Consider the following 126,348-nt stretch of genomic DNA (forward strand, 5'->3'; position numbering starts at 1 on the left):
CAAATAGGTAGAAATTCTTCTAACAAATGCCGAAGTATAAAGAAACAAAAAGCAGTTTTATGATTCTCCCCCCGGCCAAAAAAAAACCTAGAAAGAAAATCCTTTGCTTTCCTAAATACTTTTCCCAACAAAACTTCATGACATTTTCTTTCCTTGCTATGCACTCTCTCTCCAATTTCCCTAAATGCTAATCATACAAATGCAGACATGCACACAGAAAGCATATCCATGTAGATAACTACTTTTATAAAGCAATATTCTAGATACTCAAGTATTTACAAGATTTGCATCCAAGTCCTAAGACTATGCCTAGGGTCCCTCTTCTAATAATTTGAACTTAGTGCATATAATTCTTTTTTCCTTAATAAGAAACACAAGAAAAGCTGTACATGTAAGTCAAGCAAAATTACTTAATGGCTACATACTACAGGATGGAAAGGAAGATTTTCTATTTAGTAATAAAGTGATTAATTAGTTGTATAAAGAATAGGTCCCATTATACTCTCCCTAATTTGCAGTTGAGGAACATGAGGAATATAAGGAATACAGAGCATAAGCTTGCTTCCCATATGAAAAAGCTAGGGATTTTTTTTTCCTGGCAATTCTAATACTATTTTCTAGTTTAGTTTATGCACCTGTTTTATCTATTAAAATCAGTAATGACTGCGAGCCAATAAGGATCATAATCATCTATAATACATTTTAAGTGGAGTTTAAGCACCAATATCCCCATTTGCTGTCTAACAGCTGCTCAACAGCAACCAAATGGCAGTTACAGAAGTTCTTAAGTATTGTAACTGTAGATACATTTATTGATGCACAGTTAAGTCTATTCACAGTCTTGTCTCTGTATATGCTGTAGCTGCCCTGTTGTCTGCAGCTAAAGATATGCAGAGGCATCCAGCTGTCACCTTTCCCACCTTTGGGAAAGAGAAAATATGGGTTGGTCACCTCCTTCCCGACCTTCCAAAATGTAATCCCTCACTTTAAATCTCCTGCCTCCTGGGAGAATGGCCTTATTAACAAGCTACAGTCTTTTCTATCATGAGTCATGGGGGGCAGCAGAATTCTAATACTTCTGTTCACTTGCGCTACCATGAAAAAATACTAATTGAGAGAGCAAAAGGAAGCCTGGCTCTCTAGCCTCTTGGTTAGCTCACTCGCCTGGCAGGGACAGAGAAAACTGGGTTCCGGTACCTACTCCCAGCATCGATTCTGTATATTAACCCATCATCATTAAATACAGAAACATCCTAGGAAGAAGGCGCTGATGCCATCAACAGGGAGAAGTACCCAGGACATTTCTCAGCATCAGGCTGAAGTCACACATTCTTTATTCCCTCGAAGTTCTTTACAGCACTGAACAAACCAACCAGCCTCGTTGAACCTGAGGTGGGTATTCCTCTAGGCTGACTGGGGACTCTGCCCCTAGAAGGTCCCCTCAGCTGACCAGGCTCCAGCTTGAAGGTCAGTGCCTTGCAGAGAGATGCTAAAGGAGACAGAACCCCTGGATCATTCTCAGGAGACCAACGAGAACTGCCCAGTCCAGCAGAAGGTCAAACCTCTGCAGTCTGCTCAGAGCTCAGGGAGACCTGGGCAGTCACTGCTGCTCTTTGGGTGTGTGCTTTTTCACAGTTTCGAATATGATTTTTTATATATTATATGCTTGTAAAAAGTCAGTTTGTTGAATTTTCCTCCAAAGGCCTCTCACCAAGATCACCAGTCTGGAAATTTCCTCTACAAGGCATATCAAGCCTTAATGTGCATGAGGGAAGGAATTTAAGGTATGCTGGCAGAGGCAGCAGAGAGTGGAGCTTCAACTTTTAGAGAGAAAAGAGGCTTTCATGGCTACTTGACTGCTTACTTGGGAAAGGGGTCAGATTTTCATACACGCTAGGATATACATTTGCCTAAACTTAGGCAAACTCTTTGGACAATATTTAGATTTTATCAAAAATAGGTGCTCAGGCATACTACAAAGGAATAGAAATGTATCTAATGATGGAACTGGCCCTTTTCATCTAGAGTTTCAAGAGAGTTAACAATGAAATTTCAAAGAACAGAATATGAATTTGTAGGAGCAGTATAGAAATTTACTTCTGAATTTTATAGTAAAAACCTGCAATTTTTCTGTGGTCGAAACTATAAAAACTCTACTTTGACAAGAATCAAACACTTGGCGAGGGTAATATCTCTTCTGGAAATGTAAAATTTGAGTTACTGCACAATTCAACAGGATTGCAACTGAGGAAAGGTACCCTTAGATAAAAACAGCTATTCGTAGCTTTAACAAATGACTGAACAGTGAGAGAGCACACAAGTAAATGAATCACATATACTGTAGAAAGGAGAATTCATATTGAAAGAGAGACTGTATCCCTTTTATAGACAGAATGAAGTTATTAAATAGAAACATGAATGTATCAGGATGGCATCTACCCAGTGGCTGCAGAACAATCAACCATGAAGTGATGGAAACTGCTTTAGATGTAAAGAAGTGACACTAGCAAACTTGAAAATTGTCAGGTGATGTGATTGATATGTTTAATCCTTAATATCTGTAAAAGAAAAGAAAAGCATTACTTTAAAAAAAATGTACTTCCCTAACAAACTTTATTAGTTTACTGTAGCACTACTACATTTGCTGTGGCAATGAAATATCTAAAATTTAAGATCTCTTTGGGAAAACTAACTGATCCAAAGGAATCCAAGCTAAAAACTTAAGCTCTAGGCGTTAGTGACATTTTTGAACGAAAAAGTATTTATGCCTGCAAGCATTTCATTTAGAAATTATGTTTATTTTATTCCTAAATTTGAAGTTGCATAATTATGTTTTTATGAAGACAGTTATTCTTCATTAGCAGTCTGCCAGTTTCCAGGATTTTTTTCCCATTAATGCAACAGCCACACAAAGGTCTCTTGTGCATTTACGGGGAGAGTGTGGGTGAGCCACTCTGGCAGTTTTTATATTAAGTGTGGGTGTTTATATGCGTATTTTAAAATATTTCATTCCAACTGAAGCATATTCCCTCTTCAGTATATAGACTGTAATGCCAAATCTGAATGTGTTCTCAAAGGAAATGTCAGTGGCTATCTTCATAACCTGACCTCTCCCAGTGTGCCACGCTCACAGTTTTGCTTTTATGTGTGAACACAAATGAAGATTATTTGCCAGTTTCTGCTTTAGACAGAAAGCTATATTGAAAGATATAACTTTGCTACACAAATGTTTTTGAAATGGTGCTTAAAATTAAAACCACCATTACATATAGTGAGTTTCTCCTACTGTATGCAGGTTCTGCAGGCATAAGGGTGTCAGTCCCCACCTAAGCAACACCACAGGAGTGCTGCCCTTTAGCTTGGCCACAGCTGTGCCCTGACTCGCTACGGACTGTATTGATCCTGCACCATTAGACTGGCTCACTGGCTTGTCTTTGGATCTGCCTCATCACCAGAAACCCGCCTGACAGTCTGGACTCTGAGCTGCCCCCAGCCTGCCCTGCTCAGGTCCTGGCTGGCGAGGCCCCTGCCCTGCTGCCAGCCATATCATACTTGGCACCTTGTCCCTTTGGGGCCTGCGTCCTGATGAGGGGTCGGGGAAACACAGTTACAGTGTCTGTCAGGCCATGGGAAGAGGGAATGAAGGAACACTACATGACACCAGTGCCTCCACACAAGAACCATCCGCCTAGCATCCAGCCCCTCACTGCCTGAACCTACGGTACAGAACACAGCAGCTGGCAGGTTAGCTCTACCGGCAGGGAGTCTTTAAAGGGAGGTATTTCAAGGGAGCAGAAAGAACTGGATGGTATGATTTGGAGTTGAAGGGACTTTATCAATGCCTTCTTAGAAGTTGACTAGGCCTCCCAGTGAGAAGGGGACAAAGCTTCCCTTTACCTCATCTGCCGAATGTAACGCAACTGGAGGCCTACACAGAGCTCTGGAAAATCTGACATTAGACTACCCAACATCTTCCTCCTTCCTTATTCTGCACATCAGCAGTGAATGAATACACTGTACCCAGAAGCCTGCCAGTTAACATGCACAAGCACTTTTTGAAGCATCTGGGCGAACGAAATGAGACACTGGCAAGCCCCGCTGCCAGCAGCGGCTACACCCCGTCAGAAGCTACTTCAGCGAATTTTTTTTTTAGTAGCTTCCAAATTCACAGCTCAGCATCTAGCCAACCACACGGGAATACCTTTACAACCACATACGCAGCACCCTGGTAGCTTTAAAGACCAACGCTTTTTTATCGCAGTTCTCCAAAGTGACAAAGACCTCGCTCAAAGCCCCGCCGGGGGCCAGGCGGCCTTCACCAGGGTGGGTGCGGGCTGCGGGAGGGAAGGAGGGCGGGCCAGAGCGGAGGCTAGTGGCGGGGCAGCCGGTGCTGCCTGCCGAGCACTGTCCCCGCACGGAGGCCACGTCGCCGCGTCCCGCCCGGCCGCCGCCTCAGTCACCGTTGGCCCAGCGACCGTTGGCCCAACCGTCGGGAGCAGCGGTTGGCGGCGCGAGGGGGAAGAGGCGCGGCCGGAAGGGGCGGGCCCGTCTCCCGGGTGACAGGAGGCCGAGATGGCGGCGCGGGAGGTGGCGGCGGCGATGCGCGCCCGGCTTTGAATGAGGGGCGGCCGGCGACGGGCGGCGGCTGCGGGAGCGGCCGCCTCGGCCCCTGGCGCCCTCCTGACAGCCCTCCCACTCGGGGCAGGTGAGCGAGGGGGGCCGCTTCCTTCGCCGCCCGGTGTCCGCTTCCGCCTCGGCTAGGCAGGGGGCCCGGCCTCGGCGCCTTCCCGCCGCGGGGCAGGCCCTGGCGGTTCTCCCTTGGTAACGCCCCCGCCCCGCTTCCTCTCCGTGCTCGAGACGCCCCGGGGCGGTGTGGCCGCCTCTGTACCTGCGCCCCGCTGGCTCTCGCCCAGCGGCGGGCCTGCCCGACCGTCCCCGGGGAGCGAGAGGCCTCGCCCCGTGTCCCTGCCCGGCTGGTCCGGGCCCGTTCTGTGGTGGGGGGCGTGGGGGGCTGGAATTCTCATGGGCTGGGCAAAACAAAGTGAGTGACGAGTAGATAGGCAGCGTTTGGGGACTGGTAGGTTTGGCACCCTGTGGAAAAGAAGGGGTGGGGGGAGCACGTCCTGTCAGAGCTGGGGGGGATGTTTAAGCTTTTTTTGATGTTTCTAGGGGCTCTGTGGGACCACACTGCATGGGGTTACCTAGTCTGAAATTTTTCTTTGTTCATGCTGACTGATAAATTGCATAAAATTTAAAGTTGCTTAGTACATCCTTAAAGACAGGAATCTCTTAACAGGTCACAGAAAACTTAAGTGCTACCATCTGGCTTCAGTGCTGTCTCTAATAATGCTTGAGCCTGGGTTGTTATGTAGGATGGTGGGGCCCTGTCTCATGGTCATGAATTCACAATGTAACTGCCTCAGCTGCACAACTAATGAAAAATAGTATAGCTTCCTGCATTATAGTCCTGAATACTCTAGAAATACGGATGTGCCCTGTAGAGATTTCTTTGGGCCATCTTGCACAGCATGTCTTGTAGTGTATCTTGATTTTTAAATAGCTGGTGCTTGTCGAGACGGCAGATGTTGCAAGATGGTTTTGTGGTAGTAACAGTGAGAGTGTGTTAATTTGTTGTCTCTGGCTTTCCATGCAGGTACAGATAACTTAACTTAAGTCCAGGATGACTAATAAGGATTGGAACAGAACTGAGGTCTCTTAAACTCTGGTTCTGTGTTTGAGAACTTCTCCAGTGTTGCCAAGTCAGTTACATGACTTAATACATTATGACAAAGACTTCTTGCAAATGTGAATGAAATTGTAGTGTAGTATCGTGGGATTGCATGACTTCAGTCTTTAAGTTCTGTATGCTTGTTTTCAGAAGGCAGTAGCATATATAGATAAGGAATTGTCAAAGAACGACTGATTAGTCAGTGGCCGTACACTTTCTATTTTTAAGTAACATTGCCTTGAAAAATAGAACTTATTCTAATTCGGAACAGAAAGCTTCAAGAGTTCACGTTATTGACAAAATTGGAACTATATTCAGTTTCTTGGAGAGTAAGAGGTGAGGTGGTATTACTATAGAAGTTTTATGGCTCTAGGAGTAGCACATTTTAAAAAAACTTGAAACTCCATGTGTTGTGTAACGGAGTGTTGGGTGTCTAGGAATAACTTAGGAATCACCAGTGTGCACCAATTTTTACTGCCTTTAGTTAGAAAGACAAATATTCCTTCTTGAATTTTGATGTCTTCTGCAGCTCCTGATATTCTTGAAATCTTTTCCTGGATTTGAGCACCTTGTATGACTTAGCTTACTCCCATAAATCATAGGCAGAGTAGTCTTCTCTCCCAGCTACCTCACAACTGCCTAATTAGGGTGCTTGCACTGGAAGTTGGAGTGTTAGTGTTGTGACACTAGAGTGCCTCTTATGGATATCCCCCAGCCACCTGCCTATAGTTAGATAGGGGAGATACCTCCTAGTCTTTGGATTCCGCTCCTCTCTCTAATTCTGTGGTAGCATGGCTTTGAGGTTCAGTCATGCTGCCATTTAATCTATCCATTTATCAAACAGTAAGTTTTTCCTCCTCCCTCAGTGTTTCCAATATTATGTTTCTATATAATGTGATTTTAAAAAACAAAACAACCAACCGAAAAAACCTACAGAAATCAACCAGGAAGAGGGGAGTGGAACCTTCTCATTAGGCTGCAGAACCATGGTTGCTGTCTTTGAAATGCATGAGATGCTGGTTGTGTCTTTCAGTACCTAACTGAATGCTCTTGCTAAATCATTATATTGCCTTTTTAAAAAAAACAGAATGTCTTTGTACGTCTTGTAATGTATAAATGTTGGAGGAGGGTTTCTGTGCTTGAAAATAAACAGGTTTTTTAGTTCTATCTACTAATCTTTGTAAGATTCCATCTGCCTATAAACCTACTTGGGCATCTTCAGATTGATGTGGCCACTCTACTTTTGTAAAATTTTGTACAAAATTAACAAAATCCTGTCCTTGCCACTGAAACTTTGGACTAACTGTATAGACTTTCTAGGTTTTTATCAGCTGTTCTAGTGAAGCCATAATGGTTCAGTGGTGCTTTTGTGGAGATTTGGTGCTGACACATTTTCACGGATGGAATGATGCACTTCACTTGTAGAGAGAAGCAGTGATACATTTATTGATATAAACCAGGGATTTAACAAAGTTTGATGGTAAATCCGACAGTGTTTTAACAAGATTCGATGGCAAGGCACACTTGGCTATTTACTGCATAGAGGACAGGCTCAGACAGAACTGCCTGGGAGACTGTCCCGTTGAGTGAAGGTTCAGAAAGGACTCCCTTGCTTTCTAAACTCCTCTACAGAGAGGACTCTAGGTGCGGCTGGATCCCGTCCTAGGCCCAGACTTGGTCAACAGTTTGTCTAATGGATTATATATGTGCAATCAATCCTTCATATCACTTAACTAAGATTTCAAAGTTTAGCATGCTATTAGTCAATTAACCAGGATCTGTTGTGGCAAGGAATCTCTGAATCTCAAGAAGTAACTTTGAGTAGGTGTCCTGCTGCTGTGCAGAAGGGCTCTTGGGCTGTTCACTATCTATGGGGGTAAGGTGATTGACTTATAGTCATATTTGCATATTGACCGCAGTACCAGAATTGCTCAAGTTACCCCTTGGCTATTGTGTTGTTATCTGTCTCCCTGAAGCCACATTGAGCCCCAGATGGTGCCACCATGACTAGATGCACCCATTATGGCCACTGCAGGTGGGTATCACTTGGGCAGAGTTATGGGAGATAAAGGTCAGGTTGGTGCCTGGGGAGGAGGAGCACACCATCACACATGTGTAAGCACTCAAGGCTATGGTAGTCTTTTGTACTAGGGAATGGACTCCTCATTTTGCTTTGGGTGAGGCTTTTTTTTGGGGCTGCTCATGTAGATGTGTATTTGGTGGGGAACCTTTCAGTTTCAGGCAAGTTATTTATAGTCTTGATTTAGATGCCATCCTTTGACTATTTAGCTGGCTGTCTTTAGTATAAGTTAAAGTCACTGTTTCCAAGATGTCATCATATATTCATTCCAGAGTCACGGATGAGCTGATGTGAAAGAAAAAGTAATCAATTCACAAAGCACTGGTAATTCAAGGCAGAAAATCAATTTCAAAGATGATGAGATCTAAAGAAAACTACACAGTACAAATCAGTCAGTATTGTAGAGGAACAAAGGAGAGCAGGATAGGTGCTCTATAATATTAAGTGTTTTGACATCTTTTTCACTGACAGTAGGAGATGAGTTCACCAGAAGAAAACAAGTCTCTAAAGCATTTTTAGAGTCACAAAGTGACTTTGCTTGTGTGTGCGATTAGGTATGAAAGTGGAAGTGCTCCTCCAGATGCCATGTTCATTGTACAGTGATGGCCAGTGGGAGTCTCGCTTATCGCACTATAGTTGACTAACTCGTCTGGACTGTGTGTGCTGTGAACAATTTGCTGGCTAGTGTCAGTGAAGTTAGAGATGCCAGGAGTTCTAAGGAGACCACTGCTGCAAGCTGAAAACAATGTAAAAATGTTTCACTTCAATAAACTTCTAAATTTTTCCCGCCCTTCACTGTATTTCTTTATGGATCCATAAAATGTTTTCAGGGATAAGTAGCCTCATTCTTCTGACTTGTCTCTAATGTGTTTAACATCTTGCTGCTGCTGTGCTTTAATCCTTTCTGTGCTCATCTTCCATGTGAGCAGCTGCTGTGACTTTACACTAATACAAGGCAGTATGAGCTATGCAAGTTAAACTCCAGCTAAATTTGGCATCTGTTACAAAATCGTTGTATCAACTGCTAGAATTAAATTAATTAGGATTCATGTCCTGATTTATTTGCTTATTTATATCTGTTATGTAACTTAAAGGTTCAGTTGACAGTAAGTCTGATAAATGTAATGCATCAGAAGCAATTTCAATAATGGGAGAAGGAAAGCTCCACCCCATTTTACAAATGGGCAGCTGAGGCATGAGGCGTGATATGCACAAGGCTGTATTAGGCTGACAGACAACTTTATCAGATTTTCTGAATTCTAGTCCAGTGTTTCACCTTTCCCTCCGTTAAGAAATGTTCTGGGATTCTTGCTGGAGTGCTACCACTTTGTATTATGCCTCTGTGCCGTCCTGCATCATAGTTGGCTGCTGATATAATTGCAGTTGCTTTTGGGATTGATTATCAAGGAACGGCTTAAGAGAATAAAAGGAAGAAAGAAGGTTATGGCCCTGCCATTTAGCATTACACTGTTCGGTATTTTTTCCAGTTCATGAGATAAGGAGGATACATGGCTAGGCTTCTTTCCAGTGTCTGAGAAAGATGGACAAGAAAAGAAAGAACACTTTGTTTCATGTAACAAGTTTAGTGTAACGGTATCAGGCAAATTAAGTTTGCAGCGAACTTAGGAAATATTAAAGTTTCTTGTACATTTTTATTCATACAACTGCTTCAGAATATAAAATTATTTCCCTTTGAGAAAATTAATCAGTTAACTTAGAAAAAAACCCAAGCAAACATAACCTCCCCTCTCCCAAAGGGCACCAAACAAAACTCAAAACCTTTAACTTACCTTTAACTTTTCATTTTGGATAGTGCTGTCCTTTGGGCAGCCATGCAAATGCTCCAAGTGCTGTTTGAGACACTAGGGAGAATGCTTGACTTGTCCTAATCTTTAGCCAATAATTGGTTCAAGGTTCTATTTTAAATAGCTTTTAGCATATTGCTAAAATTAATGCATATATATACTGTTTCATATCCCAATTAGCAGTATAAAAACTAGATACACTGATGAAAGTACTTTTTAAAGGTGGGTGATTGATAATATTACTATGGTTAGCTGATAGCGTATTGTTGCCAAAACTCTGGTTGTGCCTCTGACAATTTGTAGTGTACAGAGCTCAACTTAATTGGGAAGACTACAGTCAAAGCTCAGAGAAGAGAAGGGCCAGGCAAAACAGTACTTACTGTCTTGAAGGGCCTCGCGCTGCCACAGTTGAAGTGAAGTGCAGCTCTACCACAAATACGTGATTGTGTGTGTGTGTCTCTGTCGTCATAACTGTGAAATCTTTGCATGACACACAGAAAATGGAGAGGGACAAGTTATCTGATTGTTATAGGGAATGACAATAGTTATTGAACCTGCCAACCAGGCACACTGGTGATATCTGAAGTGTAGTCACTCATGTATAAGGATGACCTGGGGAAAAAATGGATTAACTTCTGGTGGCTAACTCTTGTCAGCAGTGGACCTCACAAGCTTGCAAGCCAGACTTCTTGTGGAATCTGTTTTTTCAGCTGTTTAACTTTATATTGAGAAGTCAATACGGTATACAATTCGATATATTAAAAAAATGGCGATGAGTTGAAATAATGAGGTTATATATATGTACACACACACATATATATATATGTAACTGACACACTTGAAAGTTGTTTTTGTTTTAGTTTTGCACTTAGGTAGTAAACTTCCCAGTCCTTTGAACTTAGGCACAAATAATACTGAGTCTGCAGAGGTTTTTGAGTAATGGTTGCTTCCTAAAACAACCTGTTCAATCAATAGTTTGGGTTTTTTTTAATTTAGCATATGTCTGGACTGTCCAGTGTGGCAGTTAGGTGGGCTAAACAATGGGGAAAATGGCTTTACTCTTTCTAACATTGAGTACTTTGCTACTCCTGTCCTCCAAGCCGATAGAACAGTGAATTCTCATAGAGAAGAGTGGAGTGAGCTCTTATACAAGCTTCCGTTCAGAAAAGGTGTACCTTTAGTCTCATTTCAGCAGGTCACCTGCTCTTCATACCTCAAATCCCAGGTAGATGGCTTCTAGCTGCCTCTTTTAAAAGTAACACTTTCTTCCACCAATTCAGTGTTAATTTGCAATTATTTCTACCTTTAGAATAGAGAACTGTATCTAGTTACTGTCCACTGTTTTTTCACTAATTTCCACTGTTTCTGAATCATTCAAATTCTTGACTGATGGATTCTCCTGTCACCTAGATATTGTCAAAATTGCTTATTCCGGAAGGTAAGGAAATGCTTGAGCACAATACAAAAGGATAGCTCTAGCTGTAAAACAAAAAGCTAAATGTGATGGATTGTGTCTGCCATTCTTGCTTCTTTGTGGGGAAGTTTGATTGTTTCCTAGTCCCATTAGTTGAAGAACCCATTTAATACCCAGTCTTGTAGAAGATTCTCTACATTTTTAAGTCACCCATGAAATGAGATTAAGTCTAGTGTTGAAGTAGAGATGAAATGTGTCCTGTGAGGCCTTTTTCCCGAGCTATAGCTTGGTACCATGGTCTGTAATTTGGGGGTTACTTACTGACTTAACCCTTCCATTTTATAGTAAAAGGTCTTGTTTGCTTAGTAGCCACCCTGTAAGATTTCTCAGTATCAGAAATTACTGATCTGGACTGTATGTGAAGCAGTATTTCCAGTACTATATTACTACAGTGTTTAATACTAGTTACATTATGTAGCAAATGAGCACCAATAAAAAAAATAAATCTAAGCTCCATGAAGCTCACAAATCCCATTATGTACTTTTTAATAAAATCCTCAGGGCAGTATTGGAGCAACCTACCTAATGATCCACCTTCCTGACTCTACCTAACTTAAAGCCTGGAATATAAAAAGTGATTTAAATGCCATAGCATATTTGAAATCAAGCTGTCCTTCCATGGAATACTCATTGCCTGAGGAAAATGTCACAGGGCTGCCTTCTCTTCTCAACAGGAGGTATGTTAAACTTGCAACAGAAAATGTTGTTACAAGTGTAGATGTAGATAATGAAAACCTATTTGTGAAGCCTAACCTCTTATTCTTTACTCTGGAATTTTCACCTGTAGAAAAGAGAAAAGGGATTATTCTCAGTCTGTACCTATTTGAGGGGATCTGTTGGAATAACATGGTATACTGAGTATAAATTCTCTAGATTATCAGTTGACACAGAGGCTTTCTTTGTTGATGATTTTTCAGTGACATTGGTTCTAAAATAAACAATGTTTGTTCTCATCATACGCTTCCATCAAAATGGAAACTAAATTTAAATGGCCAATTTTGGGTTTTGACTTAATGACTAAATTTATAATTTGTATATGCAAGACTTGCTCAAGCAAGTGCGAGCTTCTTACTGATGATTATTCTGTTCCTGCATTGCTAGTGTGCAGTGCCATTGCTAGTGTCTAAACCAGATCAGCTCTACAGTCACTGCAACTGATTGCCCACACTTCCCCTTTAAAAGTAACTGTACCTATGATTATGTTCTGTTTCTTTAAAGGCCGCATACATTAGATACTTGTATTATTTACATCATTGAAATGTCCTGATAGTAGGCAGGTAGAGTCTTTGCGCCAGGTACCTCCTTTCTTTCCTTGCATTAATATAGTTCCACAGAATGCTCCTTGCTTATCAGCAGCTAAGGAAATTGACTTGAAGAACTATGTAAAGATGTATAATCCTCTACATCTAACTCTTTTCTTTTGCAGGAAGGGTTTCTCACCATGGCCATAACACAGTTTCGACTCTTTAAAATCTGTACTTGCCTGGCAGCAGTGCTTTCTTTCATTAAAAAGTTAATATGCAGGTAAACATGTCTTATTTAATTTGGTTACCTTTTCTTTTTTAATTACAGATGCTTGCACTTCTTTCCTTTTCGAAACACCCACCCATCACTTTTTCCATTTCTGATTTTACAATCAAGACATAAAAACTAAGGCAAATTCATTCTTTGATCTGCATATTCCTTCAGAGCTCAAAAGTTGTGAGTGTATATTATGATATGATAGCTCTAATAAGGAGTGTTTTCTAAACAACTATGACAGACTTTTAAAATTGACTTTTAAAACTATCTTGTGTCAAACTTTAAGAGAAATTGTTCTCCGCATTTTCTAGAAGTACTTGACAAGTGATATTTTGTTTTTTAAGAAGTTCAGTTAACAGCAGCATCCACCCAGTCATCACTCGGTAGGCTTTCATTATAAATGTAAGTTACTCTTATCCTGCTTTGTCAAAGAAACAGTTGTCTGAGACTTCAGATTCTTCTGCCTATTGAAGAGTCTTTCAAAAGTTTTGGGAACAGTGATTAAAGTTCAAGGGAACTGCTTTTTCTTTTTTTTTTTTAATGAACGTGACTTTTTTTTTGCTTACTCTTGTAAGTCATAGCCAGTGTTCTTCTGAGTTGTAGACCCATGAATGCAGCGGTGTAGTACCTAGAAGCATTCAAAAAACCCTCAAGAGTTAGGGCCGTATAACAGTCAAGTTCAATAGTACAGTAGCAGAGTACCTGAGGTAGATCTCAGCACTGTGCTGTCATGTGAACTACTGTTGCTTCTTGCCACTCTTGCAGAATGTTGTTCTATGTAAACAAATAACAGTCTGGAAAAATATATTCCCCTTTTGTGTATGATGACTGCTACTTTTCCAGTGAGGTTAAAGCATATGCAGAATACGTGGTAGACATAACTGTTTATTTTGCGTTCATCTACTTATTCCAAGAATAAGAGGAAGCTCTCAACTGGTTGGTAAATTCACTGCAGGTCTAGTGGAAGCTTTAAAAAGATACATTTTAATGCTGCATACAACTATATAGATGTCAACCTCAGTTCTGTGATTTGAATCCCAAATTAAATTAGGTATACCTGCTGTTCAAGTTCTAAAAGAAGTCAAAACACTGAATTGATGATAGCTTCTATGTTATGTGGACCCTTAATCTCTCCAAGTGTTAAGATAGCTTTTATAAGCAGGTAATTGTTTAGTAGGTGTAATGACAGTATTTTCCTCCGTTTTTCAACTTTTGAATGAACTAAATCCTTGAACAGCTGAGGAACTGCTTGGGAGCAAAAAGTAAGAGAACTCTTCTTCTGTGAATAACAATTAGTTGAAAGAATAAAAACTTAATCTTTCACAAAAGCAAGTCAGTGGATCAAATTAGTTCAATCCATTAACTACAGATGTTTCCCTTGTTTAATGTCAGCTGCAAAGCATAGCTTGATAAATTTTGTTTTGCATAAATTTTGTAATGCATCCCTGCATATGAGTATGCCTGATAAGTAGCAAATGTGATTTAATTAAATGTGCATTTTAATTCAATAGATATGAGCTAGTACTTATTTGGATTATATAGTTTACATTAATTTTTCATTTAAACAACAACCTGTAGAGATCATGCATCTTTCTAGTCAGTGTAAAGCCTGCATTTAATACCAGTCATCTCTTTAGTTAAAACTTTTTTTGATAAACAACAGCCTGCTTGAATCCACTGTTTCCAGGAAATATAAGGTGTAAGTATAAAAAGAGATGAAATTTCATTATGTTTAAAATCTTTAGTTATGTTCTCCATCTGAGAAATTTGGATGCTGCTAATTATTAAGGAGAAACAAACCCAAGAATTCTTGAGGCATTTGGCATTCAGAGCGGTGATTAATATCTGTCTAATGATGGTTGTGAAGCAATCATTCCTATAAGCATCTTGTTCCCTTTGTAGAAGAAGAAGCGCAGATATGTAGCCTTCCTCAGTGCTGCCCTGTGTAGCATATTCTTTCCCACGTGGTATGATAGAAGCTGTTTCACATTTCTCCTCGTTAGCGTAACCATTTTGGCTAGATGAATGTTTGTTGTAAGCCACTTGCTGGAGTCTTCTAGATCATATAAATAGGGAAATATATCTAATTGCAGAAGTGATGGCTTAGAATAGTATTAAAGATATGTATGTTGTACAGGTCTGAAGGAGGATGTTTCCAAGCTTGGGTTTCCTTTAGAGACATCAACTAAATCCAGTCAGCCAAGAATCAGAAGTGTCTAATGTGTTTGAGGGAACCGTGTTTTCACTTTACCCCTAAACTATATTGCTTTTCAGCTTAAAGGAATAGTTTCTAAAGGGGCTAGAGTTAATTATATAAAGGTTGAAAATTTGATGATAGCACCTGATCGTTCCTAAGGAAGAATCTATAGGGCTTAAAGGACGAAAAATATATCTAATCACTCACCAGTATGCAGCAGAGGTGGTATTACAAGCAATTGACCTATTCTGAGTTGATGGTAGAATGTTCTATAATAGTAAAACTAAGGGATACAAACTCCAGATTGTAGTTTCCCGGTTCTTATTCTCATCGGTAGTAATAAATGAAACTTAACTTTGCCAAGCTGCATAAGGTCAATTACATGACTGTCTTGCTGTAGGAGCTTACGCTCCTTGGGAAAAACATGAATGTGAGCCTGAATTTCATTCTCTTGTGTTGAAAAGTGTTAAAATATAGTAAATTTCAGCTAAAAATATTTTAATTATTATTGTGATCTTTGAACGCTGTCATTAAGTAACTATCTAGGTGGTTTACTTGCAATGCATTAGTGCTTGCTTTCAGTTAAAATTATTTGATGTGGTTGCTGAAATGCTTTCATTGAAACAGCATTCCTGAAGTAAGTAGAAGCATGTATTGAACAGAAGCTGTTGACTTGCAAAGTCTTATACTACCTCTGTTTAGACTTTGAGGGGAAAAAGTGCTTTAGAGTGGCTTTCAAATCAAGCAGCTCAGAAAGCAATTAGTTAGACACAGCTTAACACCTAAGACAAGTAGAAGGATTTCACAGTTTACAGTAGAAATGCTGAACAAATGTAGATCGACAGCGTTTGCCTCATAAGCACTGACAATGTAAAATTCTGACTATATGCAAATAACTGAATTAATTTGTCCATTTTCATATTTCTTAGAATTGCTTCTCCTCTATTTCCCCTGCAGTTTGAAAAGTAAATTGCACTTTGAAATTCTTATGAACACCGCTTTAAATTAATGATGAAATTCCTTTGTTTAGGAGACCTTTAGTGACGGTAGTTAATACTAAGATAGGTTAAGGCCTGAATGTTTTAGCCATGACTATTTTCAGTAGTGCTGTTCTCAGACTTCCTTTTTGTTTTTTTTAAACTTAGTGCTCATGTTTTCAGAGCTTGGAGGAATCCTACATTTTTCTTTCAGGTCTGGAAGAGGGCGAAAATTAAGTGGAGACCAAATAACTTTGCCAACCACAGTGGATTATTCATCTGTTCCTAAACAGGTAATTGATTAAGTGGTAGGTGACTTAACAGATAATCACTTAAGAGAGTAATTATATCAGAGCTACAACAGGATTAGTATATATTTTAGAAAGATATAATATTATCATATATGCTATATAATATTAAGTATATATCTTAGCAAGATATAAAAAGACGAGTTCTTCTTGCACATAGTATTAACTTGGGCCGTATACTTCTCTTCAGCCTGAAGTAGAAGACTGGTCTTCATGGGATGAAGATGCACCTACCAGTGTGAAGATTGAAGGTGGCAATGGCAATGTGGCTGCTCAGCAAAATCCTCTGGAACAAATGGAACCTGATTATTTCAAAGATATGACACCAACTATAAGAAAAACTCAAAAAGTAAGTATTGCACTTTCCTTATACTTACAGTATACTTACAGAGGATTTTCCTTGTTTTAAAATATGCTATAAGTAAATTGGCAACTAATAGAAGGTGCTGATGGTAAAATTATGCTGTTCTATTGAAGTGAAAATAGGTGCTGATGTGTAGTCTAAAATGTTCAGTTAAAACTACTGACTCTTTGAGATCTTAACGAATGTGATGCTAGTTCATGTTTACATCTTTAGGCTTAATGTTATTGGAAATTTAGGAATAATTTCATAGTCTGAAGGCTCCGTGAAGTATAATGTGAGAACCCTCAAGTGACTTTAACTCTGAAAATGGAACCACTGCACTAAGATACTTGTGCTCATACCTTTCCGTTATTTGAACAGAGACGTTCCCTGTCCTGATCTTCTGAAGTCTGAGGTAGCAGCACTGCTGTTTCAGAAAACAATGGTTACTTGTTTCACTAAGTTACATTGGGGAGGCTGGAATTAGGGAGCTGATATTTTAAAATAATAGCTTGCACTTCAAATATCCATTATTATTATTATTATTTATTATGGATACAAGACAGTAGGGCATATCCACAAGCGCATCAACACCATAAATAAATGCTGCTCAGACTTCTGGTAATTGCAAGTTTTGCTTCTGTGTGGAAATCTTCCAGCTGGGTACTTACAGGGCTTTCACTCAATTGGAAAACCTTTTTTACAACAAAGGCAGTCAAGTACTGGAACAGGTTACCAGAGAGGTTGTGCAGGCTCCATCTCTGGAAGTTTTCAAGACCCAAGTGGATAAGCCCCAAGTACCTTCATCAGCCTCAGAGCTGACAGTACTTTGAGGAGGAGACTGGATTACAGACCTCCTGAGGCCTCTTCCAACCTGAATCTTGCTGTGATGTTATGAACTGGAGATGATACTGGGGTCGGTTTTCTGTACATTCAGGATCTGCAGTATTCATTGGACTAGATTCTTCTAAGGATTTTGATTTTTCAAAATCTAGGGGGCAGAGGGAGGACTGGGGAGACGTAGATTTCTTTGTATTTGATGACGGATTTTGCCTAATAGAATGGGCTTCAGGTTCAGAACAAAACTCGAGAAGAGTCTGTGCTGTTTGAATACACGGTGCGGTGGTGTGTAGTTGTACCTTCACAGTCATAGAGTTATATGATCGCCGAGGAATCTGTGCACTGCTTTGGCTTACCACTTCTTGTTCCTTTTTTTTGAATATTTTCAGATAGTTATTAAAAAACGAGAGCCTTTAAATTTTGGGATTCCAGAGGGAAACACAGGATTCTCTAGCAGATTAGCAGCTACACAAGATATTCCTTTTATTCACCAATCTGTAAGTATGTTCTAAATATTGATCTTGTATTTGACAGTTAAATGACTGTTCTGTAGGAGAAGGAATAGTCTGACTAAGGTCTGCATAGTGGGGAGCAAGAGGAATAGTTGTGAAATAATGTGAATTGTTTAAAATTGAGTATTTGGTTCAAAGCAATGAAGTAGTTAATCTAATTTTAATGAATTTATTCTACTGAGAAACTTAACAGATCAGTGATAAAAAGGTAAGAAGCTTCCAAATAGTTGTGTACTTGCAAATCTTCTAAAGCAATGGACTATGCTTTTTTTTTTTTTTTGGATTCCACACAGTAAGCTCCTAACAAAAGAATAGAAGGTTTGTTTTTTGTTTTTTGTTTTTGTTTGGATTTTTTTGTTGTTGTTATTGGGCACACAAAGATGTGGATGTACATGTTGGTTTATCCGTGCAACTTCCAGAAACGTTTTACACTATCTACTCATTTCATCTGCTCAGTCTTCTCCTTCCTGAAAACACACTCCAGTACTTCCTTCCCTCCTTTGTTACCCACCAATAGAATCCAAAAAAACATCCAACAATTAGCTGGAAAAAGTCAGTATTAGAGCGAAGGAAAACATAGACAATAAGCTGAGAAGTACTGTCATATCTCAAATATTTCTGGAAGTCTGAAGCATCAAGGTTAAAAATAAATGTGTTTTATCCAATTTTTCCATGTGCTTGGAGCTTCTCTCTTTTGTTTCAGCCTGAACTGGGAGACTTGGATACTTGGCAAGAAAATACTAATGCCTGGGAAGAGGAGGAAGATGCTGCCTGGCAGGCAGAAGAAGTTCTTAGGTAACTGAAAATAATGTAACACCATGTAAACCTTTTACATGTAAAAGAATCAAATACAGGTTTGTTTGTTCTGACACCTTTCTGATAAGTGCTAAGAATTGTTTAACAATTCTTAAGACAAATGATTTTTAAGGTCTAATCTGTATGTAGCTGGTACTTGGCAGAATATGTTTTGAATCTAATCAGTTTAGTAGATGAGATACTAGGGTAAACACGAGAATCACTGGAACATTGGAACAACACATTAATCTCCCACACCCCCAAAAAAACCCCAACAATGTTCCCCTCAACCCCAGCAATTTATTATGTACAAATAACATGTTTCAACTTGGTTAAGTAAAATGCCACTGGATGTCCTTAAAAAAATGATCATAACCGTGTGCTGTAAAGTGAAAATAGTTCAGGGTAGAAGGTGTTCTTGGAATCCCTGTAGGAGCTATGCTTTTCTAGCTAACTTAACTAAACTAGCTGATAAGGCTTGAATGTAATATCAGCATCTTGCAAAAAGTTAGTGTGAATACTTTTCCCTCTTAATAACACGTGGAAGGAGGATGAAGGGTGAAGAGATGCAGACTGAGTTTAACTTAATCATGTGCAATTATTTGATTGGCAGTGACTTATGTTAACCTGCTTCAAGGTTTTATCAAACTTTAATTGCTTGCTACATCATCAAATAATCTGCCTCAGGTGGCTCTAGCTTCTTAAACTGCTCTCATTCTACTCAAAATCACAAATACATGGCTTCAGTGGGACAATAGTGATAATATGAAATAAGGACATTATATATTCAAAAACCATTCTGGAAGCATGAATCTTTAAAGGAAAATAAGGTATTTTTGCAAAAAAAAAAAAGGATTCTGGTGAACAGTTTGTAATATTTGGGAAAATTTACTTTTTTCAACCAGCGGAATAAGATAAGAGGTAAGTCAGCAGCACACTTTTGATGCATTAATGATAGATTATAAATTCAACCAATTCTAATTCTGTTAGTCTTGCTCTGTAGTGGCTTAACATGTGAAATTAGGGTTGTAATGCAAATATTTTTGTAAATTCAATCAGATACCTCTATGTGCACCTTCTGGTCAGTATCTTGGGGGTTTTTTTAAGTTCAGTACTGAACTGTTTCAGGTCTTGTCTTTCACTGATGTATCACAGAAGTACAACCTTTGTGATACGAATGATATGCCTTTGGGCTGTTTTTGTTCCAAGGATAGTAGCTTTTCCCATAAAGAATATCAATAGGCTCAGTGAGATCTTTAATCTCTGAAGTGCAGCCTCCTGAGACTTAATTTATGATACACCAAAGAAAATGAAAGGCAATGAAAAATACTGCTTTTTTTGAACTGAGAAACAAAACGACTATTTTTGTGAACTGCAGAGGCTGCATCATACTTTACTTAACCCTTGCCACGTTCAATTATGGATGTTTTTAGGACTATGAAAAGAAGTACTTAAACTTTCTGAAGCGGGGACTTGTTTTATACAAATTAGCTACTAAAAATAATCGGGTGTGTGCATATGCCAGTTTATTTCTGGAGTGTAAAATTTGTGTAGCAGATATTCCCAGGATGGTCAAAGGTATGTTGTCTGCCAATTGTCAGGTTCGTGCTCTAGAATACTTAGTAAGAGAGATTGCTTGATCTCTTATGTGGCGATAGCACTGTGGTTTTCCCACAAGCTCTGTTTTTTGAAGTGTCATCTTATTTGATTGAAGCTGATTTCAACCTGACATCTTTACTATTGAAAGGCTTCACCTCAAGTGGTTAATCTTCATAGAATTTCTCCCTGGCCCCAGTAAAAAGTATCAAACTTGTTTTAGAAGGGATGTGTATGTACCCAAATATTTCAAGTAAATAGAAAGAACATGATCAGAACTGTAACTGTATTAATATCACTTGGCCAGCTATGAATGGCCACCTCAGTACAACTGATGATTGTGTAAGCTGTATCCCAGCTGTGTGAAGTAAAATCTTTGTTTTATTCATGACACATCGAATTACAATGTTTTTCTGTAATGCTGGAAAGTGCTGGCTGATTTTTAGCAAGATTGATAGAAAATACCTTCTGGGTTTACAGTAGACATCAGTATTGTAATTAACATCTGACATTTAACATAAGTATAGTACTTGACAGACCTGGTCTGTTTTCAACAGACTGTAATAAGGAGGTGATCTGGAGTGTCATCTTAATGCTAGAAGACTGCATCTTGGTCTACAGAATGATCTGAAGATTTCAGACAGCGAAAAGGGGGACAAAGTCCCCCTAACCCTTCAGAGTGTTAATGCTGACTGTATTCCAGCGGTGTTTTTTGAGAATGAAATGAGTGTGCAGAAAAAGTAAGGCTCTCCCTTAGCTAGCTGTGTCTGGGTACCTGTTGGTGCTCAGGTAGTATTCAGAAGTATGTTAGACTGGAATAATCTTTGTGTAGTAATGGCGTGCTGATCAAACATGCAAAAATGGGCTGTGGCCTGCCAAACAACAGAGAAGACTGTTATCCTGTGGTGTCTCTGATGACTTAATGCAGAACAGTAGAAATAAGCATGTATAAGCAGCCAACTGCTTCCTGGGATCAAAGCATGCTGAAAAACGCTGCTGAGGGGTAGGCTACTAGTGCCCGAGGAGTTCTGTAGTCTGTTTTTTGTTTTGTCTTTTGTTTTTCCCCCCCCCCCCGCTCCCCAGCAGGTTCTGGGCTGGGATGCACTGAAATTTTCCAGTCAGTGATGGATCCAGTGTAGTGGATAGTGAACTGGATTTTCAGTTAATTGAAGTTAGTTAGAACTTGGTTTCTTCTGTGCATTGTAGATACCTATCTGCACCTTTAGACTTCTAATACGAATGAAGCTTTTTTACCAGTAGGAACAGTTAAGCTAAGTGCTGGTGCAATTTTAGCTGTGTTGAAGTGAAAGACCAAATGGTATGAAATCTTTCTTATTACAGTTATTCAGAAGGTATGCAGTAAATAAAAACACACTGGAATAAGAATGTCTGCCAGCAGTGTTCTGACTATAATTTGTGTTCTGTTAACCAATGAGAGAAGTTTTGGTTTCTCTGGACATAGCTTGTGTTAGGATTGCAAAGCAAGGTTGACATCAGGAATTAATACTTTCCTGGTTTAAACAACTGATACCATTCTATCCAAACTTGGCTGAACTTCTTGTTTTGGAACCCAGAAAAAGTGAGTCAGATATGGCTGCAGTTCATCATAGGCTTTTCCTTTATTGAGAAATGAAACCTTTCTGAGCCTGAAAGGTAGTAACTTTGTGTTGAACACATGGAGGAAGTTTGGAATAGAGAACAATGTTTTGAATAATGATCAAATAAAATAGCAGTGGAAAGGTATCACTTTGTGGTAAGCTACTTGGTTATATTTTTTTGGTGTCTTCAGTTCCTCTATCTGAGGTTATACTCCAGTGAGAAGAGACCTTCGCATAACTGAAGTCCAGTAAAATTACTCAGCCGGTAGAGGGCATGGAAACCACTTCTCTCTGCAGAGGAGTTCTGTGTGGTGCAGTTTACAGGGGGAAAAGAAACATGATCTGCTATGACTTCTCACTTTAGAATTGCAAATGAATAGCAGCATTGTTTAATACCTCATGTGGCTTTTTGGAACTCTGTTGGCTCTACATGTTGTCTGCTGTACATATAGCTTCTCCCTTTGTGTCAGAGGTGTGGGGAATATAAGAAAATCTGCTACTGTAAAGTGGTAAATATTATTACACTCCATATGCTAGACTGACAGCACTGTCAACTATGCGGCTTTCTGGTGGAATGTAGAATAGCAGGTCATCTCAAAAAAAAAAAAAAAAAAAAAGTTTGGGCTTCTATTAATTTGGGAGGTAGATCCTGATGTGAATGACTAATTTCATTCTTCCGTGACAGACAGCAGAGCAGCTTAATAGAGTATCAGAAAACTTCTAGCCATTAATAATAAATCAGGGGAAACAATGAAGGTATTAAATAAGTGCGGTCCTTCTCCTGTCCAATACAAAGATAATATGTAGTCTTTGTATCTCCAGTATTTCTAAGTTTTGTGTGTGCAGTTTGCCCACAGCTGGAATCTACCAGAGAATGTTGCTTCAGGTGGTGATAGTTTTTAATTCTGTATGTTTCACACACTTTAGTGGATGTGCACAGATAACTTAGATACGTTGAAAGTTAATAAGCAATTTTTTATTCGTACTGAATCCATGTTAAATTTCACCTTTTCAAGTTAATGAAGCTTCATTTTTATTTTTAAAGTCCTCTTGCAAGCAACTTAGCAAACTTTTCATATCTAATACACTGAATTCAAAGCAGGAGTCACCACCTCATACCATTCTATTACTACTGATGTGATACAGGAAAGCTGCAATGTGCCACTTGGAGTATGGATCCAGTTGTTGCCCCTGTGCCATGTGGTGATGTGTTCTAGCTGAACTGGGGGAATAAAATGAGTGGGGTTTTGTGTCGGTTTATTTCCTGCGCTCTAGTCAGCTATGTATTTGTTGAAATTGGAAACCTCTTTCTGTTGACAGATTCTTTGAGCTAGCGGATAGTGATGTCTGGGGTTTTATAGCAGTGATAAGAAATAATGGTAAAAGGATACATAACTGAAGAGTTTTAAATTACTTTTTTATTTCTTTATAAGCTATTGTTTATATTTTTACTGAACAGTAGGGTACAGCACAGATCCTGAATACGTGAAAGGGAGTATTAAAAGTTATCTCATCTGATCACAAGGAAAAATGTCTGTGGTACTTGCATTACAAAGAGAATAACTGCTGATGATGTGAAAATGGGGACACAAGTCAGTGTTCTAGGCAAGTAGAACTGTTTTGGTCTGAATTTGAAAAGACAGGTAAACTTGTGACTCAGACCACTAGATAGAGGTTTTTTTGTTTTTTTGTTTTTTTTTTTTTCCTAAATAGCTCTAGGCCTTATAACTGTCACACACTCTCACTGATTTACTTTAGATCTTTGAGAATTGAGTGGCTTTTAGATTGTAAAATAATTGAAAAAAATAATACTGCCTAAGACTAGATTAATCTGGAAAAAGGACTTAGCACAACAAAAGAGTAACTGTTCTGAGCCTAACTACAGTAGACTGAAGCTCTGTTTTTATTAGCTATGATAACCTATTTATTGACAGGAATTTAAGGTATGACCATGCTGAAAATGGATTCCTTTTATTTAGCAATTTATGTTTTCTTTAATTGTAGACAACAGAAGATAGCAGAAAGGGAAAAAAGAGCAGCAGAACAACAACGGAAGAAAATGGAGAAAGAGGCCCAAAGGCTAATGAAAAAGGAACAAAACAAAATTGGTGTAAAACTGTCCTAACAGAAACCAGGCATCAGTGGTGGTGCCAGTGAAAAAGAGAATTTCTTCTCTACAACATACATATTGGTATTGATTTAAGTATTTCTAGGACTTCAACACACTGCTTGGTTTCAATGCATTCTTCAGGTCATCTTGGAAGCCAGGATTCTCCCAAAATATCTTGAACTACTAGTACGTGGTTCTTAAAGGAGAAGGAAAAAAAAACAAAAAACAAACCACCAGAAAATCATGCCTTGATGGAATGATGTTTCCTGCAATAGTTCTATTCCAGCACCTTCTTTGCAGCAAAAGTGATTGAGCAAGGATGTTGATTGAAAGACACTCTTAATGAACAGCTCAAGCCTAGAGAAAAGAATGTAAATATTCAGCGGTGAGAAATCTACTGTATTGTCTGTGCTTACCTGAAACATGTAATTAAACAGTTTTAAAGAACCTTTTGCTTCCTGCCTGATATAGAGTGTTTGCTTTTGCCTTTTTATGAAAGCGTTCATAAAAACTTCAGAGTTCTCTATGGGAGATCACATTCACCTGTGCAGAAGAAAATAACTTCTCATGGATGGCCTGCAACCCTAAATGTATTCCTGGTAGAGTATGCTATGGTAGAGCAGAAGTTACAGCTGAACACTGAAGTGGATTTCTTGTCACTTTGTCCCTTGCAGCTTCCTGTGCTATCGTGTCCGTTTACGTAGGACACTGCAATGGTTACCAGCAGTGGTGCATGCTGCTCCTTTCTTACAAAGGCTGATGTTGTGAACGTAGGGGAGCAATTTAATCACTTACTTGTATTGGTAAATCTGTATTTCTAGCAGAAGTTCTTTTACTTCCTACAGTTAGGGGGGGAAAAAAAATCCTCACACCTTATACTCGTTGCACAGGTAGTATAATTGGAAAAAAAAGTTGTGTCCTGTTAATAAAGCTAGTGTGAAAATTCTCAGTTTAGCTAACAGCACTTCTCAAAGTCAATTTTTTTGGTACAGTTATGTATCTACTTACATTGGAATTCCTTTGGTAAACTTTGCATGGTAAATATGGAGTAGAAGCCAACGGTGCTTTAAGGAAGAAAAGTTTAATGTCTGCTGGAAGGAAAGGTGTACAGGAGGAGGGAGTTTATCGGGTTCTTGCGTCCAGCTCAGAGCTTCAGTGAATGCCTCCATCTTCTGTTGTGGGGATGCTGTTATCCCTGAATTCATGGACTGTATGGATTTCTTATCTTGTGACAGGTAAGCGAAGACAGCAAAGTTTGTGCCTGGGACTTGTTCCCTGTGCATACAGTGAAGTTGTAAAAGAATGGGAAGGGGTGAAGGGACTATCTGACTAGGTCATGCCTGCCTGGAAAAATAGATTTTTAAACTAAGTTCTAGTAGGTTCTGACACAAGTTTTGCTTAAAAGATAAGTTGAGAAAACAAGACGGTAAGAATTACCTTTAATGGCCCTAGTCATGAAGAAAAGGTTTTAAAAATGTCTAGTATGCTTGTCATGTTGCCTAAAATCTTGCACAAGGCAACTGATTTGACAGCAATTTTCAGATATGAAAGAAGTCCTTGAGAAATGTTAAATTTTAAAATACTTTTTAGAAGGCAACAATAGGTGCTTTTGTGCATATTTTCTGGAGGATTTCACAGGACTATGGAGGATTGACCTGCCAGTATGACTGAAAAACCATCCTTTCCTTAACTGTGCTGTCGTTGTTCACGTTTGCGATGTCCTGTGTTCATTTGTCTGAAGGGTTTTGGAGCAAAACGCTCACTCGTCCTTCTCATGCAGGACATGTATAAAACAGCACTTTCATTTTTTAGTATGTTTCTAGAGGTTGGGATTTAGGAGAGATGGTTGATTTGGGGGGAAAGGAAGGAGAAATGAGTACGTTGTTAGAAGTTAAGAACAGCCTTGTGGGAGGGTGGACATAAGGAAGGGCGCGGGTGAATCAGGTGGGGAGGTGAGCAGTGCCTCAGCCTTCTCCGCAGCTTAGGGGCATGTCAGGCACCTCTTAAGGTATTAAATATATCAATATTTTTTGTTTCTGGGTTAGAAAGAAAAATGTCTAATGGGATTACTAACAAGCATTTGTTCAGCTATTTTACCCTTAGCCTATGAGCTGCTCGTCCTCCCCGCCTGCACGCTTTGAGACAAGACTTTCCTGTGCGCTATGGGTGCGGGCATGAGCATCTTCTGAACTCGAAAAAAAAGGATAGGGGTTTTTATTGAACTGTTTGGAGGCTGATGGTCCTCCTGTAGCTACTCCATACAGCACCAGCAGGATCCAGGTGAGACATGGCTAAAGCTGAAGGAAAATATTAGAGGGGAAAAACAATTAAGGTGGTACGTTTGTAGCAACAGCTGGTGTATCCTCTGTGGATCAGGGAAAAAGGGCCAGTCCCCTAAAGTCTGGGACTGAAGCATTTATCATGGTACTTCAGGCCTTTTCTTACAAAGTGCACCTTGAGCTGTGTATGTCCTTGCAGTGTGGAGGAGGAAAGGCGGAGGCTTGGAAGTGAGCTGAATTTTGGGTAGAGATCAGAGCAAGGACTTTTATCAGGAATGCGATGGGAATTCTGTCACCTCATGCTGAACATAGTTAAATGCCTTGTGAGAGTTGAGCAGACCACAAGATTTTTTTTAAGGGCAGAAAGCAACTTTCACATTATTCTGGTGTTAGCACCTTGTATCTTAAAGGAGCACGTTTAAAAACACTGCTGCTAAATGGAAATTTTAAACATAAGAGTAGGGTTGTGCTGCTTTGTTGCCTCTTGCTGAAAAAGAAACTCGTGTAGCTGCAGGTGAATGTCTCTCCTAGAACTGAAGATGACTTTTTCCTCTAAACTGTGCTCCATTTCACTACCACGGATGTGAAGATCACTTAAACAATAGTGGCTGTAAAAGTGAAATCCAAAATTTTAATAAAGTTGGTAACATTTGCTATAAAATAATTCCTTTCTAGGCCTTTAACAGACATACTTCAAAGTAGGAATAAAGCATTTTCTTCTGTCATGTCTTCCAGTCCCAAGAGGAGATATCTAGGAGTGATGAAATTCCATGGTTGTGTAAAACATACATTAAACCTGCTGGCTTGCAAGAAGGCAGGAGACCATGGAAGGGGAAGTCGTCAGCAAAGAAACCCAGATGCTCTCATGGCCATCTTTGTTACCTCCTGGGGCCTATGTTACGTCAAATTGTCTGTTAGATTTCTCTTCCTTAACATAATGCTTAATGAACCCTCTTGAATCTTTGCTGCGAACACAAATAATTCATAACCCAGGCACCACAGGGATGGGAAAGGTCTGCTGAGTCACCTCCATCAGCATCGGTGCGTGCCACTCAAGAGTGTGTTGCAAACACTCCCCGTGTGCTGGCCAATTATTCCTCCTCTCCTGTGGCTCACTAATAACTCCCTTCTTCCCAAAAGCTGCAGAGCGATGCATGGCACTCTCAGGCTTCACAAGATCTCTTCTTCTCTGGGTTGCACAGGGAAATACTACACTTGCTTTGCTGAAGGGGAAAACAGGAGGGCAGTGAGGTTTAAATGGGTGGAGGTGGTGTTGAAAGGCTTGGGTGAAGCCAGACAAACCCCACTGTTTCATCCGTTGGGTCATGTTGCCCTCCTCTGATCTATGCACAGATTTCCAGTTTTGGACATGGAGAATTCACGGTTTGATGGTCACAGTTGCATCTCAGTGTGCACACCGAGACTGCATGACTCTCGTCCGGGTTAAACAAGGCCTTCTGGGCCTCTGTTTAGTGCCAGGAAGACTGTTTTTTTTCTGGGAGCACAGAAATGAGAAGTTACAAGTTTCCAGAAGACTGCATTGGGTTAAAGATTAGGTCATTTGCATCTGTTAATGCAGCGTGGGTGCGGCAGAGCGGCTGGCGTGGTGTCCGCAGACCGACTGGAGCCGCCTTTTCTTGGCTGAGTGCTTACGCTTGGAGCTGCGCTTGGATTTTCTCACTCCAACTGTTCTCCTGGTCCTGATGGTTCCTTACACTCCAATACAGTGCCTCCTCCCGCTGGGCCTGAGCCTGACAGCTCAGCTGAGACAGGGCAGTTTTTATAGCTTTGCTAAAATAAAACACTCGCAAAGGTTTGATGTTTTTAACATGCTTTACTGAACTTGTGATTATAAAGGTAATTTACAATAAAGCAATTAAATAAACAATAAGTTAAAACACAATACATTTATACATAGTATTTCAAAGGGCCCGAAAGACTATTGGGTTCCAACACATTAAGACCTTAAAACAACATTAAGATTCCAAGTGTATCCACGCCTCTACTTATCATTGTAACACGGTTCAAGACTCCCAACGACGTACATTTTTGGTTACAGTCCCCGTATACGCACAAGACCAGTGAAATGCTCGAGCAATTGCACGATCGATAAGAGCACTACACGAGACAGGCACGAACGATGTGCTGGAAGCTGCCTGGGGAATATGGGTTTTACCTCTAAATTGAATTGACACTTCGGACAACAAATGGAAAGCGCTAGCATGCTTTCTGGAGCACAGGAGTGATACCCTTAAGGGGAACGAGTCTCCATGTCACTTAACGCTGTAGTTTCACCAATGTTTTAGGTTAATGCTGCCTAAAGAAATACTCCACCTTTCTCTGGCCGTTTGCTCCTGTGCGCACCTCGCGCTACACTCGAGTACAAAGCGCTTGAACGTTTGCCCGGTGAACCAGCCAGGGAAAGTGACTGCGCTTCATTTCCCTCGTCATGTTCACTGTGCAGGTGCGCTGGCACCAGAAAGACACGAGGACAGGGGAGGGACATGGAGCAGAGGGACTATTTCTGTAGGCAGCAGTACTGTTGAAAACACCAGTTAAAAACATCTTGTGGAACTACAAGGTTCAGCGTTTTTATTTTGAAACAAGGAACGTGTTTTCAAACCGATTTATAGTGCAAATCAAATAGTCAAAAGCAAAATTATGGACTCTGCCAGAATATACAATAACTTTTTATGATCTATCTCATCCCTCTTTCTCTCTGCCTCAGCCAGTTTGGTGCCCAGGGACAGAGTGGACTTTAGGTTTTGATATTGAAGGGTGTACGGCGTAAAGAGTGCAGAGCCACCAGGCAGCAACCACGAAGCAACGCTCCGATATTGTAAATGGGATCCGTTCCTCCTCTCTGAGTGCTGAAAGCCCACACGATAGTTGGTACCACAGGGGCTGCTACAGCCAGAACATCTCTGAGGAGACTGCTGCTCCAGTATCTCCTCTTTATTCCTGTCTGAGAGAAAGTACTGACATACCCAAAGGCTTCATCATCATGAGGTTCTGCAAAATCAAGTTCTTTCATGAAACGGTTTTCATTAACTCCGTGCTCCGCCTTCCTGCACGGAGACTCCATAGGAGACAAAAGGATGGCAGAGTTTGGATCACTTGGAGTTAAGTCCACTATCATGCCAGAATCACTGAAGCTTCCAAAAGAAAATTCACCCATTTCCTTCAGTGAAGAAGGTGGGCTTAGAGGACAGGCATCTTGAGCTCTGAAGATGTTTTGAATGAGCTGCTCCACATCTAGGCTATATGGCACCACATCAGTCTGGACGGCCTGTTCCACCATCATGTTGCTGCTGTTCTCCTCCTGTAAAGAAGTTAGTTTTTCATCCAGAACAATTTCAAGCATCTCTTTATTCACAGAAGAACCTGAGGGAGCTGGATCACTCAACTCAGAGGTTGTGGTGTTCAAACCCTCTTCAGATAAATCAGTTCCATTAGCTGTGTCCTCATTAAGAAGCAGCCCACTGTCTCCCACCTCCTCCAGAGCCTGGTCCTCCGTGATGAGGCTGTCTGGCATTGTGGCACACAACGCTAACGGCTTCCCCTCTGAGTCACACATGTACTCCAGGCACTGCTCATCCCTCATCTCCATGCTCTGCAGCAGATACTCCAGTTTCTTGTTTTGAACGTTTATGTCTATGAAATATTTCTGAATTTTTTTGTCTTTCTCAGCCAAGCTGTTTTTCATGGTTTCAATAACCTGCTTGAGTTGTTTAATTTCACTTCTTGCTTCCTTTAAGGCCAGCTCTGCCTCCACACGATTACACTCCTCTTCAATCCAGTCTTCCCTCATCCGTCCCAGCTGAGCTTTGAGCTCTTGTATTTCTGTTTCCCTGTAGCAAAATAAAAATGTTGTAACACTTCTGCTGCCTGGTCAGTTAAAGAGTCACGGTGAGGCCCCACCACACTGGGATGCCTACGCTGCAGAGGTGCTCCAAGAAGGAGGCAAACTCCTCCATGCACCATTTGCTGCCACCTTTGAGGGAGCGGGCAGAGATGTCAGCTGGCTGCCAAGACACACCAGCTGATTGCTAACTGGAGTCACCAACCTGGCCACATGGCTAGCAGCCTTGTGGGCTACTTCATGACCCCAGACATTTTGAGGCACAAGTGGTGGCCTCTTGGTTAGGTTCAACCAGTACAGCGCTTACCACCTCACCTATTGCCTCGTCCTGTAGGAAATGAGAAACAGCTGCCCAGATGTGTCCCCCGTGCCTGCCAGCAGCTCGTCACTTACAGCCAGAGCCAACACTGGCCTCAGACAGCAGGACGGCTCGGGGCTGCAGGCACCTGGCTCGCTTTCACCCACCCGGCCCGGTGCGGAAACAGAGGCTGCTGCCTTGACTTGCAAGCAACTGGAGAGAGGGGACCCCCACATGAGACCCAGCCCTCACAGATGCAGAAGTCGGGCTATCCCGAGCTGGACCACCGGGTCCCTGGGACTCTGCCCTGGGGCTCCATTCCAACGGCCCTTTGGGCCCGCTTGGGCTGTGTGTGCCGGAGAGCCAGCGCTCGGAGACAACATCTGTTGCTGCGTAATGCACAGTGTCACTTCTCTGCTCAGCGTCCACACAAAGGGCTATTGTGAAAAATTCAGTATCTAAGTGACAGAAACACAAGTGGGCACGCTGGTTTGTGTAAGAGCTTTTCTTTCATTAGGGGAGAAGGGGGATGTTTGTGGTCGTAATTCACAGAATACCAGGTTAGAAGGGATGTCAGGATCATCTGGCTCCTCTTGTGTGCCCACTTGTGTTTTTGTCACTTAGATATTGAACGCTGTCTTATTTCACTGAGTGAGGTAGAACAGGAGACTGAGGTAATACATGCTGGCAGGTAGAAACTGTTTTGTGTATAAAAGGTCTCAATGGTAATCAGACTGGTAAAAAATGATCCTTTAAAAGTATTCTTTTGTGAAAGTACAAAAAGGGGAAAAGAGACAGCTATATGCATAACTGAACTGCATGGTACGTATTCCCTGAGAAAGCTATGAAGCTTGAAATACCTGAATACAACTTAATCAGATTGATCACATTTCAAATTTCTTAATGAAAATGTTATGTGGTTAAGAAATGAGTAAAAATGTTCAGGATTCCCACCCCTAAATGCTCCTGAATAAATCTTTCTGATTTCTGAAATGAAATTTACCTTTCTTTAAGTTTGCTCTCAGATTCCTTCAGCTTTGTTTTCAGATGACGTACTGTAACTTCTTTCTGCTGCAGAGGAGTCAAATACTGCTCTGGATTCTGTGGCTTAATGCTGTGATTTTCACCACAAGAACTGTATCTCCCTGATCTCCTGAAAAAAAAGCCCAACAAAAACATCACATAACAGCATTCCTACAGTTCTTCAGTCCTGGCAAAAAGAAAAACATCCCATTGACTGATACAAAGCTTGACTCCTTGGGGGCTCCTCAGTGTCCGCAAAGCTGACGCCCTCTGACAAATCAAAGTACTTGAGGAAATGGCAGACTTGTGGCTATAGCGAAAAATTTACTATTTATTGCACTTTGTTTCAGTGCCATCGCATCAAGTGGGACATTTAACTTTAAAATACTTTGCCATCCCCTCACCCGAAATGGGTGGTGTGTCCAAGAGCAGGCAGCTGGGCCACTGGTAAGGACACCCAGCTGTAGACACGGCCAGGCAAGGCAGGGTAAGGACCGAGTTCAGCTGCACACGGGAGCTGTGAAGCTGAGCAGGCTGAAACCTAGATTCATCCTACCTAGCGTTAGGTGTGTATCTGACGTGTTTGGCTGTTGTGTTGCCTGAGAGAGAGAGAGGGAAGCAGCAGCAGTGTGGGGGCTATTTCTTCTCTGCAGTATGTGTCACATGCTCTGGCAGGTATCTGTTTTCTTTCTTGTACAGGACACTGCACTCCTTAGGGAGGTGCCCAAGTCTGGGCAGGGTGAATTTTTGCCCAAGTGTATAATGTTTTCTATATTTATGTTTTCTGTATTACCCCACTCAACTCTCTCCAAAGTGAAAGGACCCTCAGACAAAAGAACCAGTAAATCCCCATGAGAACTGATGGCATGAAACCACTTGAAGGAGCCTTGACCAAAAGTAACGTTGAATTTTACAGTGCTGAAACAATAAAGCTTTTACAAGGGATGGCACACCCTGTTGACTGTCGAGCCACCCCTATGAGGAGTCACACCTATGCCGAGGAGCAAGGTGACCTGCTCGGCAGCTCAAACAGCTGATCCCACGTTACAGTGCAGAGAAGGCAAGTCAGTGTGCTGAACACCGGGCTGCTGAAATAAAGACTTGCCTCATCACTGGGCTGCTGTCGCTCCCTTTGTATGAGCCTGAGTTGCTGCTGCTGGCTGATGAAGCCCTGTAACTCTGGTGGATGTTAGCAGGACTCAGCTGGTTTTTGCACAGTGTTGACAAAGGGTCCTTTTCACGGGAAGCAGGTGGGCTGGTTCCAGACTTGTAGGATAAGGATCCATTATTCCGACCATAAGGGCCACGACTGGAGGGGAACCAAAACGGTTAAAGCATATTGGATTATCCTTGTCACACAACCCATTATGTGTCTTATTTTACACACAAAGTTGTCTAAACACTAAACCAGACAGACAACTGCGAGTGGCCGGGAAGAAACAAAGTCCTGAAGTCGTCATTCACTGACTGTGGGGCTCTTGGTCTGAGCTACGTGACGTAGGGAAACCTCAGCCATGGGGACAGCCCAGTTCCCAGTGACTCCACCAGAATGTCCACGTTCCCTGAACCTCTGGCCCCGCTAAGTAATGAGAGGACTGCAGCAGCCTGGGTTAGTGCCAAAAGAACCAGGCGCCAGCTTTCCCCGGCCAGGCCTGCGGAGCGATGCCCGTCCGCGGGGGTTCGCTGCAAGGCTGCTTTCATGCTTCTCAGCACGCAGCCCCAGGGATCCCGGCATGCAGTGAAAACAGATTTTGTTTGAGCCCTGTTCTTCTCTGCCTTTGGCATCCTGGGTGCTTCAGCTGTCATTGTCAGCTATTCATTTGTTTCGATACAGTTTGAACCCCACTGCGAGCAGGATGAAATGGTATATTACAATAGACAAAGGAAAGCGCGGCCTTTTCTTTCTTCCTTCCAGTTTCCCTCACACATATCTACCTTTCTTTTCCCACCCTTTATTAAATAATCTGACTGTCCACTGTGTGTGCTTGAAAGCAATTGGTATCTGCGCTGCCCGAGAGCTGCCAAGGTCCGGGGCGCCCTGAGGACAGCTTCTCGGGGTGCGTTCCTCGCCTCCTCGCTCCGTTTGCCTTCCTGCACTACCACGCTGCTACCTTTGTCCTCCCATGCAAGTTGTTCCTCTGGACTGTAACGAAAAGGCAGGTTTCAAAAAAAATACGGAAAAAGGCAAATCCAGCCAGCAAAGGAGAAGGCTCGAACATAAAAATTTAAATACCACAGAATTATGAAGCAAAATCTCTTCTTAAAATTGTTTGACTTGGTTTCCTCCCTTCTCTGAAAATGGAACAGTTTATAAGGAACAGATGGTTGAGTGGCTGCTGCAAACCTTCATCGCGCTGCTGCGGTCTGGGTGATTTTATAATTATTTTACAATGAAGTGCAGGACTGTGGTTTGTGACAACATTGAAATGTTTGACAGTGAGTTAAGTCAAACAGTTAAAAAAGAATGCATTTGCAAAGGAGGCATCTCTTTCCACTTCGTACAGCGCAGCAGCAGCTCTGGTGTGAGGCAGAACTTGCACTGACTGTGCCTAACACAGCAGTGCTTTGAAGGAGCACTATTACATAGGACTTCTGTTCCGTTAAGTAGGTCAGGATGCTCTAATTTAAAGTTATACTTAAATGCACAATAATATATGAAATGATACATAATCTTACTCAAAGCAAGGCGATTTTAGAACTTCATATTATACTTAATACTGTTTTTTCCCCCAGCCAGTAACTTGGTAGATTTAATCTAAAGAGAGCTTAAGTAATGTTTATTTTTCTAACAGTCTCATGACAGAGATAGGAAACCGCTCATTAAGCATCGTTCTGCCGATCTCTGTACACTGGGGCACGCTGCGACCTTGGGGACGTCTGTGTGACTCAAGCATGCGGGTATCCCGCTGCTGGTCCCAGCTTGCCGCCAGCTCTTCCGCAAAGGGCAGGAAACCAGTCCTGGCAATTTGAACTCCTTCCACCTACTCCAAAAACAGTAACCAGCAGGGACTGCGTGGGCAGAGCACGACGCGCGCTGCTCTGTCCCAAGGCCCCTGTATTCACAAGCTGTCTGGATTTGCCCTTCACACATGACAGGGAGAAATCTTACAGAAATCTTTCATGAAAGGTTCATTTAGATAGATGACTATGACAATTTTTCTTATTTGCATAGAGTTATAATTATATAAAAGTTGGGCAAGGGTGTTTAAGAAAAGAGTGTCAAAGGCAATATTGTACACTTCTTCCCGTAAAAAATAAGGTCATGATCTGTAAAGGTGTATGCTGAGCTGACAATTTATTACAGAGAGAAAACAAAGTGATAAGACCAAAAGGTTAAGGTTAACTGGTTAGAAGTAGTGCTGTATGCTGTACGAAACAACATACCCCTAGTTGTTTCCTCCTCCACTCCAGCCAACGCCTTTTCTGCCTTACCTTACTTGTTATGAATAAATAACAAAAAAATACCAGTCAGCTGATCTGGCATATTGACAATTTTTGCTCTCCAAACACAGCATTTTTTTTTTCCTTTCTCATATTACAGCTCTCATCAGTGTAAGCGCTCCTCGATGGCACAGTGTTACCCAAATTGTTTTAAAACTCACAATGCTGGTATTGTATGTATTAACTGCAAGACCCTACAGAGTAGTCTATCTTTGCACTAGCAACACTTGCAATATTCAGGAAAAATTGTTTTGCTTACTTGCGGGAAAAAGAAGATCTTTTGCTTCCAGCAGCAGACATATGGACTTCAGGCGCTGAAATACTGCCTGTGCTGCTTGAAGAGCTAAAATCGGCTTCACTCCCTGGAAAGGAAAAGGGAAGAGTGAAACACGATGGAAATTATAACTCAAAGACTGTTTTCAAAATAACAATGAATCACAAGCATCCTTCCTTTGTCCGTCCTGTGAGAATTTCAGAAGTTGCACAAATTTTCAAACATCCCTGAGGACAAGCGCTGGATTCGTTCCAGATTTTCAATATTTCTTCAGAACTGGCACTTCAGCAAGAGCAGAAAAAACATTTGGACACAAAACCCTAACGCTACAGAAGCCATTTTAAGGACTCGGCTAGGAACATTTCTTGTGGCGACCTGTTTGCTTTCTCACAGCCATCAGTAGACGAATGAGGCTGCTCACGTGGCGTCTGCAGGAGCACAGCGATTAGGAGCATGCAACTGGAACCGGAGATTTCTCTTGCTTTAAACCACATGAAAATACTACTCAGTGGGAGGAAAGCTGCTTCTGTTTTGGCTTCTGAGATTATGTACATGAACATGTATATATCTATAAACGCATATAAGCTAACAAGGTATTTGCATGTATATATGTACACACGTATGCAGGTTTTCATGTGGCATGGAAGCATAGTAAAGGCAGTTCTAATAGCCTTAAAATAATCCAATAATCACGTGTGGCTCTCAAGTGCTTCTCAGGTGCTAAGCCATCTATCTGATTACTGACTTTCTATGGATCACAGCTTTTATTTCCCAAGCTCTGGCATACACAATGAAAACTGCTCTCATTTTGCTAGATCCAGTAGTAGGTAGATGTACTAAGAAAGTCTTACCATCTGGAAAAAAAACCCCACAAAAGTTAGGATCTTTTTCGGTCCATCACTCAAATGGTGAATGTCCCAAGCCATATCCGGGTCTCACGCCGCAGAGCCACAGTAGTGGATAATGACTTTATCAAGGGGATGGAAATAACTTTCCGACATCGTTTAAGCAGCCTGTCAGGGGGAGCAACTCTCTCACCTGAGAATTTCTGGGCACCGTCCCCTGCACTGACACCCCCGGCCAGCGGCTGCAGACTTACCACAAATCCCAATTTTGCGATCTTTTCCACGAGGGGGAGATGCAGCTGCAGCTACCATCATCCCCGCTGTGGCAGATAAACCTTCGGGTGCACAACCTCTCTTAAATCCTTGGCAGAGCTGTCGGGCTTGTCTTGCACCCCTGAATACCCGGGATGGGGAAAAGGCCTTGTCGGAGCCTGTCTTCACAGCCTTACAGAGGATGAGGCTTCCATCCACCATCCTTACCATCCGGTAACTCTTAGCAACCGGTGTTAGCATCAGATGTGTTCAGATTTAACCCAATACTTTCCCAACCCCACCAAGTCCCAGCGTCGGGATCAGTCCCCGTTTCTCTGTGCCTCTGGTTCAGCCCAGCCCAGATATTCCTCTGCCCGATTTCAAATGCCCGCTGAAATGCACAGCCCAGCTCCTGAAAAGGGTCATCTGTCCCCCTCTAACCAACTCCATACCCACTATGACATCCCTGATAACCAGACCCAGGTTGCCACAGCTGTAACCAAAGTGCAAGTTTGCAAGGGAGGGAGGGAGAGCCGCAAAGCTGTTTTCTTTCACAGAGTATTTATATCGTGTCTACAGATGCAGATGTCAGTGACCCTCTCCTTGGGGAAGCAAAATGACCGTGGGACATGATGTCCGAAGCTGCAACAGAATTTTCCTGATAAACAAAACACTCCCATCTACAAGCCTAAGATACCAAATACTGTCTTGGTATCACGCTACTCCCAAATCTACTTTTCCAAGCAAGACCCGAACAGGTAAACGCAACGCACAGATTTCATACCTCTGGTGTTTGGACCCCCGAAACATTCCTGCTCTTGCAAGACGCCAACAGATTTCCAAAGCCAAGTCCTGTCTGCGGCACAGAGCGCAGGAGCCCTAGCTGAGGCTCATCTCTGGTTAAGTAGACCACATCATAATCAGATCTCGCTATCGAAAGCATTTCGAGGAAGCAAGGCTTAATAATAGCCTCTTCCTGACCTGCCTGGCTCGGAGCGCAGGGCTGGGGAGGGCTGCCGAGCCAGGCACTGCCGGTAAGAGTCAGCACAGCCTGAAGATCCAGCCTCCTCCAAGGCTGAGCTTTCCAAAAGACCGAACTGCATCTGAGACCAGAACACTGTCTGCGAAGCACAAATTAACCTGTTAACAGCTGATAACCCAATTCTGATAACGGCTACACACAAGTTTAACACTGAACACAGAGACTACTTACGCTTAAAATTAGGCATGTGGCTATTTATAGGACTTTCAATAACGTTTTATAAATTAAAGGGGTCACTGCTAGTATCTGTTCCAAGTGTGTTAGTTACGCTCAAGCCAGCTTTGTGTGTAGCAGAGCTCGACAGCAATGTTACTAGGAGACTTTACAAAATATTTTCTGCCATTTGGTAGACATCTCTAAGCAAAACAACATGGCATCTATCCATATAATATCAATTGCAACATACTCTCCTGGGTAAATGTGACTTCTGTCTTACAAACGTCTTAACAAAGAGGTGAAACTCCTTGCCTAGCAGCAATATGGGCAGGAGCTGAACGCGGCCTCTCATCTTTCCTAACGCCATTCTCCAGGCTGACAGCTCCCTAGGGACATCTGTTGACTATTTTTGTTGCTGTGACAATGTGATTGCAAAAGCTCACACATGTAAGCCCCAGAACAGCCTGTCGATTCAGCATTACCCATGAAAGAGGCTGCCATTTCTCAGAAACATATTACTTTGTCCTAACTGTCTGTAACACTTGTTTTGCCCTGATCTGAGGCTTCCTTGGCCAAGACAACTGTCTTACCCACCCTTTCCTGCAAAACACGGCACATGTTGAGCCGCTGGCTTCAGCAGTATCCCATTTGAAATTCATTCATACATATTCTTCCATGCTGCAAGCCACTCAGCGTCACACTACCAACAGCCTGCCCGCAGGCAAGCCAGCTCAGGAATATGCTTTGATGGAAACGCTCGTGCCGCACGTAGGGCATCCGATGCCAGAGGGCCAGTCGTTCCCGCCTCCCGTGGCCCGGCCGCCGACTCCGGGCAGCAGCAGGCCCATGCCATGGGAGTGGAGCTGTGCACTGCTCTGTGCTATGGGATGAACAACACATGGATGTCCAACAAATCAGCTGAGACAGCTGGGGTTGTTCAGCCTGGAGAAGAGGAGGCTCCGGGGAGACCTTATAGTGGCCTACCAGTACCTGAAGGGGGCCTACAAGAAAGCTGGGGAGGGGCTGTTTGCAAGGGCATGCAGCAATAGGATGAGGGACAATGGCTTTAAACTAGAGCAGGGTAGGTTTAGAGGAGACATTAGGAAGAAATTCTTCACAATGAGGCTGGTGAGACACTGGAACAGGTTGCCCAGAGAGGTGGTGGAGGCCCCATCCCTGGAGACATTCGAGGCCAGGCTTGATGAGGCTCTGAGCAACCTGATCTAGTTAAAGATGTCCCCGCTTACTGCAGAGGGGTTGGACTAGATGACCTTTAAAGGTCCCTTCCAGGCCAACACATTCTATGATTCCATGAAAGTGCTGTAATATTTTCCAGGAGTGCTCCTTGCCTGGAATCTGAGAAGCACAACTTAGCCAGGGGCAGAGAGGGTGGTGATGGTCCAACAGATGCGTCTGCTCATCTGTACCGTGGGCTGGGGACCACTGCTCTGGGAGCTAACACCATCAACTGGGAAACCTCCTACTAACTACTGAAGGGCAAATTTCCCATCCTGCATGTGATGCAACTGCAAATTTCGGGGTGCAATTGAGGGGAGGGAGAAAGAGCTGCCTGTGCACGGGCCTGTATGCCTCCAGCTGGCACTGGCGCGTGTTTATCCCACTTGCGCAGGCGTGGGATAACCGCCACACCCACACCTTGGGCGTCAAAAGGCCCCACCTCTGACTCTGTTCTCTGCACTGCCTCAGCCACAGCACACAGTACAGTGACCGTGTCACGCACTGCATTCACAGCTTCTACAGAGTGGGTGTATTGGGCCTCCCAGGACAGTATGCGAGCACAGAAATACCACGTCATATATGTACATATGGATATAGAGACAGTATATGCATATACATTTCTTACACAGAGTCACACAATAACCCCACATGCGCGCCTGGAGTACGGCATCCCAGTCTGCTATGTCTAGCCATTGCAGACAGTTGGATACCTTGTTGTGTGGTCTTCTGGCCTCAATATTAAAATTTTGCTTGCACTTTAGCATCCAATCCTTTTCCTTCTATAACTTGCTTGTGTGCATTTTATTGTCCATTTGGTATCTAAATAGTAAGATTAAAATACGCAAAAAAAGGAAAAAGCTCAAGTAGTACCTGTGACAGGAACACTGACAGCTGACCAGCAGAACTGGATTCCCGACACTCAGGATGCATATGAGCTCGTTAAAATTTTTTCTTTTTGTGTAAGTCTTCCCTATTTGCAACTTCACTACTGCTTCATAGCTGCCAAAGTATATAAACCACAAAGCTTATCTATCTTCTGACTCCATAAACATGACCTTTTATATATATATATATATATATATATATATATATATATATATATATATATATATATATATCACTCTTGAGGCTAGGTTTTGCATATAGTCACCCAGTGAAACAGAGCTGTAAATAAAACAGTGCTGACAGAGACAGCTTGTCCTCAAAATGTAAAGCACTTAAATTTGCTGACCTTCCTTGCCTTCAAAAGCATCCTGTTATACAGCAAAGAGACCAAAATATGCATATATGTTCACCAACTCTGGTGCAGCAACTGAGGAATAAGTGGCACACGGTCTCCGTAGCTAGCTTTATTTAGAGACCCTCAAGGGAAGAGACAGGGCCTGACTGCACACACACAAAAAAAAAAACAAACAGGAAAGCCATTAGAAGCAGCTGGAAAAGTAGAGAGAATTCAGTTGTAATGCCTACTATTGAAAGGACCTGTATTTTTAAGAGACTTGTTTTCATTTATCTTAAAACTTTTAACTCACAGCTACATCTCTAGTTCCAATTTTTAACAGCATAAGCTGTTACCAGAAAAAACTAACGCTGCTTCTTTCCTTTTTAATAGAGGGTTGTTCCTGCAAGATTGTTTTTGTACACCACAAGCAATCTAGGAAAGAAAACCACACTGCTCACATGCACTGAGAAATGTTAGAAAAAGAAGCTGCAAAGAAGCAACGAAGTCTTGCTTTAGCATTTCAGGCTTTTCTGCAGATAACACCCTTAAAAATGACCCATTTTAAGGGCAAAGTCTCCTAGTGGGAAATGTACTCAATTCACAGTGCCAAGCCCATTGCTGACAGTGGGTTTTGGTTCCAGTCCCTGGCCTTTGACTTATTACTTATTTGACTTACTATTACTATACGTGAGACTCTTGGATTTACTATATATTTCCCACCAAACAGTAACTGGGTAAGAGCAGATACAATCCTGGGAGCAAGGAGCAGGACACAGAACTCTCCCCCGTGTGGGCGGCTCTAGTCTTTGGGCGACACAAGCTGCTCTACCTCTGCCCATGTCTCATACGCTCCACTACCGTGAGGTCTAGAGTCAGTGGAGGAAGATGAGGATGCCCAGTAGGTCGCAGTGGTTCAGGAACTCTTAAGAGAGGTGTGGATTTGAACTCCTTTAGTCTAAGGAGGGCACTGAACTTGGATCTTTTCCCTGGGCTCTAACTGCTCAGCAGTGACACAAACCAGGGTGTTAGCGCTGGCCATATTTCAAAGGAATAAAACGTGCTGTTTGCCTGCGCTCACAAAGACAGTCTGGCTCCGGTATGGACGTCCAGAGTGAATCTGAGGCACACATGCGGGCACACTCAGGAGTACAAGTAGGTGGCCAAATCTGGGGGACAGGCGCTTGTCTCTGGCATCTCCTGTGGACTAGTGGAGGTGTGTTCCTGCACAGCATGCTCTCCGCTGTGAATCCTGGATTTTGGTACCTAACCATCCCCTCTGGTCTTATATGCAGTTTAGTCACCGAGATCAGAGTTGTGAGTTGCGCTCCCAGGATGACGGAGGGGAGCTGGGCACAGCAATGCCTGGCACGGTCAATCCTCAGGGCACCAAGAGGCACCCCCTCCCCTATCCCACTGCACTGTCCGATGAAGCCATCACTCCCTGCACGTCGGTGGCCATCCACCTGACTGCTTGCCAGTGCTCCCTCATCAGACAAATCTGTTAATCATGTTTCAGCTGATTGCACACTGCGGTAGCACCTGGTCACTCGGGCAGCTGGCAAAGAGACAGTGCAAAAAATCTTTCAGTGTGACTCTTCATAAACTGTTCAAACCTGCTGTGTGAGGAGAGTTCCAAAATCAGACAGGAGATTTTTGGGAAAAACTGCAACTCAGATCCTGCTTCCCCACATCTGGATCTAAACTCAGTTTTACAAATGATCTCCTCAATTCAGACTGCTGGTTGTGTGATCTAAACTAATTATTTATCTTGATTTCCGCTCATTTTGCATGCTTATTCTTCTTACTTTGGAAGAAGGTTTGTTATCAAATAATCAAAATTTATCTCATTAAGCAGTTTTCTGATCTCATCTAAATACTACAGTTTCGGTAGTAATCTGAACTACATTAATGCAAATTATAAGCACTGCAGATCTCAAAATGAATACAGAATGTGACTTGTGTATGCTGTGAAACCACAATCAATCAAGCTCTTCTCTAAAACCACAGTCACTACAAACTAATTACTGATATTGGCTGAGAGCCATCATGTATATTCTGCATATCACCATAATCTGGGCTTGTGTTTTTCTTAATTATTTTTAATTCATGGATTTGTAGAGCAGCCACAAGCGGATGTTGGAACAGACAAAGAGCACTGCAAGTTGGGTTTTTTTGTTTCTGCTTTATATATCTTAAGGAGATTCTTCATACAGAAATCAGCCTGACCTAATTATTTTCTGTGCTTCTATGTGCAGTTTGAGCTGTTCTAACACCACCTTAAAAATGGCTCCCATAAATTTTCTCTTCTCAGCCTGAAGTGACCTTTGTCAGGGGGAACATATGTTCACAGAGCAGAAGGGAACAGTCTGGGGAACTTATCTTCCTGTTCAAACAAAAAGGCTCTTTGGATCAGAGACGGAAGGATGCTACTTTGCTACACCAACCTCTATAGAAACGTTGAGACTGGAGGTTCAAAAAATACACTGATAGTTGTATAACAATATTCAACTTGAATTAGACAGTTTTATAAAATGTATATGGAAATCCACCTACGGACACAAGTATCTTTCATAAGGAAGAACGTAGTGTCACCTCAGAAGATTTTTCATATACCTGGAGGTACTATTTGGTCTGCTTGAAAGGAAATGGATAGGCTGGTCTGAAGTATTTTTAGGAGCTGGAAAATGTCATCTTTGGCAGGGATGACTTAGCAGTACACAGAAAGGGAGCGAACTCCATCACAGGCTGGGAAAACATCCCAGCCCTCCCGTCACGTTGGTGGCAGAAGTTTAACAAAGGGCTTTCAGAGGCCCCTTCAACACATCTCCTAAATCTGGTTCCCATGCGTGAGGAGGAGAGGGGCTGGCCGGTGCACAGCAATTAACTGCGCAGGCACGCGCTCACTGCATATACGCAAATGCATGAAATCGCAGGCTAAGCCTGATTCAGCTGAAAGCTTTTGCACAGTCACCCTTAATATAAGACATATGGTTTTCATTATAACATGCATAAAACATTTTAAATCAGCCTGGCATGTTTTCAACAGGGAAGAGAAAAATACTGCAATGAGAAACGTATCTGGGAGGTAAATAACTAAACAGCCCTGCAGCCCCGGGATGAAAAGGAAAATTTGTCATAAGCTAATCAATATTTACTGTAACGCACACGTTGAAATGATTACAAAAAAATAATAGAGTTCAAGTGTCATCTATTGAAACGAACAGTAAAACCTTACCCAGTATATTGATTGGTTGCCTAAACTATAAATTTTACAGTAACAAAGGCAAGGTAGGTCTGAGGGCAATGCATTTCAAGTTATGACTGCTGTCATTTCCTGCTCCCCCAATAGCACCCGTATCGTTAAGAAGCACAAATGACAGACAAGAAGCCTGTGCTTTTTCAGCTTATTAATCCTTGTGGGTTTGTGGTCACACTGCATTCTGCCAACTCCAGCAAAGAGTCACAGCCCGCCCAGATTTCGAAAGCCAACAGCTTCCTATTACTTACAGAATTTGAGAAGGGAGGAACAGAGACCTGTAATGAAGTTCCTCAGCATGGAAGCAAGACAAGGCTTGTAATACTACTAAAATATGAAACAAACCCAGCAGAATTTTCATTTCCTTTAAATACGTTTTATGTAACGGTTTATATAAGATACGCTATTATAGGGTAAGTTTACTATTTTGTTATGTCACATTAAAGGCAATATATTTCAAGCTCCTTGGGGAAGCGATGTCCACGTTTGCAGTGGCTGGAGACTGGATTTATGAAAGGATGCCAGGTCCCCAGCTCCCAGGGGGGATTTCTGGAAGTGGTGCTTTCCCTACCTGCCACCTCACTCGGTAACGCCTACAACGGTCTCCATCAGCAAAGCTTCTCAGCTGCGTGAAACTTGTTTCTCGGCATGCCTAGATGCAGGTCGGCTTTAAAAGCACTGAACAGTCTGATGCCCGGCTCCTGTCTACACACCGGGGTGGGTGTTTCATGCTACATCAAATACACCAGGGTCCACACAAAATCAGCCCAAGGAAAGCTCTCTTCCGCTGTTTGCTTTGCTGGGGAAATAAAGGATTCACCTGGGACTTATCTTCAGGGCCAGACTTAGCCTTGAACGGGATGAGGCTGCACATCATCTCCCCGCCACAGCACCAGGAACACACACCGCATCCAGCAGCAAGAACCGAATGAGGAGATGGGTACCCCTCCGCTCAGCTCATCGCGCCCCTCTCCAGCTCCTCTAAATCCACCCACTTTAGGATGCCTGCCCGACTTCATTACCCCCTGCTACACAGGGGAATCCAAACAGGCCTGAGTTTCCCACAGCTGCCACCTCCATCAGGAGACCCTACCCAACCCCTGCGCCCAACACACCTGAGAAAACTAAGCTCTACAATCTAGAGCTTTGGGCAAAGTTGGGCAACCTCTACCTAGTTGCTCTTCTGGCTGCTGGGTTTATTTATTTATTTATTTTTAGTTTATTTATTGGAACAGGAACTGAACGTATTATTTCTCCCTTCTGCTAGGCTCCTCCTGAGCTGAGAATCATAACTTCAAGTGAAAACCAAGAGTGGAGGCATCTAAAACACAGCTTCACCAGGATTTACATATCTAGGTACATAAAAGCAAGTAAAATACCACTGCTTAAACAGACCAAGTGAAAACACATAAATGAGATTTGCATGATTAAAATACAGTCCCTTAGCTTTCCGTGTCTATGTATAAATACAGATACATAAGCACAAGGAATACAGTAGACCTATCCACTCAATACTGCTTAAAATTATTTAAAGTAATCACTCTGAGGGAAACAACGACTTTCAGGAGGTAATTTGGTCACCAAAAAACAAAATCCAGAGAACACTGAAACTATTTAAATGAAACATGGACAGAAAATGGAAAACCAGAATTTTCTACTTTCTGTTTGAAATGATGCTTGAATTTTGGAAACTGCCAAATTTCTTTCTTCTCTTAAAAAGGGGGTAAAAACATTAAAAAAATCTCCCCAAACAGTCCAAATATTTTAGATTGAATATTGTCTTTCTTCAGTCTGAAACAAAGGTTTTCTTCAATGTTTTGATTTGGCAGCAAACCCCCACATCAGTTATTTGCGTAGCTCCACTTTGAACCTAATAAGATGTCAGACAAAAAAGAAATACGGGATGTAAAGGAAAATACAAAAGGAAATAATCTATCAATTCTTGAGTAAACATTGCTCAGAAAACAGTTTAAATCCCAGGATTCTCATTAAAAAGGCATTAATAACCTGGAGGAATTCCAAAAAAGGTCAACAATAATGATAACAGGATCACAGGCCACTGTTTATGAAGGGAGATTAAGGGAATGCAATTTGTGTATTCTAAGATAAAAATAAATACTGGCAACACTGTTTATCATGGGGAGGAGGAATACAGCTGGAAAACAGTAAAGGAAACCATGGAACAGTAACACAGGATTCTGGCTGCGATGTGTGTTATTTCATGAAAAATGACTTCAAATAAAAACTGATGGTTGGTGGGAGTTGTGCATAGTAAAACGTAGCTGGAGTAGGTTCAGAATACTTTAAGCAGGGAATCAGAAAGCTATTTTAAATGTTGGCATAAATAATACAGAATGTAATTTGAAAGTAGAGCACAAAAAAAAAAAATTCTCCTAAGGGAAGATTCACAATGGCCTCTTTCGTATGCATGGTACTTCTTTCTCTGGAGGTGAAGTGGGCTGAAAACCACAGAAAACAGCCAGGAGGAGCAGAAAATTCACTGCAGTAAATACACAAATCACAAAACATGTTCTAGCTTGACCTCACATGTATTTTAAAACAAACAGTTAAGAGTGTGCAGTGTGTATGGCATCAGTTTCTCTTTTTTGGCTCATATTCCACTCCGGATTAGCAGAGGAGAGAAAAAAAACCTTCTTGAATATATAAAGTTTTTTTTTTTTCCAGTAAAGATTACAGCTATTGCCATCTTCCAAACCTGCCTCAACTGTGCCCTCTAAACCCCAGTGCCCTTCTTACGCCAGGCACTCTGCCAGCTTTTCCAGATGCAGGAGCACGTCCCTGCAATCCCCAGGAGGCCTGCATCTCTAGCAGAAGGCATTTGGAGCTAAAAGATGAACTGGCCGGCACATGTTCACCCTGTCCTTCAGCCCAGGCAGCCCCTGCAGAACTCCCATATCGGCGTGCCTGACGCACTGCGGTGTGCGGTCCGAACCGTGGCCCCCAGGGACCCAGCGCAAGGCCCAGCTGGAGACTGCGGCCATCCTGATCCGGCGGCCACAGCCTCCCTGTAACGGTGGCTGTCCCACTTTCTGTACATCTGGAGCGGGACAATTAACAGGCCAGAGAGAGAAAGGAGTTATGGTGTGCCCTGCTGGGAACTCGGCTTCAAACCCACAGTAAAACGGTTACTAAATTATCCAAAGTGGAGCAGCCGCCCTGGGAGCGGCTGCCCGCATCCCCTCAGCCGGCCCAGCAGCCCGCTACGAGGGCTCTCTGCTCCTTTGTGCCCGTCCATCCTCCAAAAGAGGCGCAAACACATCTAAATGTAATTTTCTTTTCCCTTTACTGAACTAAATAACGGGGACCTCCCTTTATTTATTGATTTTTCATTGTGAGGAAGGAGATAAGCTCCTAACTGCAGAAGATTTGTGCCCCAGACCCTGAATTGCAGGGAGCATGTGCCACCAGCTCACAGCCGGGCAGGTCACTATCTTTGGTCAGGTGGGACTCAGACTTTCACCTTTTACTTGCCAGTTCCTCCTTTGCAACTTGCTGGCTTCTTTTTTGGATCCTCCATTTTCACTGTGACATCTGGGCGCTTGCTGCAGCCCGGGAGTCTTCTGAACAAAAAGACATATATGTATGTCTTGAGAGGCCACAGCCCAACCACTAATTGCCTACGTCTCTACTAAGCAACACCAGGAATAATTTTTCTGAAGAGGGCAGACTATAAAATTTGTGACACAGAATTAAAAGATTGTTTTTCTAGGCCACTTTATCAGGAACTTGTAGATTTGGGTTCAAAATACGAAACACTTTAAAGCCAAAACACTCTTTGTAGCTGCTACTTTGCTTGTTCTCATTTGAAAGAAATACTTGGCTATTTGAACTTGTTTTCTACATCAATCCAAGCAAATTTGTTTAAATTCAAAGTTTAAATCTAAAATATATATAAATCCAAACTAAAAAAAAAATAGCACCGTGCTAATAATTTTTACTTAACTTTGTAAGCAACTTTGGCTCAAAATACTTATATTTGGATTATATTCCAATATTGTCTCTCGGAAGTTACAGGGCATTTTTTTCACTTCTGTGATACAGAATCTCCTTGTGCAATGCTAGGCACCTTGGGCATGGTCCTTAGAAACAGGACAAACAGAGCATGCCTGAGCTTATAAGGGATGAACAGAAGAGGAAAAGGCACCTAATTAGACCTATTGGAAGATCCACGTGTGATCTTTAAACACAAACTTTCTTCTGCAAGTGAATGTTTAAGACTGACTTTCCTTTCTGTTTGTTTGTGGGTTTTTTTGTTTTGTTTTTTAAAAAGAGAAATAGAAGAGGCAGACGCAGGACTTGGCTTCAGTAGGAGCTAACAGCAGAGTTGCAGAGACCTGATAAGGACCACAGGAGATGGGGGTGGGATTCATTTGACTAAACGTGGATGTCTCTCATGTAGACACCCATGTCTGAGCCAACCTTGGTCCCATTTTCAGTCAACAGAGAGTTAGTCGGTATAACCAGTGAGTTTAAGGTACTGTTTATCTTATCCTAAAGTAAATGCTTATATATTTGTTCAGAAAGACTGCACATTAGATTCACTGATTTTATTCACTGTATCTCTGTTAAAACAAAGTAGGACTTCAGTGTGCTTGTGAAGGCAGAGACAATTACAACAACATTACAGATATGGAATTCAGGTCAGAAAAATTACAGGCTGTCTCTACCCAGTTTGGCTCAAAAACAAGAGTTCACATCTCCCTCACATCCAAAACAAGTCCTGTAAACCCCAGGAGAATGGAAATGTTAGATTCACCCGTTAAAGCTGTTCGACCTCCTATGAGCAATGGGACCAGTCATTGGACCAGAGGAAGACAGCCAGTCCCTAGTCGCAGCCCACAGCTCCTGAAGGTTGTCTAAGGAGACTTGTAGATTCAAATTTCACCTCTTCTGGATCACAAATACCAAGGGATATATGCCAGAGAGAGGAGCTCCAACAGGATCTACTGGCTGTGCTGGGTCTTCTGTTGACCCAACTGAGAGGTACCTCTCCAAAATGGGGTGGTCTCCAGGAAGACCTTATAGCAGCCTTCCAGTACTTCAAGGGGGCCTACAGGAAAGATGGGAGAGGGACTTTTTATCAGGGAGCATAGTGATAGGATGAGGGCTAACAGTTTTAAACTGAAAGAGGGCAAATTTAGATAAGGTATCATGAAGAAATTCTTTACTGTGAGGGTGGTGAGGCACTGGAACAGGTTGCCCAGAGAGTTTGTGGATGCCCCATCCCTGGAAGTGTTCAAGTCCAGGCTGGATGGGGCTTTGAGCAGCCTGGTCTAGTGGGAGGTGTCCCTGCCCATGGCAGGGGGTTGGAACTAGATGATCTTTAAGGTCCGTTCCAACCCCAACCATTCTATGATTCTGTAAAAACTGTCATAGAGACCCAAACATTCTGAAGCATGTGGGGTGGGGGTGGGGGGGGGGGAAGGGCTGGGCTGTGGACCCCTCAACAGCGGCTGCCACCCCACCACCAGACCTCCCAGTGCTGGTCGCCTTCCAGACCTCACAGCACCGACTGCTACAACACACCAAACCTTCACAGGGTGACGCCCCGCCATGCTCAACTGCAGCATGCAAGCTTTGAGGGTAGCATGGGCTTGAACCCAGACATGGCATCCTCACTCCTGGAGGGTGAGATGTGTATGTTCATTTCCCCGCGAAGCACACCCCGGTCCTCTGGTACCCATGGCGACCGAGTCTTTAATAACTCCCTGTGCTGGCAGGTCAAGTAAGCAAATCTACACAGCTCCATAGCAACAGACGTGAAATTAAAGCGGATCCCATCAGGAAAATATGCAGGAGGGCTCAGTGCATACAGAATTATTATCCGGAAACACATTTAAAAAAAATCAGCAGTAGCTATTTTGTGTAGGCCCAAAATAAAAGGCAAATGAGAAAAAGGAACAGGGTCAAAAACTGCCACAACTGTATTTGTTAAACTCTGCGTTAGAAAAGATCTCAGAAACTTTATTGTCCCCCCAAAAATTATCAAGTCCACAAATAAGAAAGAAAGAAAAGTAAGATTAAAACTGTACAGGAAATAAATGTTGCATACCATTGGATCTGAACATCAGGATAGTTATGTGATCTGCGGGACAGAAGTGAGGCATTTGAACCATGTGCTTACATCTGGGAAAGATGACACATCCTCAAGTGCTTCCTCCCTTTCTACTGCCAAGGTGATGTTTTAAAAAGCAGATGGAAAGCCTTCCACAAACACATGCAATTGACCACTGTGTATCTGCTCTTTGCCAAGTATCGAGCTGCTTAAAAATCTAATGCTCAAGCTAAAGCCCATCCTCATAAGGTTTAAGCTACTCAAGGAACCTGGGCTTTTGTTCTGCCTCTTTTCACTTGCAAGCTCCCCTGCACCCCTGAGGATTTATGCTTATCAATAAACACAGGCACATCAAGAGATGCTTATTATTAATTCAAAAACTTTAAGGAGGTACAAAAGAAATATATGGAGAACTTAGAGCCATAGGCAAGATGCTCCATCATTTGTTATCAACTTACTTCACTCGGTCCATCCTCAGACCAATCTTTTTGTTCTATGACCGATTATTTAAAATACACTGAATCAGGTGTAGCTCATCTCCTAATTTCAGTATTCCTACAGACATGACACCAGCCACATGCTTAACTATCTGGATATTCTCAGGAATGGAGGCACAGATCTTCCCATCTTCACAGCACAAGTAAAGTTATGGCTGATTGCAGGATGGGTGCATGGTGATTAAATCTTGCATTTGTAACCGGGTTAAATGTTCTTTGACATACCCTTGTTCTTAATTATCCCTCCCCCAGAAAAGGTGCCGTCTTGGAATGTGGGTCATAAAGTACTGCTGAATAAGTCGCAGCAGAAAGACAGATTACACTGAGGTCACCAGTCTTCTCAGCGCTCTCACCTTTGTGTGATCCTACTTGTAAAATGAAGCACACCAATTTATTTTAGGGATCAGTCAAAGTAGATTGCTACCTCCAACTACAGGTTTTCTGTTGGTTTTTTTTGGTTGGTTTGTTGTTTTTTTTTTTTTTTTTTTTTTTAAACCAAACAATGTGACTTTGCCTTAGAATACATAGTACACCAGCAGCATTTTTGAAAGTATTTCAACGTAAGAGGTAGAAGTACCAAGTAGTAATAAAGAACAATGAACCCCTTTGCACGCCACAGGACCTACTCAAGTTAGCACATTCTGTAACTTGTTTCTCGTATTCTGTACTGCTGTTCCTGAACAACGGGGACAACAGTTCTATTATTTTCCCCACTGCTTGCAGATATTTGGTACGGAGAATGAACAAAAGCCACGCAAATACAAGATACAATGTTCTTGGATACATGCACCAGTAAAACATGTCTTTCTAATATTTTATCAGTCTTCCCAAGAGAAAACAAAGTCCTATCGTTGCATCCTTCTGCAATCAGAAAGGCGAAGTTCTTGAGACTGAAGTACACTTCCAGGATTACCTCTAATACAATCCTCTCGCAGAACTACACAAACTCATCTGTTTTTTAAGTGAAGGATATACAGACATATGTATCAGTCAGACACTTATTCCCACACTGTCATGCTGAAGAGAGGGAGCGAGCTGACAAAAAAGCTGTAAAATCTTACAGCCAGATGTCAGTAAAACAACCTAAATCAGAGCTTTTACGTTTTGTTTTTAAATCAACCAAAGTGACCGCCTTTCGCATACTGAGACATATGGAAGTAGAGTAGCAATATGGATAATAAACTTATCTGCTAATTTTACACTACTGGATTAACTAGCCACTACTCTTTGCTTGCACAAGCTGCCCCCAGAAATGAGTTTCTGGACATTTAGTATCCTGCAATCTAATCCTCAAACACCAACACAAAAAAATCAGCAGGAAGAGAGTGCTACGTTTTAAGAGCTAGACATTTTTAACAGCAAGACATAATTTGCAGCCAACACCTGCATTTACTATCTAATCTGTTTGGTTTATTTAGCTCTAACTGTAATATCCCCAAATGACGAGCGTCATTTCCTTGCCTCCTTTTTGTTAACTACCATCAGCTCCAACGCCGATTGAAAAAGCACCTGCACCTACACCATCTCACAACCAATTTAAGTCCAATACAGTCTGCTCCACCTGTCTCTACTAAAACTCCTAATAGTCGTAAAGCCTGCAAAGTTTAATGTGTTCAGACTGGGACATCCTAACCCAAGGCTCATTCACTCGTGACTTGACAAATTCACCATCAAGAAGTAGAGAAGATCATACTGGCAACACACGCTGAGTACAACAATGCTTACTATGGCTCAAAGTTAAATGACATTTTTAATTGAATAGCGATTGTTAAAAGTTTCTTTTTTTATTCTTTCATTTCTATGAACTCATTATAAGTGAAATGGCAGCCCACAGACATGAAAGATAGGGCAGGTAAAGCACCAATTGTGCCTTGCAACTACTTAAATACAGATCTGAGTGATGCACTATTTAAAGGGAAAACAGTCCGGAGAACACAGAACCACAGAATCTCTGGGGGTGGAAGGGATCTCTTGAGACCACCTAGTCCAACTCCCTGCTCAAGCAAGCCTAGCTGAAGCAGCCTGCCCAGGACTGCGTCCGGTTGAGTTTTGAGTATCTCCATGGATGGAGCCTCCACCCACAACTTCTCTAGGCAACCTAGCCACTGTCTGACCACTGTCACAGTTAAAAAAAAAAAGTGTTTTCTTGTGTTCATGTGGAATGTCACGTTCCTTAATTTCTGCTTATTTCCTACTGTCCAACAAATGTAGGTGCTCTGTGTGGTGAAAGCCTCTGAGATTTGCCCACTAATTTGAACAGACCGAAGTTTTAATGCTGGAGTTCTCAGTGACTGCCCTTCTTCAAATACAATCCATTGCAGTCCAACTGCTGCATAATCCAAAATGTTACTATTTTAGCCAGAGTCAGTAACAGATGGCCAGATGTTTTATCAGCAGTGAAAAATAATAGCTTTTTTGCGTAGTCTGCTGCTACCTGGAATGGTTATTACTGAACCAAGCTGGGAATGACAGCCAGCCAGTCTTTACAAGGTTTGGGAGCCAACCCTAACTGTGGCTCACCATGGCCTCCTTTCACGCAGTGGTGCGTGAAGGGACACCTTAGACCTCTACTCTGCAGGCTCCTGAAGGTGCAGAAGGGATGAGTCTGGGACAGTCTTAATGTCTTATCTTAAGTCTTAATAATTTCATGTGAAACTTCAGCAATTCCACGGGCTCTAAGAGGCAGCTCCAACAGTAACCTCGGCTCATTCAGTGAACTGTCCCAAGTGTGCCCACAGCAACAAAAACAAGAAAGTAAGACCAGAACTTTTGCCAGAAACGCTGAACATCATCAGCTGATCAGGTGCCCTTCTAAAATTATGATGCTTACAGACATTTAAATAGAAGCACATCTCTGTGTTACTTTAAACGTGCAAGCCCTTTAAAAGTTATCGACACAACTCTTGCCCAAGATCCCCTTCTTTATCCACATGTATTTGGAAACTTATCAATACTTTGCAGCTTGCAGATCCAGATGTTGAATCTTTGCACTAAGCATTCTAATGGAAGTCAAAAAACAAGATGAGAAAGACAGTCAACAAAAGCGAAACAGTTGCCACTATTCTCAACAAGATGTGGACGTGAGCTGCAGGAATTCGGGATGGATCTTTGCAGGAGTATACCAAGATTGTCAATATGTGGAAGTGTTTATGCTCCTGTTTATTCAATTACAGAAACTGTAGGATTCAGCACAGCATCTTGATACAAAACTAAGTCTAGTGTTAATTAAGCTTTTTGTGCCTTTTTGTGAGGGCATTTTCCGCAACACATTTTCTAATGCTTTTAATATTGCATAATTGAATGACATCCAAAAGAAGGATGAACTTCTAAAATCCTGAAATTAAAAGGCTTGTAAGTTTCTCCTAGAGTGGATGCTATATGTCTTCCTTAATGTTCCTGTCCTCTCCGTCCTTTCCTGGGAAAGCAGGCACAGATTTTAAACCCAATTCACCTATAACACCACGGTGATGTGGATTTAATGTACAACAAAAAGATTACCAACTATCCCAAATGAATAATGTTCTCATGATTATAAATCTTTTAGAGGTTTAGTAAGATGCAGTGATAATGCATTTCAGGATTAAATATGATTCGCTATGTAAATAACATAAATTATGAATGATACGTAAATCTAGTTTGTTAATACTTAAAGAGGTGAAGATAATTTAGATCCATATAACAATGCCTTAGGCTGTTAAAGAAAAAAAACGTATGTTGTATTTCATACTTTGAAGTACAGAAAAGAAAGATGAAGTGATGTTGCTAGAGTAGCAGAAAAGCATTGGAGCTTGGCAACAGCCTGAAAACATCCCAGGGTTCATTCTCAGTGCTATCCCACTCTGACATTTCCTGAATTATCTAAATATTTGTGTGAGTGTTACTTCTGAGATTCAGCATGTTCCAAGAAAACAATCCTGGAAACATAAATTTTCAGCAAAATGACAGGCATTTTGAAGGTGCACACTGATTGATGTACTTGCCTACAAAAATGTAGCACAGGACAGAGTCTGTAAAAGATAGGGGTAGGCTGGATTTGTGTCTCTCCTGTCTGGCCCTGCTATGTGGTCATTATCACAAGACGTTTCAGATAAATATGAAGTAGAGATTATCTCCATAAATCAGTAAGGGCTTTTGGTAGAGAGGAAGATATTACGCACAACCCCTTTTGCACTGTAGTTTGAGGTATCCAGATGCATGCAGAACTAGGTTACATACGACAAGGACACATTGCTGTTATCCTCCTCCCACGTCCCACTTCCCTTCTGCTGCTCCCCTGTTATTCCCTGTGTGTTTTGCTACATGACGATACCTCCTCTTTGCACAAGGCCTAGATCTTCCCGACTGAGTCACCAGAAATTCACGTGCAAGTAGGTCATGGGGAAGGGACTGGATCCACCTGAAGCCAAGAGATAGCAATGGGAGAGAATTGCATTAACCCCTGTGGCCAACAGTGAGGAAAATGAATTCCAGCTGTCCCCTGGTGTGTTCTCAGTTTCAGGAACGTCCCTCACCTGTGTCAGCTCTCACACTGACTACGATGTGTTTTTTGACAACTTTCCACTAAAAAGGTGTGAGATGTTTGGCAGGAGGAGCTTAAAAGTACTCTGTAAATCAGGCCTGGTTCTTTCTCTGAGAGTTTTGGTGGCTCTTGGGAGCGATATGCTTGAACTCCAGAGACAAGTTTTCCAGCCTTAGAGATCAATCAATGCAGAGGTACCGACATCTACAGAATGGCCCACCTACAAGAATACCTAAACTAAGTCAATTCAAAGATTTGAAACAATACCATCAACTAAAATGAAGATGACTTCTGACTATTACTACAAAAGGCTAATAACTTAATATTACAGGTGAATTTAAGTGTAATAACCCAAAACAATTAAGTAATTTATTGAAACAAGTGCATAACTCTTCTCCATGTGAATAGGACTCTTCAGTAGAAAAATAACTTTCCAATTCTTTATCCACACTTTGCTAAGCTACATCCATATTCACATACAAAATGGTTGTGGCAGCAATGGCTGCAGATTTGACTGTCATATACCATATCCACTGCATTCTGCCTGCGTTAGATTCCTTGATTTTAATGGAACAGAAAACAAACCTTGAAAAAAATATTATCTATCATCCATTATGCAGAGCAATGGGAGGCTGGGAGCATTCAAGTAACACTATGAAATGAGCTGAAGAACTTGCAGGGATAGTGGCAAGTCAGATTTAATCAGCCCTTTCAATGACCAAGCCAGTGAAGGGTTTTTGTAACAGATTCTCTACTGTTTCTGGATTAAACAGGGTGCTAGTAAATCTGAGCTGGCTCCTCATGAAACTATCTAAATTGCTTCCAGAGATAAAATGACTCTGGAAACAGCATAGCCGGGAGGTACCTGAGCTCATAAACGATGTCAGTTCTGCAGCTGGCTCTGTACAGGGTCAAAATCCTCTCTGCCTCCACGATTAATGAAATAACAGCACAAATATCCTGACCATTTGTAATTAAGAGCTGCCTGTACATGCATCACAAAAACATTTCATATCTACTCATTAAAATTACAGCAGCCAATGACGCACCGGGACATTTAGCCTTGGATGTGCGACAAGGAGGTGCTGATGTAGGTGGTGGTCTGAGGTGGGCCATTAGCTGGAGGCAAGGGGAGACATGCTCTGGATTCAGCCACCGCAGTATGGATCTACATCTGCCCAACTCCCACAAGGCTGCCCGTTATCTTGCCTTGGTTTGACGTGTTTTATCCCCAGAGATATCACAGCCTAGCAGCATAAACTTTAGGCAGAATCCAACGATAAATCTAATATCAGACAACTATAATTCTTTGCTTTAATAGTAAGTGTCATTTATCTTTGGCCTGTGAAATATGTGTGCAATTACCATGAAACAGGATAAAATCAATTTCAGTTGTTATTTAACATGACTATCGAGCTTCATAAAAGAAAGTGAACATATCAATTAATTATATTATCATGAAAAAGCTAATACGAATAGTATTTTCAAATCTTGCAGGTGGCTCTGTAGAAAGAGCCCAACTATTTTTTTTTATTTTCTATCAGCATTAGTGGTGTCATGGGCAGCATAAAACAATGTATGTACACGCCTGTAGATGTTCTAGTCAATTAGAAAGTGTAATTAAAGAAATGAAAGGAACTATACTATACTCACCGGGCTTTACAAGGCTTGTCTTTGTCTCCTTCTTATATCGAGCCAGCTGCGGGGTCCCTTCACTCACTGGCCCTGGACTGAATTTCTTCCTGGAGAAGTCTCCATCGCTACCAGTGCAAAAACTGATTGGACTGTTTCCAGCATCAGAAGGCGTCTTAACTGGAGATACTGACTGGCTACTAGGACAGCCGGTGTCATCTGAAGAGAAAAGGGAAAACATCAAAACTTCTAACTAATAAGAACATGAATGTTAGCAGAATTAAAAAAAAAAAAAAAAAAGTGTTTGGACTACTGTTTACAGTCAGTTACCCGATACGCACAACACTGGCTCTGAAACTTGGTGAGAAGCTATTAATTTCTCCCATTTTGTGAAGAAGTCTGGGATACCTTATGGCAGACTAAAATGGCAAGCGCTTGTTTCACTAAGCCTGACAAAATACAGAATCAGGGGCTACATATTAAAAACTCAGACCTAAGGTAGATTCCCTTGACTTAGCTAGCGTGGGGGATATTACAGCAGGAAGAAATGTACCTAAGACACAAGCATGGCTTGTGTAGTGCACACTGGATGAAAAGCAAGCATGGGCCACATGTGCTCCTTCAAGATACATTCCTATCTGGACAACAAGTGAACGACCTACAGCCCATATGCAGAAAGTCAGGACTTTCATTTAACGAGAATTAATAAAGGTTTTTCCTTTTAAAGCAACCATGATCACAGAGCTCATCCATTTTTAAGAAGCAGCTGTAAGGTACCTGGTTCTGAAGAAGGTGAGTTATACACAGACTGCTTTTGTTTAAAGCCAAATCCCTCTTGAGGGCACACCAACGCTTCATGGCATCAGCAGCCACCCCAGAACAGACCCACATTCCTGACCTCCAGGAACACAAACACTCCAGCTCTTCACAATTAAATGCAAAGTAAGAAGTCTGAGTCCAGGTGAAACCCATATAACAAACACCCCCTTCATCTAATCACATCTCCTGTAATCTTGAGTAATCACAGCTCCCCTAAAAGTCATGGTGGTTTTAGAGACACACAACAAAAACAAACAGGCTACTCTGACACTGGGAAGCCTTGAATATTCACTCTCCTGGAGAAACATAATCATTTGTTCTTTCCCAGCACAAAATGAAAGCTGCCATCTTAATTACGCAATTGCACTCTGCTCCTGGTGCATTATCTTTACCTAACATGAAACTCAAAGAAGTACCTGCAACGGAGCCAAATGATTTGCATGACCATGTTGCACTTCCCACTTCCACCCTGTTTAAAATTTAGGTCAAGCCTGATCTTGCAACGAGCTCTGCATGGGCAGACTGTTTAAAAAGTCAGTATATGACTGTGCATGTATAAGGCAAAAGGGGCACTACATACCCATCTAACCCCCTCCCTGCCCTCCTCCCCCCCCTGCAGGAAAGAGCAGCTATTGCTATTGTTAACTATTGGCTCCTTCAGGACAGTAAAACATCCTCATCCTTTCATGTGGACCAGCTTTCCTTCATGCCTGGGCAGCTACTCTACCCTCACCTACTTCCAATGTTCTGCTTCTCATTTCTCCGTGTCCTGCCTGCAACGCTGAGCAAGGCACCTAGACGTGCTGGCCATCCAAAGCACGCTAGATGCATCAGGATGTGACAGCAGCCTGACGTGTCGGTGCCCCGGTCCCTGCGAGCTGCCAGACACGAAGCCAAGCCACGGGGGCAGCCCAGCCTGCTGCTAGAATCACCTCCCAAGGCACAGACGGCAGTAACGGTGCAAAGCACCTAATCCACCTTAATCACCTTCGATTCCTTCAAACCAGCTCAGTTAAGCCTACAACCATCTCCTTTTACCATCTTGCTGCTGCCTTTTGCAATTCAGAGTTAGTTTGTAGAAAAACAGCGGGAAAGAGAGGACTGCTAATAAGGTTTTCAGCCCATCCCCACATTCGTCCTGACTACAGCAGGATTGTTGCCCACACCATTTTTAGTTTACTTTTTATCCTTTCCATTCCCATCGACACCACAATATAACTCAACAGAGTGAGGAGAGAAAGTGGCAGTTTCCTCCCAGATCAGCACCTGTTTCCTTTTCTCAAGGGTTCGGAGTCTCTTCTGGAGGCTGAATGAACGCTACCTGCAGGGCAGCGTACTGGCGTGCCTGAGTGCGCTTTTGAATTGCATTTAAGCAGCTCCCTTTAGCTATATCCAAAACATCTCTTTAGAAGCACATGAATATTTATCATCAAATATATTCAGAAAAAAAGTGCAGCTTCATGCAGTTTATTTTTAATTATGATCTTTCCACTTAGATGTTTCTGTATGTAGCACTTTGTGTTTAAAAAAAAACCCCACAAACTATTTACTTCACCTCTTCACCAGTAATATCACTGCAATACCTGGACGGGTTCTGCAGACCTCACAGACGTGTTTTTTATGGGAAACTTCATGTACAAATAACTCCTAAAGCTATAGAGATGCCACCTGGAAGAACGTCAGGAGTTGGTAAAACCTTTCCACAATGAAGGAACTAAACTACAGCATTAAGAATTAGGGCATTGAGAAAAACAAATATGTAAAATGAACTGCAATAAGGCAATAGGGAGCTAAAGAAAGCATATAGAAATAGCATTTAAAAAAAAAAATGTAATTACCACCCCCACCCCCCCGCCATTGCCTCTGATCATACACTGCTGAGACTGTATGATCAGATTATGTCAGATCTACATATCCTCGTTTTACCCTTAAGGACTTCAGCTTTCTTTGCAGTGGAGCGTTTATTAAAGGAACAAATGAGTCTGGCACAAAGAACAATAGCTCTTCTCTCCTCATCCCACTGGTGACGTTTAGACTCACTGATAACCAGGTGAGCATTCCCACTCCAGCTGAAGTAAATGAGTGATTTTATTGTACTCTCTCTCCTCTGATAGTTTGTTATTTTTTTATGTAATGCATAACTTCTACCTAGTATGAGCCAGAAATGTCAACAAAATGACAAAGTTTCCAAATCTAGGGCAAGCTGCAGAGAAACATTTTTCTGTGTCAGGTTTTTGCGGTGCCTTTGGAATAATCAAAATGTTTACTATCACAGCAGGGAACAGCTGCGTACAAAACACCGGTGCCCACCACCAAAGGCATGCAAAGCTCTGCTATACACCGGAGGGGAACCACCTCCCAGCCAACCTGCAGCTCACCGTGGTGGCCCAAGGAGAAGTCCTGGTGAACAGTGAGGTGCTACCCAGCCGCTCAGTGCAAGCCAAATTACCTTCGTTCTTCCCTGCTGCCAAAGACTTAAAGGGCTATTTAATGGTGTTTAATATTGCAGGTGAACGCCCCACAGAAGAGCAGCAGAATTCCCCGTGGACCCTGACCCCCCATCAAGCTGATGCCCCTGGGTCCCGCAGGCAGCCTGGCCGCCCGCCCCGCTCCCTGCCCCAGCCAACGCCTCCCCCTGCTCCTGGCTCTCAAGGGGAAGGATGCAACCGCCCCAGCGTGGGTTCAGGATTTACCACAGACCTGCAGGCTGCTCCAAAACCCCACTGACAACTCTGATGGAAGGAGGTGAAAACCTCCACCTGCCCAGAAATGGGCCAAGATAAGGAATCTGTCTCCAACATAGGCAATGGGGTAACAAGAGCAGAGGAGCCCATGATGGGATTCACTTTCTGCTGAAGATGTGATGTGAATGTAGTTTTCAGCAAGGTCACTTAAGGATTCAGTCCTATAACTCGGCTAGAGTTTTGCCCCAGTAGGGACTTCAGGAATACAGTTAGACGTGATCTACCTTCCCAGGCACGTAAGCATCAGGAAAACAGAAGAGAGAAAGCTGGCAAATACTGCTGTGAAAGTCCATACTTCTGATCTTGCCTGTACTATTTACTTGCACAAGAGGGAGAACCACATAAATTTATAACACACGACTTTCATTGCTTGCTTAGCAATATTCGTGGTATCTTTTTTGACAGTGGCCTCCTAAGAGCGGTCTGGGAGTAGACTTTCCCTTTGAACATCAGCTGGATTTCATCACTGAAACTCTACGTCCAAGCCCTCTCCCAGATCAGCCACGCTTGCCAAGTTTCAAAGCCAAGCACGGGATAGTGTCTCCTCAAACAAACAATCAGGGAAGTTGCTCACAGCACTGACATTTGCGTGCACTGACTAGCTTTCAAATAGTAAAGTCAAAATATAAACAACGTTAAAGATAATAATACTCCAACAACTGACAAAAAAGATTCTTCTCATAGACTTTAAGGCCGTATGTTGTGACTTGATAACTTTCTCTGATTTTCTGGGCACAGAGACTTTAGAAGTTTCACTGGAATATGCCTTAAAGCCTTCTTTAGTAAAATACTGCCTTTTCCTGAAGACTTCAAGAAATACTGAATGCACAACCTCCTTATATAATCCATCCAAATAATTAATGATGCTCTTGCTGAGGAACCACTGACTTATTTCTACCTTCACCCCCAGCTGCCATGTCTAGTTATGCACTTTTATGCATCTGAACTGTCCGTCCCCTACCTGTTCCCTTGTCCCACTTTCATCTTCTTTTAAGGCTCCCTTGACCAATGTTCAGGCTGTACATACCCTGTATTTCCACTAAGAATTGCGGATTCCAGAACTAAACATGGGCCTCTAATGAACTTTTACCAGTTCTGTGTACTGAGGCAAAAACTGTTTCCTGACTTTTCCTAATGGTTCCCTTTCTGTTCATGCCACCAGGTAGCCACAGCTCTGCCAGGATGGCACACCGAGAGCTGGCTATTGATGGTGAACCACCGAGGGTATTTCAGCATTTCAAATAATCTCCCAACCTGCTTGTGTGCACCACATTTTTCAACGCCCTACATGTTGCTTCGGTCTTCTTTTTGTGTTCTACCACAGGGGTGTTTTATGCATTAATGGAAGTTGCTGACAGACACCAAAGGGAACGTATCACCTAGCTTCCACCTGCTGGGGCGCCTTCTGTTTTAAATGGAGAGAAACAGACTCCTCTGAAGGGTGAGTCAGAACGACAGGCCAATTTAGGCTTCTCCAGTCATCCCACTGCTCTGAGTCACTGTCTGGAGGGTCTCATCTCTTTCCATTGACTAGCACAACCCCCGTTCTGACTTGGGCAGCGGAAGCAGGGAGGTGTAGCCCCAGAAACCATTGCTAACAGGAGATTCACCACGTCATTCTGGAACAACTGGGCAACACAAAGGACCACAGTAAAGGCAGCAGGATGAAACATAATAGTATAAAATGCGTAGTACACACAAAAAGACAGAGGTGGAGCACATTCACACGGATGCCATCCGGCTCTCAATAGGTAGGAGTCTCACTCCTACCTCATCACGACACCGAATGGCCCTCTGGAGGCACCCTCACCTGCCCAGCAACGGTCTGGGGAGCACAGCGTAAGGTAATAAGTGTGAATATTCTCCTTAGCTCCTATTTGTACTAAACATTGCATTTTTACTGCAGCCATTCCAGTAGGTGATTTTATGTACTCTAGACGTTTACTCACTTGCTACAAACAATTTGTCACCTGCAAACCTGCAAAAGCACACAGACTGTTAAAAAAAATATATAATAACTTCAGTAAGAGTCAAGTCCTAAAAACGCTCCTAGTTTTAGATCATCTGATTAATCCTAAACTCATTTTACAGCTATTTTTAAGATCTGTTGGGGTTATTTAATAAAATTAATCAGAATATCATGTGCTTGTGAGGCAAGTGTCTCACCAGAAGTCAACCGCACTAAAGCAAAGCAGAAGAGCAACTAAAACTATATCGCTATCAGGAAAAGAGAGGAAGTTTATTTGACAAGGCCTACTTACACAAAATCCAGCTAAGCAAATTAATTCCACATTTAATTCCCAAGTCTTTGCTGACAGAACTTAACTCTGCTCCATTTTGCCTATGAACGAAGGCAGGCGAGCAGCTCCACCACCTCCCGAGGTCACCTAGAGAGGCTGTGCAAACTCTTGTCCTAGACTTGGATAGACAAAGCCATGGCTGATGCGACGTAGTGCTGGAAACAGTCCTGCTTCAAACAGGAGGCTGGATGAAGTGAACACCACAGGTTGCATACAACCTACATGCTTAGGACCATACTTGTCTTTTACATTTTTAAGATATTCTACAGCTGGGAACCACCCTGTTTTCCCCAGTCCATCTTTCAATCTGGAACTATTGATGCTAATGCTCTAGTCATAAAATCTAACCCAGTAGCGAACTAAGTAAAATCAAGACTAAACATTTTCAGCTCCTTCTGATTGTTGCTGAGGCTCCTGTCATTAATATAGAGGCAACTTTTACACCTGTTCCTCACCAGCCCCTTTGACCCTGCTTCCATTGCACCCAGAGGCTGACCACTAATGGCCACTACTGATAATTTCATATGGAACCTGCTCACTGAACTCAACAAGTCTTCTCTGGTCGCTCACAGCATGGCATAAATGGTGACAGGTTCATATTGTGTAGGAGAAGCAAGAGGAAGGTTGAAGAAGATGGACTGACCCACTCCTAGAGCTTGGGCATCTTTTACCATGCAGTATTTCCCCTAAACATGTCCTTAAAGGTATCAGCTCTTCAGCTGACTGTACAATAGCTAAGTGACACTGAAGCAGCAAATTTTAATTGACCTTGGCAGCAAATGATGCCTCTACTAATCTTCCTTCTATTTGAACATTTCACTAATAAGCAAGACTGATGTGAGTTCTGGGAAACCAACTGAAAAAAGGACTATATAATTGTGGTTTACTGGCTGTGCCATTACATTTATAGCACCACTAATGGTATTAGCATTACAGAAAAAAAGCATCGAAGCTTACTAGTAAAACTGTCAATAAAAATAGTACTGTTACTAGGAGAGCGCTGTGGTCAGGAATAGCACAGCTCCTAGAGTTTTGATAGCACATCACAGATAACACTTGGACAAGGGGTTTAAGATGATAAAGGACTGCAAATCTATTTGAAAATTTTAAAGAAAAGTTTTAACTAAAGGTCAGGAGAGGAAAGAGTCTGAAAAAGAGGCAAAGAAGAGTTCTGGCTGCAAGGCAGGGGGTTTTACGCAGTTTAGTAGACTTCATTAACCTTTTCTGAGACCAATAGCTGGAAGTGGAGCCACTGCTGCTACCTCTGGTGGGAGAGCCTTGACTACATCAAGTGTAAAAAATGTTACCCATTTCATATCGACATTATGTGAAAAGTATGTATATATAGATGGGTTCCTGTGCGTGTGGTTTTATGTGCTTAGTTCACTTGTGCAGCAAAGGAAAAAATTATGAATATCCAATTTTGAAGGTACCATTTTTGGAAATAAGAATCTTGAATAGACCACATAGAAGTTTGTACTTCTTCCTCAAATGGCATAACATGTTGTACTCCTTTGTTCTCATATAGCCTTGCCTCCATGGCTGACGGCATAGGACTGTGATCCTCACAGCTTCAACATCACCTCATAACGTTGCCCTGTTTACCTTCCAAAGATGCTTGGAAACTGCATTGATTCTATCCATTGTTGGTTTATGCATTTTGTTTTCTTTTTTTAATTGCCACCAAACCCAGACTGGCTCTTAGCATCACCACAGAACTCACTCACTGTACTTCGTGATACATATATGTCAAAATACTGCTCCAAAATTTCAAGGACATATATTAACCCTATAAATGTAGGGCTGAAATATGTCATATAGAATTTATACAAGCTATATTCTTTTAATACAAAAGAATTCAAAGACTTCTGATTCAAGTTTCATTTCTGCTACAAGTTACGATGTTCTTCAAGATGCATGGCAATATTCAACTCAATGGAAAATTGCATGAAAAGCACTTTAGAGGTATTAGTATTAGAAGTATTAGATTACCCATTGGTGGCGAAGAAAATGCAGGATTTAGTTTGGAATCCAGTCCATCGTACACAGCAAGCTGCGACAAACAGGGCAGTAGAAAGGGTGAGGTACTGACTGTTCTCAGGACACCATCCAAAATGTGCCAGAGACAATGGGAACTCTTCGACTGACCTCAGGAGGCTCTGGGTCAGGCTTTAAAAGTTCACAGTGCTGACAAACGCACAAAAAGGTAACAACAAACATTCAAAAGGTCAAATATTTTGGCTTCCAGATGTTGTTGTGTGGCCCAGGAACAAAAGGATCGTTACTTAGTAAGAGGGAATAAATAGCAAAGCTGAAAGGGAAGCAGGGAAAGGCCAAAAACTGAGGAACGGGCAGGCTTTGCTCTTTAGTACCTAGGCACTTTTCTCATTTCCATGTTTGGAACAGATCTCTGCGCCGCAGAAACAGAACTGGTGGTTAATGACATGAAGCAATAATAAATTATTGCACGTAATCCGGCCCAGCAGGAAATTCTCCAGGGAAGCGGCAGTGAGAAAAGGAAGCGTGTCACCAGTGTCGCCCTTATGCAAAGGCCATGCATGCATTTCTGAAAGCAGATTTTGTTTCAACGTTTTTGTAAAGTAATATCACAGTGATTACTGAACTGCCTTACAGAGCGCTGAAAACCGATGCACCGGAGGAGACCTCCACTTCAGGAGTTTGGAAAAATGGCAAAGGGACTGTGGAAAAGTGAAGCATAAAGGACTGCAGGAAAGAGAAGCTAATGTTCAGTGTCACACACTTGTGCACTGTTAAGCGTATCTCTTTGATTCAGTAACTCCGACTGAAAAAATGACAAATAAACCAGTAAGGAACTACTTAAACAAAATATTTCTTCTTATAACAAGAAACAAGATGAGTGGCAGAGTTTCCATAATAATACATACATATATACACACATATATATACACACACAAATAACAAAGGTAATTGTTTTCAGTAATTCATAATAACTGTGCAGCCTCCAGGGCTAGCTGTTTACAATACAACCTACTTCAGTGCTCTAGCAAAGAAATTATTTAGCAGAGCGTGAGAAGGTACAGCATTTCGTCCAGTAACACCCGTACAACGCTCCTCCTCTGGTCTGTGGCTAGCAATATGGGTGGCACATTCACATTGACTTTAATAAGCCTGCCTAAAGCCTACATGCTTTTTTTTTGGCATCCACACTCCAAACTCAGCCCCAGCATCCAAAAACAGCTGGGCCCATTGGCAAATAATCTCCGAGCCCAAGGGGACCGTGCACAGGAGCAAGTGAGCAGGGCATGGAAACACTTCATGCAGCACTTGCCCCCCCGGGGCTCAAAGAGCAGCCACGGTACCGCAGCGTATTTATTGTGCCACACATGGAAACAGCAAGATTTAAAAAAATAATAATCTTTACACCAGAAAAGAACGAGTTATGAAATAAGCACTGAAGCCAAACCTTGACATTTGAAAGAAAAATCAAAAAAAAGAAGTTTCAACTCCTGTTTTGGAAAACTTTTTTGGAGTGAGTCACAACCATTCATATACAGAGACACCGCAACTTTTCAATGGCCCGTAGTACTACGCAGTCGACTTAAAAAGGTGATTTGCAGGTAAGCCCAAGAAAAGAGGAACCAATTGCTATGAGAATAAACCAGGTCCTCTGCCTCATACAGTCCTTTGCTGAACTGATTATGAAATGCACAAGTGCTTCCTGAAAAAGCTGCATCTCCGATAGCAAAGCACTGCTGCGTTACCTGCAGAAACTGGGGCGACCGGCTTCTGAAGAAAGGCTGAAGGAAAGCTTGGGCATCGTTATAAAGGCAGCATGTAACAGCTCTTCTTCATAAGGAGGAGTTTAAAAAGTATATCCCAAACTAGCTTCCTTTTAAAACACAGACTGTTACTGAGCTTAGCACGTCCAGGCTGCCTCCGCTCCAGTGCGCGACTGGCTTGGTACCAAAAGGATGTGTACACAGAAATCAGGGATAACGCCCCGCCCTAAGTATCTCGTTTCTTGCAAGGCAAGCGCTGTAGCTGGAATTACCAAAGGCAGCCCGGCAGCCGCTTTGCCATGGACGTTCGTTGGCGAGGTCTAACCTGGTGCTCTCCTCCCGACAGCCACGGAGAGTGCGCCCCTAAGCGCAACTTATAGGAAAAAAACACACAACACGGGCAAATGCTCGGTGGCAGCCGAGCCAGAGGGAGCTGCTGGGAGAGTGCTTTTTTTCACCGTTTGACATCACGCGAGTTCCGTGGCCAGTATCTAAGCCGAAGGAGGGCAGCGGACGGAGGAAGAGAAGTGCTCCCGTACCCAGTGACAAACAGGACCCCAGATGCGCTGCCATTTTAAGGAAGGATTGCACACAGTAGGCTCAGCTTTCCTACACAACATCCACACAGCATCCATGTCCACTCAGCAGAAACAAAGAATATTAAAAACACATCTTGTCAGGCATATCACAGATAAGATTAACAGTCTCACCATGTTTCCTACAGAATTACAAAGCAAAACTGACATAAAGTCAGTTGTAAATAACTGACCAAGATGATCAACTGAGTCTCTTATCCAGTTGCAGAAGACAAAGAAAGAACTCATCACGCAAATTTAAAACTTATCTCAGCCAGAACTAACAACTTCTTCAAAAGAAACCAAGCATTAAAACAAAACATCTCTTGTCTGTTGCCAAGAGGTATTTTTTGCTGTTGCCACCGTGCTCACAGCACCGCCACGGTTCCGAGATATTCCCCTTGCCTAAACCAACACTAACGATACCTGGAAGATCCTGCTGCTCTCATTTAGAGAGAAAGAAAAACTCCGAACCTTCATTTGTGCTTTGGGGCCAATGTAAGCGCCCAGGGAAAATGGACACCCTCAGAAGCTCTCGGCAATCAAGGAGGAAATATGTATTTAAAAGAAATCTACTGATCACAACTACTTGGTGTCAATAATAAAGGAAGAAAGCTAGAGAGCAACTTGTTGAGTAAAGAGTAAAGAGGAAAGGAATTATTCCAGGGGTCAATTCACACCATCTGCTGCTTATCAAGAACCTTTTGGAGTTTAATGCTCCAAAGAAGTTACAAAAAAGCCATTTATCCAAACGCTCATGAGCTTTTTCATACTGCCATCAGACTATCGTTCATCAAGTTATTCATCTGCTTACCTCTTCCAGATTTATTACTTGCTAATTTTAAATACACTTTCTGTGCACGCCACTTCTCAGTGAAGACGGTGAGTGCCCAGCCAGGCCCCAGGAGACGCAGGCTGAGGCTGCGGCCCCTCCACGCACCTCTTTCCATCCCCTCCCCAGAAACAGGAACCAGCAGCCACCTGCTGCCACCGGGGAATTTCCACCTAATTAGACATACAATGATACGGAAGCATTGGAAGTAGAAGAGACCTCAGAGAATGCAGAAATCCATGTCAGTGAGTGTTGCTGTGCCTGCACCACCGTGAACGCCCACCAAACCTACCAACAACAAACCCACATGGTGGGGTGGAGGACAGGGCTGTGGATGAAGGTCTGCAGGCTCCCAGCACTCACGCTGGGTACTGCGTACCCGTACGGGTGCTGCAGGCAGCTTGAGCAGCACAAAGATCTCACCGGGGGAAAAAAAATAATCAAACTGAATCAACGCAGCATTCATGGAAGAATAAAAGATGGATAAAGGAAATAAAAATATGACCAGTTGTGCTTAAGAGGCAGGTTAAGAGACCAGCATCGCACTCTTGAATACCTCTGTGAAAGGCACCTTAAAACTGCTAAGCCCTGAGACCAGACACGGCCAGAGTAAATACGAAGCTGTGCTGGGACTCAGGACGCAGCCCGTGTGGCGCAGTGGGACAGCGAGGGTACCACTTGGGCAGTTCTGCGTTGAGGAGATCTGGAGAACGCGATACAAACCCAAAATATATCATAAAAAAGAATGTCAGTAACCAGGATGAAAGGCTTGTCAACACACAGGGGGAAAACAAAAATCAGGATAAAAAGCAGCCATTTGGGAGAGATCATAAAAATAATGTATTTATAGAAAGCTTCAGAAGGTTTTACGCCTTTGTTTCTTGCGAGGCAACAGGCAAACTCAAACAGGTAAGGTGGTGGGACCCAAAAGGCATGGGAAAAAGACTTCAGCATGTTGTTTGTTTAACGCTCTGCATTGTTCATTAAACAATAACCAAATAGATCATTCCACTGAGCCTGAATTGCAAAATCTGTCCAAGCTAAGAAGGAAATGGTAGACTCAAATATGGATATTGTGTTCCTCATTTAGGAAAATTGACTTGTTCTTGTACAGAGTGTTCAATACACTGCTTTTTGTTACAGGAATTTAAAAAAAAATAATCATCTGATCCACTGTAGTGAAGACAAAGATAAATATGAGTGTTTCTGGCTATTTTCAGGAAAACCTTTGGTAATTTAAATACTTTATGAACAAACAAAAACGCAGTTCAGGAACTGGCTCTGATATTATCTATTACAAAAATACCTGTTATAAATTCTGATTTTTAGTTAGACGGTGAATGTTGTGCTCTCCAAAATACTATTAAAACCAGATTTTTAGTCACCAAAATATCTTTAAAATTACCATATGCATATAGAGCCCAAGGTGTTCATGATGTGACCCTCAGTGCTGTTATCCACGTGCATAATGTCGTACATGGTGAAGAGGTTCACTGAATTAAAAGATTACTCACCACTAGTAAGTATCTGAGTCATTCACTGCTAGCTAAGGGACTTAAATTGTGCTAAACTCTGCACAGGACAAACATTGAACATAAAAAAATCTGGTTTCAAGTTGTCCCTGAAGTAAAGGGACATACTAATTTTGAAGAGCAAATGCCATTTTCGTGGTCTGCAGTTAGAGAGTAGGAATTTACTTCTGGCATACCACCTAGCCATTGCCCTCTCTACAGAGAAGACATCATGCCCGGTTCACGTCTGGCCACACGCTTGTCAGGAGACGACTGAATTCTCAAATAAACAAAACTCACTTCAATAAGACAGTGAAAACTTCACCTACGTATTTTGTTCCAATTCATGCATGGAGATCATTGTCACAAAACTGAAAGGAATTGCAGTATCTGACCCACGTCTGATGCCCTTAATAGCAACTCCCCTGTATAACAGACTCTTTGGCTGTTGTATGGGCTTTTCAGAACGCCTCAACCCCCCGCTGCAGTTTTTAAGGCAAATCTTTCTCTTTAAAGCAACTATTCTACCGCAGTAAAACCGCCAACTTTTTAGCAGCGGATAGCAGAACTCGAAATGGAAACATCTGGTGTCGCTTACGGACACGTATTAAAAGAACAGATACTGGATTTCCCTGGAAAAATCAATGGTTGCCCTTCTTCATCTGCAAAGCGGGATGCTCGGCGGACTCGACAGGAGCCCAGACACAAGGATGCTGGGTCTGGGGGGGTCAGCAGAGCCTCGGGGGTCGGCGTGATGGAGCCCACTGTGTCCCCCGGGCTGAGGACCGAATCGGGGGGAGTGTGGGGTGTCTGTTTGCGGTACCTGAGCAGAAGCTATTGCTGCTGACGGTCCTGCCGGACCCCCCGGAGGAACTGGGAGGGTTGAATTCCCGGCTCTCCTCTTCCGAAAAAGGCGACTCGGAAGCGGGGGATACCTTCTGCTGCGGACGGAGGACCAAGCGAGGGATGCGGCTGCGGGATACCTCCTTCTCCAGCTGCGCCTTCTGCTCCTGTTCGGGAGGGGACACCCCGGTGTCAGGGACCCTTCGGATGCGCCCTCCTCCTGACAGCATCCCGCAGGGGCAGGCGATCCCCGGCCCACCCCCCCCCCGCCCCTGCGGGCGGGGGGGGGGTGGGCCGGGGATCGCCTGCCCCTGCATCTCTCGGTCCCTGCATCGCCTGCCCCTGCATCTCTTCGGTCCCTGCATCTCCTGCCCCTGCATCTCTCCGGTCCCCGCATCTCCTCGGCCCCCGCATCTCCTGCCCCTGCCTCTTCTCGGTCCCCGCATCCCTCTCTCCGCCCCACCACCACCACCCCCCCCCGCCCCCGGCTCCTCACCTTGCTCTCCCGCAGAGGCCCCATGGCTCCTCAGTCACCGCGCAGCCGGGGACGGGCACCTGGCATGGGCGAGAGGGATGCGCTAAACCCGAGGGTTTGCGGCTTCTGCCGCTGCTTCTGCTGCTGCTGCTGCTGCCGCTGCGGCGCTGGGGGTGGCGGAGCCCGGCCCGGCCCCGACGCCGCCGCCGCTCCCCGCCCCGACACGTGGTGCCGCCGCCGCCGCCGCCGCCGCTGCCGCCCGCCCCGAGGGCGCCGAGCAGGTGCGGGGGACGCGGGGAGCATCCCCTTGCCCTGTTCGGCATCCCCCGGGAGGCACCGCTGGCAGCTCCCTGCCCGTCCCCGGCCGCGGGGGGCTGTGAGGGGCATCCAGATGTTAAAATCCGGGCCGGCGTGAGCCCAGGCTGTGTGTGTCTGTCTGTGTCTGTGTGTCCGTCTGTGTGTCTGTCGGTCTCTTTGGGGTTTTACCGATTTCAGGCTGAGGCACCAAACCCGATACAGCGTAGCAGAGGGCAGATGTTACCCGTACCGATACGACGGATGTATAGCTATATGTAAATAGCAAAATGCGTCAGATGCTTTCTGCCCCGGATCACTCAACGACAGCTTTTCATGGAACACCACGTAGAGACGTAAAAACTTAGTTTATTCTCAGTCAACACGTTACATATTTAATTATGGTATTGTCTCTCCTACCTTTCATCGCCATAATTGTTGTTGACCCTCCTATTGATTAATGCACATGTGTTAGCCTCGTTCATCTGCTCCCCAGAGCACATCTACTTAAAAGACATGCATCTACTAGCAGGACCACGATCTGGGCTGTGTGCATGTACACACAATGGGTCAAAAGGCCTTCTTTTCGACAAAAAGGATGATGAAATTCTTGATGTGGAGCTCATCTGAGGTTCCACATAAACATCTGCTTGTAGGACTTAATGAACTTGCAGAAACTGTATTTTCAGCAATAGTATTTTTGGGCAAAGATTTCCTTTGCATGTATGCTTGCTACAAAGGGCCCCAGTTCCTGTTGGGAACTTCTGTTTGCTATTAGAGCATAAATATTAAATACTGTCTCAAAAATAATTAAGAGCAAATGTGTCTTTTATGTGCAGTGCAGAGAACATACCATCAGTAATAGGAAAGGTGATGCATTCCTCTAGTCCTGGAAGAGGAAAGAGGACACTGGTGAGTACTGACACACTGATTGTTGCATATACAAAGAGTTATAATTACTAATTTATTAACCTGGCATCAGGATTAGATCCATTACTTATGTAGAGCTCCAAGCTATGCTCTGCCAAAAAGATGATACCATCCTCCCCTGGCAGTGTCAAGACATCTATAATTCAAAGAAGTGAGATAGTTAGAGCTGAAAAAAAATGCTTAAAATTCCAGTATTAAAAATGCTACATGCTTGTATCTTCTAAGCACTGGAACATACCTTCCTGAGGCAAAAAAGAGCAGGAAGAATCGTAGACCTTTCCCTACAGCCCCAAGACTATTTCCATGGAAAAACAGAAAATTGCAAATCACATATTTTAATCACACAAATTTGCTCTTCCGTTCGGTAGAAACCAGGGCACCTGAGACCGTGGGCTTCTCCTGTGAGCCGCACGTGGCATGTGTGCAGTGGAAATTTCCCATGTACGTCTACAAAGCTGTTGTACTGGTAGAAAGAGTAAGAAGAAGCTGTGCGGCAGCACGGCCATTGCCATAGTAACTCAGCTCCGGAGTTGGTGATGATGATGCAATTGTCGGAGCCTGCTTTATCTGTTTCCATTTCGAGCTCAAATTTTTTGCCTTGCTAAGAAACAAGATATGCGAAGTGAAGTCTTCGGGCTGCCTCGGGATTCATAATGGGATGTGATTCCCTTTGATCTCCTCTCCTTTTTGCATAGAGATTTACAGCCTTATCATAAATCATAAAACAATCCTTAACTTTCAACTTTTTTTTCCCCTTGCAGTCCATGTATAGCTAATAAGGATAGAGGAATTAAGTAATTTTTCAGCTTATTAAAATATTTTTACTATGCACTAGTTAATCGTCAGTACCAGGAGGAACACATACTTGACATGGTCATGTGATATCACTCTTATACTCCTTTTGATGTCTTTTACAAACCAGCAGCATTGCTGTATTGCCTGTAAAACTAAATTTCATAACTGGTATGCAACTCTGAACAAAACTGGTTTTTCTCTGGAAAGGAAAAACATTCTACATTCATAAGGGCCTCAGAAAACCGACAGAACACAGTATCTTCTGAGGCTTTCCCTTGCTCTGCTCCCTCCTGAAAAATTGCAACTCTCCAGGAAGCCACAGAGGGCTGCAGATTCAGCAGCAGCTCCCGGAGCTGCCAGGGAAAGCTGGGCGCTGCGCCAGCCCTTGGGTTAGACCCTCGGCTTGGCTGAGAGGGGAGCAAGGTACGTGAAGAGGTTTTTATTCCAGGCTTCGCTGCCGAGCTCTTCACTCTGATGGAGGACTCTTCCAGAAAAAGTTGCAAGGGAGAGAGGACTGGGGTGGATTGTAGCGGATCATGGAGTACTTTTTGCTGTCAGTTCTGCTGCTGCCTCTGAACCTTCTCAGTGGGAGGGGGATGTGGTTCTACTTCGTCAGAGTTTTGTTGGCCAGCAGTTAGCTGGGTCCTTTAGCACAGACGGGAGGAACTCAGTACACTGCTGCTTGCACGCCTGAATGGCTAGGAGAACAGCTTCACCTGGTGTTTTTGCAAAGCTTTCTGTGAAATTTATAAGTTTATTTGTTCCAGCTGATGGTCCATTGTTTCTAGACATCTGCAAATGCTGTTTTCCAGTTTGTTATCTTGAAGTGTCAGAATAACAGCGGTGGAGAAGTCCAGTAAAGGTCTCGGCATCCTCATTAAGTACCCAAATGCCTCTGTTCAGAATTGGGCACGTCAGAAGAACAAGTGAAAAAAAATACCATACCCAGGGGAGAATGGCTTATTGCTCAGCAGTAGATGCAGGGGTACCCGTGCACCCGTCAGCACAAGAGCTTTATTCATGCTGCCAGCAGAGACCAAGTCTCAACTGAGACCTTCGCGGTGGTGCAGCCTTGTACGCTGCCTTTCTCATCCTCTGAATTTCCCTTCTCTGTGCAGTAGTTCAGCTTCAGCAAGAAAGCTTCCACTCCTAACTCACTCTACTTTTGGCCAGTCCCTCACAGAGTGGAAGAAAGCAGGACTTCTAGGAAGTCAGAGGCTGTAGACTCCCCAGGTGGCAAAAGGAGTGGAACCTGTACTTTTTGTTTAACTTTTTTTTTTTTTGGTAATAATTAAAAGGCTGAACAATGATTCCTGCCTTATGTGGATTCTCACTAAGCGTTCACCTTGTGCACCATTACTGTTTTTATTCCGTCAGCATTTGGTAGTGTTGTGTATACTTGCAAAATTTGCCTTTGTGGGGGAGTGGCATGTTTCCATGATCAGTTTCTTGCCTGGAGGTTGCTGGTCCAAAACCAGGCTGGCTCGTTGCTCAGACCAGGACAGATTCAAGTTTTTATAGCACTGAAAGCACTTGTGGACATTTGGGATGAAACCCAAAGAGGCATTTTGTGACCTTATGTTCATTAGGGTTAGGTGGCTTTCTTGCAAAGTTGAGTTGGAGAGTTTTGGTGCCTAAATCTGGCTAAATTCAATTTCAGGTGGCTGAATTTTTAAGTTTGGCACTGGGGCTTTCACAGGTCAACACAGTGCAAACAATCCCGTACACTGCTTCAGGACCGTAGGTCAGGTTTTGTTTTTGAATCACATCTCCCTCTGGGGCCAAAGGAAATGCTGAATGGGGCAGAGGGCAGAGCTGGGCCCTGCATTCCCCTTACTACATGGTTTCATTAACACAGGCACATAGCTGATAATGCTTCTCTCCGTGACCTAGAGAGCATCTGTACTTTGCCACCTGAGGCCTATGATGCTTTTACATTTTTTTCCCACCAAAAACATGAGAATGATGTTGAAATTAGGTTTCCAGAGTTTGGAAGTGGGAATGTGAATGATGGGAAGACTGGGACAGCACATGAGGCTGGGGAAAATGAAGGGAACACTGCAAATTATCAATGTAAAAAAATAATTAATTTGGAGATCTTCTTTAAACATCTATTTTTTAACCAAGTGATTAACATGTAGGTGAGCAAGAACAGTGAAAAGCATTGCCAAGTATACAAGATTGTACATTTGCAATCATGGGTATCAGTATATTAGTGGGGATACAACAGATAGAAATGGTGGAGAGTAAAATAGAATAGAGTAGAATACAATGGAATGGAATAGACTAGACTAGACTAGACTAGACTAGACTAGACTAGAATAGAATAGAATAGAATAGAATAGAATAGAATAGAATAGAATAGAATAGAATAGAATAGAATAGAATAGAAATGGTGTGCAATAGAATTAAAATCGAAGTCCAAAGTCCTGCACCTGGGTCGGGGCAATGCTGGTATCAATACAGACTAATTGATTGAAAATACAGATTGAAATACAGATTAATTGATTGAGAGCAGCCCTGCAGAGAAGGACTTGGGGATCCTGGTGGATGAAAAACTGCATATGAATATGCGGGGTGTTGGATTAGATGATCTTTAAGGATCCCTTCCAACCCAAACCACTCTATCTTTCTGTGATGTCCATTCTGACTGGCCTGAGTTCAAATGAGTTCAAATTCTCAGAGCAGAACAACACCTGCTAGTTTGTTTATCAAATGTGTTGATTCTGTTTTTCTATTCACATGGGTTGTATAACATTATCAGCAGATCTCATTCAAACATTTCCCAAATGCTAAAAAGAACACCAGCTGGAGCTAACCATTTTCATAGCAATAGTTTACATTAGAGGACTTCAGAGAATTACCTGAAAAATTCTGTCATCGTCTTTGAGAAATACTGGAAAATGAGAGAAAGACGAGAAGACTGTAAATATCATTATAATATATAGAAAAGAGCAAAAGGAAAGCATTGCTTCATGTTGGTCTTGGGCAAAATAATGGAGTAATTAATTTGGGACTCAACACAAATCATAAGTTAAAAATATAACTAATAGCTATCAGGATGTCTTTATGGGAAGCATATCTTGTAAAAAAGACTCATTATATAGAGCAAATAGTAATCTTTTAAAAAATACAGCCAAATTCAAATAAAAACATCTGGGATAATAAAGCTCTGCCAACAGGATGGGAAACTGTTTTGGAAAGCTATTATGAGAAAAATAGTTTGGAGCCGTAGTAGTGAATGTCTCGATGTGAGTTCTTTGACCATGGCTGTGGTTAAGAGAACTAATGCCGAAGAAGCGGAATATTCAGCTGAAACAGGGGAGTGATCCTGCCTGTGTACACAGCGTAAGATGTCTGCTGGAACAGAGCGTTCAGTTCTGGTGGGGAAGGGTTCGAGGGAGATGTTATTTTCTGCAAGTCAGATTTATTTAATCTGCCTTCTGATAAGAATGGTGTGTGATCTGTTTGTACTAGACAGATCTCTGTCAGTACCACTCAGTGAAACGCAAGCCAGAAAGCAACGTAAAGCACTGCACAGCCTCAGGTTTGTGTAGCAGCCTCCACACGTAGAAGGGAGGTGGGATGACTTGTCTGACTTCAGGCATCCGAAGTTACTGTGTGAGATTATGCGATATATAGGGGCAGAGTCATGGCAAGCAGGCACATCCATGCCTGTGCCCACACTGGAGATGGAGGTGTGGGGAAGGACCTGTGCCCAGCAGCTGGCTGGATTTAAGCTTCCTTCCCCAGGGTGTCTGAGAGCTCAGCCAAAAGTCGTGACTCAGCAGAGATTGGGAAATACGGGAAATTTGGGTTGAAGCATAGGCTGGATCTGCTTTTAAAATACAGCATAAACACATTAAAAAATTCTACCTAGAAACAATTACCGGACTGTTTTATCATAACAGGCACTCCCATCCAGGCTATTATTTTGTAAATGTGCAGTCTAAGTGGCACAGAAATATCCTACATGCTTCAGACTACAGCTGTGCTGGAGCTCTAATGGAACGAAATCTGGTGTTGCTGTATAAGTGCAATTTATCTAATTCATAAAATGGTTTTATACAGGGCATGTATTTTGGTAATCTCTGTGAAGATATTGCTTGATCCGGTGTCAAAGTTTAGGAGCAGCCTGGTTATGACTCCTGAATTGCAACCGTCTGAGCTGAATAACTGTAGTTTACTGTACCATATACTTTTTTATATACTTTTATATATATATATTTACATATATTTTTATATATTTTTTAAAATATATATTTGTATATATGTACCATACTTTTTTATATAACAGAAGCTCTGTACAGATTTTAGAACTTGGGATGCAGCTGTGGTGAGCTCCTGAAAAAGATGATGGTGTGCAGCTATTTCTGCCAGATGAGCCCTGGTGTAATCAATAACTCTAATGGGTTTAGCGTTTGATGTGATATTGCTGAAACATGAACTCCTAAGGAAGACACATTGTTCTGAGATGGCCACGTACATAAAGACTCCTACCTAGTTTTCACAGCTTTTTTTTTGCTTTGGAGCAAGTGTTCTGAACTTCTGTCTTGGCTTAGGGGATATCAGGCAACCATCGTTTAAACTGGAGGGTACAGGTGTGGTGGATCTGACAGAGACATTTTTCATATTAAGTCATAATGAGTGAGAAAGTAAACAGTGGTATTCAACGGTTAATTTTTTCTGAATGCTGCATGTCCTGAGGTTATCAAGAAAGCCAGTTAAGTATCTTGCCTTATTTTCCTCAGTACCTTTTGTATATTTACATAGTATATGGCATTTACAGCATGGAGTGGATGGAAGAAACATTTCATTGGGAATTTGGACTGAAGTGCCACTTGGAGAGGCATTGTTGACATTTTTAGTTCTATCTGGAGATAAGTGTCTCTTGATGAAAACAGCACTTACGAATGGAGTTTTATGACACCAAAATGTGTGTCTGAGAAGTATCTTGCACACCTAGGTGTGTCTCTCTATTCTGACGAGTATAAGATTTATTTATGAGCTACTTTTATTCTGTTCTTACACTGAGGGTAGAGAGGAGTCTGATTTCAAATGCTCTTCAGTGTGGGAAAGACAAAAGACGCAGTGATACCTGAATTTCAGAAAGTTTCCCAGCAATTGAAGCAGACTCTTGCAGAGATCTTTAGGTGCGCTTGAAATTGGTTGATGACATTTAATATGGTTAAGAGGATAAGCTCTCACTGACCTGGAATCTAACACGGTTCTTATGAGCTCTCCCTTTTGTGTCAAAGTAACGCCTTGCCAATTACCACATGCTTCTGGCAAAATGTAATGATTGGAAGTAGGACAAATTTCATCAATTTATGGGAACACTCGCACAGGAGCGAACGGCAAAATGAGAGACCGTCATGGCAGAGAAGGAGATGAGGTCCAGTACGTCCCCATGGGCTCCTTTGTATAAGCCTGAAAATGCTGCACGTGCTGCGGCCAAGTGATACACGATATATATAGGAGGTGATGATCAGTGCTAATTCCCTGGGGGGCAGACACAAAGTAACGGGGAGAAGGTTATCTGTGGTGCAGATGTGACCCAAGGCACTGCTGGCCAAAACAATATGATTTCCCGTGCTCACTGTATATAGCACAAATCCATCTGAATTGCCACGGAAATAAGAAAATCAGCATAAATGGTGTCCAACAACATCAGTAGCTGTTCAACTTAAGGGAAGAGCAGAAACTGTGTTAGCAGACCATTATAATTTGAGCTGAGGATAACTGAATTGAATTTTAACCATATTTCACAAGTAACTGTAATGAAGAATGGTCAAAACAGAGGCTTTTTACCTCAATAGTGTCCTTTTAAATGACAAAAATGTGAACAGTACTTTCTCCCCAGAAGTAGACTTTAACAAGTAAGAATCTCACAAAGTCTTTTATCCAAATTGTCTTATTAAGTACTGTATTAGTCCTTCCGGGGTTGCTTTAGTAAGAAAATTTGGGATATGCATGGGTTTGTTCAGTACTGAGGTCCTGGGTCAAACAAGTAGAGATTTATATATAGGTATTCGTATATAAACTGGTTCATGAAAACATGAATAAGAACAAAGAGGAGCCAGAAACATTTTTTATTTATTCAACTGATGATATAGTGCTTACATTTTGGTCTTATCCTTCCTAGCCTTGCCTTGCTTCTGTCACTTTCACAGTATCAATATATATAAGACAAGGATCACATCATAGTTACTCTCATCCTTGTGCCCTTTTTCCCTTCTGATTTTGTTGATGTTCTTGGCTGGACACTTGTCCAGCAGTGGCCTCCACGTAGGTGCTCTCCGGGCAGGTTTAGAGCCTGAACTATTGGCATTGAACAGGGACAAGGCCTTTTAGTCTATTTTTTCAGTATCTATTGCAATGCGGTGTTGAACAGGGCCTCAAAATGCTACTCCAGTATAAACAATAGATGATCATATTAATGGAGTAAATGATAAAGCTTAATGCCTTCAACATCAGAAAGCTTGTCTGAATGCCAGTTGGGCTATACATTCTTCAAGTAATCAAACAGACCGTGTAGTCCTTGAGGGCTTTTAAATCACTGGCATAAGGATTTTGGAGAAGTGTGTTTGTGGTTTGCGCGTGTGGCTCCTGACAGGCGCATTTCCCTTGATAACATCCCCCGTGTGAACGAGTTACGTTGTTTTCATCCTCTCGTTCCCTTTCAATAAGATAATTGTGCTATCTGGGGCAATTCAAAGGCAAATAACACATTTTTATCTAGGCATCTACTTTCAGACAATGATAGTACCATATTTCCCACAACTGTTAGTAAACAGCAGTGACACTGCTTTGATACAAAGCCTTGTGAAGTTTCTAAGAACACTGAATATATAAAGGGTGGAAGTGGAGCACTCCACTTCCAGCAAAAGATGTGTGCTTGCAGGGCTGCTGGAGAACCTTACTGTTGATTAGAAATGTCAAGAAGAGAAAAAGAGATTTTTAATCTTCATTTTGCATCTGATTTGACAATTTTATTTACACTGCAAGTTTGTGATTTTATTTCATTTTTCTGTAAAAGATAAACAAGATAAACAAGAAAATACTTTCTACTGATCCTGAATTATTGACCATGTCAAGTATGCTGTTGATTTATAGTCTGGTTATTTTGCTGAAAGAAACAGGTCCAGTTTGAGCCATGAATTTACCTTATGGGTAACAGTGAACGAGTACATCAGCCTCCCATACCTTCCTGCTCAGACCCAGCTGTGTTTCGCGGACGTTGCCCTTCTCTCTGGACGATGGCAGAGCTCCTGCTGAGATATGTGTTGGCTCACGCTGTGTTGTTCCAAACTTGCTGGAGGCGCCCGGCCAGCAATCCCCAGCTGCACATGTCTGACACCCAGTCCCTTGACTCACTTTAACTGCTAATTGCACCAAATGCCGCCTAGAATTTGCGTGTGGGGGGAACAGGGATACAGCAGGGCATCTCCCCCTAAACACCCCATAGTAAACGAGGTAGTGGGAACTGGATCCTGGCCCCCTTTTGCTTTCACTAGCAAAAAAGTAAGCTGCGTTGTAAGGCTGTAACACAAGCGCAGGGCAGGGATCTGTGTAGGTGTAGGGGATGGCGGGGGGGAAACCTGTCAGAACTGATCTCATGTCCCGATCCCCGCAGGAGATGCCCTGGGGATGGTGCCACCTGGCACAGCTGGATTCCAGCAACCCCTGCGAGCTGCAGGAAAGATTAAAGGATCAGGCCCAAATATTGCTGAAATATGATTCAATCCCATGGGCCTCATATATCCATAATTAGCAAAATAACTGAAAGGTTACGTCCTGCCCTGCAGTTCCTACCTGAAGTAAAGGCTGAGCTTTGAAAATCATCTACTGGGCAATTCTTCTAGATACTAAGAGTAATTTAAAGGAATACAATGACTGTGCACCCACTGGTGATATGAATTTCAGGAGATTCAAAATCCTTATTAGTAAAAACTTCTGTTATTAAAAATTACCTGGTTTACACATTTTTTTTCTGGTTTCCTTGTACATTGCTATATTCATCTAGACCTCAAATGATCAGTGGGCGTGGGGTTTTGGGGGGAGTAAGCAATGCAGATTCAACATCTTAGTTTCAAAATTGTTCATTTTTCCTTTGTAAAAGTGCATTGAATGCATTTAAGTATAGCAACTGGTAGATTGCCTTTATTATTCCATAAACCTCTTAATTTTTTGCCCTTTTCCTGAATAAATTTAGCGCAGGTATTTATTTTCAAAGTCAGTAAGGGAGACTATCATTACTGTTTACTGTGAGCTTGAATTGACTTTATAGCAGCGAAGAGCACCCCTCAACTCATTCAAAGCCTTGAATCTTCATGGAACCCAAATTTAACCCACATCAACACGGGATCCCAGAAATGCATGAGCCTGATGGAAGAGTTGCCAATCAGTTCATCAGCAGTTATGCACTGGCAACTCTGCAGCATCTGGCCTCGATCCACTATTAAAATTATATCACTGCTGGAAGATAACTTAAAAATAAAATCTGCATAAACAAAACTCAAATAACACCCAGTGTTATTTTTTATGGTATCAGTAGAGTTAAAAGAAACATACTTCTAGCTGAGACTCAAGAGAGAACTTGTGACAAAATGAAATATAGCCTGCTGAAACCTACTGTAAGCAAATACCACAAGCTGTGCCAAACAATTATATTAGTTTCACTGTAAAAGTAACACCAAATAGAAAGAAGGGACTTGCATATTCCTGTCACCGTTGTTTTTAAATGGTACACTCAGGAAGAAAGCTAGCAATCATCTGTCTAAAAAGTCATCAACCATAATCTGTTTATACAAATACCCAATACAGAGAGAAGTTTTAGGGACTTGTTGTTTTTGTTTTTTTTTTAAATAAGGAAAAATGGATCTGAATATCAGATCTGCTTCCTAATCCTATTTAGGAATATTTAGAAACCCTGTTGTTATTTCAGAATTTAATTTTCATTACAGTTTAAACACTGGTTGGCTCCTCTGATCCTGTGTGCATACAGACTGTCTTTCTACTTTTCCTTTAGACAAGCCATGGTGTAATGCATCTGCTATTTGCAGCAAAGCAGCGAAACTGGCATTATTGTTTAGATCAGGCCGAGTACATTCTAACATGTATAACTCTATACATGGACACCACTGACCTGGTGAGGTTACACCTACTTAAAACATCAGGTGAGGGGTACATGTGTCAGAAAAAAACAACTTCTGATGTACTCTTGCCAAAAGATACTAAGTTTTGTACGCTCGTCTAGGAAAAAATAGGCTGTCAACTGGTCTGGGATCACATACTCCTGGCTCAGGGCCCTTGTTGCAATTTCTCTTCAGATACTCCAGTGCGTTTTCAAACACTCTGCGTCTGTAACCTGACCTCAACCTCCCAAGCAACTTCCTTCTCCACCGCAGCAGATGAAACTGGGCATGACTGGAGAATGCGGAGCTTGATAATGAGGGGGGACTTCATGGTTTGTCAGAACACACTGCCAACGGCTTTGATTTCAGAGCCGAGTTAAACAACTTCTTTAAGGAACCCTTTGTTTTTGCCAGCTGGGAACCTTCACAAATACTCAGTTTTAGCAATGCTTCAACAGGAATACAAATATCTCAAGGGTTTTATACTTTTAAAAAGTCTGTGTATTGGTTTATTTGTAGCCCCAAATATTGTATATTGGAATGCATTGTACCTCACTAAATTTATTTTCCACAGTCTGTCATCAGTCAAAAATATCCACGTCACTAACACCACACAGTCTAATCCCACCAAAAAATCCTGAATTTGTGTAATTTTTTGCGTGACCTAGCAAATCGTTCAGTACATTTTCAGGGCTCCCTTATTCATCTTCTCCCAAGTACTGTACAATTTCTTGTTGTGGCACAGGGTAAATCGTGAGTATATATCTGAAGAACATCAGGTGAACATACATAAGCTTTAAAAGTCAATTAGGTATTGACATTGTTAGCAAAAACTGCAATACAAACTTCAAGCTTGTAGCCCTGCGTTATCGATAATATTTTATTATTTTCTCACTGATCCTGTTTTCCGGCTGTAAGAGAGAACTGAAAAGAGCTTTCCTTGCTCTGTTTTTTTTTTGCTTCATTTGCTTTCTAAAGTTAGTGTAAACTACAGTTTCTTCCATGACCTCAGCTAACTTTTAAAATCACGCTAGCTTTTATGGGTGCTTTGGCATGAACCGTAAAATGATCTAAGCATTTTAATGACTTCATCGAAATATACATTTTGAACAGTGCTTTTATCTGCCAGCTCCCCGTGACTTTCAAGGCAGGGTATTGAAATTGTTAACGACGTGCAGTTCTTGAAGAGGGCAGAGACTTCTTTCTTGCTTTCCAGGATAAAGCTGGTGCCATCTCCCATAAATTGTACAGGTTTATAATTAAAGGGCACAACAAATTATAAGAAGTCATTGAGAAGCGTATTTCATGCTGCAGCATTTTTTAGACTTCGGAGTATTAAAATATGAGCCAACAGTGAGAACTGAAAATACAGAAAGTGTTGCATGAAAATGGCCGTTACTAGTTCTACAGCTTGACTGATGATACTAATGGCTCCTCCTTTCTTATTCTGGTCATATGTGCTTGTCCAAATTCATGCCATGACAGGCTGTTCATTTGGTTTTTGCATTTTTCCACCATGTGAACAATATAATGCAGTTTGCTAAAATTCCATCGTGTGTCTACTTCAGTGTTTAAGAAACATTAGTTCAGAAATCTGAAGTTTGTTTTAATCTAAGATAAGAACATTTAGGGATTTTAGAAGCACATAGTGTTGTGGTGCTTTGTAGGGTGGGAACATCTACTGACAAGGTCCACTTTCAATGACAGGCAACTGATAGCATCAGCAGAGGTGGTGTCATTTCTTGCTTTTCCAATTAGAATCTTATGTTCTGTAGACAGAGAAAAAGTAATTAAATCTCTTACTGGATTCATATTGCAATGTGTCACAAATGCTATTCATACTCCCTGGCTTTTTCACAGTTCTTAGATGATGTGAGCCTTTCCTAACTTGTCTTAATGATCACTTATTTCTGTTTTTATTGAAGCCCTTGTAAGTTTTCTCCAGCTCCTTGTCAGAAGCCTCTATTCAGTTCCCAATAAGACTAGAAAAAAATATGAACAATATGAAATCATACTTGGAATTTTTCCCATTCAGAAAATGCTTTTAGATTACAGAGTCTGACCTCATTTGATATTTAAAATAATGGCGATATTAAATAAATCTGAATTCACTTTGTTCTGTGGAACGAAGAAATTAAGTGACACCTTGTTCTGTAATCAGGAAGTTTGCATAGCAGTTGATTTAATGTTTCCAATAACAGGAATTTTTTATCCTCCTCCTGCAGGTTCTGGATCTTGGCAAACATCGTCTTTGTAATAATTATAAACGCATTTGAAATGTTCTAAGTGGTATAGATGGCATGTTACCCTGTTGCTTCTCATAGGGATGTTGGAGAAGCGTGAGAGAAGCTGTGATTCTTCAGGCAGCGGTGTGCCTGGGACTTGCCCGGGGCTGTGGAAGGCACAGGCGTGCGCTTATCTGGAGACGCTCAGACTTTCTGTCGCTGCACGTAACAAATCCGGTTCCTTCCTAATGTCGGTGTGTGTTTTGGTTTTCTACTTTGTCGAATATATCAAATAATAAATATTGTTCCCTGTAAATGGTAATTGAAACTATTCTAGTAGTAAGAGATTTAACTATGCCTATGTTGTTTCTGGTGGATATATGTCTAACTTGCTCTTGAAAGTCTCCAGTGATGGTTTCCATAATCTCCCCGACTAAATTATGTCTCCACTCTTAATTGTCTTTATTAGGTGTTCGGTGTGAATTTTCTGTGCTGAAGTGTTACACTTATGACTTTTTGTCCTGTCCACCACAACCATGAAGAGCAGAGTGCCCTTTTTGTCGTTGTAGCAACGTTTTATGCACTTGAATATTGCCCTCTACTTACCTCTTATGTATGCCTAACACCTGTATTTTGTGCCAAGTTTTGTTTGAAGGGCTTGATTTGCAGTTCCCATCACACCTATAGCAGCTCCAAGTGGCATCCGGGGCTCAACCCCACATCCAGGGGCTCAACTGGACACGCTATTGCAGTTGATCCCCTGCGAGCTGCAGAAGTACTTCACGCTCAGCACCCGTAGAAACCATGATGCGTTTTTTTTTCTGTTCATACGACAGCGGAGTTAGCTTGTGTTTCACAGCAGTCCCGATCCTTTACTGCAGCACTGCTACCTAGCAAGTTCTTCCTCATTCTGTACAGCTCATTATTCCTTCCTTAATTTTCATTTATCCTTTTCAGAAAATGATCCTCTTATACTAAGGTGATATCATTTGTTAGGATGATTTTGAATTCTAAGCATTCTTCAAAGCACTGGCAGTCCTGTTCAGCTTGAAGTTGCCTGCCCATTAATCAGATACTCCTTATTTCATCATGCAGGCTATTAATGGAACTGCTTGCCAGACCTAAGGCAGATCCCTGAGGACCCTACTGAAATATATGCTGCCATTTTTACAGTGAACCATTGATAACTGTCCTCTTGATATGATTTTGTAACTGGTTTCGCACCCAGTCAATGATATTTTCATCTCTATCATGTGTCCCTGGTTCACTTTGAGAACGCACTGTCAGTACAGTGTCAAAAGAAGTTCTAAAATCAAAATACATGACTTCAGCTGCTTCTCTCTTACCCGCGGGCCTGTCACCCTGTCACAAAGGAATTTATATTGCCTTGACATAATTTATTCTTAACTAATCCACATTGGCTGTTAGTCATCTCCTGTTCCTCCGGATGCTTGCAGATAGTTTGTACAAAAATTATCATTTTGGTTAGGAGCCGGGGGGGGGGCGGTAATTGAGACAAGGCCAGCACTGTGTCTGGCTCCCAATTGAACACTGGTGGATATTACCAGAATAAAATCTAGCTTTCTAGGCTCCAGCCCAGTTGCCCTCAGACTGCAGCAGGGATTGTTGCTGCCTGGGCGTTTATTACGGGGGCTGTGTCCGTGCCTGTCAGCCCTCCTGCCAGGGACCGGTTCCTAGCAGGTGCGATCGAATCCTTAGGATGGAACTTCATTCTTCTTAACCTCTTGCGTCCCTTTTCAAAGCTGAGATCTTTCACAGTTGTCACCAGTGGTAACCACTTGATTGGCAAGTCATCTTTCTAGGGAAAGGAAGCTTGGCAGCATCATTTGTGCATACCCGCTGAGAGGCAGACTAACAACTCGGTTTTTTGTCCTATTATTAAAGTACTCCAAATGCCCCACTTTTTTATTCACTTGTATGAGGGTAATAAGTTTGTCCTGCAATTAAAATCTGTTATCTCATAGTCGTTTTAGAGAAAATTTCCATTGAAGTGTTGGCTAGGTCTGGCTTAATATGTATATTCATGTCACTTAATTTTAAAACATAACGTCTGATATATTTTTTTTCAGAAAGTGGGCATCTCAAAGGTGAGAAAAAAAATACCATAAACCTATATGTACTTGTATGTATTTATGTATATTCGAGGAACAAAATGTGTATGTACGTGTGCTTTTTTAATAATAAATTCATAAAAATCAATGTAATGAAGATATTTAATTATATACTTGATTTTATGTCTAAAAAGGAAGAAAATGGGTTTTGGTATTAGGAAGATAATGTGTATCAATATTCGAAAAGACAAAGTAATTCATAACTATGGTGTCCCTGCAGAGTATTATAAATCACATCTGCTAACATTACTCTAGCTAAACAGAATTTTCTATGGAATTCATAGAAATCCTTCTTCCCTATCAAAACCAGAAAATATACTGTCTTTAGAAGAAATGTCTTCTGGCAGGTACTCATCCTATAAAAGAAATGCAATAAATAATGCTAAAGTTGAATATATATTTGAATATAAGGGGAAAAATTATAAGCTAAAATACCATACTGGAAGAATGCCTTCCAGATTAAACAGGCATAGAAGTGATGCCGTACTGTCAAAGTTTACTTGGAAATTTTGGAATTAAATCAGTTTTTTCCCATTGGTTTTCAAATTCATTTTTGTTATAAGGCAAACGCTTAAACTAACGAGAACCTAAGAAAGGCCATAGGAGCTCAGGCTAAAGGGCTGTGTGACAGTGTCCTGACTGCCACTGGCCAGCATGAGAAAGCACACAAGGGCAGGGTTACAAATGCAGAGATATGCTTGCAAAATATTTTCTCAGCCTGTGGTAATTTGTAGGTCAAGGGCTTTCCTCAGCAGAGGTGAAGTCGTCATATTTTGATCCATGAATTTTCCCAGTTGTTTTCTGCAGCCATCTCTACACTCTCAAAGCCCACCACCTTCTGCAGAACGGCATTCTGCAGCTTAATTAGGTGTGAGGTGACACCACTGCTTCTTGTTAAGTTTTTTCTGTGACATTATGGCCTAACCACTCAGCATCATAACGCAACAGCATTCAGGCAACTCACATCTTGCCCTGATTAACTTCATATCAACAGCAACATTTGTCCCCTCTCCGGTCACTGCATTTCCCATTGACCATCTGCTCATTCCTCAATTGCACAAGTCCATCTCAGACGGAAGAGGCTGCTCTCCCATCCTTACTCCCATCCTTCCCTTACCCACTGTGTCGCCCTGTACCTCTTGCACAGAAAAGATGGGACATGCGTTGGCGCAGCCCCTGGATATTGCTGGCACGTTCCCTGGCTGCTCTGTGGAAGCGGGCTGCAGCACCACCAGCCAGGGCAGCCTGGGGGCAGGACATCTGCGTGTCCTATAGACTCAGGCATGATGGATGGAAAAGGCACCCTAAGAAGGCTGTAGCTGCTATTCCATTCCCAGAGCTGAATAAGGAAAGGGCATCCTTGCCGTCTCTTGTTCTATCCTCAGATGATTGAACTGATGGATTATACGTGTTGCGTCCAGTTAAAAGTTTGCTCTGACGCCTTAACGCAGGCCAGGTGAGCTGAGCTCCAGCACTTGAAAACTCACATGCATTTAAAAATAACTAAGACTAGTTCTGAAAGCATTAAAAACACTACAATCAGCTGAATTTAGGAAAAAAAAATTCCAAATGTGATAGAGTAAATTAATTGTGCCAGATAAAAAACATTATGCAGTTCATTTTAACAGTATGGCAAAGAACTCCCTTAATTGCTTTGATGGGTCACGTGAAGGTGCTTCTGCTATTAAGACTGGGGAACACAGGTCATGTGGAAGGTGGAAGCTTCCACATATGGAAGCTCTTGGAATTAATGAAAGCACGGGAGAAAGGCTATACATTCTAAGTTTGCTGTTATAATTACTTGTTAGCCTGGATGTTTTGTCTGCCTGAAAGCAATGCCATCTTTCTTGGTTTTATTCTTTAATTATTCATACTGCTTTTTGTTGCTTTCTGAAGCCAAGAAATCATAGCAGCATTTATAAAAGTAGCAACACCATACTAGTATACTAGCATTTTTTTTTCACGTATCTAAAAATATCACGGAATCACGGAATCTTCAGAGTTGGAAGGGACCTCTAGAGATCATCTAGTCCAACTCCCCTGCTAGAGCAGGATTGCCTAAAGCACATCCCTCAGGGCTGCATCCGGGCGGGTCTTGCAAATCTCCAGAGAAGGGGACTCCACAACCTCCCTGGGCAGCCTGTTCCAGTGCTCTGTCACCCTCACCGTAAAGAAGTTTTTCCGTGTATTTGAACGGAACTTCCTATGTTCTAGCTTGTGCCCATTGCCCCTTGTCCTGTCACTGGGAACCAATGAAAAGAGCCTGGCTCCGTCCTCCTTAAACCCACCCTTTAGATACTTGTAAACATTAATCAGGTCCCCCCTCAGCCTTCTCTTCTCCAGGCTAAAGAGTCCCAGCTCTTTCAGCCTTTCCTCATAAGGGAGATGCTCCAATCCCTCAATCATCTTTGTTGCCCTTCGCTGGACTTGCTCCAGTAGTTCCCTGTCCCTCTTGAACTGGGGAGCCCAAAACTGGACACAGTACTCCAGTTGTGGCCTCACCAGTGCAGAGTAGAGGGGGAGAATGACCTCCCTCGACCTACTGGCCACAGTCTTCCCTATGCAGCCCAGGATGCCATTGGCCTTCTTGGCGACAAGGGCACACTGCTGGCTCATGGATAATTTGCTGTCTACTAGGACCCCCAGGTCCTTCTCCTCAGAGCTGCTTCCCAGCAGGTCCACTCCTAACCTATACTGGTGCTTAGCATTCTTCCTCCCCAGGTGCAGGACCTTACACTTGTCCTTGTTGAATCTCATTAGGTTCTTCTCTGCCCAGCTCTCCAGCCTGTCCAGGTCACGCTGGATGGCAGCACGGCCCTCTGGAGTGTCGGCCACCCCTCCCAGCTTGGTATCATCAGCGAACTTGCTGAGGATACACTCTGTCCCCTCATCTAGGTCATTAATGAATATATTGAACAAAATTGGACCAAGAAACATTCTAATTTAAAAGCTGTGATGATGCAGTAATTTATCTAAATACTTCCTGTTCCAGAGGACTTCTGTTTCCTAATTCTAGGCTGCAGGCTAAGAAAGTTAATAAATTTGATCTTTGGAACTTGGATGGCTAAAAGATTTGACTGAGACAGAGCCTTCCATTCCTAAGTGGCAGATTCAAGTCAAAGCTCAAGTATTTTAATAACTTTGTTAACTAATAATTAATAATAATTTTGCAGCTGTTTCACAGTCTCTGTCTTGAAATAAGTGAGGATGTCACAATGTGTTTGTCAGCAGATCACAATTGTCCAAACTATCAAATTTGGTAGATGCCACAGAGAAAATGAAGAAAATTACCTAAGAAAATCACTTTTATAGAACAAGTTTTGGCTCAGTAGCAGAGCACCCTGGCCCATGCTTGGTGCCTGTATGACTATGACAGTGAATCAAGGAGCAGCTGCAGCTTTCCTGCTGCTGTGCCTTGGAGCACAGACCTCGTGGGCCACCTCTGGCCCTCTTTTAAGTCCGCTCTCAGGGTGACTCAGGGTAGGGAACTGTCAGAGCTGAGATGCCCCGAGTACAGAGACACTGGTCTGAGCATGCTATGGTCTATTGGGACCCTCCTGCAAGCCAAAAGCATAGTATAGTACCAGTCTGCAACCTCCCACAACAAGTTTAAAAAGTGAAACAGTAAGAAAAATAAATAAATGTCATTGTTCTGTTCTTCAAAGCTGTTCTCAGTCTGATGTCATCTATCTTTACTTTTGTAAGACTTTTGACATAAAGCCACACAACATCCTTGTTGCTAAATTGGAGAGATATGGATTTGATGGATGAGCTATTTGATGGATTAGGAATTAGCTGGATGGCCACATCCAAAGAGTTGCATTCAATAGCTCAATGTCCAAATGGTGATCAGTAACAAGTGGTGTTCGTCAAAGGTCCATACTGGGACCAGTACTGCTCAATATCTTTATTAATGACATAGCCAGTAGGTTTGAGTGCATCCTCAGCAAGTTTGCGGCTGACACCAAGCTGAGTGGTGCAGTTGATATGCTTGAGGGAATGGACATCATTCAGAGACTTTGACAGGCTTGAGAAGTGGGACCATGAAGTTCAACAAGGCCAAGTGCAAGGTTCTGCACTTGGGTCAGGGCAATCCCATGTATAAATACAGACTGAGGGGTGAAGGGATTCAGAACAGCTCTGCGGAGAAAGACTTGAGAATACTGGTGGATGAAAAATTGGACATGAGCCAGCAAAGTGCACTTACAGCCCAGAAAGCCACCCTTATCCTGGGCTGCATCAAAAGAAGCATGGCCAGCATGTCAAGGGAGGTGATTCTCCCTCTCTTTGCTCTCATGAAACCCCACCGTACAAGACAGACACGTACCTGTTAGAGTGGGTCCAGAGAAGGGCCACAAAGATGATGAGAGGGCTGGAGCACCTCTCCTATGAGGACAGGCTGAGAGAGTTGGGGTTGTACAGCCTGGAGAAGAGAAGGCTCCTTATAGCAGCCTTCCAGTACCTAAAGGGTGCCTAGAGGAAAGATGGGCAGGGACTCTTTGTCAGGTAGTAGCTATAGGACGAGGGCTAACGTTTTTAAACTAAAGGAGGGGAGATTTAGATTAGGTATTAGGAATAACTTTTTTTTAAATGCGAGTGGTGAGGCACTGGAGCAGGTTGCCCTGAGAAAGCTGTGGATGCCTCCACAGAGGTGTTCAAGGCCAGGTTGGATGAGGCTCTGAGCAACCTGATCTAGTGAAAGATGTCTCTGTCCATGGCAGGTGGGTCGGACTGGATGATCTTTAAAGTCCCTTTCAACCCAATCCATTCTATCATCCTATGGTTTTGTGATTTTCTAGAGAACCTTTAAGCAGGTACATGGGTGAGGCAGGTACAGAAATTCACGTGTAAGATTAGAGGATGTTAAGTCTTCTCCAAACTACAGATCAATCCATCTCAACAAAATCCCAGACCTGAGGAGATCTGGGTGTATTATTTTCCTGTACTTGTAATATGCTCTTTGCAGGGGATAGATTGGGCAGTAAGAAGTATGAATTAGCAAAGGAATGAAGTAAAGAGATGGGATAAAATAAAAGCAGAATAGCTTTAATGGACTCCGGTTTGCATTTTGAGGAGCAAAAGTACCCAGGGAGCCGTATGACAGACTCTGTTCTCCAGCACCCTCTCCTGGCTGGCTCAAGAGTGGCATTACAGCCTTGAAAAGTGTCAGCTCTTTTGGGGGAGGTGAAGATGACAAATTACATTTTGAATGGGAAGTCAAAGTGGGAATAAAATCGGTAAGAGAAACAGAATTGTTTTCCTTTTTCCCAGCAACCCTGAGCCTACCGACAGAATCGGAGAGGGGTTAAATTTGTCACAAGTTATTATTCATGGCCAGTTGATTAGGCTGTGTGGGAAATGAAATCATACAATTGCATTTTCACAAGCTCAGGAACAGACCCAAAGCAGCCACCTGCGGTATGTTGCGAGGCCACAGTGCTGTCGCTGCAGAGGAGAAGGCCGTTCGGTGGGTACAGACAAGGCCACCTCCCTGTGCCTTCCCCAGCAGTGGAGCCATAGCTTCCGTCACTAGCCGCAGTGTTTCCCAGAGGACACAGCACGGGGCTTTTAGCTGTAATTCTGGAAGGAGGGGAGCAGTAAATCAAAACCCTTGTACTGCCAAAGTTGGTCTCATGCCAAACATGAATAATTTCTACAAAGTATGCACAACGGAGAGAGAAAGAACCACTGACTTCAGTTGCACATCTACTCCTAAAATTAAATAACTGCATTAGTCTTTCATTTCACTTGGTGCATATGAATGCTAAGATGTCGTGAAATGAAAAGCAAGGCTTTTAAGATCAAGCTGTTTTAAGAAAATGTTGAAAAATTACATATTGTAAAAATATATCAGAGAAATGAAAGTCAAATTTTTTTCATGCCTTGAAGGCATTTTGTAAGGTTGTTTATACTTAAAGATGAATATAATGCATAGGATTATGAGTCATATAATATATATGTAAAGAAATACATATATAAAAGATTATATTTAAAAGAAAGAAAATATCCATTTAAATGAGCATGAAGAAGTGAGTAATTTTCAAGGCTTTTGTCAGCCATTTCCTCATAACAGCAAGAATAAGCCAAATGTAAGGCATTAGTTTATCAGAAACTTGCTGTCTTTGATCAGAGGGTATTTAACATCCTTAGAATATTGGTCTGAAGAATAACACATAAAAAACTGAAAATATTTGGGTTACTGAAATGACACCTCAGTGATTTCAGCCAGACTTTGCAGGTCACGCCTTTCCCAGCTGAACCCGTATGATGACGCTTTGATTTGTCACATAGCCCAGTAACTTTAATTAGGCTACGGCCATGGGAATGACTGCACCAGAAAGAGCCACATTCCAATGCCACGGAGATGTTTCTGGGACGGTACCCTTGGTGCTTGGAAAAGGAAAATGCCCAGAGACAGCTTAGCCTGCTGAGGTTCAGGAAGAGTGTAATGGCAACCGGGGTGCTGAGCTGCATGCCACCATCCAAGTGGAGAGGTCCCTCAGTGATCTTTGCAGTGGGTGGGGGGTTCCTGTGGTTGTACCCCTAGCTTCTCCACTAGCTTCTTATAGCTCCCAGCTACCGAAGTCTCCAAATTGTCTAACACTGAAAATTAACTTACTTTACTCTTTTGTAAATACAACTTTTTCAGTTCTTTACATGGCCCCTAATATATAGAATTTACATGAGACTTTAGGTGCTGTGGGAGGAGCAGATCGGATGGCCTAAAAAATACACTTCTGAGAAACAGTTATTTTAAATGAGCAGTGCGTAAATTGTAATTGCAGCTTTATCATTTTATTTGGCAGTATTATAGTCATTTTGTCTTGAAAGAGGTGTAGTAACTTTGGTCACAATTGCTGAACAGATAATGCTGAAACTGAAGTAAAAATATCTGTATCCCTATATTCTTCAGTGGTTTGCGTAACTTTTCAGATTTTAATACCAATAGGAAGTCCTATAAGCACATATATTATGTGCACACCTATATGTTATTGCGGTTTAACCCCAGCCGGCAACTAGGACCACACAGCCACTCTCTCACCTCCCCCTTCCACCCAGAAGGGTGGGGAGAAGAGGGTGAAAAGGAAGGGAAAAGGGAAAGGAAAAATAACCCTTGTGGGTTGAGATAAAGACAATTTGATATAACAATAACGGAAAAGGAAAAATAACAACAATTCTAGTAATAATGGTAAAAGAATATACAAGACACAAGTGACTCACCACCTGGTAAATTGGTGAGTCACCCCCCAGCTAACCCTGTTTATATACCAAGCATGAGGTCTATGGTACGCAATATCCCATTGCCCATTCCATCGTTCTCTCTAGGCTCCTTCTCGACTTCTAAGGGAAGCTGAAAAAAGTCCTTGAAAAATATAAACAACACCTGGCAACAACTACAACTATATGCATTATTGACATTCCTTTCATACCAAACCAAACACAGCAGCCGCTAGAACACTAGAAAGAAAATGAACTCTGCCCCAGCTGAAACCAGGACGTATTTATATGCAAATCTCTCCCTCTATGCATCCACAAATACAAAGATAATTCAAGCTGGTGTAATAAAATGAACTTTTTTCAGAATCGTTAAATCAGTCCTCCACTCAGAGTAATTATAGTCACACACCAACGTCTCCAGACACATTAATTTGACATCAAATGACACCCCTTGTGCTGTACGAACAATGGGAAATAAGAGATTTTTCCCAATGCACATCTTTTTCAACTGTTAGAGAAGCTGTTACTATGTGAGTAAGAATAAAAATTCCTTGTAACTCATTTATGAATTTTCATTCAGTTTGCCACCTATTTGTAGGTTTTTAGAGAAATCACATTTTTGTGATTGTGCAGGGGAATTAAGGATTCACTTACTCGGGTGTTAGGGGCCAAATGCAACTGTCCAATGAGTTAATTACTGAGCAGTCGCAAGGGACCAAGCTGGTAGCAGCAACTGCTTCATAAGAAGTGTGGCAGAGGCTCCTAAACTGAAGAGCTCAGAGAACAGGGAGAACCTCGCTCTGACCAGAGCTGCCCAATGTACCTGCCTTCATGGGCTTCACTGGAGATCCTGACCTACCTGATCCCGGAGCTGACGGTTCTTAGTGGGCAAAAGCACTGTTTTAATAAACTCTGACATTTCCTATTGTGCTAGATTCCTGGATTGTGCTAGAAATTTTTGCTGATCAAAATAAATGTAAGAATTAAATCTACATGAAGAACAAAGTACAGTTAGAGGCAATTAACTCGATAATAGATTGCTGCAAAAATTCCTGCAGTAGTTAACGTTCCTTTGCCAAAGCCTTCAGTATTGAGATACAGGATAATTACTTTCATCTGACACTAAAATAAAAATTGTAGTGATATCATTGAATTAATATAGGGCATTAGGTATCAGGTTCTATTTTAAGGTGTTTTTGTTTTTTTTTAAAATAATAATCAGATCTGTTACACCTTGCTTCAAAATCCCACATCTGCATTCAAACCAATTGCACTAATGCCTTTCAGAAATACTGCAGAAATGTAGGTCAGGAAAAAATGCAGTACCACGCTCAGTTTTACAGAATTTAATGGTATTATAGCAGTTTCCAGGCTATCAATTTTGAAATCAATTCACTGAAGTAGCACTATTTAGTGACCCAGTCACTGCAGCACCACTGTAGCTTACACGACTTGAATTAACTTGAATTATTTAGGCTCAAAGTCAGTCTCATGAATAGGATTGTCAATTCTATTCTTACTGAGATTTAATGATAAATGATCTTCCAAATCTTAGTATTCTACATAACTGTAGTAAAAACTCACTCAATTTTAATGCCTTATCCGCATGCTAAATTCTGCTAATTTTATAGATCTTTTTAAAGGATTTAAAATTAGTTTACTGTTCAGGTGCAAGAAGGCAGCAACATAAGCCATACAACCTTTGAAATGCATACAGAGGAATTTACTGCTTTCTAAGGAAAGCACAGTTTTTGGTGTATACATACTAGGAGTGGTGCTCTGCTAACAATTAAATTAGATGTGGACATCATTTGCAATTGCTAATCACAAAGTATTTATAAAAAAATCCAAGGGAGATCCTGAATCAAAATGTTTGAGATTATTTAGTTGAGGAAAAGGGACTCTGATAAAAGTAGTATTTCACGTGTGTGTGTCTGAATGAATGCTTCTTCGGTATCTAGTGAGATACTGTCTGACCTTTTGACTTGTGTGTATGAATGGAAGAAGGCACAGTCAAAATATGGAAAAGGACCCATGGATGTAAAAATACCACGTCTCCTGCTTCTTTGTCTATTCTTCACATTTAAATTCTCTCACACAACTGTATTCCTTACACTGTTACAGAGAGCACCGTAGGGAATTGATAGCTTTTTTGGGAGAGATGGTAAAAAATCTAATTCCTCAGATCCTGAACTACCCGGTCTCTCTCCCAAATTTTCTGAAATTTTCAGCAAGAAAGCTTCCATGGATACTTCACTCCTCTTGACTAGCATATGCACAACTTTCTGAGATTTCATGGTGTGCAGCTAATCCATGCCTAGGACTGGTTTGCAACCCACACTCCAGATCACTGTCTCTGAGGACAGACTTAGTGAAGCACGTCCTCACTAGGATGTGGTGGGACCTCCTTTACCTCAGCTGAGGGGTTCTCCCACAGCCAAGGCAAGGACGACACCTGAGGGCTCTGATAATTCTCAGATGGAGCTCTCCCAAGACCATTTGACATAACGATTCAACCAGTTGCAAAATGTTAATTAGAGCTGGAAGAAATGTGCCTGTCTAAACGAACAGAGATTAATTTCCAAAATTATTTTCCGAACTATTTATTTTCTTGAAGAAGATTAAAACCTAGGGGTCAAATTCTTTCCATGAACACAGAACTGAATAAATCTGTCACATTATCTAGAGGCACAACTTTTAACAGAGGCACTTAGTATCTGCTGATGGGTAGTCAGTCCAGCCTGAGTCAATTTTCCTCTTTTATGCTAATTTTTTATTGATGCAATTTTGCCGCATTCATTGAGAATACTCAAAATCTTCATGGACACAAATGAAAGGAAAATGATTTATTTTGCCATTTTCTGAATCCATGGCATACACAAATGACACAACATGGTATTTATTAATTGCTCAGCTTTATATGTATTCAGCACGTCTTAGAGAAAACCAATTATAATTAAATCTTTCATAAAAGCAATATCTTTAGTATGATAATTCCATGAGAAATAGCTAGCTCCGAAGCAAATAACCAACATTTATAATCTCAAAGGCCATTATCATCAGGTGAATTATCTCTTTAAACACCTTTGGTCCAAGAGGATTTATTATGTTGCCAGTGATCTTCCTTGGCATTATGCATAGCAATTTAATTAAGTTCATAGTAAATTTCTCCTCTGTTCCCTTACACAGCTGATGTGGCAAATACAATTCAATTTTTTTTGCAGTATAAAAACTTTAATAAAGTCATTGAAAATACATCTCACAGTATGAGACACTTCACAGCTGTTTTACATCACTTGTGATTTGTTGCTATTACAGGTTAATGTCTTCGCCTGTGGACAGCTCAAAAACTAGTGAATTTCTGAAAAACGCCACTGATTTCAAACTCAATGCTATATTTACTTGTAAAAGCACAAAAGACTGACTCCAGTGAAGTCATGATTGTTCTGTTCTAGGCACATTTTCTAAGGCTGCGCCAGGTGCAATGGAAAATTAAAATTTCACAGCCTGGCACCTTGTTCTTTCCCATAGTAAGCACAGGCTGAGAAACAGGGAATAACATCATCTTACTGTCAAAACTGGGTGTGCTGCTGATAGCTGTACAAAATTACTGTCACATTTCTTCTTCACAGGTGATGAAGCAAATTATCCATACACTAAAACTGGTCCTTAAATGATCCTAATAAAAGCAAGGACTCAAGCACAAAGTTTCTATAATGCAGCAAGCTATGTTGCGTTAATTGAGCGATAGTGATGAACTACATGCTAATTTTTATGATAGATGCAAAGTCACTTGAGTTAATTTAGCCATTTTTCAATGCAGGCTAAAATGACTTGAATTACATCACTCTTGTGCTAGCCTAGTTCAGCCTCTAATTCAGCTGATAACCTTGATCACTTGTTTCAGTCCATAGGTGGCAGCTGCCTTTTTGTATGAAGTATTTTGCGTGTATTTCCCTTGAATAAATTAAGGTACTTCAGAAGCTCTGTATTAAATTTGACATTTCTGAAGAGTGAGGATAATTTATGCTTATGCATAAATACAGTATTTACTTAATGTCTGTAGAGATTTAAAATTTAATCATGATCTTCAGTGTATAAAAACGGTACAAAATTCTGAGCTTTATAAAATTTGCTAAAATGTGACCAATGCTTCAGTGTATCCCAGCTTAGACACCTGATCATGAGTCTTCTCACGCAGAAAATGGTTCTAAGGTGAACCACACATCAGTAAGCTACTGTACATCAGTGTCTTTGCAGCAACTGCTTTGGAATTGTTTGCTTCTCTCGAATGAGGAATTGCCTTTCAATCTGTATAGGGTAAACTGTCTTAGATTACTTCACACTTTTTAGGGGATAAGAAGACACATGGACAATTACTGTGAAAAAAATGACGTGTAGTAACTTATTCTGTGCACTCAAACTCCAAATGTGAAGAGCTGAGCAGTATCACAGCCTTCCCTGAGGAGTACTGACTGGGGAAGGGGAAACTACTGTAAATTATTAGGGGGACTTAAAGCAAATAAGCATTGCAGATGAGATGGAGCACCTTTTCCTTCTTAATCCCTAATTATGTTAAAAATATTTTTTTATTAACTGATTCTGAGAAACAAGTTTCATCAAATAAGGATGCAATAAACTCATTTCATATAATCTCAATGTGGGTAAGAGAATCTCTATTCTTAGGTCTTTTGAACAGCAGAGATATTATGTGTGGTTTTGCAACAAAACTGAAAACAATAAAGAATCGAGAGAATATTTGATACATAAATTTCACAGATGCTAGATACATTAAGGTACCCATTCTTTATAGCATGCAGAACCAAAAAAGTGTTCCTACAGAAACTCCATATGAACTCTTTATATGAGCCAGAGAATTCCAGTAAATATCAAATGAGACTGTGCATATCTATATGAGTAAAACCTGATGTTCTAGGTCATGTACTTCCTTTATTTATGCTGACTTCAGCAGGGCTAACTGTGGAGTGAAGCAGAATTTGAGTGTGGCTCATTGAAGCACGTGGCCATGGGCATCCTTGGCATGGGGCACTTAAAATATAAATGAGAATTTCGGCTTTCATTTTCCTATGAAGATAGCACAGAAAAGGAAACCCAGCTATTTCTGAGTGCAAGCTTATGATAGCAAAAACTAGGGCACCTGTGAGTGATGCTGTTGCCTACACTTTATGCAAAATCACAGGCTCTCCCCATAACAATTCACTGCTCTTCCTTTCCTCCCTGTAGCATATTTACTGCTTAACATTAAGGAAGAAAGTAACAGCAATGAAGTTCAATATATACTCAAAACAGATCAAGTCAGAAATAATTGCATATACCACATGCTGCTCTTCTAAAGTGCACACTAAGCACCATGCGGACCTCAGAATCAAAGGCAAAATGATTTGCCACTGCTTGTGAGCCCACAGCTCCAAAGAAGAGCATGCTGCTTTGCCAGGTAGGAAATGTTATGAGTTAAGCACAGCTAATGCACCCATTTACACACTTTGACCTCGTAAGGTACTCTGACTTCAACACTTTCATGTTAAACATTGAGATTTTATAAAAAAAAAGGGTAAAAATATTTTATATCAAATCAAATAATTGTATAGACTAGACTAGACTAGACTAGACTAGCTCAGTTGGAAGGGACCTACAACAATCATCTAGTCCAATTGCCTGACCGCTTCAGGGCTGACCAAAAGTTACAGCATTTTAGTACGGGCATTGTCCAAATGCCTTTTGAACATGGACTGGCATGACCACCTCTCTAGGAAGCCTGTTCCAGTGTTTCACTACCCTCTTGTTAAGGAAATGTTTCCTTTAAACACTTCAAAACTCAGCAAACTTTAAACAGATAAATTTTTATATGTCAGACATTTCCAATAAATTTATATCTTCCTGAAAAATTATAAGGCTAAATAATATAAAGCTAAATAACAATTCTCAAAAATATATAAGGGAACTTATAATTCAGATTAATAACTACTCTTTGTCTGTCTGTTTCTGATGGTTTGTACAGCAAATCTGGGCTGTTTTCCACTCACATTGAAATGCTGCCTACACTGATAAAGACTATTAAAATCAGTAAGTATGAAATGCTCTCTAAAAGGCCAGATGTTACCCAAAATAATATTTAAGCATTATTGTAACAGTCAAAGATTAAGATTTCTGTGGTACTGCCTGAGATGAAACATGCTGATTTCTTGATTGCTATATTACTTTGAAGCTATAAACATGAAGGATTTCCAAAATTATTTCCCTCCCACAAACATTATTTTGTTAATCTTTCTAGTGCCGATTCCTGGAACAAATCCTGTTAATTTTATTCAGGAAAGCAAACAAAGCTTGGGCCAGCAATTTTAGTAAAACAGGAATGATAAATCTCCTTCACACTTTAAACAAGAAAAGACTTGCCTTTTGAGAAGAAGAGATGAGATAACACAGCAACAGCTGTGTTCTTCAAGAACCCTGCCTTGGACATACTGGTAAAAGATATCTTCTTTTTAGATCTGGATCCAAAGAATGAAGCTGTTTAAATGCACTTAGCATGCGGTTGTTGTGCCCCTTCTGAAACAGAAAACAGAGAGACATGCACGAAGTCCTTAGTTGCAGAACTTCACCTTTGTTCTAGGCAGAATGCTAATGGAAAACCTTCTACTTCACACTGCTTCTGTTACTTTGTTGAACAATGATTTGTTCTGACAAAGAGCTTCTAGCTAAATATCCTGTTAATAAATAAGACCTGCTGTGCTGCACCCTTTCAGAGCAAATGTGGACAAAAAACCAGCAACATGAATAAATGAAGCTGAAGGATATAAAAGCCTTGGTCATGGTACTGTTTGTTGCCCTTCCAAGAAACTCTCCTACAAAGCATATTCAAGCAACGAAAATAAAATTGGAAAGTTGAGTTATTCCACCCCTTTCTTAACATGTTCATATCAGTTACAGCAAGCCTGTCTCAAAGACAGCCTGAATCAGACGTTCCGGAGTACTACGCCTTCTTTGAAGGACATGCATTGTTTAAAATGAAAAGGATGTATGAACAGGAGTAAGGAGATGAACTGAAACCAGGGAAAATATAGTGTAAAATTAAGAACACTTGATAAGATTTGAGTAATTTAATTCTATGTGGCATAAATCAGTGGAATCTGTTTTGGACAGTGCCATCTGTCCCATGGCAAGTGTCACAGCTGGGACTGTGAAAAAATCCGTCTTTTTAATGAAGCTACTCCCATGCTTTGAATACTGTTAGTTGAAAGAAAGCTGGTTACCTGGACATTCAAATCCATAAATTTTGACCTTTTTTTTCACTCTTCAGGAAATATTTACAAACTCCTAGTAAGGAAGTAAAAAAAAAAACAAACCGAAAACAAAAATGGGTGAAAAGTAACAGTTAATCAAATTGTAGGCTACTAATGGAGGTAATTAGTCACTCCTAAAGGACCCCCAGGGATTTCCTAGGCCTACAACCTAGGTAGCCATTCTTTGGTATCTCTGTGGGATTTTCATCCTGTTTTCTTTGTCTCAGAAGTGCTTTTCTGCACTGCTTGTAAGTGTGAGCACTTTGTTACCTTTGTTTGTATGCTTTTCATTCATGTCCTTCTTTTTTGGCCATTTGCCAATGAGAGAACAGCTTCCTATGTTCCATTTATCTTCCTAATAGGCCTCCTTCTTAACACTCCTAGGCTCCCCTTATGAAGGACTCACTGTCTCCCTGTGGAAGTAGCTGTTGTCGTGCTTCCTTGACCAGATGTTTGATCTTGTCTTTCTCTGTTCTTTTTGAACTACTTTATGAAATCCAGGGGGAAGAGAATATCACCCCAAATCCTTTTTTTTCTTAAGTTCAGCCTAGGTGTTCTCCTGTTTTCAAGAAAGAATGTGTAATCTCTTAAAGTGCACTGTTAGCTAACTGCTAACTAATGCTTGGTCACAAGAACACAGTCATAAATTAAATGTGATTATTTGTTTTAAACATACAGCAGATTCTGACACAATCACTGAAAAATCATGACGGAAGAGTGACTCCCTTCCCGTTGGAGAAAGATGGTTTGTTCTAGTGACGGCAGTATCAAAATGTGTCTGTTTTGGAAAGGAATTAGCACTGTTTTAATCTCTTTAAATACTCATAGAATCATAGAATGGTTTGGTTTGGAAGGCACCTTGAAAGATCATGTCCCTGCCATGGGAGATGACATCATATAAAGATGTTTGTATGAGAATTAATATTCTCCCAGGGTAATTAGTTATGATTTTTTTTTTTTTTATCAGTGCAGGTAAGACTGTCTTACGTTGTTTCTTTCTGTCTGCATTCACGGGGTTAGCACAATTTCTAGCTTTTGCGGTGCCAAAAACGGTGTCCTCCCGCCGCGGCGCTTGGGGGAAAGCGCGGCGGTGGCGCTCCCGCTCCAGCACCGCGGACAGCGCCCGGCGGCGGAGCTGATCCGCGCCGCGGGGCGTAGCGGACCCCCGGGCGGCTCCCGCGCCCTCCCCCGCTGCCTGCACCCCTTCTGCCGGGCCGAGGGAGGCCTGGCAGCTCACCCTGCAGTCGGGCAATGCGAGCCCAACGGCCTTCATTAGATCCATTTTGTCTGTGAGGTGAGCATGATGTATGCACACGCACGGCCATTAGTCCTAATAGGATGCAAACCAGACTCCAGTCTTACGGGAATGGTGCTTATGGAAGGAGCATGATTGATGATAATGGAAAATGGACTCACCCTTAAACATACCAAATAGAAGAGCTGAGAGTGATTTGCACCTCTCTGAATGTAACGTCAAGAGGGCTTTGAAACAGCGTAATGTACCAAGGTATTTGTCCATCCAGTGATGCATTAGATAAATGTGATCTACAGCATAACCTGAGTATTTCACTTAGATGAGTCAGAGACTGTAATCATCACATAACTTATGTTCAAAGGTAGACAGTATGAATTGCAAAAAAATGAAAAGGTATAAGCAAAACATTATTTACATCTTATGTCGGTAAAATGATTGAGGCTGTACACCAAATGACAGCAGTTGTGATGGTAAGTAACACAATTCAACAAAGTTAATAAAATAACATGCAAAAAGATAATCTTTCTGAAGCTTCTTGGGTGATTCCAGTGCTGCCCTGTTGCTTAGTAGAGGGGTAGAAAGGCTGATGTTTTTTTATTGCATATGTACCGCTGTCTGTGGAGCACATCGATGAGAAGATCTCACGATTTCCCTGCTTACTAGATTTTGGGCCCTGATGAAAGATCTGAACTCACACGGTCATTGCTGTCATATAGCACTTGCAGAGTAGTTCCAGCCCTTTCATCTGTAACAATGTATTATACAGGCAAAAGTTCAAACAAGAAGGGAATTCTTCAAAACCCACACAGGCAAGATAGCTAAGTGGAAAAGGATATGTGTTTTTTCAGTGTAAAAAACTGAATATATGGTAGTCCTCGTTATGAAGAAATGATCTTGACTTGACAGGGTTAAAGTAGCATCTGAGATTATTATTGAAAGTGTTTACATGCACATTAATTGGGCTTTTATACATAGGGTTGTAGCTGCTTCTCCAGCCCTGAAAAAAGAAATGCCTTTCAAAAAATCAGACAGACTTCTGAACTAGTGCAGCCTGTCAAGTGCTGTTCGTAAAAAGAAATCATCATATGACCTACTTCTCTGTTCAATGTGTTAGCTAAAGTGTTTTTGGCACAAGAAGAAGAGAGATGGCTTCTTGCCATATGCCTCTCTCTCATACCTGGAGCCATCAGCTGCTTAAGTCCCCTCCCTTTCTCCCTCACTATAGCCCTAGAATACAAAATACTTGATAAATATTCATGCTACTTGTACATTAATTATAATGGTTTTCACATTCCAATATTAAATTGAATGTATATATGAAGTTCTCAAAAATGGGTGGATAAGGTATCCTGTATGTAGGCTTTTAGATAGAAAAGAGATAATTCACAGTAGTACTTTTAGAAGTATATATGTTTAAGGGATTAGTCTTAATCCCTTGAGCTTCACACAGTCCCAAGATGCACTGACACATATTCTTAAACACAGCAGTGACATGGTACTTCAACAAGCCAGGATCTAAGCACAAACTGAAAAATAATCAATTCCTTCTGTTGTGTTTGTGAAGGACAGAGAAGGTATGAGGAGCAGAGACATCACGTGCACCCTACCAAAGCTCCTGTTGCAGCTGTGAAGGTGGCAGAATAAGCTGGGAAGCAGCCATGCCATCTCCATAGTAACAGAAAAGCAAGGATGATGATTCAGTATCGAACATGCACTCTTGCCATTGCTATGCAACCGCTTGCCTCAGGACTTTTTAAGTGCAGTCTCCAAATAGAACCCTCCTTTTGCCCTAAACCATCTGAAAATATAGAGATTGCAGAGCAATCCTGTGTTGCTGGGCAAGTCTGCAGAAACAATGGAGATTTCTATGTCAGAATGCTAAGCCATCACAAATGTAAAAACTGTAAACGTATTTGCTGGAGAGATTGTGGAATAAATCCTACACTTATTGAATAAATAGTTAAGTGATATTACATGCTTTTAGATTCCCTCTGCGTATTATGGTTCCCTCCCCTCACCAGGAGCTCAGCTGTAAATCTTGCAGTTGCTTAGTGAAAGGAGGTGGGTTAGACTGTATGTTACCCACAAACACCTCGGTGAATCACTTTGACAAACCTATTGTTTTTCTTCACCAAAGAAGAAAACAAAAGTGGATTCGAATTAAATTACCTGAAAATATCAAAGGGAAAAAAGTGTTTTCTAAACAATATCTAAAAAGCCTTCAGTAGTTTGGAAGCTGGTTACTGGTGGGTACATCTGTGTGGATCTTTGCCGGCAGACTGGAGCCTGCTAAACCCACACACCAGATTTCTCCACTTTCCCCCAAGCTAACTGGTACCCAGACTACTATACTAGTGTAAAGATATACCATGGTGCACCTCTTATCAATGCTTGTTAGCACAGACTTTACTGTCATGCGCACCACAGCTTCTGGAATGCAGGCAACATGAGCTCAGCCGTACCACTGACAGCCATGCTGATATACCACAAAGACTTTCACGTATCCTGTTCCTTGGTTAGTGCAGTAAATTGGGGTGCAGGCACCACATTTCACATAACACATGCTTGAGGGTCACGTTTGCATACACCAAGGGCAGAACAGGATGCAAAGGCACACAGCTGGAACCATAATTGCCTTTTTCTTTGCTTATACATTGAGAAAATATGAAAGTGTGACTAGTTCTTCTCCACATTTTTTCAGATTTTGTCCTTCTATTGTCACCTTTCTCATTTCTTTTCCCAGCATATCTCGTCTCTCACCCTGTGCTGTAAGGTTTTAATTGTTTTATTATTTTTATTGCTTCTTTTTCTGGGATTTTCTACTGTGTCCATATAGAGAATGTTGGCATGGTCAATGGGCAGAAGGATTGGAATCGTTAACCCAGTAAAATGTAATCTGATTTGCATAGCATTTTTCTGTAATGGTGAATCTTCCACTGAAGCATTGAAAAGAGGATTTACACATGGTCAAGGATTTAACCCACGGTTCCTAGGTATGATGGCGATAAACGTGTCAGAAATTCACCCCAAAAGCCATTATTGCTATTATGTACAGGAAATTAAGTATATATAGCTGTCTGTACTTTTGCCTTCTAATGAATAGATTCTGAATCTTTTCCTAGCTTTAAATGAAACATTTTAATTACATTTCTTTTTTAATATGTGTGTACTTTTTTCCTGAAGACAGCAAGTGGTGAGACATGAAACCGCATGTCTTAAGCAAGTGAGAAGAATAAAGAAAATGTTTTCGAGATGCTGGTTTTGATATTAACATTTACTGACAAGTTTCTTACACTACCCATCACCACTGACCTTATTATGCCAGTCTCATCCTCAAGCAGCCTCCATGCAGCAATGGGAAAAGAGGGTAGGCTATTTTTATAAAATACAAAATGTACACAGATCACAGTGCTCACTGAAGCAAACACGTCTTATGATGACTTTAAAAGAACAATAAAAAATAGTAATAATGGGGTTGATTTTTCTTCAGCTTGTAAGAGAAAAACTACTGCTATTCAAAGGGTTATGCTGGGGTCTAACCAGGACAGATATGCAGCAGTTTTGCCTGAGAATTCATAAGACATCTGAGAATAAATCCCTATACCAGATGTTATTGACATTGGGATGTGTATTGGTTTACATGGCAAGGTTTTGGTAGCAGGGGAGGGCTGCAGTGGTGGCCTCTGTGAGAGGACACCAGAAGCTCTCCCCATGTCAGACAAAGCCAGTTCCAGCTGGCTCCAAAACGGACCCGCCGCTGGCCAAAGCTGAATCCCTTAAGCTCTGTTGGTGGCGCCTCTGTGATAACATATTTAAGAAAGGGTAAAAAATGCTGCACGGCAGCTGTGAGAGAGGAGTGAGAAAATGTGAGAAACAGCCCTGCAGACACAAAGGTCAGTGAAGAAGGACGGGGAGAAGGTTCTCCAGGTGCCAGAGCAGAGATTCCCCTGCAGCCCATGGAGAAGACCATGGTGACACATGTTGTCCCCCTGCGGCCCGTGGAGGACCCATGCCACAGCAGGTGGATATATCCCTAGGGAAGCTGCAGCCTATGGAGAGCCCACGGTGGAGCAGGCTCCTGTCAGGAGCTGTGGCCCATGGAGAGGACCTACTCAAGGAGCAGGTTTTCTGTCAGGATCTGTGGAGGACCCACACTGGAGCAGTTGGTTCCTGAAGGACTGCACCCTGTGGGAAGGACCCATGCTGGAGAAGTTTGTGAAGGACTGTATCCTATGGGAGGTACCCCACGTTGGAGCAGTGGAAGAGTGTGAGGAAGATGGAGCAGCAGAGACAAAGTTATCAGTTATGAACTGACCCCAATCCCCATTGCCCATCCCCTGTGCAACTTGGGGCAGAGAAGGTAGAAGAGTCAGTAGTGAGGCTGAGCCTGGGAAGAAGGGACAGTGAAGGGGAATGTGTTTTTAATTTTGTTGTTATTTCTCACTATCCTACTGTGTTATTAATTGGCAATAAATTAAATTAATTTCCCTAAAGTCATCTCTGTTTTGCGCATCACGGTAATTGGTGAATAATCTCCCTTTCTTTATCTCAACCCATGAGCTTTTTGTTATATCTTCTCCCCATGTCCTGCTGAGGAGGGGGAATGATAGAGTGGCTTGGTGGGCACCTGGCGACCAGCCAAGGTCAACCCACCACAGTATGCTTCAATTTGAACAAACACATTTCACACTGGCAAGATCTTTTTACATATTTTTATTGGGAAACTTTTAAGATGAGTTTTAAAAAAGCACCAGGTGTTCGTAGGATACAGAGCTTTTCCATTCTTTAGAATGCCCTTTCATAAGCTGTTGGAAAGGAGTCCATATTCTCAAGCTGTGTCCCACAAATTTTATTCCTGTCTGAGAAACTCATGATAGATATATTCAAACGTTGCCCAAGGTCTGTCCTTCTGGACAAGGCTCACAGAAAAGCTAACCTGAGGCAAATACAAACCCCATTCACTGGAAGATAATGCTCTGCCTTCAGACCAGAACATGGCATTCAAACTGCATCAGTGGTGCAAAGATAGGATGGGTTTATTTCGAAAGACAGAGACATCCATTCTCTTCCTCCTTAACACCTCTGTATCATGTGATAGTACAGCGTTGTTTAAGAGAGTTAGCAGAAATTCAGAATAATTTGGTAAATTTATTTAAGTACTTCCGGGAGACAACAATAAAATGGGTAGTGATTGAGAGCTCAGTCCTGAGGATTAGTTTTACTTACAGAATAGTACAAGGATTAGCTGTTTCTCCAGAATCCAATTTAGCATCTACTTGCAGATAAATTAAGATAATATGTAATGGCAGATGATACAGAGCTACCTGACCTTTACCACGTATGGCAACAGGACAGTTAGAAAAAGGACAAGTGTTGGCATATGATCTGGAACAGTTAGCAACTGAGCAATTCTGCAGTCTTGGTGCAGCCTTTTTCGTTAGAAGCAGTATACCAGTGTCCTGGTTTGCTCAGCATAAAAGCTGAGGGATCAAAGGGTCAGCCCTCTTTCTTCAGTGGCTGATGTACAAGGAGGACCCTGTCTGTTCATCTGCCTTTTCATCTGCCTTTGATCCTGATCTGTGCGTTCCTGACTCCAGATCTGGAATCCAGTTCCCATCTGTCACTGAGTCCAGTCTGGGACATCCCCAGTGCCTGCCAGTGATGTGATTGTCATCCTGGGAGCTTGATATGGTTTTGTTTGTATTGTATCTATTTCATTATTTCCTTTTTATTCTATTGTTAATATTTTCATCAAAGTGGTCTAGTTCCTTCTAAACTCATAAATCTCTTTATCTTTCTAGCTCCTCTCCTCGGAGTAGGAGGTCAGGGAGAGCATCTGTCATCTCATCATTGGCCAATCCAGCCTAAACCACAACAACCTGTGATTGCCTAATTCAATCCCTTAATGAAGATCACCACTGGATTCCTCACTGACATTAAGTCTCAACCATTTCAAGTCGACTTCTGTTTTTCACATTTTTCTGCTGGCTCTGCAGTTGTGATATAGCTCCCTGACCATTCACGGGTCTGAAGGTCCCAGAGCTTGGGAAGTACCATTTGGTACGTACCACCACAGCCTTAGTGGCAATAGCTGGTACAAACACATCAAACCAGTTTCAACTCAGTGCTGGCTTCCCACAGAATATCAGACCAAGTTCGAAACCTTTGTCTCTTGTTTTCAAAGTACTAAAAGACTTGAGTTCAAAGAGTCTAAAAAGTCATTTAACCTTCTAGGTTGAACACAATGACTGAAGATAAAGGAACAAGTAAATGATACAAGTTAATCACCTATGCTTAATGGTACTTAACAAGTACCAGAAGAACTTGTACTATGGCAGAGGGAAAGAAGATAAAACATAGACGCCCTTGATGATAATCTCAGTGGAGGTGATATAAACAACTGCTATTTGTCACCAAAGCTGCTTGCTTGTGATGATAAGTGAACCATGCTTGTGAGAAGTTTGCTCGGTCATGGCTTACCTTATACTTAAGTTGTAGATCAAGGATTTCAGTTCCCAGAGCTGTCAGCCCGATATGCATTACAATGTCTCATATCCACTGAGCTGCATCTGATACCTGCTTGATGGTATTAACTGGGCAAAGCTCTCAGGTTCCAGTTTGACTCAGATCCCAGCTCAAGTGCTTGCCATAGAGCGAGATCTTTAGATTATGTTCTGCTCTGGGAGCTCATTTCATTTGATATCATCTGGAGAACTTAAGAGACCCTGGAGTTGTTTCTTGGGCGTTGGTGGTAGGATGTTTTCACCTGTCAGTCTCAGCATTAGAGTGTATTTATGCTGTTTACATACTAAAGAAAAAAAGAAAACTTGATTTTCTGGAGACTTCAGTCACTTGCCTGTTAAGAAAGTTGGGAATCTTCTTGGTATAAAATTTAAAAGTTGTGCACTTCTATGGATCATTCAAGCTGTGCTTTGGTGCTTCTGTAACCGGACATTTTTCATAAGATGAAAGAGAAGATAAAAGGTTGTAAATGACCATTAAGCACAAACTTTTAAAACAGCTGTGTGACAACACTATGAACTTAATGAAGGTGCAGGTATACAAAGAAGGCAGGTATTTACTGTAAAGTTAAGAGGCAAGGCAATGGAAAAAAAATCCTTCAAAGATTTGCGTTTACTTAACCTTATACTTTCCCATTCTCTTTAGTATCAAGTGAAATGTGGGACTTTTTCCTCCCATGCCAAATACTACTGTGAAGTCTCAGTGTGACTCCATGAGTATAGTCAGGAAAGAAATTTTCCTTCCTATTTTATGAGCCCGTTAGAAAAACACACAGCAGAAGAAATGTACCTTTTTGCCAGCCAGGTGGAAGGATACACATCACCCCAAGTTGTAGTCTCTTTGAAAGAAAGCGTTTCTTAGCTTATATATAATTTGTCATGTCTAGTCTGGATTCCTGGGCTTTTTATCAGAAGTGATAGTGATAGCATGCTAGGAATATTTTACTGAACTTCAAAGAAATCAGACAAAGAGAGAAAGAGGGTTAGGGAAGCTGAACACTGATCAGACTTTCTACCTGACAGCGATTGCATTTTAGAACAAAGGTGTTATTTATGTGCAGAAACTGTAGTCCATCTCAGTAATCAAAACAATTTCTAACACCGCAGTGAAAACAAAGTCCATAGAATTCCCTGCTGGCTTTTCCAGGGTTTCCACGGGATTTCATCATCCCTTCTCCGTTGACAGGAAACAGGAGTCCTTCAAAGTTTTGCTTTTTATCTTTTCATTATCCTACAAAATGCTTGTGCTCTGTGCTGAGAAACGCTGGATCCACCCTCATGCAGCCTCCATTGTATTCATTACTGAAGAATCACAAGATCTTAGGTGCGTGGATGGCACCTCTTCCTTTCTCCACATTAATCCCTTTTGTTCAGGTGCCGTGTAATACAGAGACTTCTGGAGCTGAAAGATCCCAATGTGGGTTTTCTTGTGTGAATTGATCTGAAGAGATCCCAGCTTGACCCAGATAGTCCTCTTACTGATTCTTAGGAGCTGGTTTTGTCAACAGCCGGCTTGTTTCAGCAGCACTTTTATTTCTAATCTTAAGCATCACATCAGTTCTGTATATTATCTGCAATTTTATTCATTGCAGAATTATACCTCTCAGATATTTTGCATTCAGAGTAAATTGTATTTTAAAAAAATCATGAGCCTTTCTTTTAAATTATAATGTGTTGGCCATCCTTGATATAGGGTTTGTCTAAATTCAGTGTTGAGTAATTTTGCTGTTACGTTCAAAGTTAACAGGATACAAGTAGGGTAGCAGTTATTAGGCCACAACTATATCTATAAAGCCTCCCCCCCCCAGTCTATAAAGTCTTAATGGAAGACAGAAGAAGTAACTGACAGTGAAGCAGGCAAAGATCACAATCACTAAATCACCTTCCATTTCTCAGGGTGTCTGGCTTTTCTTGAGCTTGTCATGGAGGCTGTTTTTCAGCAGAGACTGTGTTTTCATGCACTATGCTGCGCCAAGGAGTGTCAGAACTGATCATGTAATAACAGTAATTCACTTTGATTTGCTAGTTAGAAATAAGCACTTATGCTGCTTTGCTACTGAAGCAAAAAGAGAATAAACTAAGTACAGTCAGACTCTGAGAGCTGTTCAAAGCAACCTTGACCATCCAGTCTGTCTCCTTGGTTTGTCTGTGAGGATATTATGGGCTACCTATGCCTGGCTAAAGCTACATCTACAAGTCTCCAGCTGTTCAGTGACCCAGTCATCTGGTCATAGAAAGTCATCAGGCTCGCCAGGCATGATGTACTCTTGGTATATCTGTGTTGGCTGCTCCCAGACAAATTCTTGTACTTCATGTGCCTGGAAATGGCCTCCAAGAAGATTAGCCTCTTAATTTTTCTGTGGAGAGATATTAAGTGAACTGGTTACCCAGGTTTTTTTTCTTGCCCTTTGAAGATGAGTGGAACATTTGCCTTTTTTTCAGTCATTGGGGATTTCACCTAATTGCCATGGCCTTACGGTGATGATTCAGAGTGGCATACGGGAGTGGCATACGGCAGCTCTCACAGTATCCAACAACACGCCCCATCCAGTCCTATGGGCTTGTTTACATACACTTTCTTTAAGTGGTCTCTAATTTGGCTCAAAAGGCTGGAGACAGCTGTGTGGCAGGAAAGCATTCTCACACTTGTATCGTAATATGAGAGCATTTACACCATTTTCATTACACTGGGGGGTTGTAAAAGCATCTGTAAATCAAAACCAGTTTAAAGAATGATTGATAGGGGGGAAAATTCACCTATGAAAATATTGCTCCACCATCTTTGGGTTAAATCAGACTACATTTAGCATGGCAGGGATTTCCTCTCTTATAAATGTCAGAATTTATTTTTTTTAACATTTGATTCTTACTTCTGGCAGCTGTGATTAAACAAAACAATTGTGCCTGACTCTCAGTCAGTAACTGTCATGCATTAAATCTGATCAGAAAACAAGTGTCTTTCAATACAGAAGACGGCAGGGACTCTTGAGTGTTCCCTCCTTCTAAAACATTTCTTATCTTAGCTCACATCCCAGTGCAATGAATAACAATAAAAGAAGATTCCAGCATAAAACTGTAGGTCATGCTTCAGGGGGCAGCATTCTAACAACACACTGTGTTCGTCAGACTGAACTTGTTAATGTATGACAGTATGAACATAAATCCGCATGGGACATAACATTCTGGTTTGCATGCATGAATTCTCACTTTTTTCTATTTTCTCAAGAAATACAATCTAACTATATAACTTCCTTCCAGTGATTTTATGTAGGTTTTTTTTTTTTTACTTTGGATATTATTGGATTATATATTAAATAATTGGATTCAAGTACAGCATAGCTAGCCAGTCGAGGGAGGTGATTGTCCTACTCTACACTGCACTGCTGCGGTCCCACCTCGAGTACTGTGTGCAGTTTTGGTTGCCTCAATGTAAGAAGGACATCAAACTATTAAAGTGTGGGCAGGGGAGGATGACCAAGATGGTGAAAGACCTTGAGGGCAAGACTTAAGAGGAGCATCTGAGGTCACATAGTTGGTTCAGCTTGGAGAAGAGAAGGCTGAGGGATGACTTCATCACAGTCTACAGCTTTCTGAAGAGGAGCAGCAGATGAGGAGGTGCTGATCTCTTCCTGGTGACCAGCAATAGGATACGAGGAAATGGAATGAAGCTGTGTTGAGGGAAGTTCAGATTGGACATTAGGAAAAGGTTCTTCACTGAGAGGGTGACTGGAACAGGCTCCCCAGGGAAGCGGTCACGGCACCAAGCCTGTCAGAGTTCAAGGAGTGTCTGGGCAATGCTGTTAATCATATGATGTAATTTTAGGACTTGATGATCCTTATGGGTCCCTTCCAACTTGAGATATTCTATAATTCTATGAGTCTAACTAAGTCAAAATAAGAAGCAAAATCTTCTAGGCAGACAGATTTCCACAGGACGTGATTGATACCCAGTTACTGATATCTAGAGGAACTTTACTAGCAGTGCCTCTGAGCTCACGCATCAGGAGCTACAGAAAAGCAGAGAATTGGTCCCATGAGCTGCTGAGTTCCTTCAAACCTATTGGCTGTTGCTGAGAGTTGGGTGTTACATAGAACCCTCTATGACTGAACCTGCAGGAGTCCCACTGTGAACCCACAGGGTTTGAGAGCTCATTAGTGTGCACCAGGAGAGAGATGGCAGGCAAACTAGATTGGACAGGCATTATGGTCCTTCAGTTCAAATAATGCCTGTTCTCCCTGCACATGTCGGCCATCACTTTGACCATATTCATGAAGAGCAAGGTTGCCTCTCTATAGCTTTGTCCCCACCATCTGGCCATAATGCAAGCTGGAATAATGCAGCCTCATATAGCTCTTGCCTCAGATGTGAGCTTTAGCTTGAAAGAAAAAGCTGTGTATAGCTTTTGCTCATCTGATAGTGTACCAGTAAGTGGTTAGCATAGCAGGTCGTTGAACCTGTTCTGTTTCTTCTCATTTCCTCTTTCTCTCTCCTGACTTGCAGTCTGAATGTTGGGGAAAAAAGGTGAATGCAGGACTGAACCTCCTTCCCCCTACATCTTAGAAGTGAAATCCTGAAAAAAAAAATCACTTCTTAATTACACAGAGAATATAATTTTCTGACTCAGGATGGTTATTTCAGTATACTTGAAAACGCTCATAAGTCAGACCAAACTGTTCAGACTATTTCGGAATGAGAGATGGAATCTGCTAAAATCTGTCTGTCTTCATGATTTCTTAGAGCCAAGGTTGGACACAATTTATAAATGTGTCCAAATGAGGGCAAATGCTGACACCCAGAGGCAGGATAATGTAATACCTTACAGTGGCTCATGCAAATGTGAACACTGAATGCACCACAAAAGGAGCTTCAGAAATGGCTTCAAAGGAACCTGTTTACATACGTTTACACCTGTAATACAGGTAAGAGAAAAGAACAACAACAACGACAAACAAGCAAAAGAAACAAAACCAGAAGAGAAAGGATACATTTTGAAATGAGCTGGCATGGATCCTTTAGAGGTCTGCATTTCTTAGAGACAGCAAATGTGAACGGGCAGCTTCAATGCTCCTTCTTATACATGGAACATCTTCCTATTCCACCTCAATCAAGGCCACCATGTACGTCAAAGCCCTCCTCATGAGTTCTACACCTGTGATGTCTGAAGAAAAAGCATATCTATTTTACAAAATCTTATTAAACAGAAATAGTGTGAGTAGCTTTATTATTGCCTATTATACAAAGAAACTTTACTGGAATGATCTTACTGAGGATGGAAAGAGAATTTCTTAATGTTAGGAAATGTAAACTTACAAATATTTTAATTCAAAACATTTTGTTCATGACCATGATAGATAATATGTTTTTCCTCACAGGACTGCATTTCCTTCTTAGTGTCTGCCCCAAAACATTATTATTAATCACTCTTCAAATCCTGGTTTAAAAACAGAGCTATATATTCCTCATCTGTTTGATACAAAATCATCTTAGAAGTTAATGAATATAACTTCCCAGTACCATGACAGGAATATGTTGCATTAATCCTATTGCATAGACAGTGGGCTAAGGTAGATTGAGGGTAATAGTGAGAATCTCTTAATTCTAGTGTCCACCTTTAGACACACATAAATTGATTTTTAAAATTTTCTGAAGCTAATATTATATAACACTTTATATGTTCAAAGCACTGGCAGATTTTAGGGTATAAAGAAAACCTTTTCACCATGAGGACAGTCCAGCAATGGCACAGGTTGCCCCAAGAGGCTGTGTAGTCTCTGTCCTTGGGTTTATTCAAGACTTGACTGGACACGGGACTGGGCAGTTTTGTCTCTCTCACAGCCGAGCCTGCTTTGAGCAGAAGGTCAGGCTGGAGACCTATTTATCTCCCTTCCAGCCTGAATTGCTCTGTGATTCTCTGGCTGAGCAATCAGGGAATTCACACAAAAATATTACAAGTTATGAAGAGCATGAGACAAGTGACTACTTGCAGAAAGCTTCTTTTAACTGATTAGCTCAGCACCACTCTGGTACAGAGGTCGAGGAACACACGCAGCTACTTAAATCATCACATCATAGAATCATAGAATGATAGAATGGTTTGGGTTGGAACAGAAATTAAAGATCACCAAGTTCCAACCCCGCTGCCATGGGCAGGGACAGCTTCCACTAGACCACGTTACTCAAAGCCCCATCCAACCTGGCCTTGAATGCTTCCAGGGGTGGAGCATCCTCGACTTCCCTGAGCAACCTGTTCCACTGCCTCACCACCCTCACAGTAAAGAATTTCTTCCTAATATCTAATCTAAATCTCCCCTCTTTCAGTTTAAAACTGTTACCCATCGTCCTAGAGCTACTGCCTGACAAAGAGTCCCTCCCCATCATTCCTCTAGGCACCCTTTAGGTACTGGAAGGCTGCTATAAGGAGCCTTCTCTTCTCCAGGCTGAACAACCCCAACTCTCTCAGCCTGTCTTCATAGGAGAGGTGCTCCAGCCCTCTGATCATCTTTGTGGCCCTCCTCTGACTTGCTCCAACAGGTCCATGTCCTTCTTATGTTAGGAGCTCCAGAGCTGGATGTAGTACTCTAGGTGGGGTCTCACAAGAGTGGAGTAGAGTGGCAGAATCACCTCCCTTGACCTGCTGGCCACACTTTTGATGCGGCCGTTTCGATGTGGTTGGCTTTCTGGGCTGTGAGCGCACATTGCCAGCTCATGTTGAGCTTCTCATCCATCAGCACCCCCAAGTACTTCTCCTCAGGGCTGAATCCGTTCTCTGCTCAGCCTGTATTTGTGCTTGGGATTGCCCCGACCCATGTACAGGACCTGGCATGTGGCCTGGTTGAACAGGCCCACCTCTCTAGCCTGCCCAGGTTTTTCTGGATGGCATCCCTTTCCTCCAGCATGTTGACTGCTCCACACAGCTTGTTGTTGTTGGCAGACTTGCTGAGGGTGCACTCAATCCCACTGTCCATGTCACCAACAAAGATGTTAAACAGCATCGGTCCCAATACCAGCCCCTGAGGATGTCACTTGTCACTGGTCTCCACTTGGACATCGAGCTGTTGACTGCACCTTTAAGTGCAACCATCAAGCCAATTCCTTATCCACGAAGCGATTCATCTGTCAAATCCACGTCTCTCCAATTTAGAGACAAGGAAGTCACGCAGGACAGTGTCAAATTCTTTGCACAATTCTAGGTAGATAATGTCAGTCAGTTGCTCTTCCCTTAGCCACAAACGCTGTGACCCCATTGTAGAAGGCCACCAATTTTTTCAGGAATGATTTACCCTTAGTGAAGCCATGTTGGCTGTCGCTGATCACTTCCTTATTTTCCATGTGCCTTAGTATAGCTTCCAGGAGGATCTGCTCCATAATCTTGCTGGGCGCAGAGGTGAGACTGACTGCCCTGTAGTTCCTCGTGTCTTCCTTTTTTTCCTTTTTAGAAATGGGGGTTATGTTTCCCCTTTTCCAGGCAGTGTGAACTTCACTGGACTGCCACAACTTCTCAAATATGATGGATAGTAGATTAGCAACTTCATCCTCCAGTTCCCTTAGGACCCGTGGATGCATCTCATTAGGTCCCATTGTTTTGTGCACCTTCAGGTTCCTTAGTCTGAAATCTGATTTTCTCCTACAATGGGTGGTTCCTCATTCTCTCAGTCCCTGCCGATGTCATCTGTGACTTGAGTGGTGTGGCTAGAGTATTTGCCAATGAATGCTGAGGCAAAAAGCAAAAAAGTCATTGAGTACCTCAGCCTTCTCCATATCCTGGGTAACCAGGTCTCCTGTTTCCTTCCAGAGAGCGACCACATTTTCCTTAGTCTTCCTTTTATCAGTGACCTGCCTATAGAAGCTTTTCATGTTTCCCTTGATGTCACGGAATCACGGAATCACGGAATCTTCAGAGTTGGAAGGGACCTCTAGAGATCATCTAGTCCAACTCCCCTGCTAGAGCAGGATTGCCTAAAGCACATGTCTCTGGTCAGATTTCATTCTGTCTGGGCTTTAGCTTTCCTAACCTGATCACTGGCTGCAATTTCTCTGTATTCCTCCCAGGCTACCTGTCCTTACTTCCACCTTCTGTAGGCTTCCTTTTTGTGTTTGAGTTTGTCCAAGAGCTCCTTGTCCATCCATGCACGCTTCCTGGTATTTTTGCCTGACTCCCTTTTAGTTGGGATGCAACACTCCTGAGCTTAGCAGGGGTGATCCTTGAGTATTAATCTGCCGTCTTGGGCCCCTCTTCCCTCCAGGGATTTATCCCATGGTACCCTACCAAGCAGATCCCTGAAGAGGCCAAAGTTTGCTCCCCTGAAGTTCAGGGTTGCTGTGCTCCCTCCTCGCTGCCCTAAGGATCTTGAACTCCACCATCTTATGGTCAGTGCAGCCAAGGCTGCCCTTGAGCTTCCTATTCCCCACCAGCCCCTCCTTATTGGTGAGAACAAGGTCCAGCATGGCACCTCTCCTCATTGGCTCCTCTGTCACTTCGAGAAGGAAGTTGATGGACTAGATGACCTTTAAAGGTCCCTTCCAACCCAACACATTCTATGATTCTATGATTCTAAGTTATCCTCAATGCATTCCAGGAACCTCCTGGATTGCTTATGCTCTCCTGTATTGTCCTTCCAACACATACTGGGGTGAAGTCCCCCATGAGGACCAGGGCTTGTAAACATGAGGCTGCTCTGTCTTTCTACAGAGGACCTCATCTGGTCGGTCTTCCTGGTCAGGTGGGCTGTGGCAGACCCCCACTGTAATGTCACCTGTCCCTGTCTTCTCTTCAATCCTGCCCCATAACCTAGACAACTACCTTTTCACTTGAAATTCAATCTGCCTGGGAGGCTGTAAAATATGAGAAAATATTGGACCATAGTCCACAAAGAGTTTTCATTTAAAAAAATACATTTGTCCACAGAAACAAGGCTGAAAGTATAATACCTAATGACCATTCATTGCTTTGCCTGTGTTGCGTGAAAAGGGGCCAAGCGGTTTTGGCAGAAAATAAACCCCCTTGTGTTCTAACACTCCTCACTGAGGTGGGAGGCTAGGTGTGGCTAGGTTTAAATTCTGAGTGATGCCTAATTCAGCACTATCAGTCCAGTCGCGTTTAATATGTATTAAACTATTACGATTTGGATACACTAATAGTGGACTGCACCTTCAGTCTAGTCATGCTCATGAACCAGCACAGCCACTCTCGAGTCTTTGGTCACGTTCAGTGAGAAACCGAAATGACTAGCTACTTAAACAGTGCAGTTTATTTTAACAGCAGATATATAGGTTCTTAGGATTGCCGGTGATAAATACACTGTCTGCGAAGCACGTGCAAATGGAAGTATTGTTACATATACAAAACACGCGACAAAGTTATAAAAATACAGCCTGGCTATAAATGTAGAAAAAAGAGTCTCTAGAGAAATTTCTAAGTTTCCTGAAAAAGCATTCGGTATAATCTAAGTCTTACCCAAAGGCGTCCCTATGGGGAGGAAGAAAGCCTCAGCCCGTCGACTGATCCCAGAAGTCAGTGATGTAATTCTTTGCGATGGTGTCTTCCCTGGGTATCCCCTCTCTCTCGGGCTATTTTTATACTATTTGATATCTTCAAGGTGGAGTTTGAGTGACTTTAGTCATACATACTTTTATCATGTTTGATGTAAATTTTTCTTGCTTCACAATTAAAGGTATAGTTTACGAGAAATTCAGGGCGCAGGCTCAAGGAGGAGTGGTCGCATCTTGGAGGCGGGTAGCCTTTGGGATGGAGGTGTGTTTTGGTATTATAATGACATTATAATGAGCAAAGTTCACACAAAGGACAGCATTTCATCAAAATTTGACAAAATGTTGGCTCCGAGTAGCGTGTAGGCCGCTTATATGTTCCGTAGTACCATCTTGTTCCCATACCTGCTATACATCACAAGGGAAGGCCATGGAACAAGCGCGTTCCGTTCCATCCCTCATGTAGTTTCGCCTTGTACAGGGGACCGCAGATGTTGCATTGTTCACATGCCAGCTGCGTCTGTATTCTACCTCAGAAGCCTCTTGATTTTATGACTTTCCTTAATGTGTGAACAATGCTATACTTTTGTATTCTTTGGCCAGTTTCGTAATTATTCCACAGCCTGAAGTTTAGATGTTTATAACTTAAAGCCTCTGTGGGCTTGTTGGTCTACAGAGATTTTCCTAAGATATTGAGCAGTCCTTGCCTTACAGAAAAATCAAGGGAAGACTGAGCTAAGCAACAGCTTTTTCTTCCTGTTATCGTAAAGGGCCTGAATGATGATGCCATGCACATCACTCAGAAGGAAATATGTAATCATGTAATTAGTGACTATGTTATAATGCTTCGGTACTGGCATTTCCTAACTTCCAAGTGCCTCATTTTATACTATTAGTAATATTTCATTCTGACAGAAATGCTATCACGTAGGATGAGTGTAAATGTTGAAGCTATTAAGTTCACTGCAAAGACCTTAAGGGATTTCCTCTTCCCTGCCTTTTCTCACCAGACTGTTCATTTAAACAGCTTTCGACTTGTATGTTTCTGGTCTCAGCACTCTGTCTGCATGAATCCAGCCCCTAAAGACATAAGCTGTATTCAGTCTGTGCCTGCCCTGCCAAGGAAAGGGATTTCTGCAATAACTTTTGCCGGCACTGGGCTGTGCGGACAGTGCAAACTCTCATAGCTAACAAGCAAGCGAGACCTGTGGATCTGATGCCAAAGGCTCTCCAGGGATCTGAAATGTCTCTAGTTGGGAAAAAACAGACTGGTGTGTAGGATGGCACGCTGCTGGAGGTAATAAGCTGTCTGTAGAGCCGTGTCGCTTGCTGATGCCCGATACTTGTTGTGGCTGAGGAGGAGCCAGCCTGTGGCATGGTAGCTGCGGTCTATTTGGAGAAGAGGCAGCCCCTCTGCATGGCTGAGGATGCTTTGTACAGTTCCAGCCACAACAGTAATGTCTGGCGTGACTTTAAAGACTCTCCGCTGAAACTGGGACAGAGGTCTCTGTTGCCACTCCAGACTTTTCCTTCTGCCTTTTTGTTCCCCATCACAGCTGTGGCCTGTTCCTCATATTTGAAATAGAAAATCCAATTTTGTCTTACTTTCTGTGAAGCCTTGGGCAGGCTCTGCTCTTGTCTTGCATCGTGGCTCTCTTTCCTGTCACTGCTGACCCTCATTCAGTGTTACCAAGTCTGCTTGCGGCTGCTCCTGGTTCCTCTTCACTAAGTATTATCCCCCCTACGTTGCTTCATCCTTCCCTCCACAAATAATTATGCAGGCAAAAAAAGCCTTCAGTTAATCCAGGCAAGATTTAATTTCTGGTTCAGTGAATTGTCCATATAATGTATTTCTAATCCAATCTAGTCTTCCCTTCTCACTCTGAACAATTTCCAACCTGTTGATGGCAACATTTTATTTTAGGTTTGTCACCAAGTTCTGGAAAAGGATGGAGCCCCTGTTACCATGTGTGTGCCTAACATGACAGGAGGTGCTAGCGAACATCGTGAGGGAGCAAGCTCATAACCATGGGATGGACAATGACTCGGTGCTTCTCTGCATCTCATGATGGAAAAACAGTTTGATGGTTTTAGCCAGAGATGAATTAAATTTTTACTGCCACAAGATGGCAGATGGGAACAAGCAAAGACTACAGGGAGGGGATTTAACAAACCAGTAGATTTTCCTCATTTTTGAGCCAAATAATAGTTATGGACAGTGATTCATTTACCTTGTGGGCCACAATGGGACCTCCATGACAAAGAAAGAAATTTTTTCATTGATGTCGAAGGGAAGCAGATGACGCTCGAGAGACAACTGGCACTAAAAGAATAGTATAAAAACAGCTCAGAGACTAATGACGTCAAGATTCAAAGCAGCATTCTGGCTTTTATAATGCTGATCTTTAAAAGTACATTTTGTAGGTATGAATTTTAGACTGTCAAGTAAAAGCGTGATTATAGTAAACTATATATTTTTATTTTTTTTTACTTTTAAATTTTGTTCATTATTACCTCAACTAAATGTAGCCATCAGGATGCAATCCCGTTCCTGAGGCGGTGTGTCACTTATTGTAGGCCATTCCCTTTTACCCATTTTAATCTAAATAACCATCTGTCCTTCTTAGGTGGCCAAAAGCCTGAGAAATCTTCCCCTGCTCCAGGACACTGCCCTGTTTGAGGCGGATAATTTCCCCACCAAACCTGGAGCTTTATTTCGTTCAGACCTGAGCTCCTTTGAGCACCCTGAGAACATGTCCCCCGCAGCCGAGGTCCCTGCCACACAAGGAACTGTGACGTGCAAAAGCCACTGCTCTGCTAAGAGATTGTGACGCTAGCTAAAAATCTTGGAAGAAATTGGCAAGTCAGTTTTCCAGCTGATGGGTCTGGCCGCATCAGGTGTTTCTTTCAGTGTTTTATTTGAGAGAAAGTAGGGGCTCCGCGTAGATTTAATGTCACTGTGCAATGTAAGCTGCGTATGAATGAAATAATTCACTGTGCTTAGCTAGAAGCTAAACAGCACCAGTTTGGCTGCTCTCCAGGGCACAGGCCCATTGAATTACAAGTGAAAATCAAATACAGCAGCTTTTAAGACTCTGCCCACCATCCAAAGCAGCCTTGTTAGAGGGGCCATGTCTGTGTGCCCCCTCAGGCAACTGCAGTGTGCAGGACTGAGGGGTGCGGGTGCAGAGGGACATGGTGGCTTGCAGGCCCTCAGCTCCCTGCAGCCCATTGCTCCTTCCCCAAAAGGTGTTTCCGCCCTTCAGAACAGGGCAGCCGGGGGACAGTGGGGCAGCCCCAGGGTGCAGCACCCTGGCAGCACCTCCCTGGGGATGGGCTGAGGCCAGGCCAAGGCCTATAGCTAATAGTCCTGTAACTAATTTAGTCCTATTATTTCATTGCTGGGATTGACTGTTTCTTGGCTTTCAGGTAGCGTTTTAAGCTTCTGATTTTACCCAGTAGGCCCTAAGTGGTCAAGTGATGCCTCTTTGAGGGATTACTAGTGTTGGCACATGGAGGCTGTCTGGAAAAATGGATTCTACCTTACAGAATACCTTCACATCTGAAGGCTTGACACTTGTTTTGCAAGCTGTGAACCAAAAATGACACCTTTAAAGTTCCGATAGCTAATAAATGGACCTTAAATAACCACCAACATAAGAGACCCCCATAAGAGAGACTCTTAAATGACCACTAACACAAGACAGCAGAATTTAGAACAGTCTTTTATGTCCCAGCTGAGTGATTGAAGGTCCAGGCTGGAAAGCAAGTCTCTCTCTAGCTTGCCTAATTGAGCTGATCTGCTTTCTACAAATAATTAAATATTAATTAGACTTCTGGCTTTGTAGCACTTGCTTATTCCCTGCTTTGCCTCTTCACTGCACTGGTTCTTTTGGGTTGGCCTCTCAGTTGCAATCCAAACACATCTAAGGAGCAGATGCAGAGATATTTTCATGAAGCTGGATACAGTCTCAAGGAACATTAAAATTTTGATCGAAGTAATACAAAACTGCCCACCTTTCTGTGGGGGAAAAAAAATTAGTTAGACGTACCTTAAGGATGTTTTAACATGATGCCCTTGAAATTAAGAGTTGGAGAGTGCTGGCAAGATAGTTTCTCCTGCCTGTTAACCTGCCTTAATTAATCTTAATATTTTGATTGAAATAGCTGTAGTTTCTTGGTCCTCAAAACAGGCTCTGCTGCCTTATCTTCCTGTGCTGTAGTGAAAGGGTAAGAATATGGAGGGGTAGGCACTTTTGTGGAAGTGGCGAAGGAAACTGTTTCTGGACTGTTTCTTGAAACAGTTTGTTAAAGATTGATATAGCCTCACTAAGTACCAGGGAGTAGCAAAAATATTGCTTTCCTGCATCTGCAGATGTACATGAAGAGCTCACTTTTCTGACTATTCTCTTTCATGTTTCCTATTTCCCTGAATATTTCATGTGGGATTTCTCCACAGGAGCAGTGACTCAGTCCATGCAAACCAACAATTCTCCCACTTACCCTCCTGTGAAGGAAAATTTATTTTAGTTGAATTGGGTGATTACAGCCACGGAGGAGAAATTAATGTTTGCCTTTTCAAGTGAAGGAGAAGTCAAAGAACCCTCAGAGATGGTGAGTTCTTAAATCAAAGAACAAATTCTAGGCCACACTGGATCATGCTCTGACTTCAAGCCAGCATAGTCACTAGGCCTTTCAGGTATCACTTCCCAGAGACAGAACCGCCTTCTTTGCTCTTATTTACAACAGTGCTCATATAGAGTAGGGGCATTATGACTCAAACTCCACTCTCTGGTGATTTACAGGCAATATGAATCAATATAGACATTGCGAGGAACTGAAGCAGATTAGACGTAAGTCTGCAATGGCTTGGTCACAAACAGAACTACATGACCTTTCTTCTTTGGGGCCTGACTGTAATTATTTCAAACGTGGTGGACTTAATCATCTTTACATATTGTGCATGTATATATATATACACATACATATATTTGTATATACATATACATACACACACCTCTCTCTATATATACATGTACACATATGATGGGAGCCACATGAAATAATATCTATTCCAGTATACATATATTATGCATATAATATACATATTGTACCTATATGTATACAGGTCCATATGTTATTACAAGTGAGGATCATATTAGCATATGTACCTTTATGTACGTCTCTCTCTATATATACACACTTCATACATGAATGCATACTTATATGTACACATACATATATGCATAGTAGGTATAGGTTATATACCTGTATGTATACAGGTACATATCATACTTATGTGATTCCAAACATTTCAGCGTTTTATAATCAAATGCTATTCAGTAGCCATAATACAGCTTTTTGTTGCCTAGAGACTGATCTCAAGAATGAAAGCACACTACTCAGTTTCTTTCAAGCTGATTATGAGAGACCCGGTACTGAGGCAGAGATCCTGATTTCTGTGACCCCACATAACTTGCATACCAGATACTGAATACTGAAATGTGAGTAGTAGTAGTAGTCATCCCATGCACTGTACTGTAAACAGGATTTTTGATGACATCTCTATAGCCTCCTGCTAATAGTAGTTACAACCTACTCAAATTTAAACAAAGACGATTGTCCTGGTTTGACAATGCACAATGATGTGCAATGAGGGATTTCTTCTGGGAAAAGCTGTACAATTGCATCAATCCTGAAAAGGCCAGGCATTGCAATTCCAGGTCATCATGTCCACCTTACTTAGTGCCAAAACCCTTCCTCCTGTTGACTTTTTACATACCAGAACTATAGCTAAAATGATACCATAGAATAGGTGATTGAGAATCCAGTTCATCACTTCTCATCATCAATCAGTTCCAGCACTTCAGAATTCCTGTCAAAAAAAGCGAATGGAATTTATTCCTCCTGGGCATGCAGGAAAAAGAATATTCTAAGTCATTTTCATAAAGAAAGATGATTATGGGACTTCTCTGTCTGTTACTTCCCTCCTTAAGCTTAATTTTAATCATATTTAATGAGTTATTCCAGTTCCAAAACTATCATGAAAAATGCTGTCAGGGAGGAGAAATTAGTGTCACAGAATCACAGAATCACAGAATGACAGGGGTTGGAAGGGACTTCTGGAGATCATCTAGTCCAACCCCCCTGCCAGAGCAGGGTCACCTAGAGCAGGTTGCACAGGATCACATCCAGGCGGGTTTTGAATATCTCCAGAGAAGGAGACTCCACAACCTCCCTGGGCAGCCTGTGCCAGTGCTCTGCCACCCTCAAAGTAAAGAAGTTTTTCCTCATGTTCAGATGGAACTACCTGTGTTCCAGTTTGTGCTCATTGTCCCTTGTCCTGTTGCTGGGCCATTCTCTTGACAGCCACCCATTAGATATTTATAAGCATTGATAAGATCCTCTCTCAGTCTTCTCTTCTCCAGGATAAACAGAGCTAGGTCTCTCAGCCTTTCCTCATAAGAGAGGTGCTCCAGTCCCTTGATTATCTTTGTAGCCTTCTGCTGGACTCTCTCCAGTAGTCCCTTGTCTTTCTTGAACCGGAGAGCCCAGAACTGGACACATTACTCCAGATGCGGCCCCACCAAGGCAGAGTAGACCTCTTGCCTGCTTGTGACACTCTTTTTAATGCACCCCAGGAGACCATTGGCCTTTTTGGCCACAAGGGCACATTGCTGGCTCATGGTCATCCTGTTGTCCACCAGGACTCCCAGGTCTCTCTCCACAGAGCTGCTTTCCAGCAGGTCAAGCCCTAACCTGTACCAGTGTATGGGGTTATTCGTCCTTAGGTGCAGGACCCTACACTTGCTCTTGTTGAATTTCACTAAGTTCCTTCCACCCCACTCTCTAGCCCATCCAAGTCTCGCTGTATGGCAGCACAACCTTCTGGTGTGTCAGCCACTCCTCCCAGTTTTGTGTCATCAGCAAATTTACTGAGGGTGCACTCTATCCCTTCATCCAGGTAATTGATGAATGTATTGAACACGACTGGGCCCAGTACTGCCCCCTGGGGAACACCCCTAGCTACAGGCCTCCAACTAGACTCTGTGCCACTGATCACAACCCTCTGAGCTGTGCCATTCAGCCAGTTCTCAATCCACCTCACTGTCCACTCATCTATTCACACTTCTTAAGCTTACCTATGATGATGTTACAGGAGACAGTGTCAAAAGCCTTGCTAAAGTAGAGATAGAAAACGTCCACTGCTCTCCCCTCATCCACCTAGCCAGTCATTCCATCATACAAGGCTATCAATCAGATTGGTCAAGCACGATTTCCCCTTGGTAAATCCATGTTGACCACTCCTGATAAACTTCTTTTCCTCTACATACTTAGAGATGACTTCCAGGATGAGCTGTTCCATCACCTTTCTGGGGATGGAGGTGAGGGTGAGTGGCCTGTAGTTTCCTGGGTCCTCCTTCTTGCCCTTTTTGAAGACTGGTGTGACATTTGCTTTCCTCCAGTCCTCAGGCACCTTTTCTGTTCTTCATGACCTTCCAAAGATGATGGAGAGCGGCTTTGTAATAACATCTGCCAGCTCCCTCAGCACTTGTGGGCGCATCCCATCGGGGCCCATGGATTTGTGGATGTTGAGAGTGCCCAAATGATCTCTAACCTGATCCTCCTCAACCAAGGGAAAGTCTTCCTTTCTCCAAACTTTTTCACTTACCTCCAGAGTCTGGAATTCCTGGGGGGTGGCCTTAGCAGTAAAGATTGAAGCAAGAAAGGCAGAGACCGAAGTCTCTGATGGGATAAAGGCTTCAGTCTGAATGAAACTTCTTTTGTGGTTTGCAGGTTAGTCATTTTCACATGGCAAGTCAGTCACCATGGGCATAGCTGGAATCAGCTGGGAGTTAGGAGGAAGAGGAGAATGGTGAGAGTATAGATGTGAGGAAAATGCGGATAAATTTCACTTTTTAAATTAAAAAAAAGATCTGTAGGAAGACAGGCTTCAGTAGATGCAAATATTCAAGGAACAATGTTTCTGTCTGTGATTAACTAGAAGATTTTATTCATCGCTTGCCAGACAGCAGTGCCCTTTGCAGCATTAAGCTGAAGTACTGGACAAGAGCTCCAGCTTTAGCCATGGAGAGCGTTCAGGGAGTCTGCTTAGCCAAACATGAGACAGGCTGTCGTGTTACTTACTATGGTTAGCTGCTGTGAGCAGAGTCTGTTGTGCCGCTTTCACATTCTCTTGCAAGTTCAATTCTATTAGCTGCTTCTGGACTCTGAAGTCATACAGCAGTGCCTTCGGAAAAACACCTGACTTTTGGTCAATATTTTCACAACAGTTAGCATAATCTAAAATACTCTAATTGATGTTCCTTAATTGCTGACACCTAGATACTGAAGTTAATAATTTACAGTAGAAGTATCCTTGCAGTTTTTTTCTCACACTATCTAGCAGAAGCTAGTTTTTGCTAATATAGAAAGGCTGGGTTCAGATATAGGCATAACTGTTTGGGATTTAAAAGCTTATAGCTGACAAGTATTAGTCTATGTAGCAAGGGATGTTAGCAGAAGGAGACTTCACATAATATTACTAAAGGGCTATAATGTTGGAAACATCCAAGTCAGTGGATGTCTTGCTAGTTGTCTGCAAAGAGGTTGTTGCAGTGGTGCCCCAACTGTAGTTGTCTGCAAAGAGGTTGTTGCAGTGGTGCCCCAACTGTACCAGTTGTCATTGAGTAAGAATAAGACTTCTAAGTATTTATCAGGACAATTGCTCCTATTAGTAGCTACAGTATGTACGTAGTAGCATAAGAAAGACAGTTTGTCATGATTAATCTGTTTTGTGTGATACCATCTGTTTCACATTCGAGAGTTTAGCATCACAGGCTTCTTCTACACTAGTAAATCACGCAGGCCAAACTTTATTCTTTGGTTGTGAAGGCAAGTAGCATTGTGTATCCCATATTTGTTCATCTAAATGACCATCTCCCCTGATAACAGGATAGCCTGGTCTATATGGCCTACTGGGAAGGGTTAATGTTTCATCCTATCCCCTGAAACATGCTCAGACATTCCTTTTCTGGTAGTGTGCTAGTTGGGATGCGCCAAAATCATGGTGGGCACATGCTAATAGTTAAAGTATACAAGCAATCACATTCCAATGTTTCGGTGAGGCTTTGACATTGCTAAGTGTAGTAGTATACACATCGTAGCTCTTTTTTGTCTAGGCTCACCACTATCAACTACCCTATCAAACATCTGAAAGACTGAAGCTTCTTTTAGGTGACAAACATACAGTTAGATGCTGCAGTTTATAAGGAAAAATAAATATAGGAACAGTCCAGAAAGACTCTGGATGTTGGCTAACCAGTTGGATCAAAGGAGCCATGATACTATTAAAAAAACCCTTAAAATTCCAGGGTAAACCTTCAGCCTGAAGTG

At 42.1% G+C, this 126,348-nt stretch overlaps 2 protein-coding genes across 6 annotated transcripts; one reads left to right on the plus strand and one right to left on the minus strand.

The window, feature by feature from the left end:
* The first annotated feature begins 4,565 nt into the window (after nt 1–4,565).
* On the plus strand, nt 4,566–24,115 carry EBAG9 (estrogen receptor binding site associated antigen 9). 2 transcript variants are annotated; one of them, XM_063327419.1, is made up of 8 exons: nt 4,566–4,705; nt 11,589–11,764; nt 12,514–12,611; nt 15,997–16,075; nt 16,281–16,439; nt 17,663–17,770; nt 18,489–18,580; nt 23,779–24,115. In XM_063327419.1, the coding sequence occupies exons 3-8, from the start codon at nt 12,529–12,531 to the stop codon at nt 23,897–23,899; spliced, it is 642 nt and encodes a 213-aa protein (XP_063183489.1). In that variant the 5' UTR covers nt 4,566–4,705; nt 11,589–11,764; nt 12,514–12,528; the 3' UTR covers nt 23,900–24,115. The 2 variants fall into 2 exon arrangements, with proteins under 2 accessions (XP_063183489.1, XP_063183490.1); XM_063327420.1 differs by lacking the exon at nt 11,589–11,764 and having other exon boundaries at nt 4,567–4,705.
* A 3,863-nt stretch (nt 24,116–27,978) lies between these two features.
* Nucleotides 27,979–70,012, minus strand: SYBU (syntabulin). Of its 4 annotated transcripts, XM_063327415.1 has the most exons (7): nt 69,679–70,005; nt 69,163–69,349; nt 55,819–56,016; nt 35,047–35,149; nt 32,452–32,655; nt 31,327–31,476; nt 27,981–30,014 (listed from the first exon to the last, which is right to left on the minus strand). In XM_063327415.1, exons 1-7 carry the CDS (start codon nt 69,700–69,702, stop codon nt 28,922–28,924), a joined length of 1,959 nt encoding a protein of 652 aa, XP_063183485.1. In that variant the 5' UTR covers nt 69,703–70,005; the 3' UTR covers nt 27,981–28,921. The 4 variants fall into 4 exon arrangements, with proteins under 4 accessions (XP_063183486.1, XP_063183485.1, XP_063183487.1 ...); XM_063327416.1 differs by lacking the exon at nt 32,452–32,655 and having other exon boundaries at nt 27,979–30,014; nt 69,679–70,012; XM_063327417.1 differs by lacking the exons at nt 69,163–69,349; nt 69,679–70,005 and adding an exon at nt 65,404–65,596.
* Between the last annotated feature and the right edge of the window lie 56,336 nt (nt 70,013–126,348).

This window comes from Chroicocephalus ridibundus, chromosome 2, assembly GCF_963924245.1.
Source record: "Chroicocephalus ridibundus chromosome 2, bChrRid1.1, whole genome shotgun sequence".
NCBI lineage: Eukaryota > Metazoa > Chordata > Aves > Charadriiformes > Laridae > Chroicocephalus > Chroicocephalus ridibundus.

Excerpts from the sequence above, each read along its gene's own strand:
- SYBU (XM_063327415.1), bottom strand. The coding sequence starts at position 69,702 with ATGGGGCCTCTGCGGGAGAGCAAG. Across the intron at positions 32,656-35,046 it reads AGATCTTCTTTTTCCCGCAA|TCGTGGCCCTTATGGTCGGA; the intron begins GTAAGCAAAACA and ends GTTCCCCTCCAG. Across the intron at positions 30,015-31,326 it reads GAGAGCAAACTTAAAGAAAG|GGAAACAGAAATACAAGAGC; the intron begins GTAAATTTCATT and ends ATTTTGCTACAG.
- EBAG9 (XM_063327419.1), top strand. The coding sequence starts at position 12,529 with ATGGCCATAACACAGTTTCGACTCTTTAAAATCTGTACTTGCCTGGCA. Across the intron at positions 12,612-15,996 it reads ATTAAAAAGTTAATATGCAG|GTCTGGAAGAGGGCGAAAAT; the intron begins GTAAACATGTCT and ends TTTTTCTTTCAG. Across the intron at positions 18,581-23,778 it reads CAGGCAGAAGAAGTTCTTAG|ACAACAGAAGATAGCAGAAA; the intron begins GTAACTGAAAAT and ends CTTTAATTGTAG.